This window comes from Glandiceps talaboti, chromosome 23 (assembly GCF_964340395.1).
Source record: "Glandiceps talaboti chromosome 23, keGlaTala1.1, whole genome shotgun sequence".
Taxonomy (NCBI): Eukaryota; Metazoa; Hemichordata; class Enteropneusta; family Spengelidae; genus Glandiceps; species Glandiceps talaboti.
The window spans coordinates 5,925,126-6,061,455 of NC_135571.1; the positions used below are offsets into that span (position 1 = coordinate 5,925,126).

At 35.0% G+C, this 136,330-nt stretch overlaps 1 protein-coding gene across 1 annotated transcript; it reads left to right on the forward strand.

The window, feature by feature from the left end:
• Positions 1 to 487: 487 nt before the first annotated feature.
• LOC144452796 (cGMP-inhibited 3',5'-cyclic phosphodiesterase 3A-like) lies at positions 488 to 117,606 on the forward strand. Its single transcript, XM_078143952.1, has 13 exons — positions 488 to 1,270; positions 105,140 to 105,394; positions 106,008 to 106,083; positions 106,695 to 107,302; positions 108,334 to 108,501; positions 109,478 to 109,589; positions 110,657 to 110,794; positions 111,760 to 111,959; positions 112,601 to 112,804; positions 113,318 to 113,479; positions 114,188 to 114,375; positions 115,458 to 115,534; positions 115,949 to 117,606. The coding sequence occupies exons 1-13, from the start codon at positions 488 to 490 to the stop codon at positions 116,281 to 116,283; spliced, it is 3,306 nt and encodes a 1,101-aa protein (XP_078000078.1). The 3' UTR covers positions 116,284 to 117,606.
• Positions 117,607 to 136,330: the final 18,724 nt, after the last annotated feature.

A 136,330-nucleotide genomic window follows, 5' to 3' on the forward strand; every position in this document is an offset into this window, starting at 1 on the left:
CAAATCATGCCGTCTTTGTAAAATCTAGGGTGTCTCAGTTCACAATACGTTTACAATATTGTTACTATAGAGGGACACTGGTTCAAATATTTTCACTCAAGACATTTTAACGTGCTTAAGTGGCTGTGGGATACCAGTCTGAGATAGCCAACGTTTTTCTTTTTTTCCATTCATTCATTCACGAAGTCTGACAGTACTAACATCAATACAATGATTCAGGGTTAAGTGGCTGTCACCTATCGAGTGCTTCTGTTATGGCGTTGTAGAAGTTTTTCGAGTGGTCTTTGTATGAGCTTACTATTTTCAATAAGTAGTAACCTTGCTATATTTTATTGTTGGAGATGCTGGGTGCGAGCCGATCTCATTATTGCCACGTGCCATTCTCGCGCCGTTTTTATTCAGTTCAATGTTTTGTGTCAAAGGTCATAATGTATGCAAATATGTATGATTTTCCCACATAGCTTTGCGAAGTGGGTCACTTTTGAAAATGGCGACGAGGAGGGAGATGTCAGTCCGGTACGTTGTAAATAAACACGATCGGGACCGCGACGCCAGTGAAAACAATGGTTATGTGAGAGCATTGGTATCTCCCTTGGAACATGGATACTATAACCCATATGTACGTTGGCTAGGGCTAAAAAGCTCGAATTTAAGTACTTCGCAACTCAGCGCCGTATTAGCAAGCTTAGTGATGGTACCAAGTATTTTCGTGTACATTATCGACATCCCATGGTTACTACAGCGGCTTCTCGGCGTTACGATTCCGTGTTTTAGTGTACTCTCAGCTTTTTATTGGGTTGCACTTTTTCTGAGAAAATCATGGAGCAGTTCCAGTGTGTATTTATTTTTTCTTAGCTGCTATGTCGGGGAAATTCTCGCACAAATCGTGTTCGGCGGTGACATATTTCGTCCCCTGCAAGTTACAACTGTGTTAGCTGCTATCAGCATTGCCAGTTTCTTCTCAAGTTTGCAGACGACTCAAAGCGCTTTTGTGATAATTTTTATCAGTTTGATACGGTTTATAAGTGGTTCTACTCTCATAGATGTTCCGACAGCTTTAAGACCGTTCATTGCATATTTTTGTGGTATTTTGGGCTGTATACTAGCTAAATCTGTGGAATCCGCGTTTCGCCAAAATTTTTCTAACCAATTTGGAAGTGATGGGAAAATACCAGTTATTCGGAGAAGACGAACTTCAAGTTCATCTAACACGACAAGTCATAGCCACAAAACCAGGCGGACATCTCTACCAGCGCTCATTCAAAAACATGTAAGTACGTCAGTAGAGGTATTTTTATGGACGAATGCATACACGAATGTATGTATGAATGTGCACTGTGGATGTGTGGAACAATTTTACTTTGCAAACAATGTTAGACCCACAGGAATTTTCCTTGGGCATGCGAAGAAAAAAGTCAGTGACATCATTACTATTAATTTACACACATATTATGCCTGTATTTAAAATGAAACGATTTAGCCCCAAAGTATTTTTTGGCGAAATCGTGATCGCGGCACAATAAAATTGTAAACGTTACGAATGTAATAGTAGGCGATAGTAGGCGACATGCCAAGCGTTGTGAGCTGTGACGTACGTGAACGCAAGGAGAGAGCCTTCACTGACACATTGCATGCATCGGCCGAGTTAATGATACCTCAGTGAGACGGTACATGACGTAAAACTAGGAGAAATTGATCTTTCATTCAGGGCCCCTATCGTTTTAACAGTTGCATTTCCAAAGTGATTTATTTGAATTGTGTTGTAAGTGTGTGTTCAGAACGTTTTTTACGAGTTCTAAGGAAAATTACTTGCGTATTGCTCGCTGACTTAACTGCTTTGTTTTCGATGCTAATGATTTTTACAACTTCGAAGATGTTGACATTCCGTCGCATTTGCACTAAATGCCGCAGTGCAGTGTCAGCAAAGCCGATGGTATTAAACGCGGTTTACTGTTTCGCGTTTGTCTTGTTCTTTTCAAGTGAGAAAAAAACAATAATGTCGATATCAAGTAAAGTGGCTGGATGATGTAACACCATGGAACAATCAGAGACAGATTTAATGAAAACAGTTCTTCAGAACAATGGAACTTAAAAAAAAAGATACAGTTGCATTGGCACATTGTGTTGACATCCAGAGTAGAGATGCTTGTAACATGATAGCATTATTCCTAGATTAGAACTGAAACCGTCCCATAATGTTGCAGACTTCGATCCTATTCAATAGGGAACCCAATCACTCCAGTGTAGGGTATCACAAGTATCAATGCAGTGTAATCACTTGGCAATTTCCACGGCAACCACAAAAGCACAAAGGAAGTGCTCTAAAATGTACTGTCACCTCTGTATGCTGTGAAATGCCAAAGGGCACAAGCGCATAGTAAATGGTTTCCAAATACAGCTCATGCTTACATTCACATCGTTCTGTGAAAGGACTTTTAGAAAAGAAGTATTAAATGTATCGTAATCTCAATACAGTTGATTCTATCGAATTCTGTGGTTAGGAATTGAGATCTTACTTTGAACAATAATCAACAATGTATGCAATCATATCAAATTTAATATTTTGCAATTTTGAGATAAATTAAAACATATTCTTTGCATTTGATTCTATCTTTTTTTTTAATTTTGAAATTTTGTGATAAATTATCACCTATTGATAACTAATCAAAACATGTGATTTTATCAAATTTAATATTTTGTGATTTCGAGATACTAGTAGATGAAAACAATCTTTGCATGGGATTCTATCATTTTGTGATAAATGTTTACCTATTGATAAATAAACAAGACATGATTTTATCAAATTATTTTGCAATTTTAAGATATAACAAATCCCATATTGATAAATCATTTTTAAGAATCAAAAAAAGGAAATAAAATTAAAACAATTAATTAACCTATATTGAGGGTTTTATAAAAAAAAAAAAATTTATTTTTTTTTTTTTTTTTGCATTAAGTCAGTTCATACTTTGATCAGTTTTAGAAGATAAGTAATGCATGTAAAGACAGATCCTAATAAATAAAGTTATCTATTTTAAATTTTGAAATATTGAAATAATAGTATGCTAATTTAAATTGGCCAGAGATGATAAATAAAAATGATCAGATGAAATCTACAGACATCACATATGTTATAAATCACGGATTAAAACTGAATATTTTGCAAGTTAGGTTTTTATGAATATTAATATTATTACTGAAACAATTTATCTTTATAAGAGTTGAGAAATAACATCTTTTGTAATGCCTTCAGACTAAGATGTTGAAACTAAATCTAACAAATATAATGAAAAGGTGAAAATTTCTAATTTATATGCAACTAATGTTCTTGTACTCCACGTCATACTAAAGTTAGCAATAGATTCATATTCAGATAACTGAATTTCAACCTGATGAAAAAAAATTATAAAATTATTATTACATGTATACATTGCAACCAGTGTTCTTGAACATGTAATCCACATTCTGTGGTAGTAAAGATAGCAGTGGATTCATAGTCAGAGAACTGTCAATTTGAAACTTATAAAAGAATTAATTTACGAATTCAAAATTACTAAAATTTATATGGCAAACAATGTTCTTGTATTCCACTTTTTGTCATACTGAAGTTAGCAATGGATTCATATTCAGAGAAGTCAATTTCAAACTGACGATTAAAAACTTAAATGATTAAAAAAAAAATTCTTTATATGCTACAGGTGTTCTATAATTCTGAAGTTAGCAAAGGATTCACATTCAGAGATTTTAAAACTGACGATTAAAAACTTAAAGAATTTAAAAAAAATAATATTATTTATATGCTACAGGTGTTCTGTAATTCTGAAGTTAGCAATGGATTCATATTCAGAGAGATGAAATGCTAGTAAAGATTTTTAGGGTTGCTTCACCTTGCATTCCTTGTGTATATACGAAATAATTAGATATTATTCTTCAATATTTTTCTTTTTTCAGCCAAGGAAACAATGAGTGACCTAAGGGGCTTTGTCACTACGAGTTGCAAGGCGAGAAGTGACAACCCTTAGGTCACAAATATTTTCTGACTGAATAAAGACAAATATTGGAGAATAACATAATTATATTAGCACCAATAACATCAAAGCAATATCAGGGAAAGTAATGGTTATTTTGAATGTTTTGACTCATATTTCGAACACAGCAGAACTAGTGACATAGACATTTGTCGTGTTATAGAAAGACCAGAGTATATATTCCATATTTTTAGTTCAACTTGGCTCGTGCATGGTATTAGTATAATGTATATATATTGTCTACCATACTAGATACCTATGGTGAAGTGAACCAAAATAGAGCAGTGGTCTTCCTAGAAAACAATGATTTTGGAATTTGCATAACAATAGCATTAATGACAGTTATTTAACTTCTATTGTTTTTAAGCATTCAAGGCTGGCATAGCATTACAACTGTATTTCCTCTGTGGTGAAGTGAACCAAAATAGAGCAGTTGGTTTTTTTAGTAAAACAATGGTGAAGTATTTGAATGTGCATAACAATAGCATTAGTAATTTAGTGGCTTTGTTATTTAACTTCCATTGTTTTTTATGAAATCATAAGTCTGGTGCACAAGAACTTGAAGAAGGCATTTGTAGCCATTATTGGTATTTATTTTCACCTTTTTGTTTTCCAGAAAAGTAAGAGAAAATAAGTCTTACACCGTATGTGAAAGTTTCCAGGTTTACAATATCTGGACCAAAATAGAGCTGTGGTCTCCTTAGAAAAACAATGATGAAGTCTTTAAGAAGTTGCATAACAATAGGCAGTGTTAGTAAACTTCTATTGTTTTTAAGAAATCAAGGCTAGCATAGCATTACCTAGCTCAGTAAAATAGAGCAGTGCTCTTCTTAGAAAAAACAATGATGTCTTGAGACTTGGCATAACAATACATGTAGCATTAATTGGTTGTGATTTTTCCAAGTGATATACCAGGGTTCCCTGAGTTCCCTACAAAAATCCTGGTACAAGGTGACACTATGTTGGTAGATGTTGCAATGAAAGGGAAACCAGTAACAAATAGCTTGAACATATAATTGCTACAAATAGTTTAAAAATGTAATAATTTACATAACAATGGCATGTTTTGTGATTTAGATTAAAGACTGTACCATTATTATGAAGGGTAGAATAATTTAAACTTGTCAATATTACAGATACTTGACTTATTGATGTTTCTTCGTGTGTAACATGTCAGATAGAATATCAAAGCTGTGTTCATTCCTAACATACCTTTCATCCTGTAGATGAAAATCAAAATACCATCCTTGCAGTGGTAGTGCTTTAGAAGTCTAGTATCAGGAAATAAAGGAGGGGGTGGAGGGTGGGGGTGGAGGGTGGGGGTGGCACAGAACAATACTGAGTTGAAAAAAAGGTTAACTTGCAATTTTGTTGATCAATATCAAATAACACTTATCTTTATGATGTAAATTTGAAAATTTTTACATGCAACAGATTTTCACCATATGTGACAGGTCAAATACCACTTGTCGTATGTTATAAGGATATTTATGAGTCGTCATGGAAATCAAAATAAAAAAAAATGAGTGTATGTATACCTCATGACGTATTATATCATGTAAGACAAATGATCCTGCTAAAACAACTTGTAATTAGTTAATTAATTGATAATACTGTAAGTATAACTCATACCAGCCAGTATAGAGTTTTGCACTATAGTGCAATGCTGAAATCATGACTATATTACCTATATGCAAATTATTGTATACAAGTACATGTAAAATCATATTTTGCATTGTTTTTGATTTAGCCAGCTGAAGTGACACACACACACACACACACACACACACACACACACACACTCACATACATGTATATATATATATATATATATATATATATATATATATATATATATATATATATATATATATATATATATATATACACATATACATATATATATATACATATATATATATATATATATATATATATATATATATATATATATATATATATATATATATATATATATATATATATATATATATATATATATATATATATATATATATATATATATATATATATATAGTTTTGTAATTAGTTAATTGTAATGTAAAAACTATTACGCTCTGCCACTGCGGTATAGAGCACTGTCTTAGCAGATTGATACTCACCGAGTTATATATATATATATATATATATATATATATATATATATATATATATATATATATATATATATATATATATATATATATATATATATATATATATATATATATATATATATATATATATATATATATATATATATATATATATATACACACACACACATATATGAAATTTGATGCTCCAGATAAAGATGAAATATTATTATAAGAACAGATTAAGTACCCTTGCAAATACTGTGAATATGCCACACTGGCACTCAAACCTCATGTTGTTCTGTTATACCTCTTTGTACGGCTGCAAAGAATACTTACTAGCACTCTGTCTCATACAAATACCCTGAGTATGCCACACACAAACTCATGTCGTCAGTGTCTTTTATACAACTTCAAGGTAACTCAAATGGTCTACAGCATTCCTGTCACTTTGATTTTATTATTATAAAAAAAAAGTTAGCATATACATATAAAAAAAAATGGGTCACATTGGTAAAATGATAAGTACCTGATAATTGAAATGGCAGCAAATTGCCAAGTATACCTGTGTTTATCAAAGATTGTATATTTTACATTAGTTTGATAATTGTAAAATTTTATGGGGAGTCCCTGATTCTTGTTATAAGTGTGTGATATTTTGCATGATAATGTTGTAAAAAAAAACACAAGTCTCTAGATTGAAACAGTGATTTAATATAATACTTTTTTTGGATCACTCTGCTACACAACAGAAGGTTTTATGGTTGATACAGAAAGGTAAATTAGGCTGTTTAGTTTTATGAGAATGCTGTTAAAGATTATCATATTTTGGAGGAGCCATAGCAACTGATGTTCATGGTATCTTGGAAACGTCGCTGGTTGGGGTGTTTTGTTTCAAACTGATGTGTGGAGGCTGTTTCCCCAAAACGTAAGGCTACTTGAAAACTATATCATTTTCCCAAGCTGTATTACATTCCCGCAAACACATTGGGGCATTTCAAATACTTTTACATAATTTGCCCAATATTGACAGAGAGCTTATGTTGATTCAAGGGCTCTCTCAACTGGTGAGTGGTCATGCAGAAAGCTTACATTTCCTGCAGCTAACAATGATTTGCATGGGAGACTGCCAGTGTTATTGGATTATTGCAACTCTTGCTACGTAGGCGAATATGATGAGTTCAATTTCCATTCCTTCATATATAGATCATCGGTAATGATGTGAGCTTTTCTGAAACACTACTCCTTTCAACACACATCCTCATAATATTCAGGTGCATTATGATACAGAATCCGACAAACATGTTTGCTGACCATTCAGATGAAAGGATGAAATTTAGCCATACATGTATACCTAATAGCCCAAAAACTTGAAGTTTCATTTCATCAAATTGTGATATGTTTGGAAACCAAAGTTGAATTTCACAGCATCATGGTATCATGTATGTATGTTCATACTATTCAGGTCCTTATGACCAGACTGTACACATATACAGCTGAAAAGATTTGTTGATTTGATGATGCTCAGCGAACAGAGCAAAGGCTGGGTTATGTCTGGGAAACATTTGGAATTGCAAGCAATGAAAAATACATGTACATGCCTATAGTACTCACAATGATTATTTGTACATCTGAAAAACATTTACTGAGTTGATGATGCTCTGGGAACTGGGTAAAAAGCATTGTCCATGGAGAGGAAGAAAGCTAGTCAGAGTGTCCTATCAATTAGTCGAGTTCCTATACCTGTCAACATTTTCTCTAATTACTATGAGAACTTACTATGTGAGAACACATCCCGGTATGATGAAGTATTCATGATATAAGTGCGTCCCAAGTGTCAAATATGGCATCAAATACGCTAAAATAACTCGTTAACGCGACCTCTGTATATAGTATATTTCACTCTCTTCCTGTGAGAATTACATCCCTGTATGATGAAGTATCATCTGTAATGTTTTTCATTATTAACACATATATAAGCATGCCGGTCAGGAAATAACCCCCAAGATCTTTGAAAGTCAAGGCTAAGTACTATTAGAATTTGATTTAGGCTGCCTAGTAACAGTTTATTGCAATGACTGAATAGAAATATTGATGGCCTCGGGTTGTATTGTTACTAATAGAATTTCAATTGGATGTCTCATGTTGTAATAAAAGGGGATCGGTATAATAAATGACACTCAATTTTATTATGAATTGCTTTAATTCGAAGTTTAGGTCTAGCCGCTCCCTGATATAGTTACTAATAAATTCATGGTATACTTTATTTGCTTTTAATATCCTGTTACAAGTCGCCCAGAAAAGGTCACCTCAAAAAATCAGCACTTAAACACAAGTATGTATATGTAGTACAAGATGTTATATATGAAATAATGCAAAGTGTGAAGAAAAAGTCAAAGTTTCAAAAGAAAGTTTGCACCTAATAATATAGGGATAGACGCTTGAACGGAGTCTCCATATATTTGAGCTCTACCAGTTGCTTCAAGATGCAATTCAAGACAATGGAATTTAAATATGATAAAAATATATAAAAATATTAGATATGGGTGGTCTGTGATTTCAATGCACCTGTTATGATAAAATAATAGTAATAAATATTAATTGGGCAGTGATTTCAAAACACCTGGCCTAATAAACTAAACTTATTAGCGTGTGATTGGGCAATGATTTAAAAGCACCTGGCATAATAAATTCATAATTTACTAGCACATAATATGTCTGGATTACAAGTTTATCTGTCTGCCACGTTTTACATTTCTCATACTTCAGAAATGCTTATCATTGCAAAGTGTATCTCTGTTGGATATCATAGAGGGTTGGGATTCCTTGGAACAGACAATATGAAATGTGACAAACATGTACGTGTATAGTTTGCAGGAATTGTACGTACATATTCCGCCATCATTGTCCTTGGTACCTCATGTTATACATATATGTATAACATAGCATCGGGTACTGTACCTGTATGTGGTGAAACAGTGGGGAGGATGCCATAGGATGGGGTACCAATAATGTGTGGATACCTCATGAAATGGTGGCAGTGATACCATAGGGTGGCGTACATGTACATGTAATATGAGGTACCAAGTAACATGATGTGAGAAGGTACCGTTGGTTGTGCTATAGTATAGTGCTATGATCCCCGAAAGATGCGTCATAAATGTGTATGTTGTTGCCATGGTGATAAGATATGCTTAAAACAAGATCTGTGTTTAAAGTTACCCACAGTTCAAGTGAAAATTAATATTCTGCCCTACCTCGGTACTGCAGACTAATATTATTAAGTCGTGTGATGATATGGATTGTCAGATTAACCTAAACACATATAGATGACAGAATTTATTGTAAAATTTATATCAATAATATGATCCCCCTGGGGTATAAAATGTAGAACCCATGGGATGTGTGTGCATTATATATCTGTTTATTGTATTTATGATGGAAACATACTGTAATGATTTCAAACAAACTTGATATCTCCACGGACAGAAAGGTCTTCAGTAATGAACCCTGTCGTAAACGTAATTGTTTATTTATATTCAAGGATAAAAAATGGCCAACGTCAAACATACATTTAGACGTCATGATCGTTGAATAGTTAGAGTGGGCTGGTGTGGAATCTCCAAGTTGTCAGTTTAAGACTCGTTGCTGCTGTTTGTTATATGAACTTTTTGGGCAAGACTTGAACTTGAAATCAGTGTCTTAACCAATGAATAATACTCGTTGCCGCCGTTTGTTTATGAACATTTTCGGCAAGACTTGAACTAGAAACTAGTTTCTAAACCAATGAACAAAACAATTTCGTTGTTATTTTTGCAATGATGATATAGATTTTATACAAATTGTTCAGTACTTTCATCTTGTAGGTAATGATGTATGTTGTGTTGTTCAGCTCTATCATTGTAATTCTGTGTGTGTTTTAACTTATCCTGTTTTTGTTGTCTTTTAGAGGACCCTAGGGAAGACTAGCTTTTAGCTAACCAGGTTACAAATGTATCTGTATGATTTGTAACTCTCTTTAAATAAAGTTTAAAAAAAAAAGAAAAAAAAGTGATAGGTAATAGTGTGGCCGAATAGGCTATACATGTACCTTAGAGTCCAATTGAAGTATTTTACATACATGCAGTTTGGCTGTTCAGGTTACACCATAGTTAGTAAGATGCAGTGTTACTGTCAGACACCGTGTGCACCCTACATGTATCAGCCACCACAGAGTACTGGTACTTACGTCTTAATGTCCATACAAGTTTGATTTCCTCAAAGCAAGTTACGTAAATGTGAATTCTTTCAGCTTGGTTGCATGTGATGAAATTGATACACAAATTTGATGACAGGAAATGGATGGAAAATGTTCTAATTTGTATTACCTCGAAATAGATGATATCAGTGAAAACTAGACCCCTTAGGCTAGTAAGAATTGTAGCATCACCTTGGAATAGATTGTATCATTAAAAACTAGATCCCCTAGCCTAGTAAGAATTGTAGCATCACCTTGGAATAGATTGTATCATTAAAAACTAGATCCTCTAGCTGAGTAAGAATTGTGCCATCACCTTGAAATATCACTGAAAATTAAACCTATCCAAGTAAGAATTGTAAAATCACCTTGGAATAGACTGTATCACTAAAACCTAGACCCCCTAGCCCAGTAAGGAATGTAATATCATCTTGGAAAAGATTGCATCACTAAAGACTAGGACCCCCTAGTGAAGTAGAATTGATATGGCTATGTAAAGACCCCCTAGGTTTGTGAAAAGATGGCTCTGATTGAAATCAACAATTGGAATTTTGATTCATCATTGACCTAAGCTGAAATAAAACAGGTTTATATGTCATCGCAGTAAAAGTACCAGAGAACAAGTGATACAAGTATACACAGTAGAAGAGTGAAATAAGAACCGTAGAAATGTCAGTACTGACAATCCAAAGATACACAAAATAGTTTGCCTAGAATGTAAGGCTACAGATCACCTACTTACTAATACAGTGCTGGCTATTCTTCATTTGCAAAATTGTTTAAAAATCTGGCATACCAATTTTTACGTTTACTAACCATACCCATCCCCTGGTATTGACCTGTATAATAATATCTACTGTTCGTAATGTTTTTCCTCCAAATAACTTAATAAGAGTTTTTCGCATTTGAACTCAACGTTCGATCATAATCGGTTAGCATTCACTTCATCTGCCAGCTTGGCTATTCTATCTTCTACATGGCTTCCCCCTTCAACCATGTCATAGTTGCGTAGAGTCCACACACGATTACATGTACATGTAATTACATGCATTATGTAACACTGCGTATGAGGGGTAACAAACGATAATCCGAATAGCCAAATAGAACTCGGAGAACTTTTTTTTTTACATCAGTCTGAGGAGTATCACAGATAAAATTAATTATAATAAACTTAATGAATATTTATAGAGATGGGCACTACATGTAGGTCCAATTTCCTTTGTTTTAATTTGGACCTAATGTCCACGTTAGTTAGGACTGGTTTTGACAAGGAACAGTTTTCTGCACACCAATACATGTACCGTAAAACACATCTTGTTGTTCAGCCATCTCCCCATGATATCATAGCTGATAGTGCAGCATAACATTCCATTTCTTATGGACTAACTGAAGCTTTGTTGAAATTACAAGAAAACTACTCAATGCAAATTTGATCTCTTTTATAAATCTGAACTTTTGAAAACCAAAAATAGACAGATTTGTGATGCATACAATTCCGAAAATATACCACACAAGTGAAAAATCAATCTATTTCCTCATCCAAACAAATTACTCGAAACATTTCACAACAGAAGACGAAGCTGTGATCAATAGATAAATGGATTCTATGTTACTGTCATTGAATATAGGACACATTACAGTTTTGCGGAAAGTGTCAACGGAAATGTCTGTTTTGAGATGTGTGGTTGTGAAGATCTTCACTATGCATTCAAAGAATAAGATTAAAGATATTGACAGCCATAAACATGCTTCAAAAGTGATGCTATTATACATAATGTACAATGAGTGATTAGACTTTCAGTGCCGTTGTCGTTCGATTCGTAGCATGAACCCCGCAGTCTAATACTGTGAAAACCCTAGCCAGTACCCAGGGACTCAGTCTGGACTCCAACTGTGGTCTACTAACTGGTTACTGGTTAGTGAGTAGACCACAGTTGGAATCCAGTAACCAGGGACTCTGACATAAAACTTTGTTTGTTTATAGAAATGTATGCAACTTACATGTACAGGTACCAAATATAATTATATTATTCTCCAAGTTTTTCTTTATTCAGCCAGAAACTAATCATGACCTAAGGGTTGTCACTATGAGTCGGGCGATTCATAAGGACAAGGGCTCCTTAGGTCACTCATATTTTTTTGACTGAATGAATAAAAATATTGGGGGATAGTATCTAAATATTCATCCATTCTATATCCGTTATCAACATGTCATAACAATTGCCTACATGTTGTTTGTGTCTTTCTTAGTTAGCGAAAAGCTTGGTTTCTACCAGTTCAAATGATATATAAATTTAAGTACTGAATAGAATTTTAGGTCTCTAATTAAGTGTGTAAATACAGAAACGCCAAAATGTATACTTTTTGTGAAAAGTCTGCCAGTCTGTCTCTTGCTTCGTCAAAAGTAAAAAAAAAGCGTCAAAAGCCTTAGGATATATTTATCATCATAAAATGAATAAGAAATGGCTAATTTGATTTCCTGTCATATGACAAGTGGGTACATGAAATATTTCAGTTTTTTTCGTTCAATTTTTGGTTTCATTGCAGTTCACAAATCGTAATGGTTCTGGTGTTGTTTCCAAGCAAATTGGTGTAGTTGCAGTTCCCAGACTGTGACAGTTCTGGTGTTGTTTCCAAGCAAATTGGTGTAGTTGCAGTTCCCAAGCTGTGACAGTTCTGTTGTTGTTTCCAAGCAAATTGGTTTAGTTGCAGTTCTTAAATAGTGGCCATATCGCATTACTCTAACCATGCATACAGATATAAAATTTGCTTCTGTAAGTTAAATGAAAGTTTATAGCCTGTATTATGTGTGTCTGGCACCAGTGCAAGTGTAACTGAGCCTTGGGACACCTGTCATGCATACACAGTACAACCTTTAAATGACGCAAACAAACACCGGTATTATTTCCACATGGTGAAATAAATGCTGTGTGAAAATACCCGCACAATGCATAAAGTAGCCTAAGGTGTATAGGTTAGCTATCTATATTGCAACAGATTTTATTGACATTGTTATGTGCTTGTTTATTCTTTGTAACATTAGTTGCACACGTTTTCAGTATCACTGTATCTAGTGACACCATGCTTTTTGCATGACTTAAACTTAAAGCCATAACAGAGTTGGGGGGGGGGGGGGGGGGGAGAGAAAATGGGCGACTTTAAAAACTCCTGAAAATGTGATGGAAAACTCCTGGGAAGTCCTGGAATTTTATTTGAATTTTAAAAACATAAATTTGAATGTGTCTCATTTAGAAAACCCACTGTGGTACAAAACTTGTCAGAAATTCAACCACTTTTGTACTAATTTACTGAAGAAGAAAAAAGAGAGACAAACATTTAACAATATTAGTTGTAATTAGTGTAAATTTCACCTTATAATTTGCTTTATCTTTAATTAACGATAAATTTAATTATCGTGGTCATTGCCTGCAGCAATGTAATGAGAGTGAGATGCTAATTAACTTTCAAGTCTGTCATTGAGATGCCTTCATATTGCTGTCTTAAATAGTAGTAAAGGAACATGGAAAAAGGAAACAAATGTTGTACATTGTCACTTCCGATGATACACATTCCTGTGCAGATTCACCCCCCCCCCCCACCCCCCACCCCCCTTCTGATATATACTGATATATACTCACTTCGGTAGCTGTGTGATTGTTGGATTTGTTCTTACATTTGTCTGACTGTGTACATCATGTATTTACTTAACTTTCTTCAGATTAGAATTAAAATCTAGATTTGAAAAAGTGATTATTTAGCAGAGCTGTAAAAAGTTGCTTCGCAACAAAGACTGATCCCATATAACTCTAATGGTACTCAGGATTGACCTGTCTAAATACTAATGTGGTACATTCAATCGTCTCTAACCACTCTAAAAAGAGATCTTAAGATTCAATGGTGTATATAGTGTTTTTTCTAAGGTTGGGGAACCCCGGTAACAGAAAGGGAGAAAGGGGTAAAATAGCACTGTTTCCCCATATAGTCTATGGTGATTTTGTTTGAGAACCCATGTAAAATGACATGGGAACCCCAGTAACAGAAAGGGAGAAAGGAGGTAGAAATGGCAGTGTTTCTCCATAGAGTCTATGACAATTTTGTTTGGGAACCCAGATAAAATGACACGGAGCCCCTGTAGATTTTACCTACTTACGCCTGTAGCAAAAACACTGGTACAAAATGTAGGGAACCCTATTAAAATGACATGGAAACTCAGGTAGATTTTACCTACTTACCGCTCGTAGCAAAAACTTTATGACAACACTAGACTTGAATTAGTTTAACACATTGCTGCACATTTAACTGTACAGCGCCTCTGAACTCTACTTCGTATTGGATACAGGTGCTCTATAAATTTTTTGATTGATTGATTGATTGATTGCTTTTAACCATGCTTTCCGTAGCATATTTGTAAAATTTGAAAAACATGCTAGTTGTTCAATTACTGAAGAAGAATTACAGACAAACATTTAAGAAAATGAGTTGTAATCTTCAAGATTTCACTCATAATTAGTGTCTTGAATTGAAATAACTGGAGAGGATTGAGAGACAAATTAAGATTAGTCGTGAATAGAAGAGATGTCATTGTTTTGTGATTAGTTAATCTTGAATTAAATTACTGAAGGGGACTTTAGAGGAATACTAAAAGAAGTTGTTAGACTTGGCTATCTCGCTCGACATACTGGGACAACAGAGATTGTCAAGACAGATATGCCAGCCTCCTGGCTAGAATAGAAGAGATGGCATTGGTTATAATTAGCTAGCTGTGAATAGAATAGTGTAGAACTTAGAAGGATATATCCATGGCATTGGAACAGGGTGAAGAAACATCTTGAGATTTGAATCCATGGGTAGCTTTAAGACTATGAGTAGAGTAACTCAGTTTAACAGTCGTGAGACTCGGCTGTCTGGCTCAACATACTGGACAGATATTGCCATCCCAGATAGCCAAGAATACGTATGTATGTTGGCTAGAACTAATACATGTAGAAGAGAGAAGGTAGTATTGTTATAATTATGTAGCTATGAGTATATGTAGAATTGCTCCTGAGACTTGGCTACCCGGCTCAACATACTGGACAGACATTGCCATACCAGATATCTAAGTACATTGGAGGATAAAAGAGAAAAGGTAGTATTGTTATAATTAGGTAGTTGTGGTACAAAAATGTATGTACATGTAGAGGTACTCCTGAGACTTAGCTACCTGGCTCAACATACAAATTACAATGTACTAGCTGGACACACATTGTCAAATCTGATAGCCAAGTATCTAGGGTAGAGATACTATAATTAGCTAATCATGAATTGATTACCACATTGCTAATTAGCTTCTGAATACATACACTGGTCAGTACATCATACGCTTGATCAGACACTATGACAGCAATCAGCTTCTGTATATGCCACACACTATGCTTGGCCTTGTAACAGGTAGACTTCGAGAGCCAAGTGTTATGTAAGTGTGATTGTCCGTGCACAGGACCACATGAATATTTCATTAGTCTGAGTATTTTGCCAGACAGAAATATTGTTATAAGTGTGAGACTGGGCAGTCAATAAAGAAAGAGAGAGAGAGACATGAATACTTAATACGTGTGAGAAAATAGGAAAGGAGGGCTTGAAGTAGGGAGTGAGGGAGGGAGGGAGGAGAGAGTTAGGTAGTGAGGGTGGGAGGGTAGGAAGGAGAGAGACAGAGGGAAGCTGTATGTTTTTGTTATGACTGCGTGTTTCAAGTGTTTGTCTGTCAACATGTGTACTGTATTGATGAGATAACTAAAGACCTTTGTGACTACCACATGTACATTTATGTGTTTGTGAAGTAGCCCACACTCCTGTGATTACATGTTTATTCGATAGCTCACACCCCTGCGATTATGCTACATACTACATTGTATGTATGCTGTATTTATGCCATAGCTGACACTCCTGTGATTACAGCATATACTATATACACTTATGTATGCCGTATTCATGCCATAGCTCACACTCCTGTGATTACAGCATATACTACATGTATATACACATATGTATTTATGCCATAGCTGACACTCCTGTGATTACAGCATATACTATATACACATATGTATGCCGTATTTATGTCATAGCTCACACTCCTGTGATTACAGCATATACTATATACACATATGTATGCCGTATTTATGCCATAGCTGACACTCCTGTGATTACAGCATACATGTATACTATATACACATATATATGCCTTATTCATACCATAGCTCACACTCCTGTGATTACAGCATATACTATATACACATATGTATGCTGTATTCATGCAATATTTGGGAAGACTTGATCAGTTCAGGAAAGAACTCATTTGAGACCGTAATCATGGCAGGGAATATTAATGAAACTAGGGAGTCGATCATGATATGGTGCAGTCCATTTGTCTTAAGCCATCCATCATTCTCGCATCACAGACCAGACGCGGTTGACAGCATTACAGATCAATGGTTCTGTAGATTTGGAAACCGATGAATTGCCAATCTAGGCAACTAGACAGCCACTCAGACAGTCCAACTATTAGCAGCATCATTATATACATGTAGTCTATTAATGTAAGAAGCAGTATGCCCTTTAAGACAGACATTTTTTGCGAGAATGACTGTTCATGAAAATTTCTACTCACAGAGTCAAAAAATTTCTTGTAAGTTAATCCCAAATTTCAACCCCCCACCCCCCCATGATACACCCCTGATGATGCTCAAAAGCGTGCTAAAAGATGATATGGAATATGATTGTTCAGTTGCGTATTCAAAATAAAATGCTTTCTTTTTTATGCCATACATGTACGTGTAGTCATGGTGTAGGTACATTGTATAATCTCTTAGGCTGTAAGATATATGTCATTCCACCCTATCAACCAGCACTCACTATGATTTAAAATCCTTCTAAGGTTGAACAATGCAAATGTATCTTTGGAACAAATTTCTACTAGAGTCTGTCGGTAATGATGGAACACAACAGTCAGTACCTTCAGGAAGAATCTTATATTAGAGTTTTATTGTAGATGTACAAATGTAAATTGTCTCTGAACTTTACTTACCAGTATAGGAATTATTGATTGATTGATTGATTGATGAATGGATGGATGGATGGATGGATGGATGGATGTGTGTATGTGTGTATGTATGTATGTATGTATGTATGTATGTATGTATGTATGTATGTATGTATGTATGTATGTATGTATGTATGTATGTATGTATGTATGTATGTATGTGTGTGTGTATGTATGTATGTATGTATGTATATATGTATGTATGTATGTATGTTTATGTATGTATGTATGTATGTATGTATGTATGTATGTATGTATGTATGTATGTACATACATACGTATGTACGTACGTACGTACGTACGTACGTACAGACGGACGGACGGACAGACGGATGGATGGATTGATTGTAGTCTAGGTGTATCTATTAGTGAGTATAAACCATATATATACATATTCATGTAATGAACGTAAATATTAGAATCACTACTATGTTTGATTATATCAAGTGTTATCATTTTACATCCATTTATACAGCACTCACTATGATTTAAAATCCTTCTAAGGTTGAACAATGCAAATGTATCTTTGGAACAAATTTCTACTAGAGTCTGTCGGTAATGATGGAACACAACAGTCAGTACCTTCAGGAAGAATCTTATATTAGAGTTTTATTGTAGATGTACAAATGTAAATTGTCTCTGAACTTTACTTACCAGTATAGGAATTATTGATTGATTGATTGATTGATGAATGGATGGATGGATGGATGGATGGATGGATGTGTGTATGTGTGTATGTATGTATGTATGTATGTATGTATGTATGTATGTATGTATGTATGTATGTATGAATGTATGTATGTATGTATGTATGTATGTATGTATGTATGTATGTATGTATGTATGTATGTATGTGTGTGTGTATGTATGTATGTATGTATGTATATATGTATGTATGTATGTATGTTTATGTATGTATGTATGTATGTATGTATGTATGTATGTATGTATGTATGTATGTATGTACATACATACGTATGTACGTACGTACGTACGTACGTACGTACAGACGGACGGACGGACAGACGGATGGATGGATTGATTGTAGTCTAGGTGTATCTATTAGTGAGTATAAACCATATATATACATATTCATGTAATGAACGTAAATATTAGAATCACTACTATGTTTGATTATATCAAGTGTTATCATTTTACATCCATTTATACAGTAATGATCTACATGTACAATTGAAATGACAGACTGATCTCCAGTGACCAATAAACCTTTATAAGAAACACAAAATTCAAATAAACTTTGTTTATGGAGTGTGAATTTTGTTACAGAGTGTGACAATGTATGAGTCACCATGTCATCTACAGAACAAGTCATCATTGAATACAGTTAGGAATAATGTATTGTCATTTAGTATACCGATCTGTCTTCAGTCAGTGCAGTGCATATATTTGTATATCTGAGAGTGTGTATATACTTGTATATCTGAGTGTGTATACTTGTATAGCTGAGAGTGTGTATATACTTGTATATCTGAGAGTGTGTATATACTTGTATATCTGAGAGTGTGTATATACTTGTATATCTGAGAGTGTGTATATACTTGTATATCTGAGAGTGTGTATATACTTGTATAGCTGAGAGTGTGTATATACTTGTATATCTGAGAGTGTTATATACTTGTGTAGCTGAGAGTGCATATACTTGTATAGCTGAGTGTGTATATACTTGTATATCTGAGTGTGTGTATATACTTGTATATCTGAGAGTGTGTATATACTTGTATATCTGAGAGTGTGTATATACTTGTATAGCTGAGAGTGTGTATATACTTGTATATCTGAGAGTGTTATATACTTGTGTAGCTGAGAGTGCATATACTTGTATATCTGAGTGTGTGTATATACTTGTATATCTGAGTGTGTGTATATACTTGTATAGCTGAGAGTGTGTATATACTTGTATAGCTGAGAGTGTGTATATACTTGTATAGCTGAGAGTGTGTATATACTTGTATAGCTGAGAGTGTGTATATACTTGTATAGCTGAGAGTGTGTATATACTTGTATAGCTGAGAGTGTGTATATACTTGTATAGCTGAGAGTGTGTATATACTTGTATAGCTGAGAGTGTGTATATACTTGTATAGCTGAGAGTGTGTATATACTTGTATAGCTGAGAGTGTGTATATACTTGTATATCTGAGAGTGTGTATATACTTGTATAGCTGAGAGTGTGTATATACTTGTATAGCTGAGAGTGTGTATATACTTGTATATCTGAGAGTGTGTATATACTTGTATATCTGAGAGTGTGTATATACTTGTATAGCTGAGAGTGTGTATATACTTGTATATCTGAGAGTGTGTATATACTTGTATAGCTGAGAGTGTGTATATACTTGTATAGCTGAGAGTGTGTATATACTTGTATATCTGAGAGTGTGTATATACTTGTATATCTGAGAGTGTGTATATACTTGTATATCTGAGAGTGTGTATATACTTGTATATCTGAGAGTGTGTATATACTTGTATAGCTGAGAGTGTGTATATACTTGTATAGCTGAGAGTGTGTATATACTTGTATAGCTGAGAGTGTGTATATACTTGTATAGCTGAGAGTGTGTATATACTTGTATAGCTGAGAGTGTGTATATACTTGTATAGCTGAGAGTGTGTATATACTTGTATAGCTGAGAGTGTGTATATATACAGTGTATATGTGTATCTGAGAGTATGTAGAATTTCAAAACTGCTGCCAAATGCCAACACACATATGGTCAAATATACTGTTTACACCTGTCAAAGATTTGTCAACGGTTGGAGATCAGTAGAAAAAATGTAAAGACATTTTAAGAAATCTGTAATATCTATAGATACATGTAGATGTCATCAGTCAGTGCAGTGCATTTATATACAATGTGTATCTGAGAGTAGGCAGAATTTAGAAAATGTTGCAGAATGCCAACACATGTGTACATATGGTAAAATATGATGTTGACACCTGTCAAAGATTTGTCAATGGTTGGAGATAAGGAGAAAGACTATATTTACAATTTGAAGACATTTTAAGATGTAATACCTATACATGTATCTGGCTTCAGTCATTGCAGTGCATATATACCGTGTACATTTTGTGTATTTGAGAGTGTGTAGAATTTAGAAAATGTAGCTGAATGCCAACACACTACATGTATGTGTACACAATGTACATGTAATATCATGTTTACATCTGTCAAGATTTATCAGTGGTTGGAGATAAGGAGAAATACTAGTATTTACAATTTAAAGACGTCTTGAGACATCTGTAACACCTCTTCAATCACTTGCATGATATTATGTACATCTTGGAGTGTAGAATTTAGAAAATGCTGTGGAATGCTAACACACTACATGTACATGCATGTGTATGTATTGTCTTTGAACAGAAAATATGGATTATGTACCCTGGTTGTTCTACATCACAACAACATGTGTCTACATCACTGGTTGTGCAGTGCTCGAAATATGAGTCAAAATGTTGCAAATTGTCATTATTTTTCCAGATTTTTCATAAATTATGCCTGAGGAGGTATAATTTATATTATTCCCCAATATTTTTCTTCATTCAGCCGGAAAATGCTCATGACCTTGGGTGTTGTCACTTATAGTCACTAGATGAATAGTTACTAGCCCCCCCTTAGATCACAAATAGTAGTGACTAGCCCCCTTAGGTCAGTGTTGTCACTAGGAGTTGTCAAATGAGTAGTGGCTAGCCCCCTTAGGTCACAGGTAGTAGTGACTAGCCCCTTTACATGTAGGTCACAATAGTGACTAGCCCCTTTAGGTCACAAGTAATAGTGACTAGCCCCTTTAGGTCACAAGTAATAGTGACTAGACCACTTAGGTCACAGGTAATAGTGACTAGACCCCTTAGGTCACAAGTAATAGTGACTAGCCCCCTTAAGTTACAACTATTTTCTTGGATGAATGAAGATAAATTGGAAATAATATCTTAACATTGTAATTTGTTATCTTGTTTGCCTGATGAGATTAATCAAGTATTTGATAATAGGATAAACATATGTTGTATTGTACATGTGATAAATATGTTGGTTTTAACTGATAACAGATGTTAGTAGGATTTTAACAAATCCCCTAAATAGTTTGGGTCATCCCCCAGTATATTGTCATCTAGGAAACGGATTATCAAGTCGTTGTTCAGCACTCTGTATTAGAAGGGTATTGCTTTGAAGAAAAAGGAGAGTACTTTTGAAGGTACCATTAGATATTAGTATGTGTTCTTTGGTTACTGGAATGTAAGGTATGCTGTGATATCCACAGGTACATGATGTGTATGGTAGCTTCACAAAAATTATGTATGCATAGAACAGAACCCAATGATGGGTGAATGCAATTAGGACGTATTTGAGGTAGTTGCATGAGTGCTTGCAGTGTTCACTCTGGCACTACTTTTATGGGTGTAGTCAGTGAAAGTGCAGCAGAAAACATTAAGTATGAGTGCAAATACCCCCCCCCCCCCCCATCCCACCCCCCAAGTACCCATGACACTACCACTCACATGGCATGTATGTTTATCCGAAACAGTAAATTTCTGTCAAAATCGTACGGTGCGATTATTTGCTTTCATGTATCGGGTACAACAAACAATATCATCCTCATTTAAATACAGGTATGCAATAATGTTTTCAGTATTGCACTGCAGTGAAAATACCACTAGTATATGCGGGCACCAGTGTAAGTAATCTCCGGTACATATGTAATAATACCACTAGTATGTGAGCACATCAGTGTAAGTAATCTCTGGTACGTATGTAATAATACCACTAGTATATGCGGGCGTCAATGTATGTAATCTCCGGTACATATGTAATAATACCACTAGTATGTGAGCACATCAGTGTAAGTAATCTCTGGTACGTATGTAATAATACCACTAGTATATGCGGGCACCAGTGTAAGTAATCTCCGGTACATATGTAATAATACCACTAGTATGTGAGCACATCAGTGTAAGTAATCTCTGGTACGTATGTAATAATGTGTTCTGTATGTAAGAATGGAAATTTACAAACATGTAGAATTGAAAAACTATGATACTAGATATAGGGAGATATGCATTCAGGTTAGAATGTTAGAATGTGGTTGACAACCCAGTAACCATGGAATGTAAATTTAGAACCATAAGAAAACTTCAATCCCTAGAATATTTGCTCTACATAAAGGTCTCCCATACCCCCCTTCTCAGAATTATGTATAATGTGTGGACAGATCCAACAACTTGTTATTACAGGGTCACAGCAAACATTCAATCATATGGAGAAGGTAGAAAAGATATTTCAAATGAGAATGCAGGCATGTTAATGATTTGGAACTCTAAGAAAACTGCAACCCCAAGAATATGCTGCAGCCCACATGTAGGTCCCCATGCCCCCCCCCCTCCCCCCTCCCCCCTCTCCCCCCTCCCCCCCCCCCCCCCCCCCCCCTCTCTCATCAGAATGTTGAATGCGTGGACCCTGGGGGCGGTACCAGTGACCAGCTCTGCTAAAGGTGTGTGGCCAGTTCTGGAACCCACTTTGAGCAAAAATCAATACCCCATAAATTAGACCATGACAGGTTTTTAAAAGGTGAAAGTTTAGACCTAAATACATTTTCCTTAGGAGGCAACATTTTCGGACAATTAATGGCAGTTATGATTTGGTAAAGGACAATGGACCACATAGACCAAGCAAAATTGAAAATAATGCAAAGAGGACCCCGTTTAGACTCTTCAGCTCGAAAAAATAGACCCCAGTTTAGACCAAAGGGCTAGAAAACACACCCCAAAAGGGCGGCACATACATGTATACTCAAATAAGGGGGGTAGCCCCCTCCCCCAGGACGTGGACAGATCCAGCAATCTACTATTTACACTACTACAGTATGTTAAACCAAACATTCATATTCAATAGGAAGAAATACATTGCAGTGAGAATGTTGGAATGTTAATGATTTGAAACCCTCAAGAAAACTTCAACCCCAAGAATATTAATCTTACATGAAAGTCCCTATGTCTCCTTCCTCGGAATTATAATGTGTGGACAGATCTAGTCACAGCAAGTATTCATATTCAATCAGAAGAAATACATTACAGTGAGAATGTTTGCATGTTAATGATATAGAACCCAAAGAAACTTTCATTCCCTAGAATATTCATCTTACAATGCACATGTAAATCCCCATGTCCTCCCCCCCCCCCCCCCCCCCCCCTCCTCCTCTCAGATAATGTGTGAACAGAACCAACAACCTGCTGGGTCATCATATTCATAGGTAGAAACATATTAAAGTAAGAATGCCGGAACGTTAATGATTTGGCACCCTAAGAAAACCTCAATCCCTAGAAATACAACAATGTACTAGTAGTAGAATATTCATCATACATGTAGAACCCCATGCCCCTCCCCTCCCTTCTTCCCCTCTCAGATAATGTATGGACTGATCCAACAACCTACTACTATAGGGTCATACCAAACCTTCATGTTAATAGGTAGGGAAACATTAACTGAGAATGCTGGAATGTTAATGATTTCAAACCCTGGAAAGATCAAGCCCCTGTCAAAGATTGCATATGTTTGATGTAGGCATATGTACTATTAGACTGTCGATGATAAATGATGCACATGATACAGGTGATAGCTAAGATATACATTGTAGATAAGGTACTAACCATATACACTTTATATGTACAATGACGTCAATATCAATTGTTAAAGTGTGCTTGGAAACAGAGTCTTAGAGTATACTTACCTGTGTCCAGGCTTCAATATATAACTTGAGATGTAGTGTGTGATTCTGTATCGCTGTCATTATGTAGCTCAGGCACCAGGATAGCGCAGACCCTACTACACAACATTCAGTGCGCAAGATCCTACGCTTGCAAACCCAACAGACAATTTTGGCGCTCTGAAAATTCAGAGTTTTTTTCTGCAGAATTGCAGTATTGGACCATATTTCCTCTAGAATTTGAGGAATTTCCAGTTACTCTAGTACGCGAGTAAGAAATTTGGACAAAGTAGTTGACAGAATTGCCATATTGTTGATCAATAAAGGAAAAAATTCAATATATATTCTAATTATATTGCAAGAATTTTTGTGAGAAAGAGGGAGAAACTTTACAAAATTTACATTTCTGGTGTTTTCTGTGACAGTTTTAAAACCCTGGTAATACTAATACACAAATATCTGTGTTACTTGAACCATGGTGAGAGAAAAGGGTTATTACATGTACATGCCGACAGACTCAGTGAATGTGAAAGACGTGTACCCTAATTCATTCTCCCAATGAGAATTCATCTATTTGTGTAAACCATACCATCAGATTGACATTTTTTCACGTATATGTATTCTGAATATTAGGTCAACCTGTTGAAGTATGCAGTCAAAAATTTCAGTTACAATTTTTTTTCAAGTTTGAGTTTGGAACTTTGGTACAATATTTATGTTTGTAAATTTGGAGGTGGCGTTGGAATATTTTGGTTTGACAAATTGAAACTGGATTTCACATTACCTAACTTAATCCAGGGTTTGTAGTTGTTATATTTGATGTCATAATGATACTAGAGTGACTAAATGTTGTAGGACTGATTTCAGCATGTATCATCATCAGTGTTTTTGCTAAGGGCGGTAAGTAGGTAAAATCTACCAGGGTTCCCACGTCATTTTACCAGGGTTACCAAACAAACTTACCATAGACTCTATGGGGAAACACTGCCATTTTTACCCCTTTCTGTTACCGGGGTTCCCATGTCATTTTACCTGGGTTCCCAAACATTACCATCGGCTCTATGGGAAAACACTGCCATTTTTACCCCTTTCTCCCTTTCTGTTACCTGGGTTCCCATGTCATTTTACCTGGGCTCCCAAACTAAATTACCATAGACTTTATGGGAAAACACTGCCATTTTCCCCCTTTCCCCCTTTCTGTTACCGGGGTCCCCCAACCTTAGCAAAAACACTGATTATGAGAGGTATATGTATGATATACAAATGTAGATGCAAATACAATTCACTGCATGTTTCTCATTGCTAGAATTTCACCGTGACTATTAAAGTACATTTTTATTCCTTCATGCATATTCATCACTTCCGATTAAACTTTCCCCGATCCTGTTACACTGGTAACGTATTTGTGATCATCATTAGAGTAACTGGGCCAGAGGAATGTTGCAATCTCAAGTTATTTCGTATACGGTTTCTAGGCAACCACGTTTTCATTAATATTCTGTTGTAGTCACCAGGAAGGGTCAAAGAGTCCTTGAGGACTAGTCTGGGCAAGACAATAGATTAACCTAAATTTGCAGCAAGCTAGGGAGTTGGGGTCATAGTATGGAATAGAACTGGACCCCCTAACAGTGGCAAGCTGGGCGAATGACTTTAATGGTCCACTGTGATACATTTGCCCCCCAAAATTTGTTTAGGTCTTTGTCAAACCTGTTTGACCTTGTCGTACACGCATCTTTGCTCGTTTTAATTAAAGGTACCCAATTTATGGGTTGGTTTATTGCTACAAGAAGTGAATACATTCATAAACAGACAAGTAATCCAGGCCGTCATGGTTGCCTGCAGCTATCTTTTCATATGACCACATAAGGTTACAAGGTGTATCATTCACTTGTTGTTTCCTATGCTTTATTGATTGCTTTCTGCCATTAAGATTTATCGTAAAGTTGTTATTGTTCTTTTTTTTTGTCCTTAATATTACCTAGGACGTTTTGCGAATTCCCCAGTACTCACTTTATGTGCCACCAGAAAGGTGAACATACATGTACATAGCTTACTTTTTTCGCCATGCCCCAAGAAAACAAACGGACGATACAACATGTCACTTTCTTGGAAGATGACACGGCAAGTATATTCTTGTGACTTTGAAGAATTCAGATGTTATGAGTTTGTTGGAAAGTTATCAATAATTGTCCATAAAAGTTGGCCTTTGTCCTTTCTTGTTGCATGATGTTTTCGATCGATAGGACAGTAAGTACACAGTTTGTTGTCAGCACCAAAAATTTTACTGCCAAAAAATTTGTATTCGCTTTTTGTAACTTTTTGTGCCAAATTTGTTTTCATACCCACTTCTATAACACCACACTGGGAAACATTTGAGGATTACAACGAAAGCAATATTTCACCAAAATTTAAATTACTACAGTAAGTTTTGTTGTAGTCACGTATAATTTCCCACCATAATATTGAGAGAAATATTTTCGCAATGTTTTGCCCTTTTTCACCAAAATACACTAGATAACAGTAGAGAGTAACGACAAATAATGTTATTTATCCAAATTAAGATTAAGTGTAAAAGTCCTTGTTTATATAGAGTAAATTAATAATACCAGTTACGTCAACGAAATATTCTCGAAGGTCTGTTCTCACTCAAATGTCAGCATACTTGTAGTGCGTCAGTAGATCTGCAAGAAAAACAACCACTTTTGAGACTGTTGATGGATATTTTAAACTCAAGAAAACAAGCGCTTGTGACAGAGGTATTTAAAGACCCAGTTTGGGTGGGTCAAATTTCAAGAGTGAATTGCCAGACAAAGTAAAGTTATAGAAAACGGTGGTCCTGTGTACTGAGATAATCCTTATAGCTACACTAATTAGCTACATTAATATGAGAACTTGGGATTGAGACCCTGGCCTTTAAGGATATTGATTGATAGAGACAACCATGGGTATTTGACTTCAAGAATTTGGATAAATTAGTCTAAATGCATACATGTACCTCTCTAATCCATACAACTGTATATATTACTAATACTTTATAGTAGGATACACCACTTGTGACAAGGTCTTTCTCTTGTCCATTTAGCCTGTGTCTTAAAGCTGCCCTGGTTGTAACTGAGGTATTACCTTTTCGGTCAGACAACCAAAAATGTATTCACTGAAAATTGTTAAAAATACCAGTATTATAGACATTGTACATGTTAATTAGTGGCCTATTTTATCTATAAGTAGTATAGTAAGAAGTTGAAATTGTGTTTCACTGGGGTGCTGATTTTTGGGTGCTGACCCCCCCCCCCAAGTCATTAAATATATTGCAGCATACACATGTACTGTGTGTACAGCTAAACAAATATGTTCATGGTGTACTACATTATGGTTAAGTTGTTGTATCTAACAAACTACTGTTAGGAAATGTTCCCATACGGCTTTAGATTTGAATATGAAGGATAATTTGGTGTGTCAAAATTTGTCATTTTACAACGATTGGTGAGTAATGTTCTGAAGAACTCAACAGATAGTTAATGTAGATATATGTATGTATTGTGGACATTGGTAATATGGAATCCAAGGTGTAAGTATTTGAATTGGAAGTGTATTGAAACAGGAATGACCTTGAGTGATTTCCTGTGTTTTCATAGTGTTTTTAGAACCCTGGTATTTCTAGTCAAGTAACTCAGACTAAAATTAACTTGGTTTAGTTTTCAATTCGTAGCTTTTAAACCTGAAGTTAATTTGTCGATCGTATAAACTTACAATTGCATACATATACAGTCACAGCAGCATTGTCAGTGTCAAAACAAGTGCTAGATGGATGCGTTTATATGCATGTATTTTGTAGTGATTTGCTAGGGTTGTAGAACCCTGGTACAATCCCCAGTAACTTGGAGTAAAGTGTACTCAAGTGAACCTGGTTTAGTTTCCGAGTCATAGCTTTTAGACCTGAGGGGGAATCTGAAGTTAATTTGTAGATCATACAAACTTACAAATTGCATACAAAAACATGACAACATTGTCAGTCAGAATATTTGCCCTAGATTGTTGGAAAGTGTTTCTGTCATTTAGTGTTTTTCTAGGGTTGTAGAACCCTGGTATTTGTATTCTTTGAGAATTAAGTGTACTAAAATTAGCCCGTATTAGTATCCAAGGCACGGGTAAGTTTCACTAAGACCTGGGGGAATCTCTCTTTCATTTGTAGATTCGACAATCTTGTACAATTGCAGACGAAAACAGAACTGCATTATCAGTCAAAGTAAGGGTGAATAGTATTTAGTTTTCCCCCTACAGGTACTTGCAAAGTTCAGTATATGCTTAACTATAAATACATACCAGAGGGGAGGCAAAATTACAATTTAGATGTAGATTTGACAAACTTGCAACTGTAGACAGTGCATAATATCTGTCAAAATACAAGCCCTTGATTGGTTAGGTGAAAGCATTTTATGTTTGAGTCTAGATCTGGTGTAGTGCTGTCAATGCTTGGCTGATACCAGAGGGGAACCCAAAATCTCACTGTAGATCTCACAAACTTACAACCTGTGATGAAAACATAGCCTGGAACGCATGCGGATAGCAATTTTTAAATTTTGCGTTTTGAGGAAAGCAAAATTTAAAATCCCATCCATATGGATGCCAGGCTAATGAAAACACAGTTACATTGGTTTCGAATAGTTCATGTTATGATTTGCCTTTTATTTTTGCCCCAAGGTCTGGCGTAGTGCAGTGTCTGCTTGACTGATAGAGAGGGGAACCCAAATTATATCACAGACTTACAACCTCAGATAAAAATATCGCTGTACTGTCATTGTCAAAATATTCCACTAATGACAAAACAGATTTTATTTTTGGCCCTAGTCTGGTATAGTGCAGTGTAAGCCTGACTGATACCAGATGGGAACCCAAAATTATAGCGTAGACTTGCATTATTAGTCCCCGTTGGACGAAGTCCGGACGGGGACTTATGGATTGGGTTCCGTCTGTCTGTGCGTCCGTCCGTCCGTGCGTCTGTCCGTCCTGAGCCGTTTCTTGGAGATGCCTGGACTGATTTTTTTCAAACTTGGTACAGGGGCAACATACTATGGCATACATATGCACGACAATTTGTTTTATGATACGATCCAATATGGCCGCCTAGCAGCCATTTTGTTTGTAAATTTTCCCTGTCCAAAGCCATAACTCAGAGATGCTTGAACAGATCTCATTCAAAGTTGGTATTAGGACAGTGTTCTATGACATACATGTGCATATTCATTGTTGTCATGATACGATCCAATATGGCTGCCTGGCAGCCATTTTGTTGGCACAGTTTTCATATTCCTTAAAACCCAATCATAGCGGGGACTATATCATTCTCAATGACTTGTTTAACTTAGGTCAGAGTCGGACTACCACACTGACATTGGTATTGTCAAAATGCAAATGTATTCCACTATTATGACAAAACATCTTTACTTTTGGTGCTAGTCTTGCTTTAGTAATGCAGTGTACACTTGACTGATACCAGAGGGTAAACCAAAATTATAGCTTAGACTTGTATTTCAACCTTGGATAAAAACAGTCTGCCACACGTGACACTGTTATCGTCAAAATACAAATGTATTCACTAAAGACGAAACATCAGTTATTTTGGCCCTAGTCTAGCTTAATGCAGTGTCTGCTTGACTTATACCAGAGGGGAACCCAATATTATATCTCACAGACTTACAACCTTGGATAAAAAAATTGGTGTACTGTCATTGTCAAAATACAATGTATTCCACTATGACGAAACATCAGTTATTTTTGGCTAGTCTGGCTTAATGCAATGTATGCTTGACTGAAACCAGAGAGGAACCCATTATTATATGGAGAGTGAGACATACATTACTACCTCAGACGAAAACGTAGCCATACTGTCATTGTCAAAATACAATGACAAAACACATTTTATTTTGAGCAGTAGGTCTGGCATAGTGCCGTGTGTACGCTTGACTGACACCATATTGATACTATCATGAAACATGTCCCATGGGGAATAACCTGCTTAATTAAACAAAACCGACTCTCAGCATCTATTGCAATTAATTGGTTGGTGCAATTGTCAACCATATTGTCATCACAGATAATGGGTAATCACTCACAATGACCTTAGCTTTGTTTGTGTTTCTTAGAAAACACACCCAGTGCAATTTGGTTGAAAAAAACCACTAAATTATTCTGTTGAATTGAAATGAGATTAATCTAATGGTATCATTGTGTTTGTATTTTTAAGAAATAATATTCCGTGCAATTTCTAAAATACACAAATGATGATTAGACTAGGTTTTGCTATTAATTTGTAAGTACATCAAATTACTATACTGAAATGAGGTTGAACCTTAAAGTTAAAAAAAAATGATTAAGAGAATTGCAAATGTCCATAACCACATGTACATGTATGGTCACATCTTCAAAATTTGGTTCTTCAAGTAACAGTGTATAATGTGGAACTTTACCGAAATAGCAGACACATGTCTATAAAAACTGCGTTCACAATAAAAAATTTGGTTCTTCTGGCAAGTGTAGGGCAGTACCATAATTTCAATAGTAGCCAACTGTCTACAAAATTGGTTTTTCTGGCCACAGTGTATAATGTAGAACTTTATCGAAATAGCAGCCATCTGTCTTTGAAAACTGCATGCACAACAAAAAATTTGGTTCTTCTGGCCACAGTGTAGGCCTATAGGACAGTACCATAATTTTAATACGAGTCAACTGTCTGTGAAAAACTGTTCATACTAAACAATTTGGTTCTTCTGATCAATGTACCATGATTTTGATAGTAGTCTGCTGTCTATAAAAACTGTTCACACTAAAAGATTTGGTTGTTCCGGCCACAGTGCACTATGTATGGCATTACCAAAATAGAAGTCACTTTAATAAAAGTGTTCACACTAAACTTTTGGAGGCCATATACAATGTATATATATCAGAGTCAACTATCCCTCACTTAATGCCAATGTAGCAAAATATGACGTTCCAACAATCTACAGTGACATCATCACATAAGGTGGACAGTTATATGTAAATAACTGATAAGCACTTTCACACCTGAATTTACAAAACCTGCACCAATCTACAGTTACATCATCACATAAGGTGGACAGTTAGATGTACATAACTGACAAGTACTTTCACACCTGATTTACATATATTTAAGCTACCCTTTTCACACACCTAGTTTACTCAACACCTCCAGCAAATGTGGATCATTCTAGACACTGAAGAAGGACAAGTAATTTGTTCAGAACGTGTCTGTTTCGCAATCAAAGGTGGAAGAAGAGAACTTGTGTATGAATCTTAGTGCTTCCATACGTAGTATACTTAACAACGTAGTTAGATTTGATGTCAGTATTAGTACTATTACTGTGTAAGACATGTATCTACGGTTGCATTTCGTTTAAAGTGTGAACAAGGCTTGTGATGTCATTTGATGATTAGTATTGGCTGCTGTGAGTTAGTTTAACAGTGTGTAATCTGTTTGTGGTTTTATTGCGTTGTGTTTTATTGCATTTTCTAAGAAAACAAGTAATAACAACATACTGCCTTCCATATCAAGGAGGCACAACAATTTGTTATGGTGCTAACATGATGTATTTAAAGTTGTAAAAGTTTAATGTAGATGTTGGAGGTAAACTGAAGCCATTACAGTTACTGTGTTAGTGAAATTCTACTCAGTGTTGAATGTGATTGGTCAGTGTATATATTACAGAGTATGTGATTGGTCAATTTGTATGGTACAATCCATTTTGATTGGTTATTTGTATGTTACAAACCATTTGATTCGTCAATGTAAAATGGAGTATTATAGCCATGTTTGTCAAGTAATAGTCGAATGTGAAAATAATTAATAATTAATGTATAACATATCTGTTACGATCCATATGATTGGGTAATTTGTATGTTACAATCCACGTGAGTGGTCAGTTTGTACATATACACATTCATGTTCATATATGTTAGTTTACAAACTATTTGATTGGTCAGTTTGTATATAGTACAAACTATATAATTGGTCAATTCGTATAGTACAAACTATGTGATTGGTCAATTTGTATAGTACAAACTCTATGATTGGTCAATTTGTGTAGTACAAACAATATGCTTGGGAGATCTACATGTTACATGATGACCCAACCTCACCCTGTTTTGTACCCCTGAATACAAATATTTCAAAAAATGCCAAATTGAGATATGGAAGAATTTTCGCTATATAGTAAATGCATGGCTCTAAAAGAACTATTTTTTACTCACTACATACATGTACTTGCTTTGTATTCATAGCACTATATACTACTACATACTGATTTGAAATTGATTGCGCTGTCTGAAACAATTTTGAATTTTGGCCAATCTAGTAAGGGGTTCTGACGCCTAACAAAAAGAATTTAGTTTTTTATCCTACATTGAACTATTGATCTCACCCCTGGAGTGCGCCAAGACGTAAACAGTTCAAAAAATGAAGAAAAGGGCTGTATTTTGTATGTGGAGGTATACATCTGTGTAGTCAAAGTTTAAACAAATCACAACAGAAAATAACCTAGTTTTTCTAATACAGTGTAGCTTTGAAAGTGACTTGAGAAATATGTGAGCTCCACTTGGCCATCTGTTCAGTGTTGGTTGTGTGTTGTTGTTATTGTTGCTTAGGGCAGTAAGCTTATTAAATCTGTTAGTAAGCTGTGATTGTGTTGAACTTCAGTGGTGTGACGTAGTCTAAAATAGTAATTCCAGTCAACATGCCAATGTTCCTAGTTACAGTACAGTCTGTTGTCAAACACTTGATATTTAATCTTAGAGACTAAGCTCTCATCAGGAGGCTTGCTTTCGACACTGTTGTAAATCTCCTAAGCTCATATCCAGGGCGTAGATTGAGGCTTGCTTTCAACACAATTATAAATATCTTAAACATCTCTTACTTCTAACACCTGAAATTCTTGGAGTGATTTGAAAAAAAGTAATGAATAGCTTCTTAAAGATTGTGCTACATATTTATATCTGTACCCCATTGAAATGTGTATAATGTCTTTTGTGAAACATTTAAAAAGGAATTTAGGTCACACTGAACTCTTTCTTCCATGGATTTTCAAAAAGAAAAAACTAAACCTTTCAAATATTTTGCCAAAACAAAATTTAGCAATGAACGATTACCGACATCTACATCGGATTTTAATCAGATTGGGTTTTGACCAACTTTTTTGGTTACTGCAGGTAGACAACTGTTTGTCACACCTAGTCATTTTATGTATGAAAAACAGTTGGCTGCAGTATTAAAATGTAATGCTTATCAGAACTAGGCCATTACACTGTGATTTGCAAAGTGATATTTCATAACATTTCATGGATTTCATCCTAGACCCTTCATGTAGGGACTATGATTTTATTAAGTAAATTCTTTCATGTGCAAAGTATTATTGAAGTCTGATTTTTTTTGCGTGTAAAATATGTTAAGAATTTGTATGACTGTTATTAAAGTCAAATGGTGGCACAGGTGTTTATTCCTAAGGGAAGAACTGTTTGGTAGTCAAACTTGAGTAAACTTTGCAAGTGTGATTGTTATTCTAGGTAAATGTAAAGTAAATCAGGTCAATTGCTGTTAAAAATATCAACAAAAGCCATTGTATTAATAATCACAATGGTTGTTTGTTTGTTTTCGTTGCCTCTTATTGTAAGCTTCAGAGACCACATCCAAAAAGTAAAGTTTGCTCTCAAGTAAAAGTAAACTTTTCTGTCACATGAAAGTACTTTGGAATGAGAGTTGAAAGGTAATCTAACATTGAACAGGTTTATGTTGTCACTCAAGTAGAGTTTCTAAACTCTCACTAAGAATTCAGTTGATATTTACGTTAAGTACTCTGAGTTGAAAGATGAAAATGTGTACATACTATGTGTCTTGGGATTCAATTGGTATTTCCACTGTGACTGGGTATTTGGACGATAAGAGTAATGTTTTTTAATGTACAACTATGTTTGAAATAAATTTTTTTTAACTTTTACTTGTTCTAGAAAACGCCAACCCAGTCTCAGTTTTATATCAAGAAAAAATTCAGGGGTCATCGTTTAGATTGAGGTCAAAATGATGTCAAAATGATGCCATTGTCAAGTTCGATCGATCGATCGATCGATCGATCGATCGAGAGAGAGAGAGAGAGAGAGAGAGAGAGAGAGAGAGAGAGAGAGAGAGAGAGAGAGAGAGAGAGAGAGAGAGAGAGAGAGAGAGAGAGAGAGAGAGAGAGAGAGAGAGAGAGAGAGAGAGAACACTTGTCCATGGGACAAGGTATTATTAGTCTATATGTTATCTGTGGCTTCAAATCTCTTCATGTCTCAAGATGCAAAGTTTGGATGTAATATTCAGCAAATAATCACTTGAAATTCACAGTGAGAAAAGTAGTACAACAAGTGTGTTTGGTATCATTGAAAGTTCACTTGAAAGGCCACTATAAAATAATAAGGTTTTGTTGTATTGACACACAGTGTCAATGGTCCTGTATGTAGACTGTCAAGTGTATATTCACTACTCAGTCAAACTCAAATACAGTTAATTTGTCTATGGTTTGCTGTATTGCTTAGTTAAGTCAAGTGATATCTACTTATGTTACAAAAAGTTCCTTAAATGCTAAAGACACTGGACGCCAAATTTAAGTGGGTAAATAAAAACCCTGGCTTTTGAAATTTACTAAGCCATTTAGTGATTGAGTATTACATTACATTGGTGATTAGTTTGTATCAATAGTAACTTTGTTACACTGTATACATTAATTGAGGATGTCAACCACAGTACAAAAAGTCAAATTCATATGTAGATTACTTGAGATGCATACACAATATATTCATGACTGTACAGTGTTATGGCTGTGGCACAAAAATGTCCTTCTTGATGCTGTGTTTACATGACATTTTCAAACAAAAATGCTAAAAAATAATATCGTTTTGTTTTAATGCTATGTTTTCATGTGTTTACATGATAGGCCGATTTCATTTCAAAACAGCGTCAGTGTAAACGGGACCTGATTTACTACACTGATACATACATTTTTGTATATTTGTCTGTGCATAAAACTTGCCTCATTGCAGCTTACCATGAGCAAGCAAACACATTGGTTTTCTTTTGCTGGTTGTAGCTTGACATGGTTTGCTACATGCTATTGACGTTGTAGGCTGAAATCTCTCAGAAAATCTCCATTTTGGATTTTGATTAAGCCGCACTGGAACTAAACGATGGTGATGTTACTGAAAGTACAGACACCTGGTAAAAGAAGTCAAATTAGATAGAATTTGATAGTTTCATGACAATTTGATTAGGATTTACGATGGAAACCCTGGAAGACTGTCTTCACTAGCAGATTGACTTAACTTTGACCTACAAGTGTACTCTCATGGTAATTAACTGTATTATTCAATCATTTAATTTATGTGTCTTACAGCCGATACAGCATGAGCATGCAGTTTTGATGAGATGTCAAATTGAGCATGCAGTTTTGATGAGATGTCAAATTCAGTGAGACAGTCTGCAAGATCTCATGGTAATTCTCTTTCTACTGAGAGGGGTGGGGGTGGGGTGGGATAGTCTTGCTGCTAGACCCCTTGGGCTTTTCTGGTCACTGTCAAGGTGACCGATGGTCGCTAGTGAGGGCGACAGCCCATGGCATTGGCCCTTGATTGTGTGCCACCTTTCAGAAACAGAGTGTTGAGAAGAAAGCCTGAGGTCTAGCAGCTAGATTAGGGGTGGAGCTGGGGGTGGTTGGGGTATTTGTTTATGTACAAAAACTATAAGTACCTTTCTAAAGTATTTGTTCGTATTCATTGTCAATGAAATAACCTTTTCAGACTGCCAGACTGTTGTTCTCCAGGAAATGACAGCTTATCGACGTTAGCTTGTGTCCAAAAAAACACTTAGAAATCTATCTATGTATTCAAGTTGTCAAAAGTTGTATTCTTAGAAACTTGTTATGATGTCAAATATCTTGACATTTAACTTTTAAAAAAATGGAATATATACTCTGGTCGTTCTACGTTACGACAATGTGCATCTACATGTATGTCATAACAATTTGGAAAGATGATGCAGTGTTGCAATGTAGTAACCAACCGCATTTGGGAAGAAAATACACTTACTAGCAACTTCCCCCCCCCCCCCCTAAAAAAGAAGAAGAAAAGAAATAAAAACAAACAACAACAAAAATGAAACAAATTACCATGCATAGTTTAAATGACCATATTTGGAAAGAAAGTGCACTATACTTGTAGCAATAAAACAAATTACCATATTTGAAATGACCACATTTGGAAAGAAAATGCACTACACTTGTAGCAATAAAACAAATTACCATATTTTAAATGACCATATTTGGAAAGAAAGTGCACCATACTTGTAGCAATAAAACAAATTACCATATTTTAAATGACCATATTTGGAAAGAAAGGGCACCATACTTGTAGCAATAAAACAAATTACCATATTTTAAATGACCATATTTGGAAAGAAAGGGCACCATACTTGTAGCAATAAAACAAATTACCATATTTTAAATGACCATATTTGGAAAGAAAGTGCACTATACTTGTAGCAATAAAACAAATTACCATATTTTAAATGACCATATTTGGAAAGAAAGGGCACCATACTTGTAGCAATAAAACAAATTACCATATTTTAAATGACCATATTTGGAAAGAAAGGGCACCATACTTGTAGCAATAAAACAAATTACCATATTTTAAATGACCATATTTGGAAAGAAAGGGCACCACACTTGTAGCAATAAAACAAATTACCATATTTTAAATGACCATATTTGGAAAGAGAGGGCACCATACTTGTAGCAATAACACAAAACACCGTATTTGGTAAGAAAATACACTCTTTCAATCAAACATATGACCATCTTTGGAAAGAAATTGCTCTGTAGCAATAACAGCAAATGACCAATTATTTTAGACCTGGAGGTGAGGCATACTATGACAAGGGCTTGTGGGAATTAGTTATCACCATTGGTACAATTTACAAGTATATGTAGCCATCACTAATAACATCTTTTGAGGTTAGTCTTTATACTTGTAAGCAAGTTGTACTCGTAATGTAAGTAGTTGCTAGTAACTACCCAATCAGCCATTTATTTTCCATAAAATAGTACAAATCCTAGTCAAAATGATCAATGTCATTGAAGGGAAAAATGGACAAAAGTTATCAAGTAAAAGACATTCATTCATTCATTCATTCATTCATTCATTCATTCATTCATCCATTTTCCATAAAATAGTACAAATCCTGGTCAAAATGATCAATGTCATTGAAGGGAAAAATGGACATAAGTTATCAAGTAAAAGACATTCATTCATTCATTCATTCATTCATTCATTCATTCATTCATTCATTCATTCATTCATTTTCCATAAAATAGTACAAATCCTGGTTACAATGATCATTGTCATTGAAGAGAAAATTGTTAAAACAGCTTGCAATGACAGCAGTTAAAGAATAAACTTCATGAGATAAATACCAAAACACCTTATTATCGTTTAATCTGTGTATGTATTCTGGCTGTGTAGTTGATAGCTGTAGGAGTACATACAGATACAGATAACTAGATTACAACACTCCCCTGGGTCTTGTCGTCTTGGATTTACTTGACAAGAACGTCATCCGCTGAAGTTATATGAACGTTTCCAAGTTATGTTGTTACATTTTCCGATAGTACATTTACGGTTTACATGCAAGTCATTCGACGTTTATTCCCCAGTTGTTGGTTACATCATGATCACAAAATACATTTGTATGTTAGAAGGAACGTTATCTGCTGAAGTTATACGAAAGTGTCCAAGTTATGTTGCTACCTTGTTACATTTTGCAATAGTATGGTGTAAGTCATTCAACATTTTACTCCCCAGTTGTTGGTTACATCACGATCACAACATATGTTAGAGGGAACACCATCCGTTGAATTTATACGAACATTTCGAAGTCCCCAGTTTTATACATTTTGCATTAGAGTTGTTTAGTTAGAGCAATCCAATGTTTACTCCCTTGTTGTTAGTTTCATCTTGATCGGAAAACATATTAGAAGACGTACGCCAGTGGCGCGAACACCATCCTCTAAAGTTATCTGAATGCTTCCAAGTTGTGTTGTTCCCTAGTTACGTTTAGCGATAGAAGGGTATAAATCGTAGTACATTTCACTCCTCGGTTGTATGGTTCATCGTGATCACAAAACAGATCAGATGATACCCCAGTGGCAGGAATGCTATTACTTTACACGTACAAGTGTTTCCAAGTTATGTTATTCCCTAGGTACATTTTGTGATAGAACGATGTAATTCATTCCTTTTGTTGACTCCCTGGTTGTCAGTTGCAACGTGATCATCAGACAGGTTGAAAGATACCAGGAATGCTCTTCATTAAAGTGATGTGAAAGTTGTGTTCTTCCTCAGTGTCATTTCGATGCAGCACGGTGTCAAACAATCCAATACTTAATCCCAAGCTGTCGGTTTCATCGTGATCATCAGATAGTTTAGAAGATGCCATAGTGTTGACATTCTCCACTAAATTTAGATATTGCCTAGCAGTGTTGTTCCTCATTGTGTTTTAAGTACAAGTTGGTGTAAGGCAATCCAATTTTTACTCCCAAGCTGTTCATTATTTAAGAAGATACATGTACCCAAGTGACAGAAACGTCATCCACTGAGTTATACAAATTTTTCTAGTTGTATGAATCCTTTAGTATCGTCTAAATGCAAGTTGGGTTGTGAGTGGCCGAGTGGTTAAATCACTTGCCTCTTACCACTGCGGTCGGGGTTCGAACCCCATTCAGGGTTCGATTAAATTTACCATGCTGTAAGTAAGAAGAGTGTTGTTCAGTTTGACTCTACCGAACAATGCAGGTTTTCCCTGGGTATTCCAGTTTCCTCCTGCATTAACACTGAACCTATGAGGGATGGTCATCACTGGATTTCTTGGGAGATAAGTGTTTAACTATCCAGTATAAATAAAGATTATTATTATTATTATTATAATTATTATAGTTTGTTTAAGCAAGAAAATTTTTATCCCAGTTATTGTTTCATCGTGATCACAAAGGAAAAATGAAAAAGATACTTCAGAGGTAGCAAAGCTGAAGTTATAGAAAGTTTCTAACATTCCCAAGTTTGGTTTGTTACAGCGTGGTGTATTGAAACCAATCCATTTCTTACACGTGGGTTGTTGGTTTTATCTCAATTATACATGCATACATGATTGTACAAATATATAAACAGGACAGTCGAGGAAATGTCCCAGTGTTTAGAAAACGAATCACCTATATGACAGTTCCCAAGTTGCGTTGTGTTCCCTAGTCAGATTTTGAGATAGAATGATGACAAACAATCCATATACTACCTGTAGTTGTTGGTTGATGTTAATTATGCATATTTAATGTTAATTTATGTTAATTATGTATATTTAATGTTAATTTATGTTAATTATGCATATTAAATACGTCCAAAATATACACAAGACAGGTTAGAAAATACCCCAATGTTTAGAAAAAAAATCACCTACATGTATACCACAGTTCCTGTGTTGTTACCTTGTTAGAGTTTGAGAAAAAATCAATGGTGAAAAACATTACCTATAGTCTGTGGTTTTGTCTCAATGATATGTTGACTACATTGTACATTTTTGTTTGTACATCAGACAGTTTCCAGTGTCAGAAAACCGATTCATCAAAGTCGTTATTTATACGAGTGTTCCCTAGTCGTTGTGTTGCCTAGTCACGTTTCGATAGAGAGTAAAGTAAAAGCAATTCATTTGTAACTCCCATGTTAGTTTTGTCGTGCTCACAAGACATTGTCGGACTTAGAGAAGACACCCAAGTGACAGTAAAGTAGTCAATGCAATGAAATCTTGATATATTAAATTGTGAAACTGCTTTGATATGATTTGTAGAATTCATCAATTTTTGTTCCCTTGTCGTTTGTTTACTGTATTTGCCAGAGTGTAATTTCTAGAAAGTCCTCTCAGAATGAGAATTATGTAAATGAGAAGCACAATGAAACCTTTTTTTTTTAGAGTAAAGGAGTAGGCATAACCCTGATATGCAAATATGTGTATTCCCTGCTTTCTTCCTGTTAGGTTCATTCCAATCTGATAAAAATCCGATGTTTTGTACACATCACGATTTCTTTTTGGCTGTTACATTTACTGCCATTTTGTAAGCGCTTATTACATACATGTAGATCTGACTCAACACCATACGCGTTCCCATACCAAATATCGTACTTACGAGTAGTCAATCAGAATCCGTCTTACAATATATACACTCAACGTATGAAATTGAAAGAAAGAGAACCACCAAACAATAATGATATGTGTAGCATTGTTGTCTGCTCTCTGTGCTCGTGATCTTTTCAAACAGAATGCTGTGAAGTACTCTACCCTTATGTTTCAGCGCATTAAGCATTCTCATTTGTTGAGTGAATTCACTCGTAAGTACGAGATTTGGTACGGGAACGCCTATGGTGTTGTGTCAGATGTATGTAACGATTACAAACAAACGACAGTAAACGTAACAGCCAAAAAGAAGTTATGAAGTGTACAAACAAACGAGAGTAAACATAACAGCCAAAAAGAAATGGTGAAGTGCGCAGTACATTGGATTTTTAATCAGATTGGGTTTATTTACTTCCAAGATTATCGGCACAAATGCATAATTATATAAGTTTACGACTAGACACAAGGGATATACATATTTTATCTCAAAACAAATCAGCTCATATGCTTCATCAATTTTTACATTAAAATCAGGTCAGGACCAATATTGAATCACTTACCGTAATTTCTGAATACTTCTTGCTAATTATAAAATGCTAAGCTTCAATAAGAAGAAACCTCATATTGCAAAAGTTATTCATTTGATATGAAATCTTCGAACTGGGAGGACTGTACAGTACAATCCTTTCTAGAAATGACACTGTCTTGCAAGTACAGTAAATAAACGAGAAGGGAGCGAAAATTGATGGATTCTACAAATCACCTTAATCCATACTTTTGTTAGAAACATTATTTTGCTTTGATCTGCCAAAATAAATTAAAAAATGTATGTAAAAATTAATTTTCAGTGAAAAAGATGTGCTAAACGTATGTGCCAAAATACATAATTCTATACTCAGAGTATTTGCATGAGTGATATAGTGGAGTAAAGATATTTGAAGTGGAAACACTCAACTTCATTTGAGAGATAGTGATGCAGTAAAGATATTTCAAGAGAATATTATATTCAATTTCGATATGAATGTAGCTTTTTAAGACGTTTTAAAATGACAAATGGCATACATTTGTGTGTATAAAAAGAAGTGAAGTACACTAGCGAGTGGGATAGCTTCTTTTCAGAATCTCAAACAAAATCTGAGATCTGCTGAACTACTTGTAGTGAAATTTCAAGGCATTGCCCTGAGCAGAGATTCAGAGAATTATAGTACTTGAAGTCTTTGAAAATTTTGAAGTGTAAAAGCTTGTGCTAAGTAATAACCCATACCTGACATAATTTTGTGAAATGATATTTTTTTTTGGTATGCGCGAATTCCAAATGAGATATATATATCTATATATATATTTGTGTATGTGTGTGTATATATATACACACGCGCACACACACGCACACACACACACACACACACACACACACACACACACACACACACACACACACACACACACACACAAACACAAGCTTTTGCAATATGTGCAACATGATGAAGTTTGTTGATGAATCATTTTTCATGTCCTGTATTAGAGCTGCAATTTTACTTTATGCAAATCAAGGTCACAGGTTATAAGAGCAGTCTATTACTTAAAATATGGGGTCACAGAAAGGTCAGGAATTTAATATACACCTTATTACTTAATATATGGGGTCACACAACTAGAGGTCATGCACTTGACCTATATCTGAAATGTAGGGTCACACAGGTCATGTATAAAATGGGTTATTACTTTCAATGTACATGTCGGGTCCCATACATGTAGAGGTCATGTACATGACCTAATTCTTAAAAATATGGGGTCACAGAGAGGTCATGGAAGTGGCATTTTACTTTAAAATATAGAGTCCTACAGGTTGTGGAACTTTGAGTGACATACATATATTACATGTTCCTTAGATCTGTGGTCACACAGGTTATAAAATGGCATTTAACTTGAAGTATGGATTCACACAATGTTGATAGAACTGTCCTATAGTGTATTGTGTATTTCACTATTTGATTTAAGTATGGATACTCACAATGTTGATAGTGTCGTATTGTGTACATTACTCACTCGAGGCACAGCATGAACGGTTTGTACTCATCAGCCACTACATGTGTACTTTCTAGATACAGACATGAAAGAGAAAAGAAATCCATACCTATTTAGCTGTAGGCATGTTATCTTAACACATGTGCTTCTTCTTTTGTTTTGGTTTAACTACTACTAGAGTACTACTGCTGAGTACTACTGATCCAAGTACAAGTGAAATCGATTCCTACACACAACCCTCAAAAAAACACCTGTGTATTTGGTTACTCCTGATAAGCAGGAATGAGACAAGTTCCATGCAAAGACTTATATCAGTGTAATAAGTGTCCATAACTTTTATCAAAGTACACGTATAAACAACACATGTACATGAACCATTATTCCGTAACGCTAGATTACTGATAGAATATGCTACATGGTTACAACAATTGAGTATGACCATTAGGGTTACATTATGAGGTGTGAAAAAAAAAATGTGTGGTTCTGATTACATTCAATTTTAAAATAGGTGGGTAGGTAGATTTTTTTTAAATTTTAGTATATTTTTTTTTCTTGTGAGTGTCTAGTTCAGGTTTTCCATTATTTTCCAAATAGTCTCTGTGTTGTTTATTTCTTACTATCAGATGTACAGCCATTACAGATTGGAAGGATAGTTTTATATTGTCTTTTTAAGTTGATGTCAGTTTCCGCACCCACTATTTCTTGCGAAACTTCATGATTTTCACGATTTTATTATTATTTTTCTCGAATACGGAACCAAACAACTTTTTTTTTTATTTGGCCTAACTTCCATAGATATAAACAAACTGATAAAACTGAACCTCCATCAGAGGTACCTGCTGTTCTTTTTGTATCAGTTGTATTGTTTTTGCCTTATTTGAGTGAAATCTGTCATTATCTCACTTCATTCTAGCAAACATACCGGCGTTTTTTCATGGGTTGTGTTTTAACATTGTTATGATCTGATAATCCCATGGTAATTACAAGCAGGTTATCATCATTATTAGATTGATATCATTAGCATTAACAACAGCAAAGACGAATTAGATGATAAATTATTGTAGGATAATTTAATAAATATATTTTCCAATTTGCAATTAGAATAGTAAATGCTAATTACAAGAAATTACATGTAGAATTGCATGATCCTAAGGTAACTGCTGCCATGACAGGATTAAAATTAGCCATTTTGAAAAATACTGTAAATATGGAAACTTTCGCTAAAGGCCTATTTTTGCGTATTTTGCGGGAAAACCAAAACATGAAAATATGTGTACTGTACCAATGGTCTCTATAAACAAGGAAAAACTAAAAAAGTTGCTGAACTGTTTTGGAGCAATGACTTTGTTCTCAATTTTAAAAGCACATGCCAAATCACTTCTAATATAGTTGATCAAAATCATATTAAAATGGTCACTAGATTCAACTAACAACTATGTACGACAATGTTAGACTGACAATTATATATCATCATGTATAGACCAACAGTTATAGACTGACATCTATAGACCAAGTTATAGACTGAGAGCTATAGACCAACAGTTATAGACTGACATCTATAGACCAACAGTTATACTGACAACTATAGACCAAGTTATAGACTGACAGCTCTAGACAACAGCTATAGACTGACAACTATAGACAACAGCTATAGACTTAAAACTATAGACAACATCTATAGACTGAAAACTATAGACAACAGCTATAGACTGACATCTATAGACCAACAGTTATACTGACAACTATAGACCAAGTTATAGACTGACAGCTCTAGACAACAGCTATAGACTGACAACTATAGACAACATCTATAGACTGAAAACTATAGACAACATCTATAGACTGACAACTATAGACAACAGCTATAGACTGACAACTATAGACAACATCTATAGACTGAAAACTATAGACCAACAGCTATAGACTGAAAACTATAGACAACAACTATAGACTGACAACTATAGACAACAGCTATAGACTGACAACTATAGACAACAGCTATAGACTGAAAACTATAGACAACAGCTATAGACTGAAAACTATAGACAACAGGTATAGACTGAAAACTATAGACAACAGCTATAGACTGAAAACTATAGACAACAGCTATAGACTGAAAACTATAGACAACAGGTATAGACTGACAGCTATAGACAACAGCTATAGACTGCATTATTAGTCCCAAAGCCCTCATAATAATCCACTGAGAGAACACTGATATTGATATACATGTAGTACATGTACATGTACCATAATCCAAAAGTAGTCTGTATTGAGTTTCCATTACTGTCAGTGAAATGAGACACTCAGACTCAATGGGTTCATAGAAAGAGGATAAAGGGATCTCAGAATTCCAAGAACATGAACAGCAATAGATTTATTGACATCTGACACTGTCATATAATATATTGAACCTGATATTCTATGAAACTCTTAGTTGAACTAACTGTTATAAAGTATTTATTATTTTGTGTGTGTGTGTGTGTGTGTGTGTGTGTGTGTGTGTGTGTGTGTGTGTGTGTGTGTACATGTATGTGGTGGGGGTAGGGGGAAGTAAGTTATTTTCAGCAAGGTAATGTGCTTTACTGAAGTATGATTGTTTAGTTAGAAATTAGGCCTCACACACACACACACACACACACACACACACACAGTGATGCAGTTATAGTCACAACAATGGGTCTGCTCAGTAGTTTAATCTTGAGACCTCAGAGGTGGGGGGTGGGTTCAGAACTCATAGAGGTCACTGGTGGGGGTGGGGTGGCAAAATTGCCTGCATGACTCAAGCACATTTTACCAACTTACTGTCCTAAACGAAATTATTGGTAAAATACATGGGGAACTGAGGTAGATTTTACCACCTTTAATACTGACCTGAACGAAAACACTACACAGTACCTACAATGTACATGTAAGTCTTGTCTAAGACTAACATTTAAAAGTGTGGATTTGCAGTACTTAGCAGAATTATTTCATTGATGATAGAATGGTAAATTTTCAAAAATGAATATATTTTGACATTAATCAATATATGTATAGAACTGCAGATGATTCTTGATTTATTAGAAATTCGAAGAAACTTTGAGTTAAACTCAAGAGAACAAGAGAGAGAAAGTGTTATTGAACCATGCTGACGGGTTAGATGAATTGATGGAGGTAGTGTGTCTGTATTTACAATACCGTCTAATGCCAGTAACCTTTATCTAGTACAGAAACTATATCCTTGTGTCAGTACAGTAAGGTCGTATCTGCAATGTAATTGTATAGGCAGATACGCCCTTTACTGCACTGACGCGATGATATACGATATATTGATCAATATGTATGAAACACTACAGATGGATGTAGACGTGTCGGTAGTAGAAATTCCCAAGAAAGTGTGATTCAAGGACAAAAGGAGAATGTATTATTGAATCATATTGATGGGCTGGATGAAATGACTGCCGCCATAAGAGAGGTTTATCTGCCTGTTAGAATGCATAAACTATGCACACAGGAGACTAGTCATGCAAGCATACACACAATGCTGCTACTGTAAACCAATATATTTTCACTACTACAAAATTTTGTGATTTTACAGTCTTCAACAAGATTTGAAAGAGTAATTTTCAATAATTACCATACTGGTACATTGTATTCAGTTACAGAAGATGTTGTATTCACTACTTATTTTTGCCTTTTTTGTTTTCCAGCGAAAGTAAGTCTTTAGTGGAAATTTTCATGTTTCCAGTATATTGTACTCAGAACACAGACATGCACACAGTGGAATATACATGTGCATGTTTGCATATTCTGTTCAGAAGGTCAAAGGCATGCCATTTGTGCCTTTGAATTACTATGAAGCTACGTGTACAGAAAACAGATAAATACATGCATCTTACCCTTATGTAGAAATCCTACACAACACATCAATATTCGTGTTATCTGCAGTGTATATAGATTTAAGAAATTTTGATTCAGGTACAGCTGAGAGAATACAAACTAGTTTGATGGGTTACATCTGTAGATAGAACTGACGGATGTAATTAGAATGCATTCAGATGTCAATAACCGTGGTCTTCTCATGTATGTGTATAACGTAGCCATCCAACGTATTAATCAATATTTGTGTAACACATCTGAAGGACCTAGATATGTTAGAAATTCTTACACAGTCAGAAAGTCAGACTCATGAGGGTAAGAGGGAGAATGTTTTATTGACCCATGTTAATGGGTTGGATGAACTAACTGATGCAGTGTGCCTGTATTACAACGCACCATGTCAATAACCTTTATCTTGTACAAAACATACCTACATAATGCATCAATTTTGGTGTAAGGATCTTAGATGTATTAGAAATTCTAAGAATGTTTTGTGAGTCAAGCTGAAGAGGACTTGAGGGAGAATGTGCTATTGAACCATGTTAACCCCTTCAATACTGAAAACATTTCTGCCAAAATTGTTTGGACAAAATTCTTGTTTTATATAAGTTTTTGGCATATATCAACTTCATTTTAGACTGGAATTAAAGAAATGTTACTTCCTAATAAAGTAATGTTATTGTAATTATGAAAATAGTCATATAAATTGGATCCCCATATTATTTAAAACTTGTCTCTAGTCATGAAAGGGTTAATGGGTTAGATGAACTAACTGATGCAGTGTGTAACTGATGCAGTGTGTCTATAAACTTACAATACTGTGTGATGTCAACAATCTGTGTCTTGAGTGAAGACAGACAGTGTACTTGTAGATATTTTGAGGGTATTATGACTGAGCCAAATATCTCTACAGGTACATGTATGTATGTATGTATGTACAGGTAATCAGTATGGAGCTAGTGTAATTTTTTCTCAGATATACACTACATGAGGAAGGGCACTGTTATCTTAATTCTTGGGTTCTTTAATTCATACCTACTTTTTTTGAAAATTTTATTTGTATTAATCTTTCATATAATTTCAGTGCATTGTGCTCCCATTGAAACCTGTTGCAAGATGTACAAACAAACACACACACACACAAAAAACAAACAAAAAACAAAGAAACACACACCAGACAAACACAACAACAGCATCTTGCTTACTTCCTTTCATGTACCTAGCAAATTTTAGAAATCGATACTAGGAGATTTTAGAAGCCATGCAATGATATTTATTTGTCAAAAAGATGGTAGGACTAGGTGTGGGATTTATAAGTCTGCACGTCCTTGAACGACTTGGTTTCCAGTAAGTCTACAAATACATTGTAAGTAATTGAATATACAACCTAAAATAGGGTGGCGAAAGGGTTAAAAAGATGCTTTTAAAATAATTTTTTGAATTAAATTTTTTGCATAAAATACAGAATCTCAGACAATCTGTATAGATGTATAGATATATATATAACGTGTATTCATTAGTCATGTGTATAGAAATAGCACTTGAGAGGTATCAGTGTCTCCAATCCAAAGAGAGGTTTTGATGACTGTACAGCACATACGTGTAAATAGTAGCAAGTGTACTGTCTACAATAAAAAGCAAACACATGTATACATCGTTATATAGTGTAGGTCAAAATGATAAAAACTGGATTTTCTTGTTTGTCATTCCACAGCTAGTAAGAGATACAGTATAGGTAGCACCATATTTCAGTACATCACATGTACATGTACGTGCTGTGTGTCACTGGGCTAGTAACTATGCGTGTGAGCTTGTTTTCTATGATCTCTCTCTCCACCATATAGTCAACTGGCTTTCTTTAGCACGATGCTCTGCTCTTACCACCGACAGCAGTAGTTCTTACCTGACTTACTTTAACTTAGACTGGAGGTTGAGTTTGTTGTAACTAAACTGAATGAAGTAACCGATTACAACCGTCTGTCGGTGTGTGATGGATTACTACTGACATGCACTGTTCACCCTTTCCCTAGATTTTTGGTTGAATTTGTCCATTTGACTATATGTTGAGAGAGAGATTGGTGATAGGTGAATGGCCTCAGGAATCAAGAACACATAAAAAAATCCCAAAGCAGACAAACAGCATCATAAACTTGCAACGCATTTATAATCGGCATGGGTATCGCCGACCGGTGCCTTTGAAGAAAAATAATATACAAATGAAATCTCTCATGCTTATAATAAACCAAATTTTTTGTGAAAAGATATATGAGAATGAAAACCTGTTTTTAATAACATTACCTGTGACAAATATACATGAAAAATATGAGGCATTGTGACATAATGGCAGCTCTTTTTTATTTGGCATGTTTCTTATCACAACACCTTTAAAATGATACATCATTCAGTCGCTTGAAATATAAGAAATATTTTTAGAAAAATGAGTGTGTACTCAATACATTGCAAAAAGTTTTTAAAATGTGTAAAAAATTATTTGTTATTGTACTTACAATAACAAACATTTTACACATTTATTAATCTTTTGCCATTTATTAATATGTTGTTTCACTTTGATTTTTCAAGTAGGATGCCATGATAAAACTGTTTTGTAAATTACAAATGCAAAATAGATACCTAATCCTCATCCATATGGCCACTTTAAGACAGCCATATTTGTGAAAGCAAACATAAGCTCTGCAGTGTCATACAGAAACATCAAAAGAGCACACTGACAATCAAATGTAGAAGTATCATTAACATCAACATTTGAATTATTAAGGAGATGGAACATGATCATTTGCTGTTTTCATATTAATATTAAATTAAGATAATTGTATGGGTTCCTTATATAACAATTGACCATGGTGACATTGCAGTGCCACCTGGTGTTAGATTGTGAATAATTTAAAGGACTGTGTTTCCTGTTTGCAATTTTGTTACAGGGAGAGATTGGCTTGGTTTTCAATCAGTAGAATTGTCAAGCAATAGGCAAAAAAAAGAATTGTTTCTGGTCAAGACGTTTTGTCTAAAATGGTGCGACAACACAATTTTTAGAAAATATAGGAAAAAAATAAAGAATTGTTTCAGGTCAGGACATTTTGTGTAAAGTGGTGCGACAACGCGAGTTTTGAAAAAAAAAGTTAATTTTTTTATTCTCAACAGATCTGTCACTCAATCTACATGTACGGCATGAGGATTGGTTATTTGGATTTTTAAACTATAAAACAATTTTATCATGGCTTCCTACTTGAAAAATCAAATTGAATGTGAAACAACATTGACTAAGTCTGTGTTTGTAACTCAATACTTTGCAAAAATCTAAAAAGTCTTTAAAAAGTTTGTTATTGTACGTACAAAAACAAACATTTTATACATGTGCATTCATTAAACTTTTGCCATTTATTGAGTTACAAACAAGGACTCGGTATATGCCGTTTCACATTGAGTTTTCAAGTAGGAAGCCATGATAAAATTATTTTATAAATTCAAAATTCAAAATAAATACCCAATTCTCACCCATATGATATATGGCCATTTTAATACATGTATAATCAATGGTAGAAGATGAGTCAGATATTTAATAATATTGTCAAAGGGGTATGCATTGTCATTAACATTATGCTTTGTACTGGAATAGTTTAATTATGGTTTTATGATCTGATAAGCCGAGTAAAAAAGGCTTATGTACTCAACCTGTGCCATTTTTAACTTCACAGTTATTTTATTGCTCAATTAGAGAGTCATACATTTTGAAATCACTGTTCAGAACATCTGTGGATTGTAATAGAATTCTGAGTTGAATGAGTCAACATGAACATGTGATGAATCATGCTGGTGGGCAGGACTACAGAAGTGTGGACTGGCTGTCTAGTAATAGCACATTTGTCGTCATGCTAGGGAGTTTGGGTTAGTGTAAGTTAAGGTTAGTATTAGGATAGACCCCCAAACGTAAACCAGATTTGGACTTTTCATGAATGTAGAACAGTGGACTTATTATAGAGTACATGTGAATATGTATTCAAGGTAACCAGGTTATGTTAAGGTTAAGGTAAGGGTAAAGGTAAGGGTAAGGGTAAGTTAAGGAAAAGTTAACCAGTCCCCTTAACCTAATCTTGAATAAATCACTTGTGCTTTGCAGGAATGTAGAAGAGAGTACTAACCACATATAGGTACATGTATGTATACAAAAGACACTCTGAAAGTACATGTATGAGCCTTGAAGATATGAAAGTACATGAAGTGCGATTATATTGACATATAGTTTTGAAAGGAAAGAACTCCTTGGTGTTAGAGGAACGCAGATGAAAAGTAAATCTTGTTCTAAATGTGAAAGGAAAGTGGAGTTCTACATGTGAGAAAGGAAAATGAAGTTCGAAATGTCTTGTAAAATGGAGGTTCTAGATTTGAATGAAAACAGTTCTAGATTTCAATGAAAATAGAATTCTAGATTTGAAATTAAAATGGAGTTCTAGGTTTGAATGACAATAGAGTTCTGGGTTTGAAATGACAATAGAAGTCCAGATGAGAAATGAAAATGGAGTTCTAGATTTGAAATGAAAATAGAATTCTAGATTTGAAATTAAATGGAGTTCTAGGTTTGAAATGACAATAGAAGTCTAGATGAGAAATGAAAATTGAGTTCTAGATTTAAAATGAAAATGTAGTTCTAGCTGTGAAATCGTCACCGACTGAGCCAGTGTCACTGACTACGAAAATGTACATGTAATGGAGTAACAAATTAGCCGGAGGCAGAGACATACTGACTTGGCAGTATAATTGTTCTGATTGATAAAGGATAGATGTTTAGTAAAATGATAAATGGATGTAGTTGGATTATGTCCTGGAGATGAACACACAGTCAGAAATCAATAATAGGACGACTATTATTCACATCTAGTGTGGTTTTTGTCAGAGGCTGTGATAATCACATTTCCATCTCACTGATTATCAATGTATGAACTCATTTATTACAACTCTACCATTGTTATGTTGACGTACTGTATATAGACTATATGTCACAGTGGATGTTACTTTCAAAGTGACCTACATACACATACATCATCACAGTAGAGGTATCCATATCATATCAAATTTTCAGCACCTTGACGCTTCCACTGTTCTAGGACCTAGGGAGAACACTGCATTGCTTTCAGTAACACTTCACTATACATGTACATGTTTGTACATGCACAATGGTTGTAGAATACTTGGTACATATAGCCCTGGGAATGTTACTTTCAAGGTGTCCTACATACATCATCATATATGTAAATAGCTCTAGAAATTAGAATCACTTTCTAAATGGGAGCACAGCATACTTTTCCACAGCAATCTTACTGGCACAGACTTAAAAGGACAACATTTTTCTTTTTTTCTGCCTCATGACAATATCATGACAGTCTGCCAAGTACAATTCCTGAGCTCTACCTCTGTTAGCACTATAGATTAAATCCTTCATATGGCAAAAGATGTCCTAACAGGTCCCCCTTTATGATAGCCTAATTGACAAGGGCATAATTGTACTGATAATTCAGATTTTTTCCAGGACTGTAACCATTCAGAAACACATGGATACAGCAAAGTTTATACCTGGCAACTTGCAGATACTGAGCTGGTCACACTAACCGTTTGACCATCATGAAGTTGTAGCGCAACCAAACTTGTTAGTATAAAGAAAATATCAAACATGAAATTTTCATCAAAATCGCCGCTGATCGTAGTTGTTCCAAGATGGCTGCATTACTCGTTCCCAAGGTTCTGATACATCACTGCACACAATTTTTACAGCCATTATTTTATACAATGATAGAGTAGAAGAATTTAGATGAATATGGCCCAAAATAAATTGTGAATCTCATTTGCAATGAAAAATGTGAGGAACGTAATTATGAAATATGAGGGGCACATCTGAGGACTGAAATTAAGCATAATTTTCTAGGATTTTTATGAAAGCATATATATGAATGTAAGTGTTTATGGTAACATAAAACTTTACTTTAATGCCATACTTTCTGATATTTTTTTTATCACTGATGCTCGTAAAATTTGTATTGTATGATGTGAAAATTGTAAAATATTCAACTATGTCTTTCTGATATTACTAGCTTTCAAAGCAATAGAATTTAAGAAAATTAATCTACATGTACGTTTGAAAAAGTAGACTGAAAAATACATTTTTTTGAACATCCAGAATCAGAATTTTACCAAAACTATGTAACAGAATATAATTAAATAAATATTTTATAAATTCTAAAAATATTTTTGAACCAAAAAGTTGAAAATACCTCTCTAAGATATGGGAATAGATCTTCTTTTCTCCAAAAATTGACTACGCAGACAACCATTGCTGTGTATATTGTTTCGTCAATTCCAGGAATATTTTAGAACGCTATAGATGTACATGTACATGTATCTTAATATGGCTAGATCTTTGCCCAAAAATTGACTACACAGAAAATCTTTACAGCTTATAATTTGGTGTGTATAAATTCCAGAAATGGAACTAAAGTTGTTGAATTATCTTCCTAAAAGGTATATCTACTTTGATTAAATAAATCTACAATGTGCACTGGGATCTCCCTCCCTCCCTCCCCATCATTTTTCTTTGAAATATTCTTTTGCCATGTTTATCAAACGTATATTCCTTCAGTAGAAATACTTGATTCTCAGAATTTGCTGTAGACTGTTCACAGACTATATGTACTTGACTCTTAGAATTTGCTGTAGAATGTCCACAAACTACATGTACTTGACTCTCGGAATTTGCTGTAGAATATCCACAAACTACATGTACTTGACTCTCGGAATTTGCTGTAGACTGTTCACAAACTACATGTACTTGTACAACCAAAAAGTTGTTTCCTTGCCCTGGAATCATATATGATATTAGTTCATAACTGAGAGTGTAAATAGTTTACAGAGTATACATGTATTTTGTCTAAATCACTTGGTCTCCTTCAGCTGTTATTATTTACGGGTCAGTGATGTAGACAATACATAGACTAGTCAAAGATTCTAGCATTTGGCACTCATTTACAGTAGGTATATTTACTGTCCAGAATTTGACAAGATAACAACCCTGTTTTGCTGTAGTGGAAACTGCAGTATGCACGTAGTAAACAACATAGTGTTTTTAACCTATATTTGTGGTCAATAAAGAATGAACAATATGAAGCTATTAATACCCAGTCTCTCATATTTGGTATTTAGTATATGTATGTCAACACAGCAAAATTTCACAACAACATATGTTTTAATGTTATTTTGAAATTTGTAGGTTGTTGTAGTCTGTTAGACCATTATGATGGAAGTCAATAGAAAATATCAGCTGGAATATTTCACCCTAGGCTTAATCTGACCGAGTGTAGAGCCAAGACATGTGTGTGTATGTACTTTGTACATGTACATGTATTCTGTACAGTACAATATGTTATGTACACACTCATGTGTTCATGTGCATGTGTGCATGCATATGTGTGTGTGTGTGTGTGTGTGTGTGTGTGTGTGTGTGTGTGTGTGTGTGTTTGTGTGTGTGTGCGCGTGTGTGCATGCCTGTGTGTGTGTATGTGTGTGTGTAGATACATGTGTATGTGTATACATTGTATATACAAAATTACACTATACACACATTGTGTGTGGATATAGTCCTATAATGTACATGTATGCATACCTTTATATATAATATAATAACATTTTGTATACACACAGTACATTTATACACACACAGTGTACATGTACAATGTATCTGTCTGTCTGTGTCTGTGTGTCTGTGTCTGTGTGTATCTGTGTGTCTAATATATAGTTCAATTAAAAACCGCAAGTCTCAAATATTCTTTCAAAATGATGCTCGTACAACATACACATATGTACATGTATACTGTGCACACTGTACAGTATGGCATTACAACACTAAAAGCTTTGAATACTTTATCTAATCCAATATCTATCATCAGAGCTATACAACACCAACATTTACCAGTGTATTACATGTACATAAAATTGTGTGTGTGTGCGTGTGTGTGTCACTTGATCAAATCAGTGTTGCTATTTCCTCGCCTTGATTCTATTACATTTTGAGACATCACAAAGCAAATCCATCACCCTCTCTAGATCTTCAATAAAAGATCCTACTCTCTGTTCACTCTGTACACGACTTTTCTCTCTATGATTGCTGTCGTAATATTCACTGGTAAATTGAAAAATCATGTTTTTTACCTCCTTTTTCAAGAGTAAATTGTTTAACCTCTTTTATCATGCATGGTTTCTTCTGTGGCATTATTAAATATTTTGACTATAGTTCAGTGACAACTCTGTGAGATGTGACTGTTACTGTGTTAGTGCATAGTGTTAATGTACCTGTTGTCTCTATATCATTATGAGGAACTTTTTACCCGTCCACAAATTTACATTTTGTACTTTTGTTATTTCACCTAAAGTTTCCACAAGTACATTGTTGTTTACTATTTTAATTGACAACTCTGTGAGATGTGACTGTTCCTGTGTTAGTGCTTGGTGTCAATGTACCTCTTGTTTCTAAATCATTATGAGGAACTATTTACCCATCTACAAATTTACATTTTGTACTTTCGTTATTTCACTTTAAATTTCCACAAGGACATTGTTGTTAACTACATGTATTTTAATTGACAACTCTGTGAGATGTGACTTACTGTGTTAGTGCATAGTGTCAATGTACCTGTTGTCTATTATTTCATTCTGTGGAACTTGTTGGTGTAAATAAACATGTTGTGTTCTATGTGATGGGCTTTGTACCCGTCTACAAATCATCACCTTTTTTTTTTTTTTTTTTTTTTTTATTTCAAGTTCAAAGAAATACATACCAAGAAAAAAAAAAAAAAAAAAATCTCCCAGTTCAGACAAAAAAGAAACAGAGAACCAGACCTTACAAGTCAAAATTATTCCATTTCATTCCAAGTATTTCTAAATTGTTGTTCCTTTTGGAAATGAAATATTTGAGTTGTTTAGCATCCCTGATATTTGCAATTGAAAGAAGGGAGTACTTAATTTTTGTGCGATATAATGATTAAACGATTTAGCAGTATTGAAAAAATAGGGTCCCCTAGAAGAATTTGTTTTGCAGTAAACCTTTGTGGGATCTCTAGTGAAATACCCAATAGAGAAATAAAGCTATTCCAAATAGTTTGAACCAAATCATCACTTTCCTTTTTTCTTGTTTCTGTAAAGACAATTTCCAATTGTCTATTCATATCATGCATTGCCATGCTAGCATGTTTTATTATGATTCTATAACATACCATAACCCCTGATAATTTCCCTCTACTTGTGCTTAATAATAAGTTGGTGAACTTTTAACATTTCAAGGCAGAATGTAAATCACTAATATACAGTATTGTAATATATATCCATGATGAGAAAATTCTATGAAGCAATTTGTTGTCACAGAGAAAGTTCACAGGGGAGTGTAGCCAGCAGTGTGGAAAATTAAAAAAATTGACTGGCATTGCAAGCAAGAGGACGACACCTGAGGAGATGTCCATTCAAATTATTGGTTCTGTAAACATAAATGGATGTTGATTTTTATCGATATCTAGATTTCTGGCACCTTTGTGTCACTGTCGTATTTGATATATCGGTACGTATGTAAGAATAGCATGTCCTCATAACCAGTTTGAAGTGTTCGTCACTGATATACAGTAATTTCTTGTGACGCACCAAAATTAGTGACATTTTGTCTCTAATTAGAAGACACACTAGTAAGGAAAAAGTGATAAAATATTTTATTTTGTTTTGTAACCTCCCAAGCATAGATCTGGGGTCTTGTTACATGACTAATAACCACCAAGTTAAAAGTTCTGTCACTTCTTAAGGTCAAAGGTTAAATCAACTTTCATGGAGCCAAAGGTTAAGTTATGGTTAACAATTTTAGTTTTGAAATAAAACCGGAAATATTACAAATACCGGAAACATAAATCCCACAGGCAGGTGTTAGAGACAGATCTGACAGAAAGGCAAACATTGACTGAGTGTTTGAAGGTGAAAAAAAATCTACATTTAGTTCACTTATCATACCAAAGAATACAATATTCAAACAAAATTCACCTTACAGTAAAAATTTTGCTAATCTCACGGTTAGCATAAGCTGATTGAAAAGATTGCTTTTGATGAATGTTTTTCTGCAAAATTTGGTTATAATTACCAGGTTTACAAATTTTTATAAAAATGTCAAATTTTTGTTCATTGCAAGCTAATTTTAGACCAAATTTAAAGAAAAGATTGTTGCAAATGATTTTCTGTTAAAATTTGGTATAAATTTTACTAGATGTACAAATTTTCATAAATTTGTAAATTTTTTAAATTTTATTAAATTGTGGCAGTGCACAATAGACAGTACTCATAGAAAAGATTGTTGTTGATGAGATTTTGTCAAAAATTTGCTATAAAAATGACCAGATTTATCAATTTTTCCTGAGAAAATGTTTAAGTCTTCTGTCTGCATAATTATTAAAGGCTTAATTTATTTCAACTGAAGTTCATTTAAGACTGAAATAAGAAAAAAAATATTGTTAATGATTTGTTGACAAAATTTGGTGTAAAAGGTAAAAAATTCAGTGTAAAAATAACCGAATTTACAAATTTTAATGAAAATTTAAGAGTATTTTTGGACACGTAAATTGTCTGGCATTAGTAAAGTTGATGGGTTATCTGGGTGAGTAGGCTGAATACAGTTAAGGTGTGAAAGAACCACACACATTTCTATGCATAAGCTTTTATCGGCATTGTATCTCACTCTATGCAAATATTTCGAGTGGAGAGGTGTTTAAATATCATCGTACTTAGTGTCACATGGAATTGACATGTCGCATATTTATATCGAACGAATACACTCGTCAGTTAAATTATACTAAAGGTTAAACACACTTCAGGTTTTGATTTCGTCATTACAGATATATCTTTCAGATTGAATTCTTTTTGAGAAGTGGTGTATGTACACAGCTGAGGTGATGTGTGTACAGTGTTGCCGCGGATACAAATGTAGCATAACGCTATCTGTGGCAATGTTATAAGCTACAGAAGTACTTTTAAAAAACATTCATTGCATTATAAACAGATCACAGTATTAAAAATTACTCAATCTCTTGATAAGTCAATTTTTTGCCATTTCATTGTTTTGCTGTATTGTATTAAAAATAATATCAAAATTAATACTGAACCTGTTTTGTTGTAATTTAACTATATAAACTCTTCTCTGTTACCATGGTTTCCAATCAAAACTGTCTTCAAATATACATGTTGACTATTGTCGAGGAAAAAGTTCAAATTTTGCCATGTTTGTCGATTAGTACCACTTGGTTTAGACCTGTATGTTTAGATCCGATGATCATGGATTACTACTTACTTTATATAAGTGGAGTAATAGGGATTACATAGGATCATGCCTTTCTTCTACACCAACCTTTTCTACATCTCTGCTAGACAAGCTTTTCATATCTAAATGTGAATCCAAAGCCGACATTGGCCTTTAAGTTTAGCTAATGTTACATACATGTAGGCACTATTTTTAAGTTGCAGCTTAAATATATATGCAATACTTAATTTTAATACATGACTGGCTCCCCAGTCATTTTTACCAGGGTTTCAAAACAAAATGATGTGTGATTTACAAAGGTTATAGTGCACAAGCAGTTAAAACCTTTGAGCATTGAGCTTTCGATCTGTCTTGGTCAACAATCCTCATACCATGGAATTTGTCATTCTCATCGTCAACCAAGACAGGTGGAAAGCTCAACGCTAAAAAATTGAACTGATTGTATGTTATAACCTTTGTAAATCATTTACTCTACCAAGCTGATGATCATTTTTGGTCAAAAATGTGATAAACTATGCCACTTTTACCCCTTTCCCTTGCTGTTATTGTGTTTATGAAACCCTACAGTAAGAATACTGAGTATATATTTAAAGAACACAACCATACATAGTAAAACCAGGCATGATGACTTGATCTATGTTTTATCACAGTTGGAATTTGAAAGCTTTTTTCCTGGCAACCTGTAGCTTAACCCTTGTTGTACAGTATCGGTAGTGCTTGAGTGTGATATAACTGGAAACCAGTGTGGTTATAATATGTGTTCAACTGGACAGGATTCCAAAGTGTTTACTGTCAGTGATAGCGTGATATATGCCCTGAAGCCCCACTGTACAGTAGAGTGGATGGCTTGTGATTCTATAAGCAAAGAGATGGCAATAGTGTATACTGTATCCAGTGAAATACTACATGTATATGCATGCATATTTGGAAAAGTTTGCTAGGGTAGCCAGGAAACAGCAAAAGCTGATTTCCACCTGAGCCCTGTTATAACTCATAACAAATATACCAATCAAAAACAAGAAAATACAAAGTTATATGAAAGAGGTAGCAAAGATTAACAAGACAAGATAATGGAAGGAGACAAGTGATGGCCTCCTTGAAAAATAACGCCTGCCTAGTTCAGAAACAACAGACATTTGAGTCTCTAAAAGATGTGTGTGATACAGCAATCAAATTATGATTATTTTTCTATTTCTAAAAATAACATAATCACATTTAATAAACTGCACAATAACGTAATTGTCACAATGACTACTTATAAGAAATTAATTTGAAATTTGATTGGGTATTTTCATAAATCTGCCGATAGACGAGACATTTTGATAATTAGTCTTGATGAATCTGTCAATCATTTAAAATATATAAAAAGCTGTCCAAAAGGTTTTGAAGATGAGTGTCAGTTTGAAATAATGTAGAACTAAGTCTACGTAGTCGTGTTGCATTCTATGGAACACAGATGGTTTTATTGATCTTTGTACAGACTAGATACTTTCTGCATAATTTGAGAGCAACCAGACAAGACTTCTAATGCAATTAAATTCACATTTGATACCTTTGGTATTTCAAAATACGATGTACAAAATAACCCCAATATTTCAAAGTTTGTATATGAATCATGTGCCCATATGGTATTATTTTCAGTGAGAATAAAATATAATGTTTAGTTTTTATATACTATTAGTATATACAAGTAAGCACATATGTTTCTTGAGTCACATTTCTCCCATGTTTCCAGGTAATATCAAAGTTGAAATGAGTGATACAAACTTTTGTAACCTTTGACATAAAGTGGGATTATGGGAAAATCCAATATGGCAGCCACATCTTAAAACTTGAAGTTCACAAATTTAGATAACTAGTATTCTAAATTGGAGAAATAGGAAGAAAAATAACTAGTTGAGAGTGTCAAAAAAACCAAAGTAGACTACGAAAGACAGCTTTTTCAATTTCTTATTCCAGTTTATGCAACTGAGCAAATTTGGGATATTAAAGTGCAAACAGTCCGGATGATTACTTTGTTCTCAGTTTGGGCATGGGTGCTAGGCTTGTTGCCTGGCCTGGGTGATTCTGAGATAGGCTGGCCTGACAGCCTTGAAAGTCTTCACAGTTCCCATAAAGCTAACTGTAATAGCGAGCATGCAATATCAGACATGTACAAACATGTAACCTTGTCATATAGTTGGAAAACCCACATGGAAGTGTGTTATATCTTTGTGCATCTACACGCATGTATCAAATATAAATGATTTGGAGGTAGCAATTCCCGCACAAAAATGAATGATAAAAAATAACGACACTGAAGGCAATCATTGGTAATCTAAAAAAGTATACATATTCTGATAAGAGTTGAGATTTATGATGTAGTACCCACGTAGTTGAGTAGGATCAGAGAGGTTACGGTAAAATGTCACTGTTTTGTCAATGATATTTCCAAAGTCCTCAATAGTTTTGGAGTGTCATCGTAAGTGATACAGTTGGTGTGAAATTTCAACGTGGCAATTTTTCAAGTACCATCAAACCTGAAATAGAACAGAATGTGTTCAAATTTGTAGTTGAAGGGGTGTCTCTTTATTTCCTGTTAGTTGGCTCTGTAATCAGCTGAATGATAAGAGATGCTATTAACGTAAGTTTTGAACAGAAAATAGCTTTAATTTTGACAATGAGAATTTGCTCAAAAAACCGTGGTTATGTTTAAGTTTATCTGTATGTTTCTGTGTAATGTGTAAGGACTGTTAGCATTGAACGGTAATGATAAAGTCAATATATTGACTTTGCTAGAGTATCGAGTAATGGACTGACTGATAGTACATAAGGGGACAACTTAGTAATGTGTACAGTACTGGACCCCCTAACTTAGTGTGTTGCAATAAGGTAGAATTATTTGATAGATGTACATGTGATAGTCTAGCTGCTAGACTGTCAGCCTTTCTTTTGATTTATGTGACTGACAGTTGTTGTTGCATGGGAGGGACACTTCAAGAGTGTTTCCACCTGAGCTGCTCACCAGAGGTAATACTAGCTGTCATGCTCTGGTTTTGTTCAGCAACCTTATGGGCACAGGGCCAGGTCTTCCTATAGTATAAGACTACCATATGTACCTATACATACAGGCTAGGGTATAAAGTCTGTGATACACTATATAGAGTGTAGTTACATGTACACCTGATAAGTATTTAAATATTTGACTGAGTGGCCACCCTTCCACATACATTAGTCGTGAGGTTTACATGTAAGTGCCTGTTTGATGTTCAGCAGTCAGCTACATGTGGTCATAATGCTAGCCCAGTTGGAAAGCAGTTTTTGAACTGTACTGTATGGAGAACTATATAATCTAACTGCTAGAACCTTGGGCAATTCTGCTTATGTTAAAGGTTCCATATAGCTAAAGGCTTGGCTCCTGGCACCGAGGCGGCCGTACTATCATCACTTTCCAGCTTTATTTGGCAACCTCATGCAGTGCAAGTCTGAGGTTTTACTACAGGATATGATACTTACATGTACATGTACTTTAGTGGCCAAAGGTTGCGTAGTACCAAAACCTTGGTTCAGGGTACCCAGACAGAGGAACATGTACTGTCATCACCTTTCGACCTTATTCAGCAATGTAGTGACATACTGAGATCTGAGGTCTTACTACGTACATGAACATGTACTACATGTTGTGTAGCTATGTTGCTTTAATACTAAAATTGGCCAAAGCTTGCATAGTACCAAAACCTTGGGGCTGAGGGCACCAGTCCAGACAGAGGTACTACCATCACCTTTCGGCTTTATTCAGCAAAGTGCTGAGATCTGAGGTTTTACTACAAGACCAAATGAGCGCTCTTACGGTACCTGGACATGGCGTCATTATTCGACAATTTTCCAAGGTTCTACATGTGTGTGTAGGTCGTACTACAAGACTAAAAGAGCTTGTACCTTGACATGAAGTCATTATTTGACAACCTTCCAAGGTCCTACATGTACATATAGGTCTTACTACAAGACTTGAAGAGCTAGTACCTGGACATGACGTCATTATTTGACAACTTTCCAAGGTCCTACATGTACATATAGGTCGTATTACAAGACTTGAAGAGCTAGTACCTGGACATGACGTCATTACACAGTCGAGAATTCAATGTTTAAAGTACTTATCAGTGTAGATGGATTAGAAGTGTTAGATATGAATATTGTAGATGTTTTCTGTATGAAATATGAAATATTGATGCCACCTTCTTGATATTACGATATTGGTGTTAATAATGGAGAAGACTCTATGGAGTAATCATGTTCCTGTGGACATACATGTTGTATTTGAAGTGCACCATGTTTTATGAACTCTCCAGAGTACATGTACAGGCTTTTTGAGCCCAATTTTTTTTTCATCAATTTTATCCTGATTTTTTCACATTCATGTAGACTTTACATTATATATTCATAGTTACACCACACACAAGCCAAGTTGTATGCATTTGAACAGAAAATATGCAAATTTTAACCTGGTTGTTCGGTGTCGTGATAATGTGAATTTATTGTGCTTGAAATGTGAGTCAGAGCACTCAAGATTGGCATTATTTCCTCATTTTTGTAAATTAAGTTTGTTCAAGTATGATTGTATTCTCTGATGTTTTTCTCCATTGAGCCAGAGAACACTTGACATAATGGAACCGTGATGGTCAAATGGTTCATGTCGATGGCTTGGAATGTGAATGTCATCGCTTTAATCCTTGTCACCGCCATTTGTTTCTGGGTGACTACAGTGCTGGGGTAAGATTTTAACCACGACTGTGCCTCCGTCAACCCAGCTGTATAATTGGGGACCTGATAGGATAGAGGTTGCAATGTGAATGCTTTAATCCTATGTGCTTATAGAGGCTGCAATGGATTGTATGCTCCCCAGGGAGTTGAGGAAGAATACATGTAAAGGGTTGATGTGCTATTACAGGTCTGTGACAGGGGTAATAATTGTAAAATGTTGTGAGCTCATCATGGATCAGTGCTATATGAAAACTAACATTATTATCAGGCTTGTGACGCTACTTGTCTTGAGACTATTCATGATATTATTTCTCAATATTTTTCTTCGTTCAGCCAAGGAAAATACAAGTGACCTAAGGGGCGTTTGTCACTACATGTCTAGCTACTGGTAGTGACAGCCCTTAGGTTGATAGTATTTTCTGGCTGAATGAAGAAAAATATTGGCGAATAACATAATTATACCAGCGCCAGTAATATCAAGGAAAAATCAGGGAAAGTAATGGTAATTTTGAACGTTTTGACTCATATTTCAGACACAGCAAAACCAGTGATATAGGCACACGTTGTCGTGATATAGACACCAGTTATCATGACGCAGAACGACCAGAGTACATGTATATACAGCCCATATTTTTGTTTACCCTGCCTTATGCATGGTATAAGCCCTCTTACATCATTCCTACATGTATGCCATTTAACAACATATCTTGCACTCTAACATACGGCTAACGAATTGGAAAACCTTTCCTGAACTGTACTTTACCCCAGTAGCTATACCTTATTGCTTGTTTTTGTAAATTTTTGCTTGAGAAAATACATCAATTTGAACAAACATTACTGGATAAGTAGAAACCCTCTAGATTAGTTGTAATATGCATCACTGTTCACTGTACACAGTGTACTGTAAATGTATTTATTTTGACTTATGAAATATATGCTGGAATGGAACTCACGTTTTTGTACAAAAAGTTGAATTACATGTAGTTGAATAATAAGAATAGAAATTATGAAAACCAAGTCTTCTTAGAAGACACAGTCACAGTCAGATACATTACTTTTAAAAGTCATTTACATTTAATAAGTGTGATTCTACTCGGGGTATTTGCACGTGTGCTAATGCAGTGTTCTCTGCGCCCATACTTTCACGAGCGTAACGAGTGAAAGTGCAGCAGAAAACACTGCAAGGATGAGTTCAAATACACCTGAGTATCCAACGTTGGAACTCACGTGGCATTGGGTTATGTTATTATTACATATGTTTATCTGAAACGGTAAATTTCCATAAAATCATACAGCGTGATTTTGTTAGTGTAACAAACGACCTCGTCCTTATTTGCTTGCAGATATGCAATAATGTTTTCGATATTGCACTGCAGAGAAAATACGAATCGTATACGTGCTCCAAGTGCAAGTAATCTCTGGTACATAATTATGTATTCCGTGCAGTTATTGACTGCATTAGGTACCATATTGATCATACTGTCATAATACAGAGAGGACGATAAAATGAATTACATATATTTGTCATAATGTACCATATGTACTGCTTTGTCCTTGAGTAGTTTGAAATGATGCAACTATTATATCTGTCCTGATACTGATACATGGTTGACTAATGTAATTAAGGATGTTTTGTGTCCGTGGTGAAAATTTACATGCACCATATTGTATACTTCAAGTTGCACTGTTCTACATACAGTGTTTTTGCTAAGGGCGGTAGTAGGTAAAATGTACCACAGTTCCAATGTCGGGTTCTCAAGCAAAATTACCATAGACGCTATTGGGAAACACAGCCATTTTTACCTCTTTATGCGAAAACACTGCCATTTTTCCCCCTTTCTCTCTTTCTCTTACCGGGGTTCCTATGTGATTTAACCTGGGTTCCCAAACAAAATTACTATAGACTCTATGGGGAAACACTGCCATTTTTACTCCTTTCTCCCTTTCTGTTACCGGGGTTCCCCAACCTTCGCAAAAGCACTGCCGTAATTTATGAAACATCCCTGGAAAACATAGTGTGCAGGAAGAGTGTTATCAATATCAGTCACCTGTTTTAAAAGCATCGTGATAATAAATCATATGTGAGTAATTTGTATTTTATGAAATAAATCACCTTAAATCGTGTAAGGTCTCTTTGTGAATAAAAATCTAGCTGTGGAGCCTGCTGAGGTGACCGTGAGAAACTAGTCTATGCCTCAAGTAGTTTTTGTACTCGTTTCAAGTAAATGTTTGCTGTATCACAATTTTGGTTGGGATTACTCTATGGATTTGACAGCTTTACAACAAGATGTATGCTAAGTGATGTATACATTACATGTATGCCCAAGTATATACACTGCATGCAGACACACTTAACTTACTTACATTTTGTAAATAGACATGCATGCAAGATGCAAGTGGGCATGTGGAAACTTGTGCACTTGCATATGTACATACACACACATACAAACACATTCACTCACAGACACAAACATAATGCATTCATGTACATCCATGGATGTGTACATGTACATATACTAAGTTAGTATCACATGTACAATACATTATGCACATGTATGCAACTACACACACGCACACACATACACACACACACACGCACATACACACACACACACACGTATACACACATACACACAAACACACATACTTTCATTTAACACACGTATACACACACATGTGACACATACTTTCATTTAACACATACTTATACACACAAACACACACACACACACACACACACACACACACACACATGCACATACACTTTCGTGTACATGTTTGTGCAGTTGTAGTGAGTTCCGAGTCATTGGTTTGACTTGAATAGTACATTGCAGTTGTGTTTTAGTAATCCACCATAATTCTGATGTATCTAAACCAGGCCAAGTACCATAGCTGTATTTATCACCGATAATATATACATGTGACTATAGACATGTACTTTATAGTGCATGTTCATAATCTTATATTATCCCCCAATATTTATCTTCATTCAGCCAAGGAAAATTCGAGTGACATTGATGGAAGTGGAGTCACTACAAGTCAAAAAACTATACATGAACCCATAAAAATTTGATGACATACATGTAGACACGCATGGATTTGTGCAATCTGATTAAAATCTGGTGTGCCATGGTGAAAGCGGCTAGATGCTGTTATTTACCTCTATATTTCCATCGTTTTGTGTCGTTTGTTTTGTTCTGAATGATCGCTGCCTTCCCACATCACTTGGAACAAAACAAACGACACAAAACGATGGAAATATAGAGGTAAATAAAGGCATCTAGCCGCTTTCACCACACCAGATTTTTATCAGATTGGGATTTGTGGTGAGAGAGAACTGCCACGTAGTAGATGTCGTATTTTCTATTCAATATTAGAACTGCACATGTATGTATGGGTATGTGTTATATTTTTCATACTACTGGGAGAGGATGGTACTGAAGTATGTATGCGTACATGTACATATGAAGAATCGCTGAATTGTTAGCCCAGTGTCAACCTGATTTTAAGATCTGGTTTATGCAGATATTACTGGTAACCGTTCTATTTGCTGGTACAGTGTGTGTGAGGGCAGTGTACATGTATAGTACACGGTGTTAACATCTGGGGTGTGTTAGATTATGCAACCCTGGGAGCCTTTTGATACCTATAAAGTTGAATTCAATTGCAGTACATGACATCATACATGTACTCGCTTGCCCAGAATCGACTCTCCTTTGGAGCTAGGGCAGCTTGGAGATTGACCTGACCTGACTTGACCTAAGTTAGGTGATGAAATGTGATTGGTTACTTGTATCAAGTCTGAAACTGTCATGCCATATTTTGAGGAGAATTTTTTGCTTCAAAATTGTCTAAAATATTTTGGAAAGACAGACCAATTTATTTATTGTGAAGCACGGATTTGACGTGTGTACAGTTTACAAAATGTAGGTCATATATTCCCAAGGGTACCCCAAATGTAATGAAATGCGTTCAATTTTCACATGACTCGAAGCTCCCAATGACGTCATTTACCCCAACCCAAAGCTCCCTGGGCATGCATAATCAAATTCATCACGGGTTGGGGCAAGCATATTATTAGCCCTTCCAGTTGCTAACACATGCTGGTAAGGTACTAGTGTAGTTCAGTGTTGGCACAGAACTAGCATGATGCTAGCATTGGTAATCTAGTTAGAAAGTAATTCTTCAGGTGTTCTTGACCCATTGCAAGTCCAGTTTGGGGAAAGTGATCATTTAGCTGTACTCTCAAGTATGTGTAACATAATGCTACATTGTTGCCCAGGTAGAATTTTCATGTGCTGCACTGTAGCCAAATTGTAGCCCAGTTGGAAAGTACGTATGTATAATGCTACAATGTTGCTCAGTTAGAATTTTATGTGCTGCACTATAGCTGAATGTTAGACCAGTTAGAAAGCAATGCTTGAACTATTCTATAGCCATGTGTACCCAGGTGATATGCAATTCTGTACCTCTATTGAATTTGTAGCATGTTAGCACAGTTGGAGTACAACTTTTGAGTTGTACTACCGAGAATATATTGTACATTGTATAGCAAGGTGAATAAAGCAAATAGTGGTAACACCCCCTGATGTGAGAGTTTTTCACTCTATTATCTATCTAAGAATGTGATTTGAAATTCATTGCATTTAAGAAAAAATCTGGGAAACAAAGAAACGTTCCAGTGAAAACACACCCTTGAATAGCTAGAAGTACATGTATAGTCTTACTGACAGTGAAATATGATGTATTATGATGTATAATGGAAACGGAGTGTGACGTCACAACTACCATCAGTTGCCATGGTAACCTGGTAATTAAATTTTTTGTGGTCAAAAGTAAGGTGGCATGCTTTCCTAGTCTTTGAATATAATTTAGAGTGATTCCTACCTACAGTACCTGGTGACTATATTAAAATTAAATTCCAATAATTCGAAAGAAATCATTTTTTGGTTGACAAAGATTACAATGTGTTTAAAGTGGCCATATGGATGAGGATTGGATATTTATTTTGGATTTTGGATTTATAAAACAATGTTATCATGACTTCCTACTTGAAAAATCAATGTGAAACAACATTGGCTAAGTCTGTCTTTGATATCAGTACATGTACATTGCAAAAAGCTAAAAAAAATGTGTAAAAAGTTGTTATTGTTGTACGTACAATTCTCATTTCCAAACACATTATTGAAATAAAGGTCAAAATGGTATCAAAGTTAAGTCACTTTAGAATCCAATATGGCCACCAAATCCAATATGGCCACCAAATCCAATATGGCTGCCAAATACGGTGTTGAGTGTGCAGGAAAATAAAAGATTGGGCAACTTGGTTTTATTATTTCACAAGAAACCAAGCCGTCAATGTCAAAATTTGGAGAGAATTGAAGAATTTTGATTTCAGGGACATTTATCCCCGGGGTGCAGTTTACCCTTTAAAGTGAAAGTTCAAATGTCCTAATTCTTTAGGAGAAACCCTAATGAGACAGGAAACATATGGTAATGGTATAATTTAGCAAAATGTCGTGATTTAACTAAAATAAAATGTCCAAATTTTTTGACAAATCCTGAAGAGAGAAATTACTTGCAAGAAAATCATTACTGTGATATTAAACCATTATCTTGAGAAAAAAAACCCTAAAATAAATTGTCCCAATATTTTAGGAGAAATTCTGAAGAGAAATTACGTAAAGTAGCACTATTGTGTACTCAGTGTCTATATATGTAAAAGTATACTCATGACATCAAACTAAATTATCCAACATGACTCCCACCTTGTTGATGGAGCCTGGAACTAACAACTTGATATCGTTGTGTCCTAGACCTAACCACTCATATCTTAGGACACCACTCACCATAAATGACTTGGAATGGTGCGGTGTTGGCATAATTATGTCATATCGTCTTTCAGCATGGTTTGATGTATAGCATCAGTGAATTTCAAGTGGGTGAGAGGGGGACGGGAAGGGGGGGGGATACTTTTTTGTACCAGTGTTTTCATTGTCACAAACTGCCTGTTTACGGCACCGTTCTTAACGAGCCTCCCACTGGTTTCGAGGTATAGCAAAAGAAATAACAGCTCTGGTTTGCGAGAATGCAGTGTTTTCTGTCCCTGATTTTAATGAAAATACAAGTGAACTATATTTATAAGTATCGCTTTGATTCAAGTCTCAGTATTTTTTAGAAGCATTTTAAATTTTTACAGCCAAAATTATTTCAATAAAATGTCCTTTCTCTCCGTGATAATGATGTATGAAAGAAAGACACTGAACTGTGTTTACAATTATACTTTTGATGTATTTATATATAGCATCAGTGAATTATTTCAAGTCTCAGTTATGCTTTTAGAAGTATTTTACAGACAAAATTCTTTCAACTAAATGTCACTCTCTCATTGATTTTAAAAACAACAACCGAACTGTGATAGAGTGTTTTCAAATCTACATATACATTTTGTAGCTTATTGTTGTGTTGAGGTGTAAGACTCTGCAAAGATTCAAGTTTTTGTACTCATTTTGTAGTGTGGATAAGAGAAAGTGTATGGTATTTCATAGGTCTCAGTGTGATGTCATAATGTGGGTCAGTTGTGATGGAATTTTAGAATTGTAGAGTACACTTCAAGTTACATTAAGTTAGACTAAGAGATATGGTTGGATGCAGACAGACAGATACATCTATGGATAGACACCATGTCTGTATACCCCTCTCCTCCCCTCACAAAAGCAGAGAAGATGGGTAGATGCCATGTATAACCCACCCCACCCCCCACCCCCCTGACAGACAGATGCATCTATGGATAGACACCATGCCTGTATACCTCCTTCCTAACAGAAGCACAGATAAGATGGAGGGCTGCCATGTATATACCCACCCACCCACCCAACCACCCACCCACCCACCCACCCACCCACCACCACCGCCGCCACCACCACCACCACCACCACCACCACCACCACCACGATTAGCTTGATGTTTCTGTGAATGAAGGGCTTAAAGGCCTAATCTCCATATAAATAGGGTTTGGATTAACATAAAGCTTTGCTGGATAACTTTGACCATATGTAACACACTCACAGATTACTCATAGAGCACCTATGAAACTGCCGTTGTAGAGAGTATTACAGATGTTTTTATCTACTAATGTTGGACTACAATATTATGAATATTCAGGAAAGAAATCTGCCACTGTATTTTTTGAAAATAGTTGCATTTCATGAAAATGTTGGCTTGCTTGATACACATTGGGATATGTTAAAACACTGAGGAGTGATTACCAATTAGTGTTTTAAAGGCCAGGGGATTCCTGGCAATCTCAGGTCCTGACATGAGTTTTATCTTATCAATGAAGTCATAAAGATTACAACACAGGACCGGCCATTTGTTCAGGATTAACTTTTTCAATAGTTTTGCTTTAGGAAGGTTTTTCACAGCTAAATTCTAATTCAAATCCAAACTTGGTCGAGCATAATATTTTGGTACCGTAGTGTGGGGATGGGGGGGGGGGGGGGAAGGATGAGGGTCTAGGGGTGAACAAATCTGCTGGTCCTGGGTCCAGGACTAGAGATTTTTTTGGGTGGACCAAACAAATTTTACCTTGTCTGGTCTGTCGGACCAGTACCTTACTGTTAATAACTATGTTAAAAAGCTTCTGATATACAGATTCGTATGTAAGATTTGATGGTGCACATTAGCAGGACCTTGGACCACTAATTCTTTCAGCAGGTCCACTGGATTTTTTAAGGCACTGGTCCGGGGACCACCAGTTCACAAAATGATTAGTTCACCCTTGGGGTCACAGCGTTGATGGGGGTTACTGTTTCAGGTTTTGCACCATTGATTGTGCGAAGCACCACATGATGATAATATGTATACATATGACGAAGATGATATCAGATAATTTAAGCTGTCATCTAGCCATAAATATGTCAATCATACTTTTAAATCATTGTCATACAGACATCATTACATCATGAATGAGACTCCATAATTCAATAGTCCTTTGCTAGACAGTAATTACAAAGATCGGCATGGAGTACGTCTGGAATGAGAATTGGTAGGGAGTACTATATTTAATGAAAAACGTGTCTGCCGTTTATCGTCAGTTTTATGGATTGTCTTTGTTGTATGTATGATTTATTCGGAAGTAGGGGCTTAATTGACTGTTATGGTTTCATTCCAGACAATTCACTTTAATATATTGAATACTGGGGAATGTTGCTCTCGTTTCTCCTGTCTGCATAGTCAATAACATGTATCATATGAAATAAATGTACAAGTATTCAAATGGCGACTTATAGAATGTATTCCCATCTCTAGAGCTTTGTTCAAGTCATGTACATAATAAGTATTTGTCTATTTGAATAATTTTAATCAAGAGTATGTTTTTGACAATTAGACAGGACATTTCACTTTAATTAATTAGTATACTTAGAGCTACATATATATCTAAGTAGCATACTTTCACAGAAATCAAATTAGCATACCGCCACATAAATCTAATTAGCATATTTCCACAGAATCTAATTTGCATTCTGCCACATACAGCTTATTAGCATACCTTCACAAAGCTAATTAGCATACTTTCACACACATCTAATTGCATACTTCCATACACATCTAATTGCATACTTCCATACACATCTAATTGCATACTTCCTCACACATCTAATTAGCATACTTCCTCACACATCTAATTAGCTAGTACAGAGATCGTAAACAACAATGATTTTATGTTATGACATGATATTCATGACTTTGATATGAATAATAACATAAACAATGTCAGAAATTCCAAACGATAAATCAATATAATTTGTTCAGAGTTTATGTCAAGGTAAGTATTTTTACTACATTTTTTATGTCGACTGTTTCTCTTCAAGCAAATTTGTGGCAAAGATAGTCTTTTTCCGAGGCATATTAGAATGCCTGTAGGGTACTGAAAAATATAACCTTGTAGTTTTAAAGGAACATATTGTGGTGAAAGACTTACATATTGTAAAAACTATCATTTGATGGTAAATTGAAAAAATTTTCGCAGCAATTTAGAGCGAGATAGAGAGGGAGGGAGATTGACAGAGGGTATTACCTATCTTCTAGTCATTGATGGTAGAGTACTGTACACTTGATTGATATCCTTATGAAAACAGTACACATAAACAGGCCTACTGACTAATTGTTTATCAATAATATTAAATATTTATGGGATACTGATATGATTTGATCAATAAGTAATCATACATAAATAAGCCTCGTTTTGGTTGAAATACAACAACATGAAGTAAAAAAGTAAAAAAAAAATTTGCAAAATATTTAAAAAAAAAAAAAAATAGTTCCAAGTTACTGCTACTATACACATGTAGCTATTTGGAATTTCATACTTGTCAACAACTTGAAACCATAATCTCCCTAATTTGATATTACACTTTTAATATCGGTTGTAATTTGATGATGTGTACAGCTGTTAATGTTTACCATCTGTTCCTTGTTTTGAACTATTTGTATCTGAATATGTAAATTAGAAATGCTTTTTAGTACAAATTAGTTACTATTTTTCAGTCCACAATCAACACATTGATGCCATAGTTTCAAAGTAACTAATTTTAGTGTATAATTGATGTCAAAATATATTTTCCATCGATGTTTGTGCAATATTTCTCCTATAAAGTGACATTCTTTTCTCAGTAACCTACATTTAATTTGACATCTTCTAGCATTTATTTTCTTATCTAAAAATTCAGTCAAAATTCTCATATTTTGGTAAATTTCTGATAAAATATCAATTTATTCCAAACCTTTTTTTAAAGGCCCATTATTCTTCCCAGGGTCTCTCACATTTTGGTAAATTTGTGAAAATATCAATTTATTCTCAACTGGAACCAAACCATTTTTAAAGGCTCATTATTCAATCCCAGGATCTCAGTACTATCACTAAAATGGAAATATGCATTTATCAATTACATCTAATTTTAATACCAATTTTAATGGGCCTTTGAAAAGGATTGATATTACTTATGCCAAATAAAAAAGTTGTTTGGTTCCAGTTATGACCCATCTAGTTTTTCAGGCCGACCCTAAACTTTTTTTTACGTATTCGAGAAAAATAATAATAAAATCGGGAATTCTTGCAAGAAATAGTGAGTGCGGAAACTGAAGAGACAATATAAAACTATTCTTCCAATCTGTAATGGCTGTACATCTGATAGGAAGAATTAAACAACACAGGGACAATTTGGAAAACGATGGAAAACCTGAACTAGACACTCACACAGAAAAAAATATATAATAAAATAAAATAGAAAATCTACCTACCCCAACTATTTTAAATTTGAATGTAATCTGAACCACACATTTTTTTTTACGCCAACTTTTTGCTACAAGCAGAAATATAGTCTGGCTTGGGAGAATAAAGTTATATGTAACAGGGCCAGGAGATTTCAGATGCAAAGTTAGTAATAGCCCAGAGACGTACTACTAAGGAAAGCATGTTATCGGCAAATGACATTACACACTAACTAAAACTGTTGTTATTATAACATGTGGTAGATTATACAAGTTGATGATAGCAGCAGCCTTCTTGTGTAGATATAATTACCCTGTAATCAAAATTAGTGTAAACACGAATTGGGGTTGAATGTGTGACCACTTGAGGATATCTTACTATCAGAGATGCCACCCTACTGTGAGTGTAATTAGAGCAATATCCATTGATTGCTTATATCAACATGTTACAATAATAGTTTCAGTTTGTCTTTATCATACTTTGCTGATACAGTGATAGTTGTCTGGCTTGAACTTGTATATCAAGCTTTAAGTTAGTAACTGCAGGCACCAATCTCTGTGCTAAGTTATGGTAACTGCAGGCACCAATCTCTGTGCTAAGTTACAGTGGCTGCAGCCACCAATCTCTGAGCTAAGTTATGGTGACTGCAGCCACCAATCTCTGAGCTAAGTTACAGTGGCTGCAGCCACCAATCTCTGAGCTAAGTTGTGGTAACTGCAGCCACCAATCTCTGAGCTAAGTTATTGTGACTGCAGCCACCAATCTCTGAGCTAAGTTATTGTGACTGCAGCCACCAATCACTGAGCTAAGTTATGGTGACTGCAGCCACCAATCTCTGAGCTAAGTTATTGTGACTGCAGCCACCAATCTCTGAGCTAAGTTATTGTGACTGCAGCCACCAATCTCTGAGCTAAGTTATGGTAACTGCAGCCACCAATCTCTGAGCTAAGTTATGGTGACTGCAGCCACCAATCTCTGAGCTAAGTTATGGTGACTGCAGCCACCAATCACTGAGCTAAGTTATGGTGACTGCAGCCACCAATCTCTGAGCTAAGTTATGGTGACTGCAGCCACCAATCTCTGAGCTAAGTTATTGTGACTGCAGCCACCAATCTCTGAGCTAAGTTATTGTGACTGCAGCCACCAATCTCTGAGCTAAGTTATGGTAACTGCAGCCACCAATCTCTGAGCTAAGTTATGGTGACTGCAGCCACCAATCTCTGAGCTAAGTTATGGTGACTGCAGCCACCAATCACTGAGCTAAGTTATTGTGACTGCAGCCACCAATCTCTGAGCTAAGTTATTGTGACTGCAGCCACCAATCTCTGAGCTAAGTTATGGTGACTGCAGCAACCAATCTCTGAGCTAAGTTATAGCATGGATGTATCTCTAATACAATGTACATCCATGGTTATAGTCACTGCAGGCATCCAGCAATCAAGAAGACCAGTGAAAACACTGGGAGTAAAACCAAACAATCTGTGGTTAGAATTTCCATCTACGTGATATTTATTTTGTGTTAGAAATCATGTAGGCAGTCAAGCGAAATATTAACTACATGTTCTTTCGATGAAGACTTAATTTGACAGCTAGCTAGGAAAACACTCCAATAAAACTGCTGACGAAATGTGAAAGGTTGGAAGGAATTCAATTCTAGTATTAGATGGCTGCTGGGCACAAATGACCTTTAAGTTTACGCAAATGACCTCTGGTATCCCATGGCAGTCAAGCCAAAAATACACATGTTGACACAATGTGTCCTAGAGCAGGGACTGGCAGATCATGTAGTGCGGAAGTATGGCAGATAACCGAAACAACAGTGTTTGATTGGCAAGAGGAAAAATACACTTTGTAATGTGCTGTGTTCTGTTTTCTGTCTGTCACTTACATATTTTTATCATCCTTTCACTCTCAGTGATTTATATCACTTGAGTTTGTAAAATGTGTTCGACCCCAGGCCACTAATTAGTCTGTGAGATTTACTGCTGTTGGCACCATCCTAAGACAACCTCTAGCTGAAAAGTGGGAATGTACCATGACCTCTGACCTGTACTGGAGTCGTCACCATTGGTTAGAAATTAGTCTGAAAGATATATGGCTTGTGGCATTGGTCTGTCTTGGGTGCTGTCACATCTATAGACACATTCATGTAATTATATTGTGCTCACAATGACTGACTGCTCTGAAGATGAAAACATAAAACAAATAATTCTGTCACTTCTGTGGTTATTAGATATAGATGTAAGAAGAGATGAAACAGTGGCATTTGGAGGTGATTGGAAGGGAGGGGAAAAGACAGACAAATATATGACGAGAGAGAGAGAGAGAGAGAGAGAGAGAGAGAGAGAGAGAGAGAGAGAGAGAGAGAGAGAGAGAGAGAGAGAGAGAGAGAGAGAGAGAGAGAGAGAGAGAGAGAGAGAGAGAGAGAGAGAGAGAGAGAGAGAGAGAGAGAGAGAGAGAGAGAGAGACTGTCTGCAATCTTAGGAACAGATAGACAACGACAGAGATTAGAAAGTTCAGAAATTCTCATTACTTTGAAAAAACGCAATCATACTTACAGACATTCCAGGACATTACTGTCAGATGTATACTTTCCTACACAATAAATGTAAGTAATTGACAGACAAAGTGTGTCCGATATCCATGTAGCAAACGACCTTCCCATTTCTAAGTGTTTACTTTAAAAACAATTCCTTGACTTCATCACTTTCTATTTATTTTAACAAAACCTGACCTTTTTTCGATGTCATTCAACTGTTATCAGCCTAACAACCATACAAGACCTGCTCTAGACCTGTCAGGACATTCACCTGCCATCTTCATTAATAACATTGTAATATTTCTCAACAGAGTTATTATAAAAATTATTATGCCCAGCAGTTTCCAATATTGGATTTCAAATAGACTTTCTGTCTCCACCCATAAGTAGCTTGAGAGAAAAACTGAGACCCAACTGTGATTATTCCTAAAATTGAGGGTTTTTTGTTTTTTTTGTGGTAAAAGTAATTATATATATACTAAATTTAGAACTGACTATATTGTCAGCAGCGTTCAACTGTGATTTTGGGTAAATTTTCATTTTTTTGGATTTATTTTTGTGGTAGAAGCAGTTATAAATATACTAGATTTAGAATTGTCATTAATATGTTCTCTGCAGTATTTCCTTGTATTAACACAGTGGTTCGAAACAGCTTCTCAATTTGTAGCATTTTTTGTTTAGTTTATATCTTGATCGCGTTTCCTCAAACGTGAGTCTTCCAGCAGTGCAAAAGTCATTAGAAATGTTCGACTTGTTTATACTCAAATACATTGTCTATTTTTACATTGAAAATTTACGTTTTTCATTTTTAATGATAACTGATCCCCGGATAATCTTTATTAATCAACTGTACTCATTGTTGACCCCTTGTATCCAGTATTGACCTATCCTATCCATTATTTACCTCTGGTTATCATTATTGACCCCATGTATCCAGTATTGACCTATCCTATCCATTATTTACCTCTGATTATCATTATTGACCCCTTGTATCCAGTATTGACCTATCCTATCCATTATTTACCTCTGATTATCATTATTGACCCCATGTATCCAGTATTGACTCATTTTAATCATGGCTGGCCCTGAATCATTATCGACCCACTACTATTGAGCCCTGATCATCATTGTTGATCATTTGTATTTGGTATTGACCTTTCTTAATCTTTATTGACCCCTTCATAATCATTATGGCCCCTTAATAATCATCATTGGGCCATTATAATAATTACTGACCTATCACATTCATTATTGACCTATTACATTTACTATTGAGCCCTGATCATCATCATTGTTGATCTTTTGTATATAGTATTGATATATCAATCATTATTAACCCCCTTAAAAATCATTATTGGGCCATGATAATAATTATTGACCTATCATAGTTATTATAGACCACTCTTAACTGTAATTGACCCCATAACAATCTGTTTAACTCTTAATGTTAACTATTTGAATTGAAGTTTTGTTCCAAAATAAATGCAAATTTGGAAATTTTCACAAGTTTGCGTTTGGAAAAAAATCAATTTGATACTATGATTTATTGACACAGATGAATTTTCATTATTAACTCTTTATACTCATCATTTATTGACCTATCACATTCATTATTGACCTATCACATTCATTATTGACCTATCACATTCATTATTGACCTATCACATTCATTATTGACCTATCACATTCATTATTGACCTAGCACATTCATTATTGACCTATCACATTCATTATTGACCCCTGATCATCATTGTTGATCCTTTGTATTCAATATTGACCTCTGGCGTAGTTGTTTATTGACTCTTCATCATCAGAATTGACCCTTTGATTATAAGCTTGCAGCAAAAAATCCTCTAGAGGGCACTACAGTCTCCCATAACCACCTAGCTTATGGGCATGTTGCTAGGGAACCAAAGACGTGATAAATTTATGAATAATGTAAAACGACTTATAATTTGGCTTGAAATTGAAGTTTATTATACTTCGATGTAGTCTGCTAGTCTGTAGTGTATTGAATGAGACCAATGAGAATGAAATAATTTTGAAGGAAATAAATAACTGAAAGAGTTATGTTGTCGTGACAACTCAACTTGTCGGTTGTTAGGCTTTTTGCCCAAAGCACTTTTCCTGCTGTAGGGACAAATACTATAATTTTACAGAATCAAGATGTAGATTTGAGATTTGTACTTTGTAGTCGATGCCGACATATTGATCTTTAACCAGAAGACAAGTGCTTCCCTTCAAATATGATATGATCATTTTATTTTCATGGCAAACGACAAAAAATCTTGGTTTTTAGGTTTAATTTGCACTGAGATGTTAGACAACATACCAATATCAATGCTGACACTACTTGATTATTTCACTGAAGCAGAAATTTATCTTTTTCTTGAACTTTTTAATTTTTTTCAAATTTATTTTCGACTTGAAATAGTTGTCAAACAGTAATGTTGCAAACAAATGCATTCCCTGAAACATTTTTTCAAAATGGTCAGATTTTTTGGAATTCCCAGACTTTTTCATGATGTCCAGATTTATGTTAGATCCACAATACAAATATGAACACAACAAACACTATTCCAAAAAAAATCTTTTCCTTAAAAGTGGTTGCATAAAATTGTCAGTCAATTTTTTAGGGGACAGAATTTGTGATTTTTGGAAACTTTTCATGAATTCCAGTTTCATTTAGATCCAGATTATAGATATTATCATGGCAAACAAACTTATTTTAAAAAAAACTACTTTTCGTTATAAAAGTATTTGTATGAAATTGTCACCACAATTTTTCAGGAAAGAGAAATTTGTGGGTTTTTCTAATTTTTTCATGAATTCCAGTTTTATTTTAGACTCACATACCCTTTCTTTAAGAGTATTTGTGTGAAATTATCACCACAGTTTTTCAAGAGACAGAAATTTGTGACTTTTGGAAACCTTTTCAGTTTCATTTTAGACCCAGAATACAAATATTATCATGAGAAACAAACCCATACCAAAAGGAAGTTTTATTCTGTCAGTGTGTTTGACTGAGTATGTTTTTGAGTTAAAATACAGAGGCAGTAGACAGAAAAGTAGTATGTATTTGCATGTTGGCCATATCATGACACTTTCCCTCAGGCTGTCATTCATCAAAGACATAAAGTGTAAGCGTAGGTGTCAATTCAGACGCTAATGGAGAGACCTTTATGTTTTTTCTCTTTTTTCTAAAACGAACACGGAGATCAGCCAGCTTTAGACAACTGATTCTACAAATTCTTCTAATTGTATCTTTCCTTTAGCTGCCGACAAATGACTGACATAAGATATGAGAGAGTCTCTTCGCCTAACAAAGTTAATTATTGCATGCATTGACATTTCAGAGATGTTACTATCAAAAGTTGCTGGCACTTGCTAATGGAATAGGTGTATGTTGTACAAGAGTTTTCCATTATTACTTTCACTATTAGCATTTCCCATTAATACTAGCATCTATCCTTCTTGACAATCATCGACAGTTTTGCGCCCACGAATCAACAATGTGCGCAGATAATCCGACATTTTTACGTCATATTGTAGACCCTAGAAATAATGAATATTAGATAAAGCATGCCGTCTTGAGATTTATTTTTATTTATTTTTTTATAGTGGGTAAATGGGGAATCAGGAAATAACTTACAGCTGGTCTGGGCCTGTCCCCTCAAATATTTATATACAAAAATTCACAGCAAGATATTCAATATGACTTAAAATATATAATGTATCGTGAACACACAATGAAATTACAATTGATCTGTTATACTGTGGCAGTAGATGTTGCTTGGAGATTTGTTTGAAACTATATAAAGAATTAATACATTTTATGTTGACAGGGATGTCATTCCAACTTTTTGTGCCTGAAACAGAAATAGAAAATTGACTTGGGTTCGATCTGGCATGATATGGACATAGATTTTGATATAAGCAGAATAGCGTATTGTAGTCGTGACTAGTAGATGTAAAATAATCATACAAAGAATGCGGTGATTGTTGGTGGATCAAATTATAGATAAAGATTATACTGTGTACGTCATCATTGGTTTCCAACAATTTGTTTATTCATCAACCATTCACTTCCAGACACTATGGAGACAAAAATGGAAAATTTATTGTTTCATGAATGGTTTTCATTCGTATTATGTACTAAGGGACGATCGCACAATGTACGATCGTACAATGTATGATCGCGCAGTGTCGCACAAGCTCAATAAGTGAACTTGGTTTGTTTAGGGGAGGCAGGGATCTGGCGTCAATACAATTGCTGAACTTCATTTTTGCACTTCTAACCAAATTTTGACGGAAAATTTTCACTCCTTCAATGGTAACAGCTTTTGTATTTATTACTGAAATACTGATAAGATGATCAAAATTTACTTCTAATGTGAGATATGGTGCTGAGTTTCTGGTAGTATTTGTTTACAATTATGTTTTTACATTTATACATCGATCGTAGTGGTGTGACTGCTAAACACTCAGTTTTCATTATGGTTTCATCATTCAGTCAAAGTATGGAATTTTACTTTTTCATGAAATGTTTACAAATTCAGTTGTTCCACAACTTTATTTTGATTCATTCTGAATTATTGCTGCACATCACACTAATAGTTTGAGTAGAATTCAAAGAAAGTACAAAAAAATGAATTTTTTTTCATGTATTTTTATCGACCAAAGAATGTAATTTTAATCATTTTTGCTTTCTCTGAAATATGTATTTCGGATTATCATACGTGAAGGATTTATTCACGATTATGGCCACAGGCTGGAAGATATATGTCGCCAAATATACGAAGGAGACAAAAACAACATTTAAAAAAAAAAAAGATGAATTTATTTTATTACAGTATTTATTACCAAGTCTATGAGATATATTTTACATATATCTCTGCTCCTGAGGAATATTTTGTACTCGTAAATGAAAATATAAATATTGAAATGGACAAAATCTGCTCCAATCAAATGTATTGCTCCACCACAACTTTGAGGCAGTAGTAAACATGTATGGAGTACCGGTAACTGAACGACAGATACAGTTTTATTGTATGTAGGATGTAGTCAAGCTTGGAAGTTATCAAATATCTTTGTTTTCTGCTACTTTTAACCACATTCCAACTTTAGTTTAGGTTATACTCAAAGAAATAAGTGTTTCTACTTCTCACTGCATGTATGTGTATATCATATCGGATGTCAGTTGTGTACATTGCCAACGGCAATGTTTTTTACTTTTGTGTAACTTTTCAGCACAGTCCAACACCATTTTAGATCGTGCTCATAGAAATAAGTGTAAATAATTCATTAATCTCAAAATATTGAATGAAAAGTCATAAGATTATTGAAAATTAGATATCTTTTTATGACAAGATTAATATCAAACAGTCACAGGTATTTACATGCAGATAAGATGAAACATTTAATAGGTTATCAATTGTGCTGGTAGCTGTTCAGTGGTTTATAATTTATTCATATAAATTGGAATCTGGAATCTGTAATTGTTGAGATATGATGGGCGAATGGTTAGAATGGCGGGTTTGGAATCTACAGGTTGCGGGTTCGAGCCCCATTGCTGCTGTTTGTTTCTGAGTGGCTAAACTCCTTGGGCAAGAATTGAACCATGACTGTGCCTCAGTCAACCCAGCTGTATAATTGGGGACCTGGTAGGATAGAAGTTGCAATGTGAATGCTTTAATCCTATGTGCTTATAGAAGTTGCAATGGATTGTATGCCGGAGTTGAGGAAGTATAAAGGGCCGTTGTGCCGCTATAGATCCTTGCCAGTGGTAACTTTGTAAAGTGCTTTGAGCACAAAAATATCCAAATTAAAAGGCATTCTATAAACTTTACAAAACCACAAGTTCTATTTGGCAAATATCGAAATTAAAAGGCATTCTATAAACTACAAGTTCTATTTGGCAAATATCCAAATTAAAAGGCATTCTATAAACTTTACAAAACCACAAGTTCTATTTGGCAAATATCGAAATTAAAAGGCATTCTATAAACTTTACAAAACTACAAGTTCTATTTGGCAAATATCCAAATTAAAAGGCATTCTATAAACTTTACAAAACCACAAGTTCTATTTGGCAAATATCCAAATTAAAAGGCATTCTATAAACTTTACAAAACCACAAGTTCTATTTGGCAAATATCCAAATTAAAAGGCATTCTATAAACTTTACAAAACCACAAGTTCTATTTGGCAAATATCCAAATTAAAAGGCATTCTATAAACTTTACAAAACCACAAGTTCTATTTGGCACAGTTTCAAAAAAAGCTATTTGGCCACAAGTACATGTAATATGTACAGTCAGTGATTGTGAGAAGTATGGCAAAACCTTTAAGATACATTTCTATGTGGAATAAGATTTTAATAGACTAAAGTTCTAAAGTTCCAAATGAACAATGTGATTTGAGGTGAAAACTAAAACATGATTAATAATTGTCACAGTTCTCCCTGAATGATAATGAGTTTCTACATATAAGAACTCCCTTAAAGGTACACTTAGGAGATGATTTATCAAAGTTTTGCAGGTATCATCTAAGAAGGAAATGACTTTGTGTCCGACTTTGCAAAAGTATAAAAAACTAAAAAGGTGTGATATCATTTATAAATTGATCATGATTGAATAGAGTTAGGTGAAAACCTTGAAAAGTTGGCATAGTGCCAAATCAGAGGTGCAAATAGTTGGCATAGTGCCAAATCAGTGGTGCAAATAGTTGGCGTAGTGCCAAATCAGAGGTGCAAATAGTTGGCAAAGTGCCAAATCAGAGGTGTGTGTGATAAGTTGAAATATATATGGACAAGGATGAGGTACATTGTACGTAGTTGTAGCAAAGCTGTTTGTATAGTTATTATTCATGAATAGGAATCCATGCCAAGACATGTCATCTCTCCAATGTAATTTACATATATATAGCAATGCTAACATGCACATAAATGTATATGATGTACGCTGTAGAATTTGATAAAACATATATTTCAGAGGCAAGCAAGAAGAGTAATATTAATGACAAGTATACATCTTAGAACTACATTGTAGTTGCATGTTTCAAAAATTTATACAAAAATGAATATATTGTACTGTGAAACTAAATGCAAAATATTGTTTTTACCAGAACAAAATACTGTATGTATTTATTGTTGTTTATTCTTTGTAAGAAATATGTCATCATAGCAACTGACATTTTTTTTTCCATGAATCCACATTCCTTTATGTGGACAGGTCGGTACCATAACGCTATCCATGCCTAAAAGATGGCCTTTGGCCTTTTATTTTATCTAGATGAGTACTGCATTTTAAACTGATATATAGAACCTATTTCCTCTGTTGTTAGATTTTGATGCTGATTGGTTCAAAAGATGTGATTGACAGCTCATGAAATATTATTACCATTGAAGTGTTATACTAGTGTAACAAAAGTGATGTAGCCTTTATTGAAAATTTGCTTATTATTGGTACAATGTAAGTAAATCCAATAAACCAGTGTAATTTCATTTCATGTTCACAACAAAAAGTGTGTTCTCAATGTCATTAAACTGGAACATTTTGCCTCGATTTCAGGGTCAAAAATCAGGCACTTTTGATTAGGCCACGGTATGATGTACGTCAAACTTACTTCAAATAAATGACAATCACATTTTTGACATCAATTTACAAAAACCGAAACCCTTGGATTAAAACGCGTTTATGTCAGTTACATGTATGCAAATGGAAATCTTGATCGGGATCTGCTTTCGGCAGAGAGCATATGTCTCTTCAAATAATGCACATAGGTATAGAATTTTCTGCACAGACAAAAATCATTAAACATTTCTGATTCAGGAATACGTCACATTAAGACATTTCCAACGATGGGGAATTTACAGAATATAAGAATCTGAGTATGAATTCCCGGATGTACATTTATACAATTTGTGCATGAGATAAAGCTGTCAAGCTGGTTTGTTAAAAGATGGTACTCACGATGACAAGTAGAAAACTCTGAAAGCAATGTATACTCCCAGGTCAAGTCAAATGAAATTGCTATGGCTAAATCTTTAGACAGTCTGTCACCATAGAAAGGCATCACTTAATTATTTCATGTCATAAATTGGGGACAGTTGTACAATATAGCTCATTCTCGAGATGATTGCAAATTTGGGAGTACTCCTGGAGTAATGAATTTACTTGATTTACGAAGACATTTTCCTATGGTGAACTCTACTAATGTCTGGCAAATAAGTTATGGTCACCAGATCATGGGATTGGTACGAACTTACATACATGTAGTGATTGACAAACAAAAAGCATTTCATCCAAACATTTTACATCTAAAATGATGTAGGCTTGGTGTTTCACTCATGGGACATTACAGCTACATGTAAAATGATGTAGGCTTGGTGTTTCACTCATGGGACATTACGTTTTTGACACAAAGATAGACATATTTCAACTGTAGACTAACAATAACAGAGACACAACAAACTCAGCAGGATCTTTTGCCAAATCACATTGAACAATGATAAGCATTACTATTCATTCACAGTGCAGTAAAAACAGGCTTCTAATGAAAACATTACATGTGGACTTGATGATTTTAAATTGTTTATTTTCCAACTGAAAATCATCCCCCATTCTACATCCCTACTGTGCACAGCACCTATGTAATTGTTTCTTTTGCATTAGAAGTTGTCTGAGTACGTGTACAAAATATTATGTTACAAGAGTGAAACACCAAGGCAACATCATTTTAGCTGTATCAGATGACACAAAGCTGTAGTAGTAGTAGCCATCATTTTTTCTAGGGTAGTTTTATAAGACTATAAAATTGGTACACATGTATAATGAACAATGTGGAATAAGTCGATTGTTTAGAAACCGGTTCTGGAAAGGAATGATGCCCACACACAACCAAGTTCTAGATATTCTTCATCCTGCAGCCGAAATACAGTGCCTCTCATATAAGATCATGTGTAGAGCTGATACAGGTACCACAGTATTAAAACATATTAATACAAACAAATTTGATCTGCACCCAATATTAATTTTGTCCAGGATAGCTGTTAGGGGTTATATTTTACATGTATATACAAATGTACATGTCAACCTGTACTGTCATAGATGAAGTCAAGTTCTTGTTCGATGTACAGAATACACTCTGGGTAGTTCCTATGAGGGAATACATGTGAATCTGACTGGAACCGTGCTGAGATATTTACTGTCATGCATAGGAATGTAATATTCATGTCAAACCAGTGCATGTAGACTGAACGATTTGTTGCTGTGCATGCTACATACTACTGTTCTGTTAATACAAGTGTTTGGTACAACAACAATAAACGATGAACAACGACGAACATGAACCTCTCAGTCAACAGTGCATCGACCTTGGCAGAGATAAACTTCTTTAAACACTGCAGCTGCCTCAAGTCAGACATAAGAAGGAGGAGAGATTTGATCTCTTTTTTGATGTAATTGTAAGCTGTGAAGGGAATTATGTCCAGTCCGAATCACTCTCTGGAGGGAATGATATTAAAATAAATATTACCTAGAAGTCGCTTGTATCTTTTATAGATTACTGGCTGTAATCTGAGGTGTTTGAATTATAAAGTACACTGACATTGAAGTCTGACACTGGTTGAAAGAACTTATTCTAGCTAATCTGTATAATGAGCTCACAAACTGGAGATGTGACTGTTAAAAAATCTTACAATGTTTATCTTTTGAAAATTGAAGCCAAACTACTTGAGTAGAATTGAGGTGCCCTTTAGCATATCTCTTTCCCACATTGGTGATGTGTTATTATCGATTATTTTCGTATTTATGTAATAATTTTTACTATGGATGAGGCTTTGGTATTTATGTTGGATTTTTATTTATAAAACAATTTTATCATGGCTTCCTACTTGAAAAGTCAGTGTGAAACAACATTGACTGAGTCTGTGTTTGTAACTCGTTACTTTGCAAAAAGCTAAACAATGTGTAAATTGTTTGTTTATTGTACGTACAATAACAAACATTTGACACATTTATTAATCTTGTACAATTTATTGAGTTGCAACCAGGGACTTGGGATATGTTGTTTCACTTTGATTTTTCAAGTAGAAGCCATGATAAAATTGTTTTATAAATAAATAAAAAAAAAATACCCAATCCTCATGTATATGACCACCTTAAATTTTGATACTTAAGTATTATGAAGTATTAGTACATCAGTCTCTGTCTAATAAAATGAAGTTTACATTTGTAGGTTCACCAAAAGTTAACAAAAGCAACAAACTTTGGAATACTTAGAATTAGAGTATGTACTACTAGTTATCTGTATGATGGGTTCACAGCTCGGAAATGTGACTGACTATGAGAATCTTGCTTTATTTCCTGAAAATATTTGTGTATACGATCATTTATACCTATGATTTTTGATATCAAATGTTTAAAAAAAGTGTGACTACAACGATCTCTGTTGAAAATAAGTTTAGAACACCAAAAACAATCAAAAAACAAGAATTTTTTAGAAATAATAGACTTGTAGCAAATATTTGTCATTTTGTATGATGTCTCCAAGTTCATTGTTTGGATATCATGTAGACTTGCCTTCTAATAGGAATTATAGGTGTTTTTAATCATAATAATGGCCATTGTGAATTTTATTGATATACATAAATATATGCAAATATTCTAAAAAAAAGCTTCCAGGATGAAATCAGTAAATAGATCTCCAGCACGATTCATGCCAAAATTAGTGCCTTTCAGTGAGTAATTTTGCTTAAACATATGATTTTTCATGGCTGATGGTGGCCTTTTTAATTTTTTCTGATGTATGCAAATTTATGCAAATATTCAAGAGGGCTCCCAACCTAAAATCAATAAGTATGTCCTTAGGAACACTTATGCCAAATTTGGTGCTTTTATCCGGCATGTAACAATAAAGTTGCTAAGCCACCTGACTATAAGCATGCATTGGGACCCACTGTATATTTGGCTATTTGGCTAAGTAGGGTGGCATAGCAGAAAACATACCTGTCTGTCTGAATGATGAGTTTAGAACTTAGAGGTGTGACTGTGAGATACATACACATTTTATACATGTACATGTACGTAAGGACGTGTGGACCTCGGGGACTACATCCATCAAAACATTTTGTGAACTTTGCCATATGAAACTAGTTGCCTAGACCTTTTGGGTAAGCTGAATTGAAATGAATGTCTTCAAACACGGGATTTCACTTTGAAGAAAATAAACTGAATGTCAGAAAATGTTTGCATAATATTATGTTAAAGTCTACAAATAAGAATCTCTTTACTAAAACTTATAAACAAGTCAGCGATGGAGGTAGCGCATTGTTGCTTGCTGCTCAAAATCTTTGAACTCACTTTAAGGTTCCACTTGACATCCACCAGGCCTCCAGCCTGGCTGCTTTAAAGCGAAACTGGAGATGATCTGATTAACTTAAGTATACATGTGTATACGGTAGTCTGAGCATTCAGCTTCATTGAACAGAACAGTCCTCGAACAAAAGACAACATTTTTGTTGTGGATTTTAAGTGATGAAAATTGAGTTTCCAAGTGAATCATGTCACCCTATAGGGGAGCACCGAAGTTTGGTGTGTCACAAGACATTGCTGGACATCAGTGGCACATCAAATGAATGGGTTTTCTTGGTGGCCACATGATAAAGGGATATGGGAACACCTAGTGTCTGTTACCCAGCCTCTCGCTGCCGGGGGCTCTGCCTACGAGACCACCCCAAATGAGAGTTTGGGGAAACCGCATTCCAACTACCCCACTATGGAAGTTACACAGTACATTTCCTCCAAGCATAAAAAATGGGCTTACAAGGCCTGTTTGTTGTAATTAATATATTTATCGGTCACTAGAGCAGTGATAATCTGTAGCGAAGGTACCCAAATTGTTCAGCCTGCAATGTTAGATGTGAAGTACTTCCCATGATGCATTGCTCCAGAAGCTACTTCCTGTGCCAGCGAGTTGAAATCTTGTTTCCCAAGACTCTCGTTTGGGATGGTCTTGAAGGCAGAGCCCTCAGCTGCGAGAGACTGGGTAATGGAGGCTAGGGAACACCAAAGGTTGGTGCAACACACAAAATTGCTGTGTCTCTATTGCACATCAGACTTTGCTAAGAAGACAAACGTCCAATCCTTGCACAGATTAATGACCATAAAAAGTCAGAAATGAACCTTTCAAGTGATCCAACACCTGAGCACCGAAGTAAATATCTCTATGGACTATTTTGACTGTGAATTTATTGATCTCGGTGTTCCTATTTCCCTTGTGGTGAGAGAAAAACATTTATAAAATGAAAAAGTTAGTGAATTTATTGGTTATCCTGAGGGTAATACGTAGCTGATACTTCTATTTAGGGGTTGGTTTTATTGAATCAAAAGAACAGTCATTGGAAGAACAATTTTATTATATTTTGAATTGCTGCCTACATGTATATAAACTTTAACTTAGATAGATATATATGTGTACTCATGTACATATAAGTTGGTATAACTACGGGGACTGCGAGTGGTAAGTTAATCGCAATACGACATCGTGATACACACTCTCATTGCGTGCGAAAATCACGCTTTGTAATTGTGAGACATAGATAGTCACCTCATGCCGACAGTGTTGATAAGGTGATTAGATTCACAAGAGGCACACTATCACCTGCTTGTATAAAGCTACCACATCAGACAACTGTAGTTTTTACTTTGTGTCCATTTTAATAAACCGAAACCTCGATTGCCAGAGTAGTAGCATATTGATTGATATACATTGATTTCTACATCACTGCAAAGAATGCATGTAATCCCTCAACTTATAAGTACTTAATGTAAATTTGTAGATAATGTAAACATTGGCCAGTGGCATGATAATCTTATAGAGTGGTTACATACATTGTGTACACAGAAGTACAATAGCACATGTTGTAGGTGCCTCATAATCTATGAAATATAGCTGTAATACATACGTGTATATGTACATGTTTTAACATTTTTATTGTAAATTTCAACCAACTAGAATTATAATATTGTGACTATAGATGCATGAATGATACATGATTCACAGAATCAAGATTCATGTTGTTCTATGTATATTCATGGAAGCACTAAGATTCATACTCAAGTTCTCTTCTTTCACTTTTGATCGAGAAACAGACATATTTTGAACAAGTTACTTGTCCTTCTTCAGTGTCTAACTGGATCTGGCAGAATGATCCAAGTTTACTGGAGGCTTTGAGTAACCAGAGATGTGAAAAGGTTAGCTTTAAGTTTGAATTGAGGTGTGAAAGTACTTGTCAGTTATGTACACCTAACTGTCCACCTTCTGTGATGATGTCACTGTAGATTGGTGGAATGTCATATTTTCCTACATTGGCATTAAGTGATGGATTGTTGACTTTGATGTACACGGCCTCCAATAGTCTTCTTTTATCCATGTTTTGTGAGTGGAGGTATAAATCGTAGCGATACCGTATACATGTAGGAACTAGACTAAAATTTCATCGAATCTTGACACAATTTCAATCAAACTATTGATAATGAACGTACAATGATGTAGGTGGGAATTTGTACCAAGTAATTGTGGTATAATCAAATAGATAATACCCTCATGAATTTTCACCCAAATCATGATGTAATTCAAGACTACAGATATATATAGATAGATAATACAATGATGTACCGGTATGTGTATTTCCATCTAGTTGCTGGCATATTCCAATCAAGAAGTGTATGATGACATTATTAGTGTGGTAATATAAGGATAACTTTCGCTATTTTTATACTATCAGTGATTGAAGGAATAATTTCATTGCTTGCTTCATTTCCACAATAATAGTATATATATGTAGGACAGTACAATATGGTTACTTTGGAATGGTAAATTGGAAACGAATGCGACATTGCATGGTGAATGGTATAGATGACAGTAACTTTTTCTTGTTCTGGGAAGTTTATAACCCTATGGCATGAACAAACTCTTTATGACATTCCCTACCATCTAACTACATGTACATCCAGTCAATCTATCAGGGTGCGTTTTGGGGTTCTGTATGGTGCGTGTTATATTAAGATCATTCCATGCATACTTTACCATTTATTAGAACTTGTGATATGTATCACCCCTTTTCAGTTATTACACAGATTTAAGTTAAGCTGTGTACCTACTGTATATCTTGCCTTAAGTCTTGTTAAAGAATATTAACCTAACAGGCTGCAACTCCAGTATGTGTTATACTCTTATATTCTGACCAAATTGTAATGCAAACACTTTAAGTGCAAATTGTAAGATGTTCACAACAGTATTAGTAACTGCAGCCGTGATGTGTAATGTTTTTACACCCTACCTAAATGGTGAACGCTAAGAGTCAGAATCGTCTTGACTGCAACCGCAATCTGTCAACGTGTTAAATTTTCTGCGAAAGTGTAAATTACATGTAAGGTGTAGGAGGTAGAATGACAGTAAATACCCTCAATCAGTAAATTGCTGTTGAAATTCAATGCAATGCACTTGCTACAAAACCTATCTAAAGTCAATATTAGAAAGTCTATCTACTCGTAAAACTCAATTTGCTTTCTGTATTGCCTTTTTCGAGAGCTTAGTGTTGGTAATCAGATCTTTAAAGAGGTTATCAGAGATTGATTGAAAAATAAAGGTGTTAGTACGAAATTATTCATCATCAGAACACAATCAAACAACCAGGGACTGCCCAGCATTATTGACTAACTAATCAACAAAATGGAATGGTGAAATTTTCATGAATGGTTATCCCTTGGGAAGACCATTTAATAGTATCATATTCCCATGGCTAGGCAAGTAATGAGGACCGTATATTACGAAGACGTTGTAATTTTGTCATTATTTTTTTTTATGTCTGGGAGTTGACATACACTTTGGCAGGTATATACAATCATGCACTATCATTTACATGAGAGAACTTTTCTTTTATTTATGAAGGTATCGGTGATATCTTAATTCTTACCTTTCGGTGTTATCACAGCATCATTTATTTTGCATTTATGTAATATCAGAGCTTATCGCCAACAGCTTAAAGATTATTATCTTGTAATCTTTACATTAGCCGGGCACTAATCCACAAATATTGAAATGGTTTTCAGTGGTAATGTGAAATTATTCAAGTGAGTTGTTCCTTTTGTTGACAGTGTGTTATTTTCCCAATATTTGATGGCCATATTTGAATTGATAATGGCTTGATTATGATCGATTTCAAAAATTTGTATGGAGACCCCTGATTTTTTTTCTCGATTTTAACTTAGGTTGAATTGGGGTTGAACTTTGTTGAAAGTAGTAACAGCAAAATTTAAGATTTTTATTTCTGGGGTGCATTACTTAGTCTGTAAGGTACATGTACACCATGACAGGGCACCTTCACACAGCGGTCAACCCCTCTCGCAGTTAGAGTTGGCAGATGAGGGTGGAAAGACTTGATGTACCTTATATTACTGTATGTAAAATGATTTCGGATGGTGGCCATATTGGATGGTGGCCATATTGGATGGTGGCCATATTGGATGACTTGGATAGATTTTGATATCATTTTGACCTCTATGTAAAAAATTTGCATGGTGACCCTAGATTTATTTTATAGATTTTAACTGAGAATAGATTGGAGTTTTCTTGAACAAAGAAACAGCAAAAATTTATTTCCAAGGCGATCTATTTTAATGACTTCAGCAAAACACAGAGATAATAGCATTGCAAAAACAACTTGGATTTCGGAGTCATCTTGTTACTTAAGTGTCTATTATGTGACTGGATCTCTGACACTGAACCATTTAATGTTTGATTGATTACCTTAAATTCATTGTTGTGATTTATATTCTCCTTGGCTTCTTCATGGCTGCACAACTTAACAACAACACATTTTAAAATTGATATGTGTAACTCATTTATTGTACAGGGTGATTCCTTCCAATATATCTCAAGATTTTTGTCCGCAAAATTCTGATAAATTGCTGAATAAGAACATTGTAAAATATAGATAAGTGCATCTTCATAAATGTTTATAGTTTTAGGATTATGATTTAGTATCTATTATGTTTGCAATCAGATTCATAGCTTTTTTTACTACTTTGAATAGTCTGTCTGCGCATGTCTACAAGTTAGTTAGTGTGAACATAGACATATGTATGTATGTATGTATGTATGTATGTATGTATGTATGTGTATGTATGTATATATGTACAATGTATGTATGTATTCAGTGTATATATGTATGTATGTATGTATGTATGTATGTATGTATGTATGTATGTATGTATGTATGAATGTATTGTATGTATGTATGTATGTATTCAGTGTATGTATGTATGTATGTATGTATGAATGTATGTATGTATGTATGTATGTATGTATGTATTCAATGTATGTATGTATGTATGTATTCACTTGTATGTATGTATCTATCAATGTACACATACATGTACATGTATGTATGCATATCTCTGTTATGTGTGTACATGTATGCAGTTGACATAAGGTTGATATATTTAGAGACAAGCCTACGGTGTACATCATGGCCTTCTCCTACACCTACACATCCTCTAGCATGTAGGTTTAAGGTCATTATATTTTGCTGATGCCATGATTTGCATACCAATCATGCCAGCTTATTGACCTGAAGGCGAAATCAATTCTTTGAATCGGCACAAGCACAGCAGTACAGTGATTTCCCGATAAAAATGTCTCCTGATGTCCAGGACAGTAATTAGTATGTTTCCTGACAATACAGTCTGTAGTAAGGAAGTGACATCCTGTTGACACATTGGCAACAAGTTGTCGTCAGTGCAAGCATAGACCCTACACATGTAGGATCTATGGTGCAAGTCTGAATTCAGATTATAATTAGATCATGTTATTGCTCAATATTTTTCATCTTTCAGCCAAGGAAAATACAAGTAACTTGAGGGGCTTTGTCACTACGGGTAGCTAGACAAGCACTGACAAAACATACCCTTAGGTCATGAGTATTTTCTTCCTGAATGAAGTAAAATGTTGGAGAATAATATAATTATATCAGCGCCATTAATATCAAAGAAAGATTGGGGAAAATAATCATAATGGTAATTTTGAACGTTTTGACTCATAATCTCGAACACAGCAGAACCAGTGATGTAGACACATGTTGTCATGACATAGATACGCGTTGTTATGACGTACATTGTAGAACGACCAGAATATAAATTCTATATTTTTTTTGTTCAACTTGGCTTGTGCATGGTATAGATGTCTCATTGTTATGTTAGATTTGCAAATGATTGTAGTAGTCGGGGGTGTTGCTTACAATTTCATTTTGCTGGCAGTCTATCGTCAGTGTCCGTTAATGTTTTGAATCAAATCCGACATCCAAAAATAAGAAGAATTGAGACCACTTTGATCCACTTATTTTGGCTCATGAAAAAGTTTGACCACTGATATGTATTAAAAGATTCCCAAATGACCAACTAGACAAGTCAGGAGTGTTGCTTTATAACATATAGAAGACAGGCGGTGCACTTTGAATTATACGGGTATGTTGTAATCCACAGGGAAGGCTCTTTACAACACTCTCCAAAATGTATCCATTGCATCAGCGGAAATATGTACACTTGCTTGCGAGAGTTGACTTTGGATGTATTTATTACACTGCTACTAGCAAAGAGACAATTTTCACACTAACTTGCAGCTCCACTTTATTTAGTTTGACTACTGACTACCAAAAAGTGACAGACAAGTGAGCATCTGTCAAATTAACAGTCACATGTCCAATAGCATCATAATATGCAAAATTTGTGGAAAGTGTCTGTTGAAAATTAATACATGCATTCACTGTTTCTTCCAATAGTGAAGATACTTTAAGATATAATCAATTGCATTTATGATAAGGCCAAGACAAAAAAGAATTGTTTCTGGTTAGGACAGTGTGTCTGAAATGGTGCAACGACGCGTCTTTTTTTTTTTTTTATTCTCGACAAACCTGTCACTCAATCTACTATTTATGGCAGTTACTGTTCACTTTGATCAGTACTTTAGAGCTCAGTTTAGAGCAAGTGTGTAAGTTGGGCAGATGTTATTTGCTTGTTCATAACTGGCTCTGCAGTTGTCTTCATTGAAGTAGGGAGGGTTATTTTTGTGTTTCCTCACGGATCTGCAGAGTGCATGGGCTGGACAAACATGAATAAAAAAGACCAATGCGGGGATATTTAAGTGATGTGCGTGCTGACCAGAAACAATTCTTTCCTTATTTTGGCCTGAGTCGCTATGTGCGTAGTAATGCTTATGTATATATCTGGCACTAATCCGTCGCCCCACCTGTGATCAATTTGTAAATTATGATCTTAGAATAAACCATATGCAGCACAGACAAGCCACTAATCATCCTAATAGTGAACTGTCCAGTTGCAGAGAACATGTTTCTTTCCTCCTGACGACTTCATCCCTATGCAATGACCCCAATGTCATGCGCAAATGTTATCCCATGTGAATCAGATGGAAAAAGCTCAGAAACTTCCACAGGGAATGAAACCCAAGAGTTGGAAGGAGATCTATTACATGTGCATAGGGAATTTTTGAGTCCGACTAGTTTTCCATCAAATACGTACATGCACATGCCATACAGTAGTCACTTTCTCAGATTGGCAAATACTCTCCAAGACTCACAATGTCCATTAGACAGCCATAGCCTTGTGAGAATTCTGAATTCTACGACAATATTTGAGCTACTTTCAAAAGAAAACCTATTATTTACTCAAAGTTAAATATGCTAGGTTTTTACAACGTTGTATTAAAAGGTACATTAAAATTATTCTTTTCACCAGTCTTTCATGAATTTCAATTGTGCAGGTATAGTTATATTATTCGCTGTAAAAAAGAAATAGTATTTGCAGGCATTGTGTGGTGCATGGCTTACATTCGTTTTAGCAGGCCTAATATATGATCATATTAAATGCTCATAAGTAAAATAATACCATAGGAAAACAGCATGATCATTCCATAAACCACGTTTGAAATAGGTCCGTAAACTATATCTAAAGCCTTCACAGACAGCCACCTGTGGTGAGGGATATACTTAGATGAAAGATAATAACAGAAAAATCTCATGTCCTAAAACATGATCAGTAAAAGGTGACTTTCTTTCGATTCTGTGAGTTAACTATTAACTTTCTCCGCATCACCAACTTTACCGCTAAAACTTTTGATCATAATTTTTCTTTTACTGTAAATTTTTCTTACATGTCAACTTTATTTTGGATTGTAATGTGTAATCATAAAAAATAATAATATTGATAATCCCCAAGAATGCCATTTTGTAGTATTTGCGTAGTACCACTGACTTTCCCACTCAAACTTTTTGATCAAAATTTTTCATTATGCTAAAAATTTGTGTCACATCACAACTTTATTTTGGATGAAAGACATAGAAGTAATATTTCTATACTGATTAATATTAAAATTATGGTCTGAAAAATTGTCATACTCACAATAATTTGATCACAAATAATCAGTAAAAAAGTTTAAATGTGATTGGTCTGGATAAGAGAAAGCAGTGACTGAGAAACCAATAAAGTTTAAACAGACTAGTACTTTGTGAAAATAAATGTATTTGGACTCAGGGTTCATATTATACATAAAATATTATTGAGACTGACAATTATTAAGAAAAATTCTAAATTTTTGCTGACACCTTGTCAGCAGCATCAGGATTCCAGTACATTGTATATTTTCGACATTATTAGGCAAATACTTCAAGAAACACACTTTGTATCTGCATTTTAAATGGCAGTCTCTCTTTTTATCTTACATTTTGTGAGAAAAAACCCCCAAAGATTGCATGCAATTAATGACATTTTGTAGTCCATCTATGCTCATAAACTATTGATGGTGATAATCAGATTTCAAAGAGTGTCTTTTCATATAAATTTCTCCTCTTATCTACGAGTTGTGGAATATTTATGAATATTTGATGCTGATACAATCTTGCCTTGACTGGAGGGAATACTTAGCTTTATAGTACATGTACAATGTACACACTGTGGAAACTCAGTTTTCCTTGCTCACTCTACTCAGTCCTGCCCACACTGTCTATACACAGTGGAAACTCAGTTTTAACCACTAACTCTTCTCAGTCCTGCCTACACTGTCTATACACAGTGGAAACTCAGTTTTAACCACTAACTCTTCTCAGTCCTGCCCACACTGTCTATACACAGTGGAAACTCAGTTTTAACCACTAACTCTTCTCAGTCCTGCCCACACTGTCTATACACAGTGGAAACTCAGTTTTAACCACTAACTCGACTCAGTCCTGCCCACACTGTCTATACACAGTGGAAACTCAGTTTTCCTTGCTCACTCTACTCAGTCCTGCCCACACTGTCTATACACAGTGGAAACTCAGTTTTCCTTGCTAACTCTTCTCACTCCTGCCCACACTGTCTATACACAGTGGAAACTCAGTTTTAACCACTAACTCGACTCAGTCCTGCCTACACTGTCTATACACAGTGGAAACTCAGTTTTAACCACTAACTCGACTCAGTCCTGCCTACACTGTCTATACACAGTGGAAACTCAGTTTTAACCACTAACTCGACTCAGTCCTGCCCACACTGTCTATACACAGTGGAAACTCAGTTTTAACCACTAACTGTACTCACTCCTGCCCACACTGTCTATACACAGTGGAAACACAGTTTTCCTTGCTAAACTGTTCTCAGTCCTGCCCACACTGTCTATACACAGTGGAAACACAGTTTTCCTTGCTAACTGTTCTCAGTCCTGCCCACACTGTCTATACACAGTGGAAACTCATTTTTCCTTGCTAACTGTTCTCAGTCCTGCCCACACTGTCTAACACAGTGGAAACTCCATTGTACTCACTTATCTTCTCCTGTGTATGAACTGTCACTGCATGAAATGTGAAATTACTGTCACAGTGGTAACTTCAGCCACATATTACAGAACTGAACAAAGATATGATTTACATTTTGTGTAAGCATACAAATAGATTTACAGAGACAAATGGAGTGATTTACAGTCACACAAATTTGCATACATTTGTAACAAATGTATACACGTATGTATGTACCCACATGCGAGAACATACATACATACATACATACATACATACATACATACATACATACATACATTGTGTGTATACATACATACATACAGACACACACACACACACACAGACACACATACATACACATTGTACTCACAAAATACAAAGTTAATATACTTTAAGAAAGACAGACAGTGAACACAGTGCAACAAGGTTAAACCTGCACATAAATGCTTGGAGGTGGGAACGTTAGTTTGAAAGTATAAAATGCGTGTACTGACAATGATAGGGCTAAATCTGTTTGTGAAATCTCCATGCAGATTGTGTGTTGATATGTATAGGGGTAGTAACATGTCTGTTTATCTTAGCATAGATATCTACAAATTAGTCTCATTCCATTACTTACATTTACCACAACATTGATCAATGACAACTCATACTTAAGTAGACATTTTCGTTTATTGTGTATTTCACGTCAATTTGCAATAAAGATATTCCGAGTAGTGATTTTCACAGTAGGTAGTCATGTGATACATGTGATGTCCTGCAGACAGTCCGTGTCAATATAAAAGTAAGAAGTAATCACACTGACTTCCCATGGTCATACTAAGATAGAGTTTGTAGTTTATGTAATTAATGAGTAGATAAATTACACAGGACATGAGTTAATGTGATAGAAGATCTACTAAACATCAAACTCGTCACTGATGTCTATTTTATGTATCATCAATTTCAACAGATGTATTTCATTTACTTATACTTACACATGGTGACAAATTAACAGGAAACTGGATTGTCTGAAAGTGGCACAAGCTTCAAGTTTATACGTTGTTGGACTGGGGAGGGGAATGCTTGCATAAATAAGTTAATGACATGTACTTGTGTATTGTTACTGTCAATATATATGCCTTTGGTGGCATTGAAGTTTTATTCTTGCAATGTAGGCACATTTGATAACACGATAACTGTTTTCTCAACATTTTATATGTACTGGGTATATAATTAGATGTTATTCTCCAATATTTTTCTTCATTCAGACGGAAAATACAAGAAACCTTTAGGGGTGTCACTACTCGTCTAGATGCACGTTGCTGTCACATGGAACGTATATATAATGAATATATATTCCATATTTTTGTTCTAAATGGCTAGAGCATGGTATAATTTATGTCGTCAAATCGTAATATGTGTTATTTCTAAATATCAGGTTGAATTCTGCTAACAGCAAGTGATGGTTAAATATATGCATCATTAACTAGAATACAAGATGTATGTTTCAGTCGACAATAGACATTATGCCCTCAAACATATAAACTCAGCTTGTGTCCCTTTAAAGGGGTAAATGTCAAAAGCTTAGATTTCCTTTCAGGATCAGTCAGGTCATGAGAAAAGTCAAAATAAACAGGCTTTGTCAATGTACTGATTCTGCCTCGGAAAGAGTAAATGTGTAAAGCTCTTGCTAGTAACAATGTTCTGTCTTTTAGACGCATATTAAAAAGGGCATGGACATCACTATATCTCGGATGACAAGTACCATGTGTTTGTACTTTGCCAAGAAATCAATATTATCAGAGTCATTTCCTAGAAGGTGAAAATCAATGTCCTGTTCTAGATCTAATGCTAAATATATGTATGGACAGAATAGTAACTAGGTAATAATGTCCTCTCATAGTTCGTTGATCAGCTGATAGGCCAAAGGTCAATACTCGCCAGTCGGTTTAACATGAATACTGGCACTTTTTCATGATACTTCTATTTTGTAGTAGCCAATGAGTAACAACTTAGGTAATTCGGCTCCACTTCTCAATACCGGAAATAGCATTTTAACTTACAGTATATGCTTGTAGAAGGTCAAATAAAAGGGCATTGTTGTAATCCACGACCTCTTTTACGACACCGTCGAAACTTGTCGTAAAAACATGTTTCATTATTTCAAAGTGTAGTAGAAGAAATAGCAGCTCTGGTTTGTGAGAATGATAAAAGGGGTGACTTTCACTACATGTAACATAATTAATGCATGTATAACATAAATGGCACGGCAGGAGTCATGGTATTGATTCATGACATACCAAAGTGGTAAAAAGTCTATTCCATTTATGCTGTGATCGGCTGACTGGTTCAAAGGTCAAACACTTTATAGTGGACTGTTTTTGGTTAAATTTGGTGAAATTTATCAAAGAAAATTAATAAAAGGAAAATGAAGTCCTTGATGGTTATTCCATTGAGACTATTGATAGAATAGTCCCGGCCATTTTCATTTTTGGGGGTTTATTTGTAGAAATTCAAAAAAATGTTTTTCCCCCGAGAGTATAAATGATAGAATAGTTACTAAATTTTGTAGCATACAAGCTATATTGTTAGGTTGGTGTTAAGCAAGTATGGTTTTACATGAACCATAAGGTGATTTGGATTGGAAAACACATCCCTGGGGAGCACTCTGTAATATTTTTATGCGAAAATGTTGTATTGTATATAGTCTTTGGGGACTTTTTTTTATAAAGCTATAGCTCTCTGCATGACTGAGAAATTGTGATGTACATGAATCTGTTCCCAAAAGAGTGTGAGAGCGTTGTTATCAATTCTTATCAGATTTGTGAGAAAAAAAAACCACCCCAAAAAAACAACACTGAGATGCGATTTTTTTTGGTAACATTGGGAGAAGTCGACATCAATTTTGAAGTCTTCCTTTTTTGTTTTGTTTTACTGTAAACATTTATTTTGGTACATGAAAAATTTGGTAGAATAACAATTCAGGGTGATGTGAAGCTATTACAAGGTTGTCACTGATTGGATAACATACAACTACTTTATTACTCATTATTAATACAGCCAAAAGGTGTGTTCGTTGCCTTTATTTTCTAACCAATCAGAATGAACCTTATAAAGTACTTCACTTGTTGCCTTTGTTTTCTAACCAATCAGAATGAACCTTATGAAGTACTTCACTTGTTGCCTTTGTTACTAACCAATCAGAATGAACCCTCTAAAGTACTTGTTGCCTTTGTTTTCTAACCAATCAGAATGAACCTTATAAAGTACTTCACTTGTTGTCTCTGTTTCTAACCAATCAGAATGAACCTTATAAAGTACTTCACATTATCTGAGCAATTTAGGATGTCTTTGATACATTTTAATAATATGGTGGGTAGTGCAAGTGGAAAACAGCCACATTGTATATAAACACTACTTGTAAATATGTCAACTGGTCGGCCTGTTGTATTCAGCACAACTGTTGTTGACACAATTCTGAACAGCTGTATATAAAAACATCAACTAGTATACTAGTAAAGTGCAATGTACATATGTATGTTTGTAGGTCTTCTTTCTGTGGTAAAAAGCTTCTGCAGCTAAAGTAAAGCCCTTACTGAAAAATATGCCACTTTATTACATGTATATTGTTACCAGAAATACCTTCATAGGAGTCTTACAATATAGACTTGACCTTGTCCTCATTTTGGTACTACATGACAGTAAACCTCGTGTGACCTATCCAAGTCTTTAATTAGACTTGACTTGCTGTAGTGACAACATAATAAAAGGACACAAGCTGAGTTCATACGTTTGGGGCTAGATCTACTTTGCATATTGAAAAGTCTTTCGTAATATTCTGCTTACTGAATCATATGTAACCACAATCTGATTAAAATCTGATGTGGTGAAAGCGGCAAGATGTCTGTATTTACCTCTGTTTCCTCCTTCTGTGTTGTTTACTTTGTTCAGGGTGATCGCCACCTTCCCACATCTGACCCTGTGTAACTAAAAATCTCATTTGAATCTCAAGGATCTTGAAAGGTTTCTTCAACCAATCAGCACGCTTCTTTAAAAATCGTTTGGAGAGACGTGCCGCCATCAGTGGGTTGTGTAGTCAATGCAATCCTCCATGTGTGGTATATGCATCGACTTTCATTTGATACTTTATTTATTTTAGACTTGTCATAGAAAATACCTAACAACACACACTATGTTATAAAGGTTACCAAATTTGCTAATTTGGGAATTTAAAATCTCCCACCAAAATTGTTCAAACAAATTTTTTGTCTCTAATTTTTTATTTCCATCAGTTTTATTTTAGACTCAAACTGTTGGAATATTTATAAAATAAGTGATGGTGTCAACATTTTGCTAATAAAGGAATCAAATTAACAAAAATTGATAAATTTGGGGTATTACTATTAGACGGTGATGATAGAGTTTGATTAGTGGTGTACCATACGGTATGTTCATTTCTTTTTGTACTGCATGGTTTCTTTTCAATCTCACCATATGTGAAAGTCATACAGCAATTTGATAATGGGAAGTGGGATAGACTGGTACTGAATATTTTTATGGCAGAGTTGACGGATGGAATATATCATAATTTTATGAGAAAATGGATCCCAAAATTTCCAAGCCAGAGAAAAAAGTACCATCCCAAATGATCAATAATTTCCATTCTCAGGCTAGTTTTAATATTATATATATATATATATATATATATATATATATATATATATATATATATATATATATATATATATATATATATATATATATATATATATATATATATATATATATAGTTTATATATATATAGTTTATATATATATATTCATATATATAAACCATTGCACAAAGTCATATCTATTAAGGGATTTGTGGCCAAAAAGTCTGTTTTGTGCTAAGCTTTGAGCGTTTTTATTTTGCAGTGAAAACTGTACTTTCCAAATAATCACTTGTTTTTCTTCCAATGTTATAAAACCAATTGTATTAAGCCATTGATATTAAAAAACAAAACCTAAAAAATACAAAAAACAAAATGTAAATATAACCAAGGATTTTTTAGTCAACCAGTCTATTTTGCTGCAAAGCTTTGAATGTTGTTTATTTTGTACTGATGTTACCAACTGTATTTTTAGTAACCCCTCTTAAACATCTGTGTTGTAAATTAGATATGTTTTGATTCTGTTCTTTAGTAAATAAGTTAACATATGTTTATAAGCCGTGTATGCTTGGGAACACTGCTGTATATAATCTATTGCACCAGTGCAAGTCTTGTTATTATTTAATATCTCATAAAGCACAGCTCCATTTTATGTCTCAATGCACATGAATATTTAATCAGAGAATAGTCATAAAGATACAGTAAAATACAGTACCTAGAGCTTCTAATGATTTCTTACAGTTACTGTCCATCTAATGATTTCTCACAGTTACTGTCCAACTAATGATTTCTTACAGTTACTGTCCATCTAATGATTTCTGACAGTTACTGTCCATCTAATGATTTCTGACAGTTACTGTCCATCTAATGATTTCTTACAGTTACTGTCCATCTAATGATTTCTTACAGTTACTGTCCATCTAATGATTTCTCACAGTTACTGTCCAACTAGATGTGGGGCAAGTTCAGGATGAAAACAGTTTGCGATCCGTTAGTTAGAATGTCTGCGTAGCTGGCGCTGTACTTCGCAATCTCTCATAGTAGACCAGATCTAATACAGCGCTGCGACGTGGACATTTTAGCCAACGGATCACAAACCATGTTCATCCTGAACTTGTCCATTGAATACAGATATTATTTAGCAAACATGACTTCATGATGGAGCTGTTGTCCACCCCCACCCCCACCCTCCCACCCCCACAAAACAATAACAAAGAAACCAAATATGTATTTACATGCAGATACATGTAACCTTGCTTGAGGTAATGAGTTGATCCAGTAATGAAAATGTAATTGTGTGAATATTGCTCTACTGCTAAGATAACATGAATGCAAAAACCTAGGAAATGAATTAGGAGCCATTGAATAACATTGTTTGTGAATGAAAATAACGCTACATTATCAAAACTAATCACGCAGTTTTTGAAAATTTCTGCTGAAACTCAGTAAACTCGGGGATTAAAACAAACAAAAGCAAGATTGATGTGAGTGTTGTTGACAGATGTTGAGATTCGACTGATAGGGTCGTTGTATCTTGTCAATAATGTAACACGATATCCACCATACATGCAACATGTGTTAGCCAGGACTTGTCATCAACACTCATTTCACAACATGCACAAGCCAAGTTATTGTCTTTGAGTTTGAACATAAAATATGGTTTATATACCCGAGTCGTTCTGTGTCACTACAACCCAAGTCTATTACACTGTTCTGTGGTGCACAAAATATGATGAAAACATTCCAAATTGCCATTATTTTCCCAATTTTCCATACATTAATGTTTGAGGATGGATAATTCTATTATTCCACAATATTTTTCTCCATTCATGCACACAATGTTTCAGACTTAAGGGGTTTTGTCAATATGAGTCTGTCAACGTGTAGTGACAAGACCCCTTAGGTCACTAGTATTTACCTTGGCTGAACAAAAACATCTATTGGGAAATATTAATATCTAAAATTTCATTAATAGATGACAACACATTTTTATTGTAGGTAAAAAATGATAAAAAATGGAATTGCTGATGAGAAAAATATGAAATTTTGGTGCTGCACAGCACTAGAGATTACTGTGTGTCAGTGATGCATCGAAGGGCATCTTGGTCACAGTTCGTTGTGTTCTCATTTACGTCTGATTATAGTCGCATATTAAATTTCTAAAATGTCTGCCAGCCGAGGAAATTGCTATGTTTTCACAATTACAATGTGTTTATCAAGACTTTATTAAATACTTCTTGCCTAGATACCGTAGGACTGATATTAAATGATGTACAGGCAATCAGAAATATTGGAAACGTGACTGTGATTTTAACAAATCATTACACTTGATTGAAATAGTTATTGGCTGTCTTTCAGTTTTTACGTTTTTACAGATTGTGGAACTTTCATGAGCTAAGTTAAAATGTGATATTGGCTATCACTTTAGTATTCTTTGAGCTGTGGACAATATATTGTTCATTGTTCCAAGAATCATAAGGGTATTTAGATATTACTCCCCAATATTTTCTTCGTTCAGCCAAGGAAAATATGAGTGACCTAAGGGGCTTTTGTCAATACGAGTCTGACTAGACAAGTAGTGACAACCCCTAGGTCATGAGTGTTTTCCGGCTGAATGAAGGAAAATATTGGAGAATAACATAAATATACCAGTGCCAGTAATATCAAAGAAAAATTGGGGAAAGTAGTAGCAATTTTTAATGTTTTGATTTTGAACACAGCAGAACCAGTGACGTAGACATGCATTGTCGTGACATAGACACGTACTATCGTGAAATAGTACGACCATAGTACCGGTATATGTTGCATATTTTTAGAACGACCATAGTATATATTGCATATTTTTTGTTCAACTTAGCTCTTGCGTGGTATTATACAGTATAATACAGTTACTTTGGAAGTTTAAATTGGAAATGAATGCAATCTTTTTTAATCCCATGAGAACATAATAATGTCATCAGGTTTATATCAATGCTTCAACACCATTAAACTATCACTTCCGGTGGTAAGAACGGAGTGTTGTACTAAAGAAAGCCATTTGACTAGACAGTGGAGATAGAGATTGTAGAAAATGAATCCACATGCATAGTTTCTGGACTAAGATCCTCCAAAAAACTCCAGTTACTGTTATTAAATCATAGTTTTAAGTAAAATCTATTGAATCGACAACATTCCTTATATTTTGTTGTTCCACAAACAATTCACTTAAAAACACCAAATGGTGGGTTAGTTGTCAAATTTAGGCAAGAAAATCAGTTGCCAGGCAGAGCCGTAGAAAAGGTTGGTCGTTAACAAGAGAATGAGCCGTCTCATCTGTATGGCTCCACTTATTAAATACAGGAGTAATTCAAGACTATGGGATTCATACATTTGGATTTGATTTAATCCTTGTGGCTTATCATACAAGTTAGTAGTAATCCAAGATTGTTGGAATTACATTGGATTAAGGATAAAACCTTGTCGATATGACTTGGAGAAACCATGGCGATAAAAACCAAGGTAGCGCCATCTTATCTTTATCCTGAGATACAGAGTCATAAAGTTATAAAGCCTTCCTGCACCAATAGTAAACCAATACCATCACCAAGGGAAGATATTGTAATTAGACTATAGAGGGCGCCCTAACACGTCATGGTGAAATCTAACAAACTGTTCTGAGCCTGAGACAGTGTCCTATACAACCTCATTCTAGCAAACCAGAGGTGTTACTGCTTCTGCTACGCTTTGAAATAAAGTGATTCTGTGGCAGCGTGTTCTGGATGGTGCCATAAAAGAGGCCGTGGTTTTGCGACGATGATACAACGTGTACCATATGTTTCTTTGAAAATGTAGCTTATGTTTATGATCTGGTGAAATAAATTTCATTCATTCATCACCTAACCACTTGATGACAATGCATAATCATACTTTGTTTTTATTCTCAAATACAAAAATGACGTGACAATTAAGTGTAATAGTCTACACTTGTTATTAATCTTTTTCCCTGAAATAATGACATCTGTGGTATGATCAAATACCCAGTTTGGACTAGAGTAAAAGTCAGGTGTTAAAGGCAAGAAAATGAAATATAAAATGAAAAAACTGATATATGATAGAGCTATCTAAAATGTTTCTGCAGAACAAAAGATTAATATTATCAGATCTCTATGGCTCCACTGATGAAGATAACACTAATGTGAGAACCTGGCATTGAATCATGGGCCTTTAATAAAACAAATTATTAGATACACGAGAAGGGTTTTCTTTCCAGTTTGCTGATCATTCTAATGATTTACAATGTTATTTTTCAGTTTTCTTCTTTCTTTTGATCAATTGTTACTCATAAACATTCATTCCGTCCGTACTCAAAACATTCCACAGGAGTTGCAGAATATGAAAAAGGTACAAAAAACATCAAAATTTGATTACTAGCTAAGTACATGACATTGACAATAATTTGTGTCATCTTCTGCTTTATTACAGTCTGTCAATTCAGTTGACGTGGCCACCATGCAAGAGGCCCATGGTCTGATTACGGACATGTTAGCAGACCAGAGTCTTCCTCCAAATGTCATCAGTGGTCTCAAAGCAGTGAGTAACCTCATCAACCCACCAACCAATTATAACACATTTCAGCGTCCAAGAATCAGTCCATTGATTGCACTCAGTGAAAGCAGTTATGGCTCCGATGTGGAAGACTCGCCATTCATCGGAGAAAGACCCTCAGCTCTTCCGAAGGTGAGCATGATATAGCGCCCCCATAGTCTGAAGATATGGAAACTTTCGTTTTCACTTGCAATCTCCCTTTATAGTAGTATGATAGCACCATTCAATTCTAGCTTATGGTAAACTAATGAATCCACTGCACTTTAGCTCAGCTAGTAAATACTATCTGAAAAGCCCTGTTAAAATTACCACTAACAGTTAATTGCAGTAACAGTTTTCTCAGTCCTACAAAGCCATTGAGAAAGTTGATTATTAACGAAAGAATGGTCCTAGTTAGTGCCCTAATAGTCACAGATTGTAGAAACCTTTGTTTTCACTTCACCCTTTAACTGTTTTTCGCACAGATTTCATACTTTTCTTTCTCTACTTCATACGTTCCTTTACAGTGCTTTACTTCTCAATTTCATCCTGAATATGTGTTGTTGGCTTGAACACTTAAAATCTTCTAGTTTTGTTCAGTTTTGAATTAGCACATTCCTATACAAAGATAACAGAAGGAAATTTGTTCCTAATTGCTACAGAAATTCCACTTTAGAAAAATAATTTTCCCAATTTGAATTGTGATAGTTTCATAACCAACTTTATGGCAGGAAATCAGACAAATTATCATGTTATACTGTTACAGCGGTTACGTCGTAGCTTGCCTCCAAATTTACTCAGAAGAATGTCATCGACTTGGACCACCACTACCTCAGCAACAGGTATGTATTTAGGAGTTGCAGTGTATGGGGAGGTGGGGGGGGGGGGTGGTGTTGGTATATAAAGACCACTCCTAAAGACAAGCAACAGCCATGTCTTTAGGAGTTGCAGTACAGGTGTGTTTGTTTGTGAGTGTGGGTGTGGGGGGGGGGGATTGGAAAGGGGCAATGTTGTTAATAGAACGAACCATCACTACCTCAAGAACAGGTATATACTTAGGAAGTGTGTGTGTGTGTGTGTGTGTGTGTGTGTGTGTGTGTGTGTGTGTGTGTGTGTGTGTGTGTGTGTGTGCATGCACGCACTGGGGCTGGGAAGTGAGTTGCTACCCAAGCAACTAGTATATATGTGTACATGTAGGGGGGTATGGTAGGGAGGTATGAAAAGGTACATTGATACTCTTAATAATCTGTCATCAAAAGATTTCAGTGATTGCTGGTGGTACTAATTATTGAAAAAGTACACTTTTACTATATAAACAAAAGATTTATATAATCTGTCACTAGGGGTGAGATGTATTGAAAAGGTATGTTGATACTCAGTTGTCAGAAGATGTCAGATTTATTGATTTAGTATATTTTTTCCTTGTGTGATATATCTATTTTATTTCAACCAGGCATGCCAACACTGGAGCCAGAACCAAGTCGATCACGCAGTTCAAGTTTTAGACATTCTCGCGATAGTACACCCAATATCAGTCCAAGTAGCAGCAGAAGTGTCAGTCCATCACCCACCACTGGACAGTTTGCTGCCGGTACACGGTCTTTCACAGTTGGATCCACAAGTGGACTTCATCCCAGGTCACGGTCCCGGGGACAATTGCTGCAAACAGAATCTCTAGATAGATCAGACAGTATTGGTTCAAAACCATCAAAAGTTAGTCCTCTCATAGCCCCCACCGACTTCAACATACGCGAAAGTTTTTCTGATGAGATGCAAACAGACGAAACAGAGCAAGAGGAAAACACTGAACATTTTACCAAAGAAATTAAAGTTGGGGTGCCGCAGACAACGAATGTCACCTCAGACTACGAGAGTGCCGACTCTCCAAATGTTAGCGATTTGAGTGATGGTGCACAAGCCAGTTCTAGTGGCACAGAAGAGAAAGCGATAACGCCCGTTATACAAGAGAGCAGTACTGTTGTGACAAGAGGGGTGCTTCGGAAAGCAGGCAATGTTAACAAATCCGATGAAGATCTCACAGTTGAAGATGGGCAGGATAAGGTAATGTAGATAGACAACATATTACATACAGTGTACATGTGTTTATATTTATTTACTCCAGTAGGCTATATGCTGTGTTTATAGTGTCAGGAGTTAGAACCATGCAAGCTCTTTTTCACCATCAATAGCAGCCTGCTATGCCCCTTTAGTTCTCCAATACATTTGTCTGAGTGATGATACCAACTATGGTAAAGCAAAGTTTTAGTGATAGTACCATATATGGTCAAATCTAGTGTCATGCTTGTAATGATGAATTTGTTCTACCATGATAAATATTGAGATACTAATAATTATGCCAAATAAGGTAAAATCATGACATCACTATGTTACCAAATAAGGTAAAACATGATGACATCACAATGTTACCAAATAAGGTAAAAACATGACGACATCACAGTGTTACCAAATAAGGTAAAATTGTGATTACATCATTCATAATTTTATAAAATAAGTTAAGAATGTGATGACATCATAGTCTTACCAAATAAGGTAAAAACATGATGACATCACAACATTACCAAATATTGGAAATTATGATGACATTGTAATCTTGTACTATTTGTGTTTGTTTCTTTATTTCTTTCTTTCTTTCTTTTGAATTACGTATTTTGCCATTAGGCCTAACAAAAAAATTGTATGGTTCCGATTACACTCAATTTTACAGTTGGGTAGAAAGATTTATTATTTTATTTTTTACATGTTTTTTTTTTCATATGTGAGTGTCTGTAGTTGAGGTAGTTATATTTTCCATTGTTTCCATATGATCTCTGTGTCATTGGTTTCTTCACATCAGATGTACGTCCATTACAGATAGTAACAACAGTTTTATATTGTCTTTTTAAATTGATGTCATTTCCACATCCACTATTTCTGTGAGACTTCACAATCTTCACGATTTTATTATTTTTTTCTCAAACATATAAAAAAAAGTTTCAGATGGGGTCAGGTAACCAGAACCAAACAATTTTTAGGTCTCAGTCCTAATTTCTTTGACATACAAATTTATTAAAATTGTACAATTTTGTTGATAGGAAAATGGAGAGGAAAGAACAAAGGAAGAACAGAATGTTGTAGCAAAGAAAGAGGTTCAGTTTGACCCAGTTATTATAGAAAGCAACGAGTTGCTAGGGCAACTAGATAACTGGGATTTCCCCATTTTTGATTTGTCACTGAAATCTGGTCAAAGAGTTTTAAGCCAGGTAAGTGTTAGTAATGTTAATCCTTCCATATGTATAGTCTTGAGATTTGAATGTTAGTTCTGAGGGTATAGGAAGAGGTGCTCACTCCCAGAAAGACGAAACCAAAACAAATTACAATATATTTAGGGCCTGAGATGAAATTTCAAATTCAATCGAAGCCACCTACAGTCATTAACATCATGTCTTTGTTAATCAATCACAGAATTCTGCCCAATGATAAGTTAGTGTTTATTGGAGCAGTTACACATATACATGTATGTCCAAATATGGTAATCACAGAATTCTAACCAATGATAAGTTAGTGTTTATTGGAGCAGTTACACAATGTCCAAATATGGTAATCACAGAATTCTGCCCAATGATAAGTTAGTGTTTATTGGAGCAGTTACACATGTCCAAATATGGTAATCACAGAATTCTGCCCAATGATAAGTTAGTGTTTATTGAAGCAGTGACACATGTCCAAATATGGTAATCACAGAATTCTGCCCAATGATAAGTTAGTGTTTATTGGAGCAGTTACACATGTCCAAATATGGTAATCACAGAATTCTGCCCAATGATAAGTTAGTGTTTATTGAAGCAGTGACACATGTCCAAATATGGTAATCATAGAATTCTGCCCAATGATAAGCTAGTGTTATTATGGACAGTTACAAAATGTCCAAATATGGAATATTTGTCAGGGTAACGGTAATACCACAAACAATTTCTTACTTGTCTGTGGTACTACTCATTCTACCTCACCATTCCGTAGGTACTACAGATCACATGAGATAGCGTTTATGTACCCACAAGTCAATGCGTTAGTATTACCACAAGTCTAAACACTACAATTGTTTAGGCTCTGTTACAAAATCTGTAAGTTTGCAACAACTTTTGGTTCATGATTTCTCATTAAGCAAGACGGTGGTGAAGAGATGATTTGATACCATGGGTAGCATCTAGAATAATTATCTGTGTCTTTAACTTTCAGATTGCTTACAGAATATTTACTGATGCAGGTATCTTTGAGACTTTCCGTATTCCAACCAAAGAATTTATGAACTACTTTCAGAGGTTAGAGGACGGCTATAGGGAAAAACCATGTAAGTGTTTCCTGTCTGTTCACTTCTTTATTTCAGGTGAAAAAACCAAACGTATTCATCAACTTGGTAAATCAAATTACTAAGTTATAACATACAAGTTGAAGCAGTTCAACTTTAAAGGGACACATATGTTTTGGGGATTCATTTTTTTTCTGCATATTAAAGGTACTCACAGTATTCTACTTACTGATATATACTTAACCATCACTTGCAATTGTGTAAACTCAAACTTGGTATTAGGATATATCTGATGACATAATTTATCATACATATCAAAACATGTACAGGAAATCCCAACTATGCAATCAACAGTTCTGACAATGCCAGAACACAAATTGTAATGTCATAGAAAGCAATTATACTAGAATAGTTTTATTGAATTTTTTATTTCATACACGTGAAAAGCTTATAAACTCAGCTTATTCCACTTTCAAAGAACCGTTGATCTTTTGATCTGTTCTGGTTGACATGTAGCTCTACAGAAATTCTTGTGTTATATCTGAGCTCTTGTTGCTTTACGATGATCATTTGATTCACATACCGTACATGTATATGTGGGGTGGGTGGGGTAAAGAAAGTATGTACTGATTATCAGGGGTAACTATGTATACAGTGTATACTTATTATTGGTTAGCATTTGACATGTTCAGATTATCAAGGGCTAACTATACAGATTACCAAATGCAAACCATGTACACATTATCAAGGACCAGCTTTGTACACAGAGATTAACAGGTAGACTATTGTAGAGATATCTGTACAGAAAATTAGGTAAAGATATGCACAGATTACCGAGAGCTAACTCTACAGATTTTCAGGTAAATTTTGTGTACAGATTACTAGGGCTAACTGTACATATTATTTAAAATTGATGTTACCACATTATCAAGGGCTAACTTTGTGTACAGATTACCAGGGCTAACTACAGATGATTGAGTTTTGACTTTATCACATTATCAAGGGCTAACTTTGTACACAGATTATCAAATAAACTTTGTACAGATTATCAGGGGGCTAGATTTGTGTTCTCATTATCAATTAGCTGATATTCTCTTTTATCAAATCAGATCACAATAGAATACATGCAGGAGATGTTCTCCATGCAGTATACTTTTTAACAACACAACCAATTCCTGGATTTCGCCAAGTTAATCCCGATGAAAGTGAGAATCCCAGTGCCAAGAGTGGATCTTCCAGTGATACAGGTAAAAGTGCAAAATATAAGATTTTTTCTAAACGACATTGGCACCCTGATGGAGATTACTAGAATTGGTTCCGTCCTTCCACATGTTAGGCCATTCATAGCACATGTTGATTTCATTCAAACTTGGCACATAGATGAGATACTACGAGGGTTGCTTTCCAACAAAACAATAGAACCACTTTTAATGGACAGAAGAATCAATCATTGTGTACCAGTATTCATTGTGATCGTAGCACCATTTATTTCTTTTACATGAACTGATGTTCCTTGTAATTCCATCATGTGATAACGTTCTTGATAATTTCCAGATACTTACAATGATATGACATCAAGTCATACAGCTGCATAAGTTATTGATAGGACGAATGTAATATAAAGCCCCATAAAAGAACTAAAGTCACTCTATAGGGTACATAACTTTTGCACCAGTATACAACAAAGTTTCAGGTCTTCTATTATTGACATGACCTCATGTTCATTGTAACACCACCATGTGACAATTCTTGGTACGACACGAAGTCATGCAACCGCATAAGTTATTGATAGTACTATAAAAGAACTGAAGTCCACCCCTTCACAGGGATCGTAATATCACTAAATTTTGTACCAGTATTCGTCAGTCTTTAAAAGCTTGTGCAGCAGCTCAGTGACTAGTATGCATGCGCATCCTATATACTATGTGATAGCTATGTGACGTTATTTTTTTTGTGGTTTTACCCCAGGATGCATTGTGGCGCATGTGCATTCTACATGTATATACTATGCGCATTCTCCATGCAGAGGGTGCTATCTACAATATCATCGTGAGGCAGCCAGTCACAAATGAATCTACCCTGCACAAGCTTATGGGCTTTGCCTAGTTATGATATTAGCAGTATTTCTAGTTTTGACATGAACTGATGTTCCTCTCTAACTCCATCTAACTCCATCTAACTCCACCGTGTGACATCTCTTTGTATTTTCCAGATTCTGATAGTGGGATGACTCCAAGTCATATGCCAACGGTGACTCCTAGGGCCAGTTTTACAGCTGATGATAGTTATGGTGTTCTAGCTAGTAATGTTCCAGCACTTGAACTCATGGCATTATTTGTAGCAGCTGCCATGCATGATTTTGACCATCCGGGCAGGACTAATGCTTTTCTTGTGGCAACCAGAGCTTCTCAGGTAAGAGTTGGGTAATTAGCATAAAGTTTTTTGGTTTTTTTTGGGGGGAGGGGTATATTTTAAAGGGAAACCCCAAGTTAGACTTATTTCTGCCTTTACACTTGTATTGATTACTGCTATCAACTTACAGGAAAAGTCCAGTCAGACTTATTTCTACCTTTAGTACACTTGTATTGGTTACTGCTATCAACTTAAAGGAAAAGTCCAGTCAGACTTATTTCTGTCTTTAGTACACTTGTATTGATTACTGGTATCAACTTAAAGGAAAAGTCCAGTCAGACTTATTTCTGTCTTTAGTACACTTGTATTGATTACTGGTATCAACTTAAAGGAAAAGTCCAGTCAGACTTATTTCTGTCTTTAGTACACTTGTATTGGTTACTGCTATCAACTTTACATATGACTTTGGGTGATAAAATCACACTTTGGTAACTTATTCAACTTTGAAATCTTACAAGAAGCCCTACGGCACTGGCTTGTATTCTGCCATTTGGAGATCTCTTGCAAGGAATTGTCTGAAAACTTTTGGATATTACACCATGCATGTAGTTACCTCAATCTCTTTTAATGTCTGAGTAGATTGTGACAACTATGACCCAGGTTTGACCTCTGTTTGTTTGTTTGTTTGTTTGTTTTCTCAGGCAATTCTTTACAATGACCGCGCAGTATTAGAGAACCACCATGCAGCAGCAGCATGGAGTCTCCTCCTATCAAATCCAGAGTATAACTTTCTTAGTCAGCTGGACGACGCAGAATTCAAAAGGTTTCGATTTCTGGTGATAGAATATATCTTGGCAACTGATCTCAAGAGGCATTTTGACTTCTTGGTGGAGTTTAATACGAAGGTGAGTGACCTTTGACCCTATGGTCATCTTGAATCTGGGAATATCATCATGTTAAAGTTGCCATATGGATGACAAATGGATATTTATTTTGGATTTTTGATCAGATTTTAAATAAATACAGTCAATAATAATAGTAATCTTTATTTATACTGGATAGTTCTTTAAGTATATAAACACTTGTCTCCCAAGAAGTCCAGTGAGGGCCATCCCTCATGGGTTCAGTGTTAATGCATAATCTACATGTGTAGGAGGAATCTGGAGTACCCGTGGAAAAACCTGCATTGTCCAATAGTCAAATTGAATGACACTCTTACAGGCTGGTAAATTTAATCAAACCCTGAATGGAGTTGGAACCCATCCTCAGTGGTAAGAGGCAAGTGTTTTAACCACTTGGTCACCAACAATCCTGAATGGGGTTCTAACCTGGCCGCAGTGGTAAGAGGCAATTGGTTTTAACCACTCGGTCACCGACAACCCTTGTCAAACACTTATTATTACAATAATTTGTTGCAGGTAAATGACCCTGATGCTGCAGGCATTGACTGGACAGCTGAACCAGACAGATTATTAGTTTGTCAAATGTGTATTAAATTAGCTGATATCTCAGGGCCAACCAAACAAAAGGATTTACACGTCAGCTGGACCAGTAGAATCGCTGAGGAGTTCTATGAACAGGTATGATGCATGCTTCGTACATGTGTTGGCAATTCGTGACGAGTTCTATAGTATATGTAAATATGGTCGGATTACAAAGTTCTATGAACAGGTATGGTGTGTGCTTCGTACATGTGTTGCCAATTCGTGATGAGTTCTATGATATATTTAAATATGATTACAAAGTTCTGTGAACAAGGACATGGTATGGTCAAATTATGTTGAATTACGAATATAGAGTTGTATGAAAAAGAATGGTCAAATTGCAAAAGAGATCCATGTAAAGTTATGATCAAATCTTTGAGAGCTATGAACAAGTTGGGTCAATTTGGTAAGGAGTTCTTTGTATATGTCGTCGCATCAGTGCAGTAAGGTTGTATCTGCCTATACAATTGCATAGCAGATACGACCTTACTGCACTGATGCGACGAATTGTGTGGTCAGATTGTTCAGCAATATATGAACAGTCAAGTATAATCAAATTGCTGAAGAGTTCTTTGGACACATCTAGTCAAATCATTCAATGACCTGTGAATAAGTATGGTCAAATTGCTAAAGAGTGTGTTTGGATGCATATGGTCAAATTCCTAATAAGTTGTATAAGAATGTACTTCAAATTGTCAAGAATTCTTTGAACATATATGAGCAAATTGCTGAGGAGTTTTATAGTCTGGTGTGATCCAATGATTGACTTTATTGTTGTATATTTTCTTCACCTCCGGTACTTAGGGTGATGAAGAAGCAAGGTTAGGACTCCCTATCTCACCATACATGGACAGGAGGAGCCCTCAACTTGCTAAACTTCAGGAGACTTTCATCAATCATTTAGTAGCACCACTATGTAATGCATATGGACAAGCTGGTTTGTTACCTGGTCAGTGGGTGGAATGCGTGTCTGATATCAAACGTAAGTATTTGTTACTAAAAATATGAAATTTACTCAATATCATCTCTTTGTTCATTAGTATTGCCATGAGTGGTACAACCCATAACACCAAAGTAAAGCATTTTCTGTTTGTACCACAAACGTTTATAGCATCCATAACAAGTACAACCTATAACACCAAAGTAAAACATTTTCTGTATGTACCACAATCATTTATAGCATCCATATAAAGTGTAAAAGTATACTGTTTTATTTGCTAATTGACCACATTAGAAAGGCCATATGCTAGGCTTGTAAATACACTAATTGAAACAGTATACTTTTACACTTGACATGAATTCTATAAACAAGTGTAGCACATACAGAAAGTGCTTTACTTCAGTGTTACTGGTTGTATTTCCACATAGTGATAGTTGTTAAACATTATATTTTGTTTGTGTTGTAATTAAGATGGACAATAGAGGAATACAATTATTGATACATTGTATCTATGGTAGAATGTCTACCGTGTATATTCAGTTGCTACATTTTGTGTATATTGTAACAAATATGACACTGGTAATTGAGCCTTCAGTTTTCTAAGATTGGTGCAAACTAAATCTATTGTTCTTCAATGACAATATGGTAGATTACACAAGTGGATAATAGTGATTCCTCTGTTGTGTGATTGTAATCACCCTGTGATCCAGATAGTGTAAACATGGAAGTCCCAAAACAGTTCACCGCAAGTTTATGGAACTTGAACTCCCTCCTGAGACTATAATTAAACCAATGTCTGTTCAATTCTTATCAACATGTTGCAACAATAGTTTTAGTTTTTGTCTATCTTAGTAAACCGAGGACTCAATTACCAGAATAATAGTGACAATAGAATGGCATATCTCTACAATATCCACTGTGTATATTGCTACATTTTGTATACATTGTAATAAATATGGGCAGCAGAATGATACATTATTGATACCTTGTATCATTTATTTGTTACATTTTACATCAGGATGTGTACTGGCAGGAGAATGATACATTGTATCCTTTATTTTGTTACTTTTTATGTACATTGTAATTAAATAAATATTTGGGTCTTGTTGTAGACATGGAGTGTGAGGATAGTAGTGCTGATATCTCAGGGACTGAAAGTAACACAGATACCACTGCTGGAGAGGAAGATGAAATCAGTGAAATCACTCGAGGTAAATCATCTAGCTGATTCAATTAGGCCCAGATCCAATTAGGATTAAAACTGGTGTGGGGAAAAACAGTTGTCTGGCAGAGCTATCAAAAAAGTTTTCCGCACGAGCCATTTAGAACCAAAAATATGGAATATATACTCTCCTCGTTCTTCATCAATGGTTCTGCTGTGTTCGAATATGAGTCAAAATGTTCACAATTACCATTACTTCCAAATTTTTCTTTGATATTTCTGGCACTGGCATAATTGTTATTCTCCAATATTTTTCTTCATTCATTGAATACTTGTGACCAAAGGGTTGTCGCTACTTGTCTACTGACTCGTAATGACAAAGACCCCAAGGTCACTCTTATTATTTTCTTGGTTGAACAAAGAAAAATATTGGGAATAACATTGTATACAATTTTCTTTCCAGGTAAAAAACTATTAGGAAAGAAGAAGGCAGAAAAACAAAAGAAGATTGTGAGTCCACTTACAAAACACATCAAGGAAAATCATGAAATGTGGTTGAAAGTCTTGGATGAAGAAGCCAAGGAAAAGGCCGAAAAGGAAAAGAAGGAAAGGGAAGAAAAGAAGAAGACGGAAGACAATGAAATGGAAACTATTGAGGAAGAGGAAAAGGAGTCTGAAGAAAAAGAATCCAAACCCAAGGAAAAGAAAAAGGTCCGCATGGGACCAGTATCAACTATGATGGAAAGTGACCAATCAGACGATTCCCCTCAAAAGGAAATTGTAGATGATGAAGCATGATTGGTGGTAAGTGACCAATAAGATGATTGGTCTCAAAGATAGATTCAAGATGATAGAAGAGTTGTGATTGATGGAGACTTTGAAATCTGTATGGCCAGTTTTCATTCAGATTGATGTAAGAGATCGAAATTTTAAAATTCAGTATTAGATATTTTAAAGGAACACAAATGCTGATTGGTTGCAAAATCTCTCAAATGAATAGTATCTTATATTTTTGTGTCAAAGCTATGATATGTATTGATATGAATGAGTGAAGTTCTGGAAACAACCAATCACAGTGCTTCTTTCACAGTATACATGTATGGAAGTTCTGGAAACAACCTATTACAGTGCTTCTTTCAAATTATGTGGAAGTTCTGGAGACAACCAATCACAGTGCTTCTTTCACAGTATGTGGAAGCTGTGGAAATGAACAATCATAGTGTTTCTATCCCAGTATGTGAAAGCTGTGGAAACAACCAATCACAGTGCTTGTTTCACAGTAAATATATGTGGAAGTTCTGGACATAGCCAATTTACAGAGTTCCTTTCACAATATGTGGAAGCAGTTCAGTGAACCTTCAAATATATGGTTGTTCGGCGGATGCAGTGATCTTAATTTTAATTGTTAATGTGTGTTGGAATAACTTAAAATTATTAATTCTTAAATATAGTAAGTTTTACTCAAAGAAAAGCTGAAGCTGAAAAGCTGAAAAAAATATGTTTTCACTTTCACCTGATTACCTGTATATTTTAATATAAATAGCTCATCTTTTTAGAGGATATGGGTAAGTCCATTTTGTTGTGGGGGAGTTAGCTATAGGTTCATGTTAAGTAGGTTTAAATTGCTGTTATTCATGAATTTGCTTTTTCATGCATTACAACAAAATTAGCTCTCTAGAACTCAATTCATGATTTTATAACTTGAGTTAAATGTTTGTAGCTACTGCATATTGTTTTTGATTTTAATGAAGACTAATATTTACCAACTAAAATGGAAAACTACTGACTTCAAAGAAACTTGAAATTTCCTGATAGGCTAATCACCAGGTGTTACATGCCTTGTATATTTCCCTGATTGGCCAATCACCTACAGTTGTTTCCCAGATTGGCATATCAGTTTTTCCACAGTGCATAGATTCGCACCTGGTAATTGGCTAATCAACCACTTACCACTCCAAGTAGTTACTGGAAATACCCCGTTCAGACGTGCACTGTTACATCAGTGCTGCACCAGTGTGAAGTTACAACGTGATTCCATAGGCCTACCAGGTTTGCTTGTCTGATGCTTTGGTGAAACTGCGTACGACATGTGACAGGCAAACTTGATAGCTTACAAGAATTCAGTTGTAACTTTAACATGCACAGCACCTGCGTAACTGGGCATGTCTGAACAGGATATTAATATTACATGCTTTAGAATCTAAATATTATTCAATCTGACATTGCTTCACCCAAGAACACAAAATAAATTATGTTTCCATTGTTGATAAAAAAAATAATTGCTTTTCTGAAATGTTCAAAAAATATATTCTTAATCTCTAGAGCTGCATAATATATGATATTTTTTTTATGAATAAATTATCATCATGGATTTAATTGACAGAGAATAACATTGTTAACAATATTTCTCCAGGAGTCAAACAAGATTTTTTACAATTTTGATGAAACTGCTCGATGTTTTCAGACTAATGATTTTCTCTAATAAGGAAACAGAAATTAATATATCTACTGTGATACAATTGAAGTATTATATATATAGTGAACATATATCTTGACTGTGTTTTGAGACTTAGTTGTGCATAAATGGCACCCCTAAAATTAATGATAGCGGAAGTGTGATATGGCAAGAATAAGTTCTCTCGGGTAATGATGTTTCTATGGTTACCATGCATATACCGGTACACTGCATTTTAGGTTATTGTTCACTCTTTTTGTTTCATACAATCACGAAGCACGCAATAAGAAACTGTACGTTCTAAACTAAGATAGTGAGATTGCAATTTATTGCTACGTTAATTAGCCTGAATAAAATAAACTGTTTAAACGTAAATGTAACTAGATGCAGACATAGTTGCACTTTGGTTCATTTCAACGAAACGACACAAGAAACTGTATTCATTCAATCTTGCTATCTTAAAGTGTAGCATGTACAGTTTGTTATTGATTTCTGTGTGGTTGTATCAAACAGAGAGAAAGAACAGTAATGTGCAGTGCGCTGTATATCATACATTGTAAACATGTTCTGATTTGCAATAAGTTTAAGGGTTTTCTAATTTCATTTTTGTCCTACAGAGACTATGACATAAACAAAAAATAATGCCAGTATCTTAAAAAAGTTTGTACGAAATTAAAAGGACCTGTGATAATTGATGAATGAGGATGAAATTTACTTAATTACGCACAGGTTACTAAAGACACTTTCGATTGGTTCTTTCAATGTAAATAGGAAAGCATAAACCAATCATAAAGGAACTTTTACAAATTTGCATATATAATACACTAATCACCATCCACCTTGTAGATTTGCCATAAGAAAGAGTAGGTGTCCATGTTTTGTGCATGTCTTCATCTCCGTGCTGCTTTCTAAGTGCAGGTATATTTGCCAGATATCTTGACGTAAGTATATGCTGCTGTAAAATATATATCCCTTCTTTTAATATCGTTGTATATATATGATGTACCTTTTTTAAAAACCAAATCATATACATTACTGATTCATCTAACCTGTCTATCACCAGGTCATGACCAATTGACCAATCACATTTCATATTTCACCTCATTTGCATAAGTTATTCTTGATCCATTTGCAGAAGGTCATGGGCATTCTAATTGACCTCATTTGCATAGGTCATAAGTATCCCTATGGACCTTATTTGCATAGGTCATAAATATTCTTATGAACATAATTTGCATAAGGTCATAGGTATTCGTATTAATCTTATTTGCATAAGCTCATGCAAGTAATCTTATTTAGTTTGCCATTCTTTTTGTGTGGAGAATACCATTATCTTCATAGGGTGAGAGCCTTACTGTAACATTGTTTTCTAGTTTTTTATCGGCTGCTACTTTATATTTTTAATGATGTGCGCAATGTTCAACCCCTATAAATATATTGGCATGATCCAACATGACACAGCAACTTCCTCTTTTTAATTATTTTCTATGCATTTTTAAAAGAAAAAAAAATCTCTTCTCACAAACATATACACATTCATACACTTTCTAGAAAGTGCTCCATCCCCATGACAATAATGGTTGAGCTCACATACATACCTCATTTATATTTTTCCCACCCAGACCAACAAATGGTTGTAGAATTTTATTTGATTTATTTTATCAGGGACTTCTCTAAATGAAGCAAAAGAAATTATTCAGAAATTATGTAATTATAGAATATTTTATGAAATTATAGGTTGGAGTGCGTGTGTGGAGTAAACTTATTTATGTACTAATTCATGTATTTATTACAAAGTACATGTGTTTGTTGTTCTGTTTTGGGCTGAATGAATATTCCTTTCTGTGTCTGTATCATATGGCTAAATACTAGTGTTTTGTGTGAATGGATTAAAATATTGTGTCCTTTAATTTGATTAGACCTGTCTTAGAAATGTAGTGTTGAAAGTTTCATTTTATGCAGAGGTACCCAGAATGCCATTAGTGGTATTATGGTAACACTTTTAATTTGAATATAAATAGCATATTGCCTTATATGGTATTATGGGAATGCTCAACACAATTAGCTCATGTCCTTTTATGGTATTATTTTAATGCCTTTAATTTGAATAAATTAGCTCATTCCTTTTATGGTGTTATGTCAATGCCTTTAATTTGAATAAATTAGCTCATTCCTTTTATGGCGTTATGTCAATGCCTTTAATTTGATTAAATTAGCTCATTGCTGTTTATGGTGTTATGATAGTGCTTTTAATTTGAATATAATTAGCATATTGCCCTTTATGGTATTACCTTTTATGGATTTATGGTGACCTCACTATTTTGAATACGAGTGACATATTGGAATAGTCCTTAATAATATGAATCCAAAAGCTTATTTGCATTTTGTGGTATTTTGATTCTTGTTCATTAAGATATACGAGTTGCTCTATTCCTTCTATTATATAATTTTACTCAGATTTATTTGATAAAATGCCTTTCAAAGTGTTGTGCCTTTCCGTACTCAGTTGAATACAAACTGCTTATTATATTTTATGGTTGTGTGATTTAGATAGATCAGTATGCATGTAAAATAATAGCTTGTTGTGTACCTTTTATGGTGTTGTGACATTACCATATTTGGTGTCCATTTTGCCTTATATGGTCAAATGAATAATTGGCACACCTGAATGACACCTTTCTGAACGACAACAGTTCCATGATACGGTAGAATGCACCCCGGGGACAAATTTCCCGCAAAATCAATGTTTTTCAATTCTCTCCAAATTTTGCCATATGAAATTTTGTTCCTGTCCTCTTGAAATAATGAAAGAAATTCTGGGGAGCACCATCTTGTTTTCAATCAATCTTTTATTTGTCTTTTGAGTTAATACAGTTTTTGGCAGCCATATTGGATTCTAACGTGACTATATTTTAATATCATAAAATGTGTATGTAAACCCAGATTTTTTATTGATTTTAACTGAGAATGAGTTTAGTTTTCTTGATCAGAGGAAGAGCAAAATTTAGAAAGATTATATCTGAGGTGCATTCTACTTTTAATAAAATCTTTAGCAATCATTTTATCAACATGGCCTGTACTCTAAAAATCCCTAACCCTAATATTACTTGTTTTCGTCATGTGACATGTCTTGGAATATACCATATGAATTGGGCCAGGTGTTCTTCAGTCTTGCCGGTTATTTGAATGTTTTGGATGTCTTTCAAAAAGACATGAACCATTTTAATAGTTTTCAACCTTATTGCAGTGATATCAATTTTAACCCTGAAGTATGACAGCAAGTATTTCTCATGAATTGATGTCTTAAAACTGAAATATTTCCTAACATCACATTTGTTCTGTATAAAGTAACAACTACACGTCTAATTGACCTTTGACCTAGCTGAAAGGTCGTTTGTTTTTTGACTGTTTACCTGCAAATTGGTAGATTATTTTGTTAGAATTCTCAAACATTTTTTAATTATTGTTAGTAAACCACCCTTTCTTTCAAAACCATCTCTCTGAAATGTTGTTCATGATCATTGCGATTTAATAAGTTGGCCTGTCTGAATTTGGATCTTTGATATTGCCTTGCTGTCACACTAACTATTTGTGATATTCTCAGCGCCATCTTGTTAATTTAGCAAAGCCCCAGTGGCCATGAACAGTATGTGTTTGTATACATTTACATAATAATATGACGGTAAATTATGTAGCTGCTAACTGTGGTGGTCATCTGAGAAATGAGGGTTCATTTACATAATAACCTCATTTGTATATTCAAACAGGCTGATGTAGCATTATCATTCGCTATTGTGACCAATCAGTTTGTGAGTGCATTTTCAACCCAGTTTATACTTGAGTGCATAATTTTCAAACTACAATAATGGCTTCACGTTGATAGTATTACAAAGGTTAATGAGACAGCAAAACAAAACCACAGATCGCGTTACTTGTAAATTTGTGTAATTTTGGAATTTGTTGTTGATGAAACACATCATTTAGAGTGTTACTGATTTACATAATGCTTTCACAAAATGTACATTTTATCAAATAGGAAAAAAGTTCTTCAAAATTGTGATATTTTGTTGATCATCAGTCATATTTTGACCATAACCAATACAATGAAAATTTTAAAAAGCTGCAAAAGTAGGGGTTTTAGGATATAAACATGGTCATTAAGAACATTCTATCAAAAGATATTGTTTCTGTGACTGGAATTGAAACACAGCAATAGGGAACTTGCAAACCCGCCATGTTGAATGTTGCATCATGGGAAATGTGATAATAAATATTAATCAATTAGTATTGTGAACAATATTGTTACATTGTTTGAACCACGAATAATCAATTCATAGTCACCCTGACCATTGTGGGAGGTTTTTTGTACCAGTAGCTCCAGATTAGATGTTACAATAACCACAGATAATCCCATAGTCCTTTGCATCTGAGCATGCTCAGTCTGGTTTGCAAGTTCCCTATTGACTGTGTGATCTCATATTAGAAATGATCTGAAAATATAACAACACTCCATGACACATGATTGTGTTATTAAGTTTGGATTCAACAAACATTGGAATTTTTGGGAGGTTCTTATTAACTGTCTATACTTAAAATGCTATTGTCACCTTTCCTGTTTTGCTGCTGGCTTAATTTTCATTGTAGTGATTGTTTTCTGATAATGAGATCTTGTGAGATATCGAGGCAGAAAACCGTAATCATGACATTAAATATAGAGAAATTGTGGACAAGGTCAGAAACATAAAGTTGAAATCTATGATTCCTAGAGATATTTATGTGGGTGACTGTACAACAATGTTGCTGTTTTTCCAAGCCAATCAGGGTTCACCTTCACCTCACCAGAAAAACTGATTGGCTCTGCAGCAGATATTCATTGTTACTGTTAGCCAATCAGGTTATACATTGACTTGTAAAGCTATGATGTTGAATTAATTTACACATAGAAATGTATGTATTCTGCATATTATGCATATAATTTGCATATATTATGCATGTTTGCAGTTTAGGTAGGTATCCTCAGAGATGCTTCTGATTGGCTGAGAAGTCTAAGGACCAAATTAAAGACCGGTATTTCTTGCCAATTACACTGCAGATTAAATGCTATGAACTCTGTCTTCCAGTTTATTGTGGCCAATCAGATGCAGCATCTCTGTGAGAATGGTTGAGATGTATTTGATAAATTTGTAGACGTCATTAACAGGTTAATATCTCTTCAGTTCTATGTTTGATATGTATGATAATGAAAGACATGCAAATATGATCCGAGATTGATGAGAGAAAAGATCACACAACTTGATTTGATCAAGTGGACTTTTTCAGAATCTGGAACGAACTCTAACTAAATTGAAATAAACATAACCTGGTCAGGGGTGTTACCCAACTTTGCATAGTCATAATCTGGTCAGGGGTGTTACCCAACTTTGCATAGTCATAACCTGGTCAGGGGCACTACCCAACTTTGCATAGTCATAACCTGGTCAGGGGCACTACACAACTTTGCATAGTCATAACCTGGTCAGGGGCACTACCCAACTTTGCATAGTCATGATCTAGTCAGGGGCATTACCCAACTTTGCATAGTCATAACCTGGTCAGGGGCACTACACAACTTTGCATAGTCATGATCTAGTCAGGGGCATTACCCAACTTTGCATAGTCATAACCTAGTCAGGGGCACTACCCAACTTTGCATAGTTATAATCTGGTCAGGGGCATTACCCAACTTTGCATAGTCATAACCTGGTCAGGGGCATTACCCAACTTTGCATAGTCATAACCTGGTCAGGGGCACTACACAACTTTGCATAGTCATGATCTAGTCAGGGGCATTACCCAACTTTGCATAGTCATAACCTAGTCAGGGGCACTACCCAACTTTGCATAGTTATAATCTGGTCAGGGGCATTACCCAACTTTGCATAGTTATAACCTAGTCAGGGGCACTACCCAACTTTGCATAGTCATAACCTGGTCAGGGGCGTTACCCAACTTTGCATAGTTATAACCTGGCCAGGGGCATTACTTGGCATCTGTAACAAGAGATATTTTATCAAAAATGTTCTTCTTATATTTAACTAATGATTGTACTTACCAAAGCTAGTATCATAGTCAAGTGACCAACCCTTTTCAGTATTCATTCCCTAAATCAACAGATAAATGGTCACATTCATATGATCATACTAGGCAGTCGTGTCAGAGGTGAACATAACACCAGAAAATAAAAGACTCGATCATAAACTTTGTGTTCTGAAGAGCCATTTCATGATTCCACATATCACATAAATTTTTCACAATTCCCAAGAAACACCTTATTGAATCTTGTTTCACATTCATTGTTCTGTGATTGTCTTTGCTGTGATCTAGTGATACTGCATGGATGTCAGCAGATATGCATATGTATTAGCTGAACAATATGCATTCATGATTAATAATTATCTTCAGATAAAGTCATGCATATTTATTGTTCATCTAATGTATATACATGTCTGTTAACTCTTATGAGGCAATGCTGGACCACTGCTAGGACAATGAATGTAAAACAAGTTTCAATTTGGGTTTTTCTCTGCAATCATGCAATATTTATGAGGTGTGAAATTATGAAATGACTCTCCAGAACTCAAGGTACATGATCATGCCTTTATTTCCTGAAGTGGTGTCCCCCACCGCATCTCCCCTTAATAACCAGGTAATCAAACAGTTGGAAGGACTGAACTATTTCCAATTAGGTTGGGACGTAGACTTTGTAGAAAAAAGTTTCTCCAATGTTTAGGGTTCGAAGTAGTTTTCAACAGGCCAAAATGTGAGAAGAGTAGCAAAAAGTTAGAGTAACTATATGGATTGAGCTAAAAACCCAGCAACAGATTTACAACGATAACGTACACAGACTGAGAAATACAGAACACGAAATTTACTGTTGTTTATTTCTGGTGGCATGAGGTCATACTACATACAGCAGAATTACACCAGTGACCTTCAAGGGTTTGCATGGTATGAATATGAATTGAGAATCGTTGATAAACCTACCGTACTGAACTGTGTTAGCGCCCTCTTGCAGAAAAAGACCATTGTGGGGAAAGGTTCGATTTAAAGTGCCTAGAATGCTGACTCGGCTCTTTTCAGCTGGTTCAACAGATATATAGGCAAGTGTGTGACTTTTGGTGTAAAACTTAAAAACTTCAAAAAGTGTGCAGGCCAGTCTGCTCTTTAGTTAGTATATTTTTATGGTTGTCTAAAAGTAAGGGCTTGAAGTCTATAGAGGAGCATCAGTACCAAAGGGTTAAGTTGAGAGGGAGAGGTTAGTAAATGATGAATTCGACAGAAATTGAATTTGTGAGTATTACTAAATTTTAACTTAATTTATGCCACAATTGTTAACCTAAACCTACCTATGGAGTTTGCAGATTCTCAAATTATTGTAGCAAGATGTTCTTTTGTTTGTTGTTATTTTCATTTATTTCTGTTGTCACTAATGTTACCAACAAGTACTATGACTATGCTATGTATATCAAACTTACTGTTTTATTATCAGAGTATACTGTCCAACCGTTTTGAAGCAAATCTTAACGGGTTTTTCTCCTGTCCATACCTTGTTAGCATTAAGGGTTTTTTGTTTTGAAGGCATTATGCTGTCATACTATGACATGTTTTTTTTTCTGTACAATACTGCTCTAGAGATTTGATGAATAAAGATATATCTGAATGAATTTTTGTTCATTCCTTTTTTTTTGTTGTGTGTTGAAGTATGAAAGATGTGCTTGCTGTATTAAATGGAACATTTTTTTTCAAAATATATTTAGCCCATAATGCAAATGGGCACCACCTGGATCTCTCAATCGTTAATTTTTGGTATAATTTGTATTATCCCTGCATCACTGACAATTGACATTTCCAAAATTTGCCATAGTGGCGGTCTACTTCCTGTCTGTGTGTACCTTGGGGGTATACATGGTATAGGTTTAGCTTACTCAATCATATAAAGCACTGCTGCTTTCCTTGATGTCTGAACAAGGTGAAGACATCCCTAATTTACATGTCTATAGCATACCAAGGGACAAAGCTCTGAAGAAACGGTATCTCTGCTGTGGGACAGTGCACGACAATCAACAGAAATTATTATTTATGAATGAACAATGTTTGTCTGTCTGTCTGTCTGTCTGTCTGTCTGTCTATATGTCTGTCTGTCTGTATGTATGTATGTATGTGCATGCATGCATGCATGTACGTACGTACGTACGTATGTATGTACGTACGTAAGTACGTATGTATGTGTGTACGTACGTATGTATGTATGTATGTGTGTGTGTGTGTGTGTGTGTGTGTATGTATGTATGTATGTATGTATGTATGTATGTATGTATGTATGTATTAGCATTATTATTGACCTGGAACAAGAAACTATGAATGAGAGAGAGAGAGAGAGAGAGAGAGAGAGAGAGAGAGAGAGAGAGAGAGAGAGAGAGAGAGAGAGAGAGAGAGAGAGCGAGAGAGAGCGAGCGAGCGAGAGAGAGAGAGAGAGAGAATATGACAATAAAACTAATCAACTTTTCATATATCACCTTGTTGGTATTTATTTATTTATTTCAGTTATTTAATCAAATCAAATCAAATCACAATTGCAACAAATCGAATTGGGTGAATTAGAGGGCGACAGAATTCAACCAACATTACGTGACATATTGACAATCAGGGGGGGGGGGTTGTTTACGACACACGTTTATAGATGTAGCAAATACACAGAAAAATAAAACGTGCACGCAGACGACAGTAGGTAGTTAATCCCAGATTCAACCCACCCCAGTATCTCGGCCTAGGTCTATATGGTTCACCAGGATGAGGCGCCCTCACAAGTTGGTCTCTAATCGTGACAAGTTGAAGAAACAAGGATATGAAAAATAAAAATCAGTTAGAAGAAGCACAGACAAGGTAGGAACTTATCCCAACAGGTAATGGTCCGATGTGTTAATAGGGTGATTACAAACTCTGTAAATCGTCTCAGGTAGGTTGTAAGTATCTCATCATACACAGTTGTTATTTCAAATACATATTTTTCATAAGTTATCAAAAATCTCCTCTATGTAATCGTGTACCATTAACAACTTAACAACTTGAAGAAATGTTCAGGCAACAAAATTATCCTTTTTAATATTCATAATTTTAGACGATATTTGTGTGTGTGTACTGAACATCAATCAATATATCAAGATTCTCCCCATTGCGATTGGATGTGAACGAAATTTGGAATTTATGATAAAAATGGATTTTCCGTTATTATTTCATATATATATTTTTCATAAATCATCGAAACTCTTCTAAATGTAATGTTTTACCATTAACAACTCATAAAATGTGCTTTACTTGGGCCCTAAACACCTGTTTCCGTTGATAATACAAAGAAAGTGACATTTTTCAACTATTGCGCAATAAGGCGTTTTTGCAGTCGAATGTACCCCAATTTCGCCTTTTTTGACCTTTGTGAAGAAATCGCACTTTTGGGCCGTATACTGCCATCTACAGGCGACCTTACGTTTATCTTCGTTTTGCTAGGGTTGGATTCAGCTCGAGAGCCAATACCAAATGTTCAGGCAACAAAATTATCCTTTTTAATATTCATAATTTTAGACGATATTTGTGTGTGTGTACTCAACATTAATCAATATATCAAGATACTCCCCAGTGCGATTGGATATGAACGAAATTTGGAATTTATGATAAAAATGGATTTTCCGTTATTATTTCATATATATATATTTCATAAATCATCGAAACTCTTCTAAATGTAATGTTTTACCATTAACAACTCATAAAATGTGCTTTACTTGGGCCCTAAACACCTGTTTCCGTTGATAATACAAAGAAAGTGACATTTTTCAACTATTGCGCAATAAGGCGTTTTTGCAGTCGAATGTACCCCAATTTCGCCTTTTTTGACCTTTGTGAAGAAATCGCACTTTTGGGCCGTATACTGCCATCTACAGGTGACCTTACGTTTATCTTCGTTTTGCTAGGGTTGGATTCAGCTCGAGAGCCAATACCAAAATGTTCAGGCAATAAAATTATCCTTTTTAATATTCATAATTTTAGACGATATTTGTGTGTGTGTACTCAACATCAATCAATATATCAAGATACTCCCCATTGCGATTGGATGTGAACGAAATTTGGAATTTATGATAAAAATGGATTTTCCGTTATTATTTCATATATATATTTTTCATAAATCATCGAAACTCTTCTAAATGTAATGTTTTACCATTAACAACTCATAAAATGTGCTTTACTCAGGCCCTAAACACCTGTTTCCGTTGATAATACAAAGAAAGTGACATTTTTCAACTATTGCGCAATAAGGCGTTTTTGCAGTCGAATGTACCCCAATTTCGCCTTTTTTGACCTTTGTGAAGAAATCGCACTTTTGGGCTGTATACTGCCATCTACAGGTGACCTTACGTTTATCTTCGTTTTGCTAGGGTTGGATTCAGCTCGAGAGCCAATACTAAATGTTCAGGCAATAAAATTATCCTTTTTAATATTCATAATTTTAGACGATATTTGTGTGTGTGTACTCAACATTAATCAATATATCAAGATACTCCCCAGTGCGATTGGATGTGAACGAAATTTGGAATTTATGATAAAAATGGATTTTCCGTTATTATTTCATATATATATTTTTCATAAATCATCGAAACTCTTCTAAATGTAATGTTTTACCATTAACAACTCATAAAATGTGCTTTACTTGGGCCCTAAACACCTGTTTCCGTTGATAAAACAAAGAAAGTGACATTTTTCAACTATTGCGCAATAAGGCGTTTTTGCAGTCGAATGTACCCCAATTTCGCCTTTTTTGACCTTTGTGAAGAAATCGCACTTTTGGGCTGTATACTGCCATCTACAGGTGACCTTACGTTTATCTTCGTTTTGCTAGGGTTGGATTCAGCTCGAGAGCCAATACTAAATGTTCAGGCAATAAAATTATCCTTTTTAATATTCATAATTTTAGACGATATTTGTGTGTGTGTACTCAACATTAATCAATATATCAAGATACTCCCCAGTGCGATTGGATGTGAACGAAATTTGGAATTTATGATAAAAATGGATTTTCCGTTATTATTTCATATATATATTTTTCATAAATCATCGAAACTCTTCTAAATGTAATGTTTTACCATTAACAACTCATAAAATGTGCTTTACTTGGGCCCTAAACACCTGTTTCCGTTGATAAAACAAAGAAAGTGACATTTTTCAACTATTGCGCAATAAGGCGTTTTTGCAGTCGAATGTACCCCAATTTCGCCTTTTTTGACCTTTGTGAAGAAATCGCACTTTTGGGCTGTATACTGCCATCTACAGGTGACCTTACGTTTATCTTCGTTTTGCTAGGGTTGGATTCAGCTCGAGAGCCAATACTAAATGTTCAGGCAATAAAATTATCCTTTTTAATATTCATAATTTTAGACGATATTTGTGTGTGTGTACTCAACATTAATCAATATATCAAGATACTCCCCAGTGCGATTGGATGTGAACGAAATTTGGAATTTATGATAAAAATGGATTTTCCGTTATTATTTCATATATATATTTTTCATAAATCATCGAAACTCTTCTAAATGTAATGTTTTACCATTAACAACTCATAAAATGTGCTTTACTTGGGCCCTAAACACCTGTTTCCGTTGATAAAACAAAGAAAGTGACATTTTTCAACTATTGCGCAATAAGGCGTTTTTGCAGTCGAATGTACCCCAATTTCGCCTTTTTTGACCTTTGTGAAGAAATCGCACTTTTGGGCTGTATACTGCCATCTACAGGTGACCTTACGTTTATCTTCGTTTTGCTAGGGTTGGATTCAGCTCGAGAGCCAATACTAAATGTTCAGGCAATAAAATTATCCTTTTTAATATTCATAATTTTAGACGATATTTGTGTGTGTGTACTCAACATTAATCAATATATCAAGATACTCCCCAGTGCGATTGGATGTGAACGAAATTTGGAATTTATGATAAAAATGGATTTTCCGTTATTATTTCATATATATATTTTTCATAAATCATCGAAACTCTTCTAAATGTAATGTTTTACCATTAACAACTCATAAAATGTGCTTTACTTGGGCCCTAAACACCTGTTTCCGTTGATAAAACAAAGAAAGTGACATTTTTCAACTATTGCGCAATAAGGCGTTTTTGCAGTCGAATGTACCCCAATTTCGCCTTTTTTGACCTTTGTGAAGAAATCGCACTTTTGGGCTGTATACTGCCATCTACAGGTGACCTTACGTTTATCTTCGTTTTGCTAGGGTTGGATTCAGCTCGAGAGCCAATACTAAATGTTCAGGCAATAAAATTATCCTTTTTAATATTCATAATTTTAGACGATATTTGTGTGTGTGTACTCAACATCAATCAATATATCAAGATACTCCCCAGTGCGATTGGATGTGAACGAAATTTGGAATTTATGATAAAAATGGATTTTCCGTTATTATTTCATATATATATATTTCATAAATCATCGAAACTCTTCTAAATGTAATGTTTTACCATTAACAACTCATAAAATGTGCTTTACTTGGGCCCTAAACACCTGTTTCCGTTGATAAAACAAAGAAAGTGACATTTTTCAACTATTGCGCAATAAGGCGTTTTTGCAGTCGAATGTACCCCAATTTCGCCTTTTTTGACCTTTGTGAAGAAATCGCACTTTTGGGCCGTATACTGCCATCTACAGGTGACCTTACGTTTATCTTCGTTTTGCTAGGGTTGGATTCAGCTCGAGAGCCAATACCAAATGTTCAGGCAATAAAATTATCCTTTTTAATATTCATAATTTTAGACGATATTTGTGTGTGTGTACTCAACATCAATCAATATATCAAGATTCTCCCCATTGCGATTGGATGTGAACGAAATTTGGAATTTATGATAAAAATGGATTTTCCGTTATTATTTCATATATATATTTTTCATAAATCATCGAAACTCTTCTAAATGTAATGTTTTACCATTAACAACTCATAAAATGTGCTTTACTCAGGCCCTAAACACCTGTTTCCGTTGATAATACAAAGAAAGTGACATTTTTCAACTATTGCGCAATAAGGCGTTTTTGCAGTCGAATGTACCCCAATTTCGCCTTTTTTGACCTTTGTGAAGAAATCGCACTTTTGGGCCGTATACTGCCATCTACAGGTGACCTTACGTTTATCTTCGTTTTGCTAGGGTTGGATTCAGCTCGAGAGCCAATACTAAATGTTCAGGCAATAAAATTATCCTTTTTAATATTCATAATTTTAGACGATATTTGTGTGTGTGTACTCAACATTAATCAATATATCAAGATACTCCCCAGTGCGATTGGATGTGAACGAAATTTGGAATTTATGATAAAAATGGATTTTCCGTTATTATTTCATATATATATTTTTCATAAATCATCGAAACTCTTCTAAATGTAATGTTTTACCATTAACAACTCATAAAATGTGCTTTACTTGGGCCCTAAACACCTGTTTCCGTTGATAAAACAAAGAAAGTGACATTTTTCAACTATTGCGCAATAAGGCGTTTTTGCAGTCGAATGTACCCCAATTTCGCCTTTTTTGACCTTTGTGAAGAAATCGCACTTTTGGGCTGTATACTGCCATCTACAGGTGACCTTACGTTTATCTTCGTTTTGCTAGGGTTGGATTCAGCTCGAGAGCCAATACCAAATGTTCAGGCAACAAAATTATCCTTTTTAATATTCATAATTTTAGACGATATTTGTGTGTGTGTACTCAACATCAATCAATATATCAAGATACTCCCCAGTGCGATTGGATGTGAACGAAATTTGGAATTTATGATAAAAATGGATTTTCCGTTATTATTTCATATATATATATTTCATAAATCATCGAAACTCTTCTAAATGTAATGTTTTACCATTAACAACTCATAAAATGTGCTTTACTTGGGCCCTAAACACCTGTTTCCGTTGATAATACAAAGAAAGTGACATTTTTCAACTATTGCGCAATAAGGCGTTTTTGCAGTCGAATGTACCCCAATTTCGCCTTTTTTGACCTTTGTGAAGAAATCGCACTTTTGGGCCGTATACTGCCATCTACAGGTGACCTTACGTTTATCTTCGTTTTGCTAGGGTTGGATTCAGCTCGAGAGCCAATACCAAATGTTCAGGCAATAAAATTATCCTTTTTAATATTCATAATTTTAGACGATATTTGTGTGTGTGTACTCAACATCAATCAATATATCAAGATACTCCCCAGTGCGATTGGATGTGAACGAAATTTGGAATTTATGATAAAAATGGATTTTCCGTTATTATTTCATATATATATTTTTCATAAATCATCGAAACTCTTCTAAATGTAATGTTTTACCATTAACAACTCATAAAATGTGCTTTACTTGGGCCCTAAACACCTGTTTCCGTTGATAATACAAAGAAAGTGACATTTTTCAACTATTGCGCAATAAGGCGTTTTTGCAGTCGAATGTACCCCAATTTCGCCTTTTTTGACCTTTGTGAAGAAATCGCACTTTTGGGCCGTATACTGCCATCTACAGGTGACCTTACGTTTATCTTCGTTTTGCTAGGGTTGGATTCAGCTCGAGAGCCAATTCTAAATGTTCAGGCAATAAAATTATCCTTTTTAATATTCATAATTTTAGACGATATTTGTGTGTGTGTACTCAACATTAATCAATATATCAAGATACTCCCCAGTGCGATTGGATGTGAACGAAATTTGGAATTTATGATAAAAATGGATTTTCCGTTATTATTTCATATATATATTTTTCATAAATCATCGAAACTCTTCTAAATGTAATGTTTTACCATTAACAACTCATAAAATGTGCTTTACTTGGGCCCTAAACACCTGTTTCCGTTGATAAAACAAAGAAAGTGACATTTTTCAACTATTGCGCAATAAGGCGTTTTTGCAGTCGAATGTACCCCAATTTCGCCTTTTTTGACCTTTGTGAAGAAATCGCACTTTTGGGCTGTATACTGCCATCTACAGGTGACCTTACGTTTATCTTCGTTTTGTTAGGGTTGGATTCAGCTCGAGAGCCAATACTAAATGTTCAGGCAATAAAATTATCCTTTTTAATATTCATAATTTTAGACGATATTTGTGTGTGTGTACTCAACATTAATCAATATATCAAGACACTCCCCAGTGCGATTGGATGTGAACGAAATTTGGAATTTATGATAAAAATGGATTTTCCGTTATTATTTCATATATATATTTTTCATAAATCATCGAAACTCTTCTAAATGTAATGTTTTACCATTAACAACTCATAAAATGTGCTTTACTTGGGCCCTAAACACCTGTTTCCGTTGATAATACAAAGAAAGTGACATTTTTCAACTATTGCGCAATAAGGCGTTTTTGCAGTCGAATGTACCCCAATTTCGCCTTTTTTGACCTTTGTGAAGAAATCGCACTTTTGGGCCGTATACTGCCATCTACAGGTGACCTTACGTTTATCTTCGTTTTGCTAGGGTTGGATTCAGCTCGAGAGCCAATACCAAATGTTCAGGCAATAAAATTATCCTTTTTAATATTCATAATTTTAGACGATATTTGTGTGTGTGTACTCAACATCAATCAATATATCAAGATACTCCCCAGTGCGATTGGATGTGAACGAAATTTGGAATTTATGATAAAAATGGATTTTCCGTTATTATTTCATATATATATTTTTCATAAATCATCGAAACTCTTCTAAATGTAATGTTTTACCATTAACAACTCATAAAATGTGCTTTACTTGGGCCCTAAACACCTGTTTCCGTTGATAAAACAAAGAAAGTGACATTTTTCAACTATTGCGCAATAAGGCGTTTTTGCAGTCGAATGTACCCCAATTTCGCCTTTTTTGACCTTTGTGAAGAAATCGCACTTTTGGGCTGTATACTGCCATCTACAGGTGACCTTACGTTTATCTTCGTTTTGCTAGGGTTGGATTCAGCTCGAGAGCCAATACTAAATGTTCAGGCAATAAAATTATCCTTTTTAATATTCATAATTTTAGACGATATTTGTGTGTGTGTACTCAACATTAATCAATATATCAAGAAACTCCCCAGTGCGATTGGATGTGAACGAAATTTGGAATTTATGATAAAAATGGATTTTCCGTTATTATTTCATATATATATTTTTCATAAATCATCGAAACTCTTCTAAATGTAATGTTTTACCATTAACAACTCATAAAATGTGCTTTACTTGGGCCCTAAACACCTGTTTCCGTTGATAAAACAAAGAAAGTGACATTTTTCAACTATTGCGCAATAAGGCGTTTTTGCAGTCGAATGTACCCCAATTTCGCCTTTTTTGACCTTTGTGAAGAAATCGCACTTTTGGGCCGTATACTGCCATCTACAGGTGACCTTACGTTTATCTTCGTTTTGCTAGGGTTGGATTCAGCTCGAGAGCCAATACCAAATGTTCAGGCAATAGAATTATCCTTTTTAATATTCATAATTTTAGACGATATTTGGAATTTATGATAAAAAATGGATTTTCCGTTATTTCAAATATATATTTTTCATAAATCATCGAAACTCTTTTTGAATCTTTCAGTTAGACAGATAGCTAGAGAGAGAGAGAGAGAGAGAGAGAGAGAGAGAGAGAGAGAGAGAGAGAGAGAGAGAGAGAGAGAGAGAGAGAGAGAGAGAGAGAGAGAGAGAGAGAGAGAGAGACAGACACACACACACACACACACAGATTCTCCAGAAAGTAAATACACTTTGATAGATACTCACACAACACACAATGCACACATATAAAATATCAGGCAATATCTCATCAAATATATAGTTTATTGAATGTCAGCTTCTATACTGGAATAAAGCATTTGAATTATAAAAGATAAACATTTGGTCTGGAATAGTCATCACATAAGATAAATACAAACACAAGTAGTGTATAACTTGGTCTTTGACACACTCTCACACAAGTAGTGTATAACTTGGTCTTTGACACACTCTCACACAAGTAGTGTATAACTTGGTCTTTGACACACTTACACACAAGTAGTGTATAACTTGGTCTTTGACACACTCTCACACAAGTAGTGTATAACTTGGTCTTTGACACACTCTCACACAAGTAGTGTATGACTTGGTCTTTGACACACTCTCACACAAGTAGTGTATAACTTGGTCTTTGACACACTCACACACAAGTAGTGTATGACTTGGTCTTTGATACACTCTCACACAAGTAGTGTATAACTTGGTCTTTGACACACTCACACACAAGTAGTGTATAACTTGGTCTTTGACACACTCACACAGAAGTAGTGTATAACTTGGTCTTTGACACACACTCACACAGAAGTAGTGTATAACTTGGTCTTTGACACACTCTCACACAAGTAGTGTATGACTTGGTGTTTGACACACACACACACACACACAAGTAGTGTATGACTTGGTCTTTGACACACTCTCACACAAGTAGTGTATAACTTGGTCTTTGACACACACACACAAGTAGTGTATAACTTGGTCTTTGACACACTCTCACACAAGTAGTGTATAACTTGGTCTTTGACACACACACACACAAGTAGTGTATGACTTGGTCTTTGACACACTCTCACACAAGTAGTGTATAACTTGGTCTTTGACACACACACACACACACAAGTAGTGTATAACTTGGTCTTTGACACACACACACACAAGTAGTGTATGACTTGGTCTTTGACACACTCTCACACAAGTAGTGTATGACTTGGTCTTTGACACACTCACACACAAGTAGTGTATGACTTGGTGTTTGACACACACACACACAAGTAGTGTATGACTTGGTCTTTGACACACTCTCTGATCTTCCCTTATCAACCTTTCACAGAGTAACACAAACCCCCAACACACTCTCTGATCTCCTAAACTTCCCTTATCAACCTTTCACAGAGTAACACAAACCCCCAACACACTCTCTGATCTCCTAAACTTCCCTTATCAACCTTTCACAGAGTAACACAAACCCCCAACACACTCTCTGATCTCCTAAACTTCCCTTATCAACCTTTCACAGAGTAACACAAACCCCCGACACACTCTCTGATCTCCTAAACTTCCCTTATCAACCTTTCACAGAGTAACACAAACCCCCGACACACTCTCTGATCTCCTAAACTTCCCTTATCAACCTTTCACAGAGTAACACAAACCCCCGACACACTCTCTGATCTCCTAAACTTCCCTTATCAACCTCTCAAGATTAAGTCAAATCAAGTGCAATTTTCAAGTCATTTTAGGAGCTAGATCAGAGAGCGTCCAAAGGGTTTATGTCACTAAATCACAAAGTTATTTATACTACTTACAGTGGTG

Bases quoted from the DNA above. Each gene is read 5' to 3' on its own strand.
- LOC144452796 (XM_078143952.1), top strand. From the start codon at position 488: ATGGCGACGAGGAGGGAGATGTCAGTCCGGTACGTTGTAAATAAACAC. The intron at 108,502-109,477 runs GTAAGTGTTAGT...TTTAACTTTCAG, and splicing joins GTCAAAGAGTTTTAAGCCAG to ATTGCTTACAGAATATTTAC. The intron at 115,535-115,948 runs GTAAATCATCTA...TTTTCTTTCCAG, and splicing joins AATCAGTGAAATCACTCGAG to GTAAAAAACTATTAGGAAAG.